This window comes from Odocoileus virginianus, unplaced genomic scaffold (assembly GCF_023699985.2).
Source record: "Odocoileus virginianus isolate 20LAN1187 ecotype Illinois unplaced genomic scaffold, Ovbor_1.2 Unplaced_Contig_2, whole genome shotgun sequence".
NCBI classification, from domain to species: Eukaryota; Metazoa; Chordata; class Mammalia; order Artiodactyla; family Cervidae; genus Odocoileus; species Odocoileus virginianus.
This window is the reverse complement of record NW_027224319.1, coordinates 4,158,255-4,295,583: the sequence shown is the minus strand read 5'-3', so window position 1 is coordinate 4,295,583 and position 137,329 is coordinate 4,158,255. Positions and strand designations below refer to the sequence as shown.

At 48.9% G+C, this 137,329-nt stretch overlaps 8 protein-coding genes, 1 long non-coding RNA gene and 1 pseudogene across 15 annotated transcripts; 8 read left to right on the top strand and 2 right to left on the bottom strand.

The window, feature by feature from the left end:
• Window positions 1-11,713: 11,713 nt before the first annotated feature.
• Window positions 11,714-16,073, top strand: LOC110152421 (serine protease 44-like). Its single transcript, XM_020916193.2, has 6 exons — window positions 11,714-12,314; window positions 12,630-12,786; window positions 13,457-13,722; window positions 14,484-14,647; window positions 15,219-15,332; window positions 15,480-16,073. Exons 1-6 carry the CDS (start codon window positions 11,714-11,716, stop codon window positions 15,576-15,578), a joined length of 1,401 nt encoding a protein of 466 aa, XP_020771852.2. The 3' UTR covers window positions 15,579-16,073.
• Window positions 16,074-20,792: 4,719 nt separating this feature from the next.
• Window positions 20,793-25,825, top strand: LOC139033766 (serine protease 44-like). The gene is made up of 6 exons (XM_070463316.1): window positions 20,793-21,596; window positions 21,803-21,973; window positions 22,215-22,374; window positions 22,743-23,005; window positions 23,436-23,593; window positions 24,945-25,825. Exons 1-6 carry the CDS (start codon window positions 21,434-21,436, stop codon window positions 25,179-25,181), a joined length of 1,152 nt encoding a protein of 383 aa, XP_070319417.1. The 5' UTR covers window positions 20,793-21,433; the 3' UTR covers window positions 25,182-25,825.
• A 6,768-nt stretch (window positions 25,826-32,593) lies between these two features.
• LOC110152346 (uncharacterized) lies at window positions 32,594-36,173 on the top strand. 3 transcript variants are annotated; one of them, XR_011486232.1, is made up of 4 exons: window positions 32,594-32,727; window positions 33,706-33,962; window positions 34,672-34,832; window positions 35,323-36,173. It is a non-coding gene; the product is annotated as an uncharacterized lncRNA (long non-coding RNA). The 3 variants fall into 3 exon arrangements; XR_011486233.1 differs by having other exon boundaries at window positions 32,594-32,916; XR_011486234.1 differs by lacking the exon at window positions 32,594-32,727 and adding an exon at window positions 33,040-33,338.
• Window positions 36,174-37,601: 1,428 nt separating this feature from the next.
• On the bottom strand, window positions 37,602-38,173 carry LOC110152347 (uncharacterized protein C14orf119 homolog; annotated as a pseudogene).
• A 577-nt stretch (window positions 38,174-38,750) lies between these two features.
• LOC110152345 (serine protease 44-like) lies at window positions 38,751-43,883 on the top strand. The gene is made up of 5 exons (XM_070463296.1): window positions 38,751-39,235; window positions 39,446-39,605; window positions 40,196-40,452; window positions 41,332-41,489; window positions 43,009-43,883. Exons 1-5 carry the CDS (start codon window positions 39,004-39,006, stop codon window positions 43,243-43,245), a joined length of 1,044 nt encoding a protein of 347 aa, XP_070319397.1. The 5' UTR covers window positions 38,751-39,003; the 3' UTR covers window positions 43,246-43,883.
• Window positions 43,884-49,897: 6,014 nt separating this feature from the next.
• Window positions 49,898-57,900, top strand: PRSS45 (Putative serine protease 45). Its single transcript, XM_020916084.2, has 6 exons — window positions 49,898-50,034; window positions 51,943-51,969; window positions 55,112-55,259; window positions 55,763-56,037; window positions 56,909-57,072; window positions 57,407-57,900. The coding sequence occupies exons 1-6, from the start codon at window positions 49,932-49,934 to the stop codon at window positions 57,638-57,640; spliced, it is 951 nt and encodes a 316-aa protein (XP_020771743.1). The 5' UTR covers window positions 49,898-49,931; the 3' UTR covers window positions 57,641-57,900.
• An 8,348-nt stretch (window positions 57,901-66,248) lies between these two features.
• On the top strand, window positions 66,249-87,578 carry LOC110152354 (putative serine protease 46). Its single transcript, XM_020916041.2, has 5 exons — window positions 66,249-66,425; window positions 69,295-69,472; window positions 69,653-69,909; window positions 70,671-70,834; window positions 87,161-87,578. Exons 1-5 carry the CDS (start codon window positions 66,344-66,346, stop codon window positions 87,413-87,415), a joined length of 936 nt encoding a protein of 311 aa, XP_020771700.2. The 5' UTR covers window positions 66,249-66,343; the 3' UTR covers window positions 87,416-87,578.
• Window positions 87,579-87,675: 97 nt separating this feature from the next.
• Window positions 87,676-94,700, top strand: PRSS50 (serine protease 50). 3 transcript variants are annotated; one of them, XM_070463425.1, is made up of 8 exons: window positions 87,676-88,588; window positions 88,705-88,858; window positions 89,150-89,286; window positions 89,363-89,557; window positions 90,879-91,041; window positions 92,196-92,479; window positions 93,684-93,850; window positions 94,330-94,700. In XM_070463425.1, exons 2-8 carry the CDS (start codon window positions 88,773-88,775, stop codon window positions 94,558-94,560), a joined length of 1,263 nt encoding a protein of 420 aa, XP_070319526.1. In that variant the 5' UTR covers window positions 87,676-88,588; window positions 88,705-88,772; the 3' UTR covers window positions 94,561-94,700. The 3 variants fall into 3 exon arrangements, with proteins under 3 accessions (XP_070319526.1, XP_070319528.1, XP_070319527.1); XM_070463427.1 differs by having other exon boundaries at window positions 93,684-93,906; window positions 94,330-94,417; XM_070463426.1 differs by lacking the exon at window positions 87,676-88,588 and having other exon boundaries at window positions 88,725-88,808.
• Window positions 94,701-95,794: 1,094 nt separating this feature from the next.
• Window positions 95,795-104,917, bottom strand: TMIE (transmembrane inner ear). Its single transcript, XM_020915962.2, has 4 exons — window positions 104,365-104,917; window positions 101,068-101,185; window positions 97,459-97,608; window positions 95,795-97,155 (listed from the first exon to the last, which is right to left on the bottom strand). The coding sequence occupies exons 1-4, from the start codon at window positions 104,458-104,460 to the stop codon at window positions 97,055-97,057; spliced, it is 465 nt and encodes a 154-aa protein (XP_020771621.1). The 5' UTR covers window positions 104,461-104,917; the 3' UTR covers window positions 95,795-97,054.
• Window positions 104,918-109,228: 4,311 nt separating this feature from the next.
• Window positions 109,229-131,512, top strand: ALS2CL (ALS2 C-terminal like). 3 transcript variants are annotated; one of them, XM_070463365.1, is made up of 27 exons: window positions 109,229-109,302; window positions 112,461-112,589; window positions 113,375-113,499; window positions 114,239-114,437; window positions 114,769-114,834; window positions 115,286-115,451; window positions 115,952-116,083; window positions 116,801-116,920; window positions 117,798-117,856; window positions 118,004-118,070; window positions 118,509-118,705; window positions 119,729-119,794; window positions 120,208-120,306; window positions 120,394-120,555; window positions 121,491-121,602; window positions 122,914-122,991; window positions 123,867-123,997; window positions 125,160-125,333; window positions 125,492-125,588; window positions 125,717-125,874; window positions 126,429-126,497; window positions 127,416-127,589; window positions 128,794-128,836; window positions 129,901-129,962; window positions 130,069-130,218; window positions 130,511-130,607; window positions 131,023-131,512. In XM_070463365.1, exons 3-27 carry the CDS (start codon window positions 113,397-113,399, stop codon window positions 131,101-131,103), a joined length of 2,862 nt encoding a protein of 953 aa, XP_070319466.1. In that variant the 5' UTR covers window positions 109,229-109,302; window positions 112,461-112,589; window positions 113,375-113,396; the 3' UTR covers window positions 131,104-131,512. The 3 variants fall into 3 exon arrangements, with proteins under 3 accessions (XP_070319466.1, XP_070319468.1, XP_070319467.1); XM_070463366.1 differs by having other exon boundaries at window positions 109,302-109,369; XM_070463367.1 differs by lacking the exon at window positions 120,394-120,555.
• Window positions 131,513-137,329: the final 5,817 nt, after the last annotated feature.

Below are 137,329 nucleotides of genomic sequence, written 5' to 3'. Positions count from 1 at the left end.
CCTTTGTTCTGTTTACTGTCACGTTAGATTTGTAGATTATTGTATCTCACATTAATGGAATCATACAGTCAGTGTTCTTTTGGGTCTGCCTTCCACGTACTGCTTTTGTCTTTTTTTCTTCCAGTTTTATTGAGATATAATTGACATATAGCACTGTATAAGTTTAAGGTGTATAGCATAATGATTTGACTTACATATATCATGAAATGATTACCATATTAAGTTTGGGGAGCAGCCATCATCTCATAAACACAAAATTAAAGAAATAGAAAGAGTTTTCCTTGTGAGAACTCTTATGATTTGTTCTCTTTGCATCTTTCATATGTAACATACAATATTGTTAATTATACTAATCATGTTGTACATTATATCCCTAGTACTTATTTATCTTATAACTGGAAGTTTGTGCCTTTTGACTGCCTTCATTGAATTCCACATACTGTTTTTGAGATTAATCCATGTTATCACGTGTATCATCAGTTGATTCCTTTTTATTGCTAAATAGTTATCCATTACATGAGTTTTCACAGTTCATTAATTCTCTTGTTGCTGGACATTTGGGATGTTTCTAGTTAGAGGCTATTATGAATAAAGGTGCTGATAAACACTCAGCTACAAGTGTTTTCGTGCCTGTAAGCTTTTGCTTCTTTTGGGAATAAACATAGAAGTGGAATTGCTCATTCATAGAATAGATGTATGGTTAACTTTATTAGAAAATTCCAGAATTTTGCAAATTATTTGTAAAGAGGCTGAAGTTAAATAGCTCTGTGAAGACCTACAAGACCTAGAAATAACACCAAAAAAAAAAGATGTCCTTTTCATCATAGGGGACTGGAATGCAAAAGTAGGAAGTTAAGAGATACCTGGAGTAACAGGCAAGTTTGGCTTTGGAGTACAAAATGAAGCAGGAAAAGGCTAACAGAGTTTTGCCAAGAGAACGCACTGGTCATAGCAAACACTCTCTTCCAACAACACAAGAGATGACTCTACACATGGACATCATCAGATGGTCAATACGAAATCAGATTGATTATATTCTTTGTAGCCAAAGATGGAGAAGCTCTCCACAGTCAGCAAAAACAAGACTGGAAGCTGACTGTGGCTCAGATCATGAACTCCTTATTGCCAAGTTCAGATTCAAATTGAAGAAAGTAGGGAAAGCCACTAAACCATTCAGGTATGGCCTAAATAAAATCCTTTATGATTGTACAGTGAAAGTGACAAATAGATTCACGAGATTAGATCTGATAGACAGAGTGCCTGAAGACCTATGGATAGAGGTTCATAACATTGTACAGGAGGCTGTGATCAAGACCATCAGCAAAAAAAAAGAAATGCAAAAAGGCAAAATGGTTGTCTGAGGCTTACATATAGCTGAGAAAAGAAGAGTAATGAAAGGTAAAGGAGAAAAGGAAAGATATACCCATTTAAAGGCAGAGTTCCAAAGAATAGCAAGGAGAGATAAGAAAGCCTTCCTCAGTGATCAGTGCAAAGAAACAGAGGAAAAAATAGAATGGGAAAGACTAGAGATCTCTTCAGGAAAATTAGAGATACCAAGGGAATATTTCATGCAAAGATGGGCACAATAAAGGACAAAAATGGTATGAACCTAACAGAGCAGAAGATATTAAGAAGAGGTGACAAGAATACACAGAAGAACTATACAAAAAAGGTCTTCATGACCCAGATCAACCATGATGGTGTGATCACTCACCTAGAGCCAGACATCCTGGAGTGTGACGTCAAGTGGGCCTTAGGAAGCATCACTACGAACAAAGCTAGTGGAGGTGATGGAATTCTGGTTGAGCTATTTCAAATACTAAAAGACAATGCTGTAAAAGTGCTGCACTCAATATGCCAGCAAATTTGGAAAACAGCAGTGGCCACAGGACTGGAAAAGGTCAGTTCATTCCAATCCCAAAGAAAGGAATTGCCAAAGAATGTTCAAAGTACCACACAACTGTACTCATTTCACACATTAGCAAAGTAATGCTGAAAATTCTCCAAGCTAGGCTTCAACAGTACGTGAACTGAGAACTTCCAGATGTTCAAGCTGGATTTAGAAAAGGCAGAGGAACCAGAGATCAAATTGCCAACATCCATTGGATCATAGAAAAAGCAAGAGAATTCCAGAAAAACATCTACTTCTGCTTCATTGACTACATTAAAGCCTTTGACTATGTGGATCACCAACAAACTGTGGAAAATTCTTAAAGAGATGGGAATACCAGACCACCTTACCTGTCTCCTGAGAAATCTATATGCAGGTCAAGAAGTAACAGAACTGAACATGGAACAATGGACTGGTTCCAAATTGGGAAAGGAGTATGTCAAGGCTATATACTATCACTCTGCTTATTTAACTTATGTGCAGAGTACATCATGCAAAATGCCAGGTTGGATGAAGCACAAGCTGGAATCAAGATTGCCAGGAGAAACATCAATAACCTCAGATATGCAGATGATACCACCCTTATGGCAGAAAGTGAAGAAGAACTAAAGAGCCTCTTGATGAAAGTGAAAGAGGAGAGTGAAAAAGCTGGCTTAAAACTCAGCATTCAAAAAACTAAGATCATGGCATCCAGTCCCATCACTTCATGGCAAATAGATGGGAAAACAGTGGAAACAGTGATAGACTTTATTTTCTTGGGCTCCAAAATCACTGCAGATGGTGACTGTAGCCATGAAATTTAAAGACGCTTGCTCCTTGGAAGAAAAGCTATGACCAGCCTAGACAGCATATTAAAAAGCAGAGACATTACTTTGCTGACAAAGATCTGTCTAGTCAAAGCTATGTTTTTTCCAGTAGTCATGTGTGGATGTGAGAGTTGGCTCATGAAGAAAGCTGAGCACCAAGAAATTGATGCTTTTGAACTATGGTGTTGGAGAAGACTCTTGAGGCAGGAGAAGAAAGGGACAACAGAGGATGAGATTGTTGGATGGCATTACCAACTCAATGGACATGAATTTGAGTAAACTCCGGAAGTTGGTGATGGACAGGGAGGCCTGGCGTGCTGCAGTCCGTGGGGTTGCAAAGACTTGGACATGACTGAGTGACTGAACTGAACTGATGCAAAGAACTAACTCATTGGAAAAGAGCCTGATGCTGGGCAAGATTGAAGGCAGGAGGAGAAGGGGACGACAGAGGATGAGATGGTTGGATGGCATCACCGACTCAATGGACATGAGTTTGAGCAAGCTCTGGGAGTTGGTGATGGACAGGGAAGCCTGGCGTGCTGCAGTCCATGGGGGTCACAAAGAGTCAGACATGACTGAGCGACTGAACTGAACTGATAACTCCTACTAGCAATAAATGGTGGTTCTGCTTGGTCCATATCCTCCCTCATCAGTACTTGGTGAAGATTGCCAGTTCTAACAGGTATGAAGTGGTCTCTCACTGAGGTTTTAATTTGCATTTCCCTGTAACTAATGATATTGAGTGCGTTTTCCTGTACTATTGCTTGTATGTATATCTTCTTTTGTGAATAATCTTTCTAATTCTTTTGCTCATTTTAAATCAAGATGCTTATCTTTTTATTGTTGGTTCCTAAGTCTGTGGCTTGCCTTTTTTCACTTTTTAACTAGAGGTTGTAAAGATTTTTCTTCTATTTTTTTCTCCCTAAGCTTTATAATTTTAGCTTTTACAGTTAAGTCTGAGGTTTATTAGATTTTGGGATACAGTGTGAGATAGGGAACAAGGTTTTATTTTCTCTAATGTTTATCCAATACCAGTACCATTTGTTGAAAATACATTTATTTTCACTTTGATTTGCATTGGTGCTTTATCAAAAATTAATTGACAGTATATATGTGCATCTATTTTTGGACTCTGTTCAATTCCTTATCTATTTGTATATTCTTATGCTAACTTCACAGTGTCCTAGTTACTATAGCTTTGTAGTTAGTCTTGAAATTTGGTAGTGTGATACTTCCAAATTTGAAAAAATTTCATGTTTTTCAAGCCTGAGCTTTTGTTGTAGCAATTGAAAAGTTGATTCTAAAATATATGTGGAAAAACAAAGGGCCTAGAGTAACCAAAATAAAGAACTACAGGATGTCAAGACTTAATATATAAGGATAGTAATCAAGACAATGTGGTATTGGCATAAGGGCAGACATATAGATCAAGGGAATATAATAGAGAGTTAAGAAATAGATCCACATTTATATGGCTAGTTGATTTTTAAAAAGGTGCGAAGATAACTCACCTGGAGGTAGGATAGTTTTATTTTTACAAATGGTGCTGGAACAATGGGACATTCCTATACAAAATAAATAAAAAATAAAGCACCTCAATCCTTACCTTGCATTATATAGAAAAATTAACTCAAAATGGATTATAGAACTAAATGTAAGAAACTTGGAAGAAGAATCTTTGTGACCCTTGGGTAGGCAAAGATTCTTTATATAGGACAGGAAAAGCATGAACCATTTAGAAAAAAAGAAATTGGATTTCATCAAAATGAAAATCTATTCTTTCAAAGACACTGTTAAGAAAATGAAAATAAAAGCCACAGACTAGAAGAAAGAAGCAACAATGTGTAGTCAAAGACTTGCGAATGTTCGTAGCATCTTTATTCATAATAGCTCAAATCCGGAAACAACTCAAATGTCTGTCAACAGATAAATGATAGTCACTGAAATATTACTTGGCAATAAAAGAGAATAAAGGACCACTATATACAGGAACATGAATGCAATTCAAAAACATTATGTTGAGTGGAAGAAGTCAGACCTGAAAGAGTGCAGTATTCTGATTCCACTTATGTGAAGACCAAACAAGCAGAACAGGTGACCAGCAGTTGCCTGTGATGGATTTAAAGAGGGCACAGAGACACTCTCTGGGGTTTTGACATGTTCTATATCTCTTTTTAAGATTATTTATTTACTTAATATTTTTTTTGGCTGCACTGGGTCTTCATTGCTGCAAGCAGGCTTTCTCTAGTTGTAGTGAGTGTGTGTGGGGGTACTCTCTAGCTGTGGTATACTACGGGCTTCTTATTTGTGGTGGCTTCTCTCGTTGCAGAGCTTGGGCCCTAGGCATGCTGGCTTCATTAGTTGCGGCTCGAGGGCTCTAGATCACAGGTTTAGTAGTTGTGGTGCATGGGCTTAGTTGCCCTGTGGCATGTGGAATCTTCCCAGACCAGGATCAAACCCGTGTCCCCTGCATTGGCAGGCAGATTCTTAACCACTGGACCATCAGGGAACTCCAGAATTTTCTATATCTTGATTGAGATGGTGGTTACAGGGTCCCATATATTCATTAAAACATTAAATCATGCATTTAAGATCTGTGTATTTCACTGTATGAAACTTTTGCCTCAGCTTTTAACAAAAATAGGCTAATGTGGCATTCTAATTAGCCCCAATGTCCATTCTCTTCCCCTTTCCTAACAGTAGATGTCTTATGCAATGACCTGATGCCTTAGGTAATTCTCATAAGATGCCTGAAAATTTTTAACAAGTTGCTCTGTAGGGAAAAAAAGTCCTGATCTGTAACATTTGCACATTTCTGTGATAGAAATACTTCCATCCAGGCTGATTTCAAGCTATTAACATGACATTATTGAGTCTGGAGTTGGGAAGAGATGTGCACCATTATACAGAATTTCTACCATACAGCTACAGTGGACATAACCTCAAGAGCACAGGTAAATACAGTAAAATAATGAAAAAGTGATGGATTTTGATTATTTATTACCTTTGTTTTTAATGTAATTTCTTTAACTTAGGTTTTATACTTTAATTTTTAATAATAATAGTAATTTTAAACAACTAGCTCACAAAATTATTGCAGATTAACAAGTGGCTCTCGTGAACTGGTACAAGCCAGCTCCAGCACCCACTGGGTCATTTCTCTAGAAGCAAATTCTGAGACAGGGATTCATGTTCAAACACTTAAGAGGGTTATTTTCAGGGGAAGCCTGTATGAGTGTGAAGGAAGCAGCATGGGAAAGGGGAAGAAGTTTAGTAAGAAAGTGATGATAGGTGAAGTCCATGCTCAGCATAATTCTGGGATCAGTGTAATACTAGAGAATTCTTCCAGTGTTAAGGCACAGGAGCTGGGCTTTTGTGCCCTAGTGCCACTAAATCATTGGGCACATTGGAAGCCAAGATGACCGGAAGGATCGGAAGTAGGAATGCAGCTCCTTGTCACCTCCTGCAATGAGACTCCATGTTCCCAAAGGTGAACCTCCTGAGAATGATGCAGGTGTGAGTTCTTGGTAGCTGTCACCAGAGCAGTTTGGGGATGGGTACATCAAACAGGTAAAATGGATCCTGAGTGATCTGGGTGGTCACCCACTTAAAAATTACCTTTGTCAGCTTCCCTTGAAGCTTAGGGGGACCAAGTATCTAATTTATGTTTCATTAGATATAAATAGAGGTGCTGTTGGGGGGGATGTGCCTTTCAAAGGGACATGGGCAGACTTTCTTGGCTCTTTCCCCTTCCCAAATTGGAAGGTGAGAAAGATGCAGGTGCTATCTTGGATGCAGAGGTGTATGCCCATTTTAAGGGTGGCAGAAACTGACCCGGGTTGCCTATAGTTGGACTGGTATGAGAGAAGTAAACTTTGTTTTTCAAGCCACTGTATCTTCAGATATCTCTGTTACCACATTTTAGCGTGTACCTTAACAAATAAAGTGAGCAAAGAAGAAATAACAGATATCTAAAATCATGACTGTGTAAACAATTTATAATTTTTTTTAAGCAAGACAGGACTAACCAAAACAGAATGAGAGAATGTTCCTGAAGAGCAAAGAGAACATGTTCATTACAGAAAAAATATAATTATTTGTACATGACCTGGTTGTCAATATAGAAACCCACCAAAATCTACAAACTTTCCAAACTGGTAAAGTAATTTGAGAGCATTATTAAATAAAAGAATAACATAAAATTGCATTTCTGAAAGATGTCCGTGACTTTATGGGAACATTTATGAAATTTTATTAAAAGATGTGAAGGAAGATCTAAATAGGAGAGCTACCCCAAGTTCATGAATAGGAAAGGGTAATACCATGAATATGGCAGTTCTCTCCAAAATGGTCTTTAGATTTAATGCAATTCAAATAGAATGTTCAACAGTTTAAATAACTGTCAAACTTATTTTAAAAACTTGTATGGAGTACCAAGAGTAGCCAAAACCCTAATGAAGAAGTTGAGGTAGGAGAATGCATTCTCTCTTATGTTGATGCGCAAAAGCTCTGGTGGTCAAGAAGCCATAGTACTGGCACAGAGACAGGTAAATTGAACGATGGAAAGACTAGAGAGGCCAGAAACAGACTCAGTATCTTTTGACATGTATATATATAAAAGAGGTGACATTGTTGATGGATGGGGGCATAGTAGGCCATTCAATACATAGTGTTAGGAGACATGGTTAAGTAGAAGAAAATGAAACTGAATACCTATCTCATACTACTCTTAATAACTACATGGATAAAAGACTAAACATGAGAAACAAAAGTTTAAAACTTTTAGAAGAAAATATAGGACAGTACCTTTAAAACCCCAGGGTGTGGAAGGCTTTTAAAAATAAGACCCCAAAAGCATTAATGATAAAGAAAAAGATGGTTACTTCTGACTGCATTACAGCTAAATAACTTTTGTTCATCAAAACATGTAATCAAGTGAAAAGACAAATCATGATTATGAATGATAGTTGAAATACACATTACTAACAAAGGATTCAGTTCAGTCGCTCAGTTGTGTCTGACTCTTTGAGACCCCATGGATTGCAGCACGCCAGGCTTCCCTGTCCATCACTGTCTCCTGGAGCTTGCTCAAACTCATGTCCATCGAGTTGGTGATGCCATCCAACCATCTCATCCTCTATTGTCCCTTCTCCTTCTGCCTTCAATCTTTCCCAGCATCAGGGTCTTTTCCAGTGAGTCAGTTCTTTGCATCAGGTGGCTGAAGTATTGGAGCTTCAGCTTCAGCATCAGTCCTTCCAATGAATATTCAGGACTGATTTCCTTTAGGATGGACTGGTTGGATCTCCTTGCAGTCCAAGGAACTCTCAAAAGTCTTCTTCAACACCAACACTCCAACAAAGGATTAGGACACATATAAAAAAACTAAAGAGAAAGTACTTTAATATCAGCTCAAATGTAAAACTGAGTAGATGTTATGAGCAAACATTTTATAGAAAGAAGACACAGATGATAAGTAAGGATATGAAGATATACTGAACTTCAGAAGTCTATCTTTCACTTCTAATGGATCTTTTGAAACTATGCATAATATTGTAAATCATTGAAAAATATTGGTTCACTTTGTTATGTAGAATTCCCAAGTGTAGACACATTTCATTACATAATATAAAAAAATCACACTAACTCATGTTACCACTACTGTTGTCAGAAAAGTATTTAATTATTGGAAAGTTGTTGAACTCATGACAGCAAATATAAATTTTCCAAAAATTTTCATCTCTAAGCTCAAATCTTATCATTGGCAACAAATACTGTCAGTTATTTTCTTAAAAGTTGCAGCGTCTTTAAAAAAACTTTATTCTTAAGCATATGTCTGTCAAATATGCAAGTCTAAATTACCACAATTTATTAGTTACTCTTTTAAGTAAAACTGATATTCCATGATAAAAGCTGACAATTCAGCTTAACAGATGTACAGTTTGCTTGAGTGAACATCCTACTTTTTTATACAGCAGAAGTGCTTTGTGCATAATTGTCACTTCATTACCCAAAATTTTAAATAAATGTGGAGTGAAAGGTCACTACTTAATAAAATTAATCATTTTTACTTCCGCATCAAGGACATTTGAAAAGTGAAACCTGGATTGATTGATTTCAGGAGTGGGCTGTCACCCTTAACATTATGTTGCAATATGTAAAACTCTTATCTTGCTGAGGACTCATTCTGTGTGTCTTTCTCTCCCTGGCTAGCTTTGAAAAAGCAAGCTGCCATGAGTCCCACAGCAACAGAAAACAAATTGAGGCAACAACTGATTGAACTTGGAAGGAAACTGTTCTCCAGTCGAGTCTCCTGGTGGATGAGAACATGGCCCTGGCTGACACCTTGATTGTAGCCTTACAGAAGACCCAGGTAAACTGTGCCTGGACTCCTGGGCCACAGGAACTGTAAGATAGTAAATGTGTAGTAAATGTGTTTTAAGCCATTGAATTTGTATTTGTTACAGAACAGAGAAAACTAATACAGAGGCCATTCCAATATTTGATCAATCCTCTAACTTCTATATAATGAAGTTTATGATTGTTCCAGTGATCCTTTAATCAATCATGTACCTACTTGGTACCTTCCTGATCAAAAAGCAGGCCCCAATATGTCAGGTGATGTTACTCAGGATTCCATGATGGTAAGTTACACATTTCATGAGTCCACTGATACTGATGTCAGCAAAGGCATTATCAGCAGGCAATGCTAGCTATATAAAGAATATACATGTGTATATGTAACTACTCAATGAGGTTTAGTGCCACAGCTGTCTCTTTTCAGCTGGCACCAAGATTTTGAGCTCATCTGTGAACCAGGCCCAGGTTTTTTCTTCTTTCATCAATTGGTCATAGGATACTGCCTATCAGGCTATGGGTGTGAACCCACAGAGCAGCTTCAGTTCAATACAGCTAAGTGCCATGATGGGGGATGGTGGTGTCTATGCCTTTTCTTTGCACCGCTTACTTGTGTCTTCAAGAGCTGCCATGATCTAATCCCAAATATATGGCTTCCAACGAGTGATGAATTGCTTTTTCCAACTGAGTTTATGACTTAGTTTGGCTAAATATTCACCTTATGGTAGGAGGCACTGGTCTCTTAGTCACATAACGTCCTGTGGTCTGGCATTTAGTTTCTTTTTAGGATTCAGTAGTGTGCCAGAAGTTGCTTTTCAAAGAATATAGTTTCTTTGCAGCAGAGAGTGTGGTCTTGCTTCAGAACTGTAGGGATCTATACTGTGACTCTCTAATTAGGACATAGCAAAGACTTCTTACAAGCATTTTAATTCACCACAGCAAACTCTAGCACCATAGGATTTGCCAGGTCATATAGACTAATACTTTGGCCACTTGATGTGAAGAACTGACTCACTGGAAAAGATCCTGATGCTGGGAAAGATTGAAGACAGGAGGAGAAGGGGACAACAGAGGATGAGATGGTTGGATGGCATCACCAACTCAATGGACATGAGTCTGAGCAAACTCCGGAGTTAGTGATGGACAGGGAAGCCTTGTGTCCATGGGGTTGCAAAGAGTCGGACATGACTGAGCGTCTGAACTGATAGACCAAGTGGGGCTTCCCAGGTGGTGCTGGTAGTAAAGAACCCTCTTGCCAATGCAGGAGACTTAAGAGACGTGGGTTTGATCCCTGGGTTGGGAAGATCCCCTGGAGGAGGAAATGGCAACCCACTCCAGTATTCTTGCCCGGAGAATCCCATGGACAGAGGAGCCTGGGAGGGTGCAGTCCGTCAGATAGCAAAGAATCGGACATGCCTGAAGCGACTGAGCACACCACAGCACACAGACCAAGTGACGTGGCTGCGTCTATCACAGTCTGACTTTGCCTCTCTCTTTTTAAAAAAAATGGTTGAGTTCTCTTCCTAGTCATTTAAAAAAATTATTTTATTTCTTTATTTCTGGCTGGCTGTGTTGAGTCTCCGTTGCTGTGTGGGCTCTTCTCTAGTTGTGGCAAGCAGGAGCTACTGTCTAGTCACAGCGCATGGGTTTTTCATTGCAGTGGCTTCTCTGGTCGCAGAGCATGGGCTCTAGGACTCGCAGACTTCAGTAGCTGCAGCATGTGAGCTCAGTAATTGCAGCTTCCAGGCTCCAGAGCACAGACTCAGTAGTTGAGACACACAGCTTGGCTGCTCACGTCATGCGAGATCTTCCCAGATCAGGGATCAAACCCATGTCTCCTGCATTGGCAGGCAGACTCTTTACCACTGAGTCACTAAGGAAGCCCCTGATTTTGTCTCCTGACAAGAGGAACCGCAAAGCATCGTGGCCACTTTCATGTATGCAGTCTAGGTTAATCTTCTTTTCTCAAGAGTTTTAAATTTCATCACATTCTTTTTACCATGTAAGGTAATATAGTCACAAGTTCCAGTGATTAGAATGGGAGTTTCTTTGGGAAGCCATTGTTCTATCTCCTACAAGTTTGTCTCCATATGTTGGCTACCATGAATTTAGCCACTATAAACATTTGTAAAAGTATTTGTGTGTTTGTGCCTGTATGAGTGTGTACATAAATCTTTACTTCACTGGGATAAATGCCCAGGAGTGCAATTACTGAGTCATATGGTACCGGTTCATTCTGTTTTATAAGAAACTGCCGATCTGTTTCCTAAAGTGGCTGGAATATTTTACATTCCTACCACGGTGTATGAGTGGTCCAGCATATCTGCATCCATGTCAGTATTTGGTGTTGTCACAATTTTCAAAGTTTAGCCAGTCTATTAGATGTGTAGGGATATCTCACTGTGATTTTAATTTGCATTTTAACAGTGGCTCTTTTCATGTGGATGTCGATTTTTAGAAAGAGATCAGTATCATGCCTAACTCAGTGTTGCTAACGTTCAGTGCAGCGTTTATATTGAGGAATTAAAATTTTTACTGCCAGCAAGAAGGGGTGGGAAATGCCAGGAAAGGCCTAATTCAGCCCTACAGGGAGTGATGGATGCATCTCTGTGCGGCAGTGGCATGGCTGCCACTCTCTGTGGCCAGGGACCTTGGCCAGGGGATGTCAGGCATCTGGGAGTCACTCATTAAAGAGTCCGCTCAGAGCCGGCGAAGAGAAAGAACTCGCCTGAGTCACAACTCCGTGGCCATGCTCGGCCCAGGCCCCGCCCCGCTGGTAACCCCACAGGTGGGGCGGGGCCGGATGGGTTTCTCCGCACGGAGCCCTGTTTCCCCGCCATCAGGAGGGCAGGCGTGCAGCCGCCGCGAGGGGGCGCCGCAGAGCCTGGAGGCGACTACCAGAGGTGCCATGGCGTCTCCGGGTGTCTTCCAGAGCGGCAGCGGCTCGCTGGGCCTCCTGGTCTGGCTCCTGGCCCTTCAACCTTGGCTCAGTGAGGCCCTGGTGGGCGGGGAGGGGGCGCTGGGCAGGTCAGCTCTGCCCTCACCCTCTCCACCTACCTCGGGAGGCAGCCGCAAGGACCCCGGAGCACACCGTTGGAAGCTGCCTCCTCCAGGAGCCCCGGGAACTTCCGGGGCCCCTGAGTCCCGTATGACTTCGGTAGCCCCCAATTTCGTGGCGTTTACCTTAAGTGACTCTGACTCATACAAGGATGTGACACCCCCACAGGCCCCAGGAGTGACCAAAAAACCCGCCTTTCCTTCAGGTGATGTTTCCTAGCCAAGCCCCGTGGCAGAGAACTAGCCCGTGTGAGGGGCAGGTGCCCCTGCCCTGGGGGAGGAGACTTTCAGGGGGCACAAATTTTCCCTGGGCTATTTGAGCGGACCCAACTCTGCTCCCGAGAGCTGAGAGGACATGGCGTTCTCAGAGGAGTCTTAGGGGAATACAGACCCGACCTGGGGCTCGGAGGGGACATGGCGTTGTTTGGAGGGTTCTGAGACTTAAGAGGCTCATCAGGCTCTAGTAGCGGGGGTATCAATGGCTTTACGTTCAGTCCTCTCCCTTCATTGACCTGCTCTAGCGTGTGGCCGTCGGACTTCGAGGGTGACTGGTGGAAGGCCAGCCGCAGAGAAGAAGTGGCCGTGGCAGGTCAGTCTGCAGATCCATCAAAAACACATATGCGGGGGCTCCCTCGTTGCCCGTCAGTGGGTGTTGACCGCGGCCCATTGCATATTTGGGTGAGTTTTGGGGGCTCTGGGCTTTTGGCTTCAGGTCAGGCTCTGTGGCCTGGAGCCTATCCTAACCCCTTCCTGAGCTTCCTCTTCCTCCTCTGAACAGGGGTTACAGTCCCTGACTATAGCTCTTCAGGCTATAGTCAAAAGTAGTAATGTTAGGGCCCTGGATAGGCTGGAAAGTCAAAACCCCAAATCAGGTTCAAAGCTACTTTTTTTTTTTAAAGCCTATGCTGATTAGCCTTCAAGTCAAGTGGCAAGAAGTGGGGAGAGATGCCAGTTGGGAAACAATATGTGTGCAAAGACTTGCAAGAGGAAATATTAAGGGGAGTGGACTGTAGCTGATCAATTTGGCTTTACTTTCAGTGGTTTCAAACTTTAATGAGCATGGGTACACCCACAGAACTTGTTAAAACAATAACTGTGTGTCTCCAACCCCAGAGTTTCTGATTCAGTAGGTCAGGAGTGGGACCTAAGAATTTGTGTTTCTACCAAGCCCCCATGTGATGTCAGTGCTGCTCATCTGGGGACCAAACTTTGAGAACCACTGGTTCAGGGGTCTGGGAAGGGATGTGGTCTGGAGGGAGGGAGGAGACTGATGAGCGGCTTTGGAGATAGGACCAGGCTGGGAGCCTAGAAGATGTGGGAGTGTAGAGCTTCCTGGATCTCTCTGCAGCCATGTGGAATACACCGTGAAGATGGGAGACATACATTTGCCGCACACCTCCCCAATGGCAGTCACGGTCCCAGTCCGAGACATCGTTATCCACAAATATTTTAATCCTGTCGGAGTGATCGAAAATGACATTGCCCTTGCTCTGCTTGCCTTCCCTGTGAATTTCTCCGCGAGTATCCAACCCGTGTGCCTCCCTGAAAAGGCTTTCATGGTCCAAGCTGGTACAGAGTGCTGGGTGACTGGATGGGGAAAACTAAGGGAAAAAGGTGAGACTGTGAAGCAAGATGGCAGCAAACTTGGGCTAGGGAAGGGGCTGCCTGGTGCCCAGGTGTGGGCCTCCAAGCTAAAGGGAGAGACAGGGAGGCAATTTTCTAGCAAGTAAGTAAGGGAGGAGGGTGGAGAAGATGCTGGTGGGAGTGATCTGATGGCATTACAAATTTTTGTTAGTATGTCAGGACCTGGGGGCTTGAGCGACAAGCAAAGTGGGTTCTCTACAGGGTGGATTTTTAAACTCAGGGGATGTTGATCTGTCTGCTAATCTGAACTGTCCCAACTGGAAGTACTTGTCATGGTGGACAGGGAGCTTCCTGTGACTGAGAAGAGGCCATTGAATGCCTCTGGAAGAAACTGTAGAGACTTCTATCCCTGGGGAGAGGGTGGATTTGGTACTCTCGGGACACTATGTATCTCGAGAGTCTGATCCTGCTCTAAACTAAAAATACTTTACTGATGGACAGGACACCTGTTGCTATTACTAACGATGCTCAGAGTGACAGATATTTAGTTTTGACTTCTCAGGTTGCCTCTATCAGTTCTTCTCTGCCTGTCTTGATTTTGATTCTTACCACCCCTCTCACCATGTCAGTTCTGGGTGTCACGTCCTGTAGTGTCAAACGGGAACAATATCCACTGCCCCTAAGAGGGTGTCTGTATGTGAACACACTGTATTGAGACCCAGAGTGGGTATTGGGGGCACCTGTCTTGTCACACTAGGCAGATATAAACTACTCCTAAATTCTCTCTACAGACACATCACCAGATTCTCCAGAACAACTTCAGGAGGCTGAGCTAAGCATTCTTCGCTATGAGGCTTGTAATGAGATGCTCAAAGAAAAGATGGAAAGTCACTTAAATATGGTCAAGGAGGGGACTGTCTGTGGCACCAGCACCAGTGGAAAGGATGCCTGCCAGGTGAGTTCGTGGGCTCTTTTCTGCTTTTGCGTTTTGGTTGTCCCCCTAGACGTTCCTGATCCACGGGCGGTAGGACGTACATGATCTGGCAGTGCCTCTCTCGCCTGTCTTCAAGTTGAGGGTTTAAGGGGACAAGCCACCAAGTCTCTGCTGGGCTGGTCTGACCTGATGCTTCAGTAGAGAGGACCTGATGCTGCCTAGAGGGAGACGGGGTGGGGGAGGGGAGATTCAGGCATGAAATACCGATAATACAAGTCACGTGTTATAACCTCTTCTAAATGACAGGCAATGTAAACAGGTAAGGATTTCATTCATTATTAATATCTCAGAGTACATACATTTTCTTTGAGACTATTCAGTTTTTGGTATAGACTTTATTGATGACATACACAACTTTGGTAAATGTTATCAATTCTCAGATCTCATACACATGGAAACCTGGGGCTGGGGGAGCCTTGTGGTGCCTGGGGAGCCCCATGCACGTCCATCCTCCCAGTGCCTTGCAGTGCGACTAGGCTGTTATGATGTTGTCCTCTTCCATCACTGTGTTTGTTTCTTTCTCTTTATCTAGGGAGATTCTGGGGGTCCCCTGGTCTGCGAATTTAATAATTCATGGGTCCAAGTGGGGATCGTGAGCTGGGGCATTGGCTGTGGTCGCAGCGGGTATCCAGGAGTTTATACAGAAGTGAGTTTCTACAAGGATTGGCTCATTGCTAGAGTGAGTCAGGCCTCTCATACATATTCAACGGGCTACCTCAGCCTGACTCTGTGTCTGGTGCTGCCTTGGAGCATCCTGCTGACCCCATGATCACCCTGGTCATGTTTCTTCCAGTTTCTGAGTCTTGGACTAGCACTGCCTCTGACCTCTGACTCCTCAATCCCTGTCCTCACTTTCATTTGGAATCCACTGGCCGTGTGGAGCTCCACATGACTGAGAAATGAAAGCAAGAAGCCTTGAAAGTTCCCCAGCCTGCTGCTCCAGGAAAATACCACTTCCAAATAAACCTGGGTTGTGCTAGCCTGCTGAGGAGTGGCTGAAACAATCCCAGCTGGATGGACAGTGACCTGCCAGGTGATGCTTCATGAATCTAGGACAACATCTTCACATCATCCCTAGCAGCAGCATTATCTGACATTTTATCACATCAGTAAACATGGTGATTGTTGGGATAGAGCGAGGCCTCACCACGTCCACATGTGACTCAGTAGTCTGGGTTGGTGAAAGGTCCCCTGCTTCCCGATGTGGATCCATCTGTGAGGGTCCAGCTTCTGCCACACAAGCCTTCCTGGGGCAACTCAGTCTTGGAACCCCCTTCCCAGAGCTCCAGTGGCCACATCCAGGCTCACCCCAAGTTGTGTTGAGACATCAAGGAGGGTGGAGATTTCTGATGTCAACTCAAACTCAATAAATGCTTAGAGTCTCTTATGTGTTGTGAAGCTCTGCTCTTCTGAAGGTTGTGGGGTTGCATATAACATGCTATAGAGAACTAGTTTCCCATTTAGCTGAGGGACCTTTCATGGTGTCCATTACTCTCTAGAAAATGGGAGATGAGGAGCCTGTCTACCTGGATGGAAGTCTGATGGTGTCTTAGGCAGTGGGTCCAGCGGCCTCTTTTAGGCATTAGTGCTCCTCTTGTAGGCGTCGGCATCGCTCCAAGTGGGGCTGTTGGAGCTGAGGTTGGATGGGAGCCTGGAGGCAGGAAGGCAGAGATGAGGGCCTGACCCACTCACACAGCCTTGTACCTCTCCTGCTGCCCCGTAAGGGACATGCCTGGAGGAGACCCTGTGGTCCTGGTGACAGGACACCTTGAACGCAGAGAGCTGAGTCCTCACAGGCTTAGGATGGAGGGTCTGGCTCTGTGTGCGTGTGTGCGGCGTCTCAATCAGCAGACCTAGGGGCCCGTAGTCACCTGGACTGGCTGCTGATCTTTCCCCAGGCTCTGCCTCCTGTCCACCCATCCTTCCTTGGTCTGTGTTCAAGCTTCCAGATATAAGTGGACCTCAGGGGAACCCTGGGCTTCCCAGGTGTCTCATTGCTAAAGAATCCGCCTGCCGGTGCAGGAGACGCAGGTCAGATCATGGGTTGGGAAGATTCCCCTGGAGTAGGAAATGGCAACCCACTCCAGTATTCTTGCCTGGGAAATCCCATGGACAGAGGAGCCTGGCAGTTACAGCCCATTGGGTTGCTGAGAGTCCGACGTGACCAGGTACACACAGTTATATTCTAGTACGGTTATTTACAGAAATGAACAATCGAGCAGACTCGGAGGCCTGAGTCTGGCTGTTCCATACCATTCTCACATGCAGCTTTCTTTCAGAACAAGCTCCCCTGTTCTTTCCAGTGATGTTCTGTTGCTGGGGATGTCAGTGTGGCTCCTCATTTCCTGTTCTCTGCCTCCACATTGGCTGAGACTCAGTATGAGCATAGATAGGGTCCTCCCCAGAGTGTCTCCTGTGGACGAGCCTGGGCTGTGAAATGTGGTTTCTCCTGGGCTCCCCTGACTCTGGTGGCCCTGGGCAGGTTCCCTCTGGTTTCCTCTGGGGGACATTTTGTGCCCAAGCTTAAGAGACTCTGTGTCTTCCTCGTCAGTCTTCCGCCTCCCAGCTCCAGGTTTCAGATGGAGCAATGTGAGTGAGTGAGTGAATGGAAAGTGAATACTGACGTCTCCTCTGTCACCTTACTCCTTTCTCTCAGGGCCTCTCAGCTCATTGCTCTGCCCCCTTTTCCTTCCCCGGTTGTCTTTTCAAAGAGGGAAGATCCCACATGGGAAGCAGCTGTTACAGCCCCTGCTGGAGGAGAAGTCCCGAGCCCTGGGAAGTCTACAGCCTCAGTGTGCGTGCACTTTGTTTGCTGATAGTAGAATGTTCTTCCTGTGGTGGGCACGGGATTTCATTTCAAGTAACTCCGATACTGAGCATCAGCCTCTAGGTCCTAGAAACGTCAGGCATGGCCTCTCAGAAATGAGAGCAGCAACTTCCAGTGTAATGGGAGTCATTTTTACCCTTTCTGGCAAATATACACGGACTTTCTGTTGTGAATCAGGGAGTAGGTTCTGACCAGAAATAAGATGTGGGGCTCAGGTGGGAGGGAAGAGGTGGTCATTAGGATGACCCTTGGGTCAGGGCTTGGTGGCTGGATAGAACCAGTCTCTGAAAGAGCTAGGTAACAGGGACACGAGGAGATTTGACAGGTAGGAAGTGAGTTCTAGTAAAAATATTGGACTTCAAAGGATAAGGACACAAAACCCAATACAAAATGCTGTAGGTTTCCAGTCATAAGGAGTAGTGAGGCGTACCGATGTTTGTTTCTAATGCCCAAATTGTGGTTCGAAATAATGATTTTCTACCCACAGAAACCAGGGCTTCTTGGAGAAATGGCTTGAGTAATGTTCAGGAGTGGGCCAGGAAGTGTGTGTATTCACCCTGAAATATCCTGTCACACCAGATGGTGAGCAAGGTCTCCAAATGACAAGGATCTTAGGATCATGTCCAAAGGACTCAGGAGCTCAGTGGTGAAGTGTGGCATTTCTGCTAAGTCACACCTGTTCTTCAGCATCTGTGAATACGGTTATAGCTCCCTCACTGGCAAGTGAGGGAGCTTCACTCAAGATGACACGCTTTCGCAGTAGGTAGCCCATGTTAAATGTGTGTCAAGCAGGAATGTGAAGGCCCCGCCTCCTTGCCTCCTTTTAGGACAACTTGGAAGGGTATCTTGAGGATCAGCTGAGACCTCAGTTGCAATGCCATTACTGCTAAGCTTCTCCTATTGCCCAGTTCTGCCTCACTTGCTCCCTTCCAGGTGTGAATCCTCCCCAGAGCACTCCTCAACAAACCCTGGCATACAGACTGTCTCAAAGTGTGTTTCCAGGGGACTGATCTAGGACCCTTGGCCAGGCCAGGGTAGGACAATCTGATTTTTGCTAAGTGTTTAGTTACACATTGCTGGGGGACAAACCACCCTAAGACCTCATGGCCAAAATCATCAGGTTTCTTGTGGTGATATGTTCTATGAAGCAGCTCTGAGCACTGAATTAGCCACCTCTGAAGAGTTGCTTCTCAGGCAAATGCAGGATTAGACTCCTGGGAACCACTGATCACAACATTTTCACTAAGTGATAAAAAGGCAATCTTATTTTATGTTTCTTTTTGCTTAAAAGCACTTTATTTAATACACTCTGTTGATTCAGTGCCTTTGAATTCGTGGCCAGCAGCGGTGTGGTTCATACCTGTGTGGAGGTGACCTGACCCATGTGTTTTCTCTGCAGGGCTCCCAGGCTGGAGCCCTCAGGGGCGCTGACAGCACTCCAGCGGTAGGGGTGGAGCCTTCTGAGACAGTGAAATCACCAACAATCGCACAGAAATGCAAAAATATGGCAGTGAGTAGACTAGGAGTAGGATATCTGTTTATAATATGAGAGCTGAAACAAGAACGCTCAGCAACATCTTTGGTGTCTTCAACTAAGAACATCACTTGCACTGTATCTACTACAAAATGTCCCGTCATTTTCATTTTTTTCCTCTTACTTTTTTGAGAAATTTTTTGATATTGTACTTTGATCTTCTTGTCTTCATGTTTCTTTGATGTTCATTGAGCTTTTTAGATCTCTGAAGTTACAGCTTTTATCACTTTTGGAGAGTATTTGCTATTTTTTCTTACAATATTTTTGTCTCTTCTGTCTTGAAACCCTTTGGAAGTTCGGTGACCCATATATTAGTCCCCAGCTCACAGTGCTCTGTTTCTTTATGCTTTCTTACTGGTGTTTCATTTGAGATTTGTTTTTTTAATTGTAATGCCCTTGATTTCATTAATGGCTTCTTCTAGATGTTTATTATGATGTTAATCCCATCATAGTGTATGTTTTTCACCTCACACATGCAGGCTTTTATATCTAGAGTTTGATTGGAGTCCCTTACATCTTTAGCATGTCTACCTAACGTTTGAGTATGTATGTAGGCCTCAGTCCTAGTGGCTGTTTTACTATTCTTGCCTGTGCATTTAATGTTTGTGTCAGTTGTGGGTTTGTTGTGATTGATTGACTATTGCCTTGATGGGTTGTATTTTCTTGCTCCTTGAGTGGTGAGTATTAGGTGATTAGATACCAGACATTGTGACCTTTTCCTGGTGTTTGATATTTTCCTAGAAATATTCTTGGGCTTTATTTTGGGATGCAGTTAAATTCCTTGGAAATTCTCCCCACTGTCTGTCTGCAGGGCATCCTTGAAACTGTCTCAGGCAGTCAGCAGAGGCAGTGTAGGGCTCACTCACTCAATCAGCAGTCTGTCTTTTGTGGCCTGGTGTCCAGTATCTTGAAAAGGGTTGTTTCATATTTTTGTCATATTTTGGCTTTTTGAGGCAGGAAGGGCCATGCCTATTGGTCTCTCTTGGCCATAGGAGAGTTCACAGAAGCATTTAGTAGTCTTTAAGGATTAAACATATGCTTAAGTTGCTTCCCTTTTTTCATTTTGTAATATGTTTTTTCTCTTATTTTCTAAAATGTTGTCTCTTATTAAGCTTTTCAAAGAACAGAGTTCAGATTGTGTCAGTCTTCTCTGTAATTTTTCTCTATTTTATTTTTTCCTGTTCCTGTTTTTCATTATTTCCTCTTCTCCCAAACTTTTTCATTGAGTTTACTCTATGGTTTTCCCCCCATTTTTAGTTGAGTTAGCTCATTTGTTATCAGTTGTCTTTGTTTTCTGATATAGTCATGACTATAAATTCCTTTCTTGGACTAGTATGGCTGTATCACATGCAATTTCATAGGTAATGCTTTCCTTGGTATTGATCCCCAAAATGTCAAATTTCCCTCATGATTTCCTAATTTTTATAGGAGGACCATTATCTAGAGTTTTGGCTTTGTTTCAGGAAGAGTTTTTTTTTTTTTTTAAGTTGATTTTCATGTTATTGATGTGTGGCTCATGAACAGAATCAACACATTGATTCCTTGAGATTACTGATTTTCTTGAGGGCCTTGATTCTGAAAGTTCTCTATGTGTTCAATAAGAATGAGAGTTCTCTGTTGGAAGTTGTAAAATTCATCATGGTGCAGTTAGGTCTAGGTGATGAGTTGGGAGAGTCAAATAGTCTATATATTTGCTTAATTTTGCCTATGTATGTTGTCAGCTTCCCAAGAGTAGTATATAAGAAGCCCCAGTTGCCATAAGTTAGTCTCATTTGCTTTACCTTTTAAAGGCTTGTCGTTGCATCCTCCTCTTCATGTCTTGTTCTTACTGTAATTCCCGTTGTCCCTTATACAACCTTTGCCTGAAATGCTTCATCTAATAACCAAATTGTTACTCCTAGCTTTTTTTTTTCTTGCACCAGTGTGACCTGGCATTTCCCTTTCTATTCCTTTATTTTCCATGTGTCTGTATCTCTTTGTATAAGTTTGTCTCTTCAGAGAGTCTATTTCTGGACCTTGCGTTTTCCTCCAATATGAAAGTCCTTTTGTTGTCTTTTATGTTTTACTCATTCACATGTATTGCAGATGCTACTATATGCAGACTCAAAACTGCTGTTTTCCCCTGTATTTTCTATTTACCATACTTTCTTCTTCTTTTTTTTAATCTTTAAATCATTCATTGGGCAGATTGCTTTTCTTTTCTTTTTTTAAAGGGTTCCTGTGGTTATATCACGCTGAGGGATAGAATCAAGAATATCTCTAAGGTGAAGGACTTAATTATATGTTCAGGAGTCTTAAGAACACGAGTTAGAATAGGTCTTTGTTGAATAAGCTGGAGGGGAAGATCTTGGAGGAGCCTCTCTGGGATTCGCACCCTGGTCTGGACATGCGATCCCGCCAACAGGAGGGCAGGCGCGGAGCCTCCGCGAGGGGGCGCTGCAGAGCACAGAGGCGAGCAGAAGTGCCCATGGCGGCCCCAGGTGGCCCCCGCTGTGGCGGCGGCTCCGTGGGCCTCCTGGTCTGGCTCCTTGTCTTTCAGCCTCTTCTCGGTGAGGCCCGTGTGGGCAGGAATGAAAGGAGGCTGGTCTTGGGCTCCTCGTCTGGGGGTGGGGGTGGGTAATGGGCTTCGGCGGGTGGGTCGTGGGGAATGGGAGGTGGGGTTTGAGGGTGAGCCGGCTGCTATGCCAAGAGCCCAGTGATGGGTGGGGTGCATTCTGGTCAGCTCCTCTTCGCATTGTTCTTTCATCTTCCCCAGGTGAGGGTGACGGACCCAAGCAGGCTTCTACAATGAGCCCCACGTTGCAGGGGGCCCCGTCAACTTCAGGACGCCCGAAACCCGTGAATGTTTCTGCACACGCTGTATATCCTGTGGGGGAGACTTGGAAACCTGCACAGACGCCCGCTTTTGAACCGCTGCCTCCTGAAGGTGCCGCTTCTGTGCAGGATGGCATAGGCCTGCCTGGAATCCCCTGAGGCATACTGCCTGGCTGGCAGGGTGCTGAAGGGTCAGGCTGTCCTGGCAGAATTGAGAGCAAGCCTGGCTCTGCCCTGAAGCGGGGTGGACGTGGCATCGGTGATATTAGAGGAGGTGGACGTGGCGGACAGGGTGGCGGTCTTAGAAGGGGGGCAGCAGCTTCACCTCCAGTCCTTCTTTTTACTGAGTCCAGGAACATGTGGCCATCGGGTTATGAGGATAGTTGGCGGAGTGCCAGCCCCAGAGAGAAAGTGGCCTTGGCAGGTGAGCCTGCAGATCAACAATGTCCACAAATGCGGAGGTTCCCTCATTGCGCCACGTTGGGTACTGACGGCAGCTCACTGTGTAAGTGGGTAAGTTTTGGGGTGGTGGGCTTAGGCTGCCTGACAAGGAGCCAGGCCTGCCCCCTACCTGAGCCCTTACCCAATCTCTCCGTTCTTTACCTTAAAATGAGGTCATGGCCTCGAGTTTGTATTCACTCTTGAGTGAAACATGAGTCTTGGATTTCTACCAAGATCCCGGGTGCTGTTCTGTGGTCCTGGGACCTCACTCGGAGAATCAGTGACTCCAGTGGTTAGGGATGAGGAGGGGATGTGGTTTAGAGGGAGGAAAAGGCTGATGGCTGGTAGGAGATGGGAACAGGCTGGGAAGAACCTGGAAGGGATGGAGGGGCGTGTGGCCCCTCCAGCATCGCTGTGAGGGGCTTGTTGTCTTCCCACAGCTATGAGGAATATACAGTGCGGCTAGGAGACACATTGTTACAGTCGAATTCCCCAAATGCAGTGGTCATTCCAGTTGAAGACGTCATTTGCTATAGCCACTATAATTCTCACACTATGAGGCATGACATCGCCCTTGCTCTGCTGGCCCTCTCTGTGAATTATTCTGCGTACATCCAGCCAGTGTGCCTCCCTGGAGAGGATCTTGAAGTGAAAGCTGGGACACTGTGCTGGGCGACTGGATGGGGCCGAACTTTACAATTTGGTGAGACTGGCTGGCAGGTCTGAGGGGGGATGTCTGATGCCCTGGGGTTGGCCTGCAGGCTGAAGGGAGCCCATGGGCACTGCCTGTCTCGGAGTCTGTGACCCTGCCCTGTACAGACACCTGTCCCTGCTATTGCTGATACTCAAGAGTGACGACACTCGCTTTGGTATCAGGCCTTGGAAGAAGCCTTGTCTCTTTGTGTCCTGAAACGTTCCTCCTTCTGACTTGGCTTTGCTTGTTACGTTGTCTGCCCCCCTTGTCAGCAGTTGGCCTCAGGTCCTTCTGTGTTAAATGGGACAAAAGTCACTGTCCTTCCTTTTCTAAGAGGAAAAGACTGTGAATGCCCTGATCAAGACCCACTGTGGGATCTGGGGGACCCTGCCCTGTCCTATTCATACAGATCCACTTATTACTGAATGTCTCTCTGTAGAGCCATCACAATCACCTACTCTTCAGGAGACTGAGCAACTCATTCTTCACTACATGAAATGTAGTAGGATGGTCAAGAAACAGACAAATCCATTTCCCAAGGTAGTTGGTAAAGGAATGATCTGTGGTTATCATGAAAAGAGTGGAGGTCCCTGCAAGGTGAGTTGATGGGTCCCTTGTCATCTCTGTATTGAGGCTGTGCAGTTTACTCATTCCTCAGTAGCAGGGCCTGGCTTATTTCCTACCTCCTCTTTCAGCCTTTACTTAAGGAGATTCAGGGGAGAACCCCTCAAGACACCTCTAGCAAGCCTGGCCTGTTCCTCCAATAGGGAGCAGCCCTCCCATCCTGGGGGCGCTGCCAGGGTGTGGTGAAGTTGGGGGTGATGATAATCATGTAGTTCCTGTAACTGAGTTCTTTCTATTTGCATTTCCTGTGCCAGTGTGAGCATTCACCCACGTTAGCTCAGTTTCCCAGCTCACAACCCTGCCACCTAGACTTCTACATCTTATTATACAGATGTGGGCCCTCCAGAGACATAAGTTCCAGGTCCCCCTGGGAGTGCCTGTAGGAGCCCTGGGCCGACAGTCTCCCCTCTGCCCTGAGCAGCCTTCCTGAGCAGGGAACAGGGGACAGGTCTCAGAGGATGAGGGTCTGGATTCTGGCAAGAGGAGAACATCACTGGTGGGAGAGGGAGCAGTGAGTCTGAGGCTCAAGGTCTGAAGCACTGGGCATGTTTAGGGAATGGGTTTCAGGTCTGGAGCAGTGAGGAGGCCAGTGTGGCCAGAGCAGGGGCTGGAGTCAGAATGTGTGGGCTGCGGTGCTGTGCTGTGTTTCTCGGTCCTGTCCAGGCAGGCCTGTGGGCCACCAGAACAGTGTTGGGGAACATCAAGCAGTGTACATCACTCCTTGATGTGCAGTGTGTGTGTGAGCTGGGGGTTTTGTAAGTCTGGATGTGTTTGGAGAGAGGGGCCACTGGTAGAGGATGTAGTTGAATGTGTCGAGTTGGGACTGGGAGAGATTTCAGGGTAGAGGACTCTGGAGGACTCTGGAGCCCCCTTGCTGGAATGATAGAGAATTTCACAGCTGGGAAGGTCCAGGACTGACCAGTGGAATAGACTCTGACCTTAGAGCCTGAGAAAGGCTCTAGAAGTTACTCACAGTACTAGGGGATGCCCATTTAGTTGCTGGGTGGTGGGAGGTTTGGAGAGGGGCAAGAGCAGAGGAGGGTTATGGGCACTGAAGAATTTGCACATATCCCGGCAGGACTGATGTTCAGGGCTTCCTGGCCTTATAGCTCCTGTAGGTTCCTGAGCACCTGGGAAGGAGTAGTGTTACTCAGATGATGGTGAAGTGTTCAGCTCTCAAATGTCATTCAAGGAATCCTGGGCCTGGTGGGTGCCTGAGGAAAGACCTTGGTGCCTGTCTCCCCAGGACCTTGCGAACTATCAGCCCATTCCGATGATGATCCCTCTTCATTCCTGTGTGTGTTTGTCTCTTTTTTTTCTCCAGGGAGATTCTGGGGGTCCCCTGGTCTGTCAGTTTAATGACAAATGGATCCAGATTGGGATTGTGAGCTGGGGTGTTCACTGTGCTTTGGAAGAAGTGCCTGTCATTTACACAGACGTTAGATTCTACAAGGATTGGGTTTATCGTACAATCAATCAGGCTTCTATTCTGGGTTCAGGAGGATTCTTTATCCCACTGGTGCGTCTGGTGTTGGCCCTGAGCACCGTGGTGACCCTGTGATCACCCTGGTCCACGCCCCCTCCTGTTTCTGAGTCTCACACTAGTACTGCCTCTTCCCTCCCACTCCTACTCACTGCTGTTTCCTCAAATCCATTTGGGATCCGCTGGACCTGTGGAGATCCACATGACAGAGAGTTGGCAGTGGTAATGAACTCTGGAAGTTTCCCAGCCCATAACTCCAGGAACCTTTCTCGTTCATGCTACACCATGGCCGCACTTTGTCTGCTGGGAAGGAGTGGGTAAAAACATCCCAACTGGATGGACAGTGACCTGCCAAGGTGATGCTTCAGGATGCTTCATCCACATCTTTGAGAACATCTTCACATCATCCCTAGCAGCAGCATTATCTGACATTTTATCACATCAGTAAACATGGTGATTGTTGGGATAGAGCGAGGCCTCACCACGTCTGCATGTGACTCAGTTGTCTGGGTTGGTGAAAGGTCCCCTGCTTCCCGATGTGGATCCATCTGTGAGGGTCCAGCTTCTGCCACACAAGCCTTCCTGGGGCAACTCAGTCTTGGAACCCCCTTCCCAGAGCTCCAGTGGCCACATCCAGGCTCACCCCAAGTTGTGTTGAGACATCAAGGAGGGTGGAGATTTCTGATGTCAACTCAAACTCAATAAATGCTTAGAGTCTCTTATGTGTTGTGGAGCTCTGCTCTTCTGAAGGTTGTGGGGTTGCATATAACATGCTATAGAGAACTAGTTTCCCATTTAGCTGAGGGACCTTTCATGGTGTCCATTACTCTCTAGAAAATGGGAGATGAGGAGCCCGTCTACCTGGATGGAAGTCTGATGGTGTCTTAGGCAGTGGGTCCAGCGGCCTCTTTTAGGCATTAGTGCTCCTCTTGTAGGCGTCGGCATCGCTCCAAGTGGGGCTGTTGGAGCTGAGGTTGGATGGGAGCCTGGAGGCAGGAAGGCAGAGATGAGGGCCTGACCCACTCACACAGCCTTGTACCTCTCCTGCTGCCCCGTAAGGGACATGCCTGGAGGAGACCCTGGGGTCCTGGTGACAGGACACCTTGAACGCAGAGAGCTGAGTCCTCACAGGCTTAGGATGGAGGGTCTGGCTCTGTGTGCGTGTGTGCGGCGTCTCAATCAGCAGACCTAGGGGCCCGTAGTCACCTGGACTGGCTGCTGATCTTTCCCCAGGCTCTGCATCCTGTCCACCCATCCTTCCTTGGTCTGCGTTCAAGCTTCCAGATATAAGTGGACCTCAGGGGAACCCTGGGCTTCCCAGGTGTCTCATTGCTAAAGAATCTGCCTGCCGGTGCAGGAGACGCAGGTCAGATCATGGGTTGGGAAGATTCCCCTGGAGTAGGAAATGGCAACCCACTCCAGTATTCTTGCCTGGGAAATCCCATGGACAGAGGAGCCTGGCAGCTACAGCCCATTGGGTTGCTGAGAGTCCGACGTGACCAGGTACACACAGTTATATTCTAGTATGGTTATTTGCAGAAATGAACAATCGAGCGGACTCGGAGGCCTGAGTCTGGCTGTTCCATACCATTCTCACATGCAGCTTTCTTTCAGAACAAGCTCCCCTGTTCTTTCCAGTGATGTTCTGTTGCTGGGGATGTCAGTGTGGCTCCTCATTTCCCGTTCTCTGCCTCCACATTGGCTGAGACTCAGTATGAGCACTGAGTCCTCCCCAGAGTGTCTCCTGTGGACGACCCTGGGCTGTGAAATGTGGTTTCTCCTGGGCTCCCCTGACTCTGGTGGCCCTGGGCAGGTTCCCTCTGGTTTCCTCTGGGGGACATTTTGTGCCCAAGCTTAAGAGACTCTGTGTCTTCCTCGTCAGTCTTCTGCCTTCCAGCTCCAGGTTTCAGATGGAGCAATGTGAGTGAGTGAGTGAATGGAAAGTGAATACTGACGTCTCCTCTGTCACCTTACTCCTTTCTCTCAGGGCCTCTCAGCTCATTGCTCTGCCCCCTTTTCCTTCCCCGGTTGTCTTTTCAAAGAGGGAAGATCCCACATGGGAAGCAGCTGTTACAGCCCCTGCTGGAGGAGAAGTCCCGAGCCCTGGGAAGTCTACAGCCTCAGTGTGCGTGCACTTTGTTTGCTGATAGTAGAATGTTCTTCCTGTGGTGGGCACGGGATTTCATTTCAAGTAACTCCGATACTGAGCATCAGCCTCTAGGTCCTAGAAACGTCAGGCATGGCCTCTCAGAAATGAGAGCAGCAACTTCCAGTGTAATGGGAGTCATTTTTACCCTTTCTGGCAAATATACACGGACTTTCTGTTGTGAATCAGGGAGTAGGCTCTGAGCAGAAATAAGATGTGGGGCTCAGGTGGGAGGGAAGAGGTGGTCATTAGGATGACCCTTAGGTCAGGGGTTGGGGACTGGATAGAACCACCTTCTGAAAGAGCTTGCTCCTTGGAAGAAAAGCTATGACCAACTTAGACAGCATATTAAAGAGCAGAGGCAGTAATTTGCCAACAGTGGTCTGTTGAGTCAGAGCTATGGTTTTTCCAGTAGTCATGTATGGATGTGAGAGTTGGACTATCAAAGAAAGCCGAGCACCAAAGAATTGATGCTTTTGAACTGTGGTGTTGGAGAAGACTCTTGAGAGTCCCTTGGACTGCAAGGAGATCCAACTAGTCCATCCTAAAGGAAATCAGTCCTGAATATTCATTGGAAGGACTGGTGCTGAACCTGAAACTCTAATACTTTGGCCCCCTGATGCAAAGAATTGACTCACTGGAAAAGACCTTGATACTGGGAAAGATTGAAGGCAGGAGGAGAAGGGGACGACAGAGGATGAGATGGTTGGATGGCATCACCAACTTGATGGACATGAGTTTGAGCAAGCTCCAGGAGTTGGTGAAGGACAGGAAAGCCTGGCGTGCTGCAGTCCATGGGGTTGCAAAGAGTTGGGCACGACCGAGCAACTATACTGAACTGAACTGAAAGAGCTAGATAGCACAGGAAGAGGAGGAATTGACAGGTAGGAAATGAGTTCTAGTAAAAATATTGGATTTCAAAGGATAAGGACACAATACCCAATACAAAATGCTGCAGGTTTCCAGTCATAAGGAGTAGTGAGGCATACCGATATTTGTTTCTAATGCCCAAATTGTGGTTTGAAATAATGATTTTCTACCCACAGAAACCAGGGCTTCTAGGAGAAATGGCTTGAGTAATGTTCAGGAGTGGGCCAGGAAGTGTGTATTCACCCTGAAATATCCTGTCACACCAGATGGTGAGCAAGGTCTCCAAATGACAAGGATCTTAGGATCATGTCCAAAGGACTCAGGAGCTCAGTGGTGAAGTGTGGCATTTCTGCTAAGTCACACCTGTTCTTCAGCATCTGTGAATACGGTTATAGCTCCCTCACTGGCAAGTGAGGGAGCTTCACTCAAGATGACACGCTTTCGCAGCAGGTAGCCCATGTGAAATGTGTGTCAAGCAGGAATGTGAAGGCCCAGCCTCCTTGCCTCCTTTTAGGACAACTTGGAAGGGTATCTTGAGGATCAGCTGAGACCTCAGTTGCAATGCCATTACTGCTAAGCTTCTCCTATTGCCCAGTTCTGCCTCACTTGCTCCCTTCCAGGTGTGAATCCTCCCCAGAGCACTCCTCAACAAACCCTGGCATACAGATCTGTCTCAAAGTGTGTTTCCAGGGGACTGATCTAGGACTCTTGGCCAGGCCAGGGTAGGACAATCTGATTTTTGCTAAGTGTTTAGTTACATATTGCTGGGGGACAAACCACCCTAAGACCTCATGGCCAAAATCGTCAGGTTTCTTGTGGTGATATGTTCTATGAAGCAGCTCTGAGCACTGAATTAGCCACCTCTGAAGAGTTGCTTCTCAGGCAAATGCAGGATTAGACTTCTGGGAACCTCTGATCATAGCATTTTTACTGAGTGATAAGTATGTGACCTTATTTTATGTTTCTTTTTGCTTAAAAGCACTTTATTTAATACACTCTGTTGATTCAGTGTCATTGAACTCGTGGCCAGCAGCAGTGTGGTTCATACCTGTGTGGAGGTGACCTGATCCATGTGTTTTCTCTGCAGGGCTCCCAGGCTGGAGCCCTCAGGGGCGCTGACAGCACTCCAGCCGTAAGGGCAGGGCCTTTTCAAACAGTGACATCACCAGCCAATAGCACAGAAATGCAAAAATATGGCACTGAGTAATCCAGGATTCGGACATCTCTTTACCATATAAGAGCTGAAACAAGAATGCCCAGCAACATCTTCAGTGACTTCAACTGAAGGACATTGCTTCCACTGTTTTTATGTTTTTTTCGTGTTCAGGGAGCATGTTGTAAGCTCTCTGGAGTTATGGTTCTTACCAGATTGGAAAATATGTAGCATTATTTCTTTGACTACTTTTGATCCTTCTGCCCTGCTATACTTTGGAAGTTCAGTCACACATGTATTTGTCCCCAGCTTACAATGCATTTTATGCTCTCATATCAGTGTTTCATTATTAAATTGTTTTTAATAAAATTGTCCATCTTTGAGTTGCCCAATCAGTTCTTCTAACCGTTTATTATAGTGTTAAACCCATCATCAGTGTACATTTTTCATCTTATACCTGCAAATTTTCATATCTAGAGTCTAATTGGAGTCCTTTTACATCTTCAGCATGTCTACCTAAAGTTTAATTGTATATGTAGGACTCAGTTCTAGTGGTTGTGCTACTGTTTTTGCCTGTGCATTTAACATTTGTGTCAGTTCTGGGTTAATTATGATTGTTTGATTAATCCCATGATAGGTGGCTTCTTGAATGTGGGTTTTAGGTGATCAGATACCAGACACTGTGACCTTTACAATGGTGTTTGATATTTTCTTAGAAATATTCTTGGACTTTATTTTGGGATGCAGTCAAATTTCTTGGAAACTGATGTTCTCAGGTCTTGTTTTTACCTTTTTTAGCAGGCCTGGAGCGATTCTCAGTGTAGAGACTATTCCCTGTTGCTGAGGCAAGACCTTCCTAAATACCCTAGGGAATGTTCTGTGACTCTTGAGTATTTGCAGTCTGGCAGATGGACCAGGCACTATTCTTGGTCCCCTGTGGCCTGCAGGCATTCTGATTTGAATTTTCTCAAGAGGTTGTTTGTCTGGCTTCAGGTAGCTTCCCAGCCCAGCATTCAAGGGGATGCCTTCACTGATCTCGGGAGTTTCAGCTTCAGCATCAGTTCCTGCAATGAATATTCAGGACTGATCTCCTTTAGGATGGACTGGTTGGATCTCCTTGCAGTCCAAGGGACTCTCAAGAGCCTTCTCCAGCACCATGGTTCAAAAGCATCAATTCTTCAGCTTTCTTTATAGTCCAACTCTCAAATCCATACACAACTACTGGAAAAACCATAGCTTTGACTAGATGAATCTTTGTTGGCAAAGTAATGTCTCTGCTTTTTAATATGCTGTCTAGGTTGGTCATAGCTTTTCTTCCAAGGAGCAAGCATCTTTTAATTTCATGGCCACAGTCACCATCTGCAGTGATTTTGGAGCCCAAGAAAATAAAGTCTATCACTGTTTCCATTGTTTCTCTGTTTACCATGAAGTAATGGGACCAGATGCCATGATATTCATTTTTTGAATGTTGAGTTTTAAGCCAGTTTTTTCACTCTCCTCTTTCACTTTCATCAAGAGACTCTAGTTTCTCTTCACTTTCTGCCATAAGGGTGGTATCATCTGCATATCTGAGGTTATTGATATTTCTCCCGGCAGTCTTGATTCCAGCTTGTGCTTCATCCAGTCTGGCATTTTGCATGATGTACTCTGCATATAAGTTAAGTAAGCAGGGTGACAATATACAGCCTTGACATACTCCTTTCCCAATTTGGAACCAGTCTGTTGTTCCATGTCCGGTTCTAACTGTTGCTTCTTGACCTGCATACAAATTTCTCAAGAAGTAAGAAATAAGTAGGGTAAGGTGGTAAGGTGGTCTGGTTTTCCCATCTCTTTAAGAATGTTCCACAGTTTGTTGTGACTTTAGTGTAGTCAATGAAGCAGAAGTAGATGTTTTTCTGGAATTCTCTTGCTTTTTCTATGATCATCAACAGATGTTGGCAATTTGATCTCTGGTTCCTCTGCCTTTTCTAAATCCAGCTTGAACATCTGGAAGTTCACTGTGGCTGTATCATATACAATTTCATAGGTAATGCTTTCATTGGCATTGATCTCTAAAATGTCAAATTTCCTTCATGATTTCCTAATTTTTAAAGCTGTACCTTTATCTAGAGTTTTTGCTTTTTTTTTTTCAGGAATAGAGTATTTTTTAAAGTTGTTTTAATGTTATTGATGTGTGGCTCATGAAGAGAATGTGTATCACATTGGTTCCTTGAGATTATTGATTCTCCTTAGGGCCTTGATTCTGAAAGTTCCCTATGTGTTAAGTAAGAGCGTTCTCTCTCAGTAGTTGTAAAATTCATCATAGGGTTAGGTCTAGATGATGATTTATGAGAGTCAAGTAGTCTATATTTTTGCTAATTTTGCCTATGCAAATTGTCAGCTTCCTAAGAGGAGTGTATAAGAAGTCCCTGTTTCCCGTAAATTGGTCCCATTTGCTTTCCGTTTTAAAGGCTGTCATTGTATCCTATCCTTTATGTCTTGGTCTTACTGTACATAACGCCCTGTGTCCCTTGTATCATTTTTGCTTTAAATGCTATGATCTAATGACCATATTGCTATATCAGCTTTTGTTTGTTTTGCACCAGTGTGACCTGGCATTTCCCTTTCTATTCCTTTATTTCCCACGTGTGTGTATCTCTTTGTGTAAGTTTGTCTCTTCTGAGAGTCTATTTCTGGACCTTGGCTTTTCCTTCCATTTGAAAGTTATATTGTCTGGTATGTTCAACCCATTCACCCTTATTGCAGATGCTACTATATTCAGGCTCAAAACTGCCATCTGTTCCGCACTTTCTATTTACCTTGTTTCTTTTTATTTTCTTCTACGTTTCATTGGACAGATTGCATTTGTGTGTTTGTTTTTCTTTTCTTTTTTTTTTTTTAAAGGGCTCTTTTGTTTAGATCACGCTAAGGTATCTAACCCAGAATATCTCTCCTTTAAGATGGAAAATTAATCATAAGTCAAGGGCCTTAAGAACACAACCAGAATAGATTAATGCGCATCGCTGAGGAAGAAGGAAGTGAAGATATTGGAGGAGCAGCCTTGGGGTTTGGCCCTAGCTCTGTGCTCCTGGCAACCGGAGGCCAGGTGCGGAGATGCCGCGAGGGGGCGCCGCAGAGCGCGGAGGCGGTTAGAGGTGCCCATGGCTTCGCTGAGCGACGCCCGCAGGGGCGGAGGCTCCCTGGGCTTCCTGGTCCGGCTCCTGGTTCTTTGGCCCCACCTCAGGGAGACCATGGCAGGCAGGGATTGGACGGGATGGGCTAGTCGGCTTGCGCGGTGCTGAGGGTGGGGGTTGCTCACAGGGGGCGTGGGTAGGTACTGGGGACTGGGAGGTGGGATTCCCGGGTGGGGGTTAGGAATTTGGGTTTGGAGATGAGACGGTTTCCTGGGAAGAAGCCGGTGATGAGGGTCCTTGCCGCGGCCAGCTGCTTTTCTAACTGGACTCTCATGTTCCCAGGTGAGGGTGCCAGACCCAAGGAGAATTGTGCAATGAGCCAGGGCAACCCCAGAGGCATCATCAGCTTCAGGGCACCTGAAATCCCTGCAGGTTCCAGTACCCACCGTTGCTCCTGTGCCACCCACACCCGCAGGGAAGGAGACGTGGGGTCCAGCCAGACCCCCGTATTGGAAGGGCTGCCCCCTCTAGGTACTGCCCCTGTATAGGGCTGTACTTGCGCTTGGAGGCCAACCGGGATCATGTCCTGGCCAAGGGTGGGGGAGTAGGGGTGGGGTGGTTGCAGGGTTATACCACTCTGGATAATTGGAGAGGAAGCCTGGCTCTGCTTTGGGAGGCACGGGTGGTGGAGGTGGACTTGGAAGTGGTGTTGGAGGTGGTGGAGGAAGTGGAGGTGATGGACAAGGTGGAATGGAGACAGCAGCTTCACTCTAGTCCCCTTTACTGAGCCAAGGAGCCTGTGGCCATCGGATTTTGGGGATAATTGCTGGAAAGCCTGCCCCAGAAAGAAAGTGGCCCTGGCAGGTCAGCCTGCAGTTCAACGATCGCCACAGATGCCGAGGTTCCCTTATTGCCCCACAGTGGGTGCTGACGGCAGCTCACTGTGTAGAACAGTATCTGGTGCGGTGGGCTTGACCTGTGGCTTGGGTTACAGGAGACCGAGCCGTTCACATCCCACTGCCTGAGCTTTCCTTTCTTTACCTGATAATGAAGCCATAGCTCCTAATGTGTGTTCACTGTGAGTGAAACATGAGTCTTGCATTTGTGACAAGATTCCGGGTGCTACTCTGTGGTCCTGGGACCTCACTGGGAGAATCACTGACTCCAGTGGTTAGGGGTGAGAAGGGGATGTGGTTTACAGGGAGAAAAAGGCTGATGGCTGGTATAGGAGATGGGAACAGTCTGGGAAGAACCTGGAAGGGGTGGAGGGGCGTGTAGACCCTTCAACATCTCTGTGAGGGCATATTGTCTTCCCACCAGCTATCGAAACCTTACGGTGAAGATGGGAGCCACATATTCACGCTGCAAAACTACAGTGGATGTTCCAGTTAAACACATCAGTTCACATAAGGATTTTGATTGGAACCTTACCCCTAATGACATTGCCCTTCTTCAGCTGGCCCACTCTGTGAATTATTCTGCATGTATCCAGCCAGTGTCTCTCCCTGAGAAGAATTTTGAAGTGAGACCTGGGACACAGTGCTGGATAACTGGATGGGGCCGAACTTTAGAATTTGGTGAGACTGGCTGGCAGGATCTGAGGGGGGACGTCAGGTGCCCTGGGGTTGGCCTGCAGGGGAGGGACAGGGAGGCTGGTTATCTACAGGTGGGCAAGGGAGGAGGTGGAGAGGAGGCTGCCTGGGAGTGACTGAAGTGTACAGGAGGGATTCCTCCTGTTACGTTAGACCTGGGGGCGTGGGTCCCGGTATGGTGGGTCCTCTCCAGGGCGGACTTCAGCTCCAGGATGATGAGCTGTCTGCCAGTCAGAGCTATCCTGCTCTGGAATTACCTGCCAGGTGGGGAGGGAGCTTCTTGTGCCTGGGATGCAGGTCTAGCCAGAGCAGTCCTGGCAGGAGGCTGGGTTGGTACCTGTGGGCACTGCCTGTCCCAGAGTCTGTGACCCTGCCCTGTACAGACACCTGTCCCTGCTATTGCTGATACTCAGAGTGACGACACCTGCTTTTGTATCAGGCCTTGGAAGAAGCCTTGTCTCTTTGTGTCCTGATACGTTCCTCCTCCTGACTTGGCTTTGCTTCTTTCCTCGTCTGCTCCCCATGTCAGCAGTTGGCCTCAGGTCCTTCTGTGTCAAATGGAACAGAACCCACTGTCCTTCCTTCTCTAAGAGGGAAGGAGTGTGAATGTCCTGATCAAGACCCACTATGGGATCTGAATGACCCTGCCCTGTTCCACTCATGCAGATTCTCTTACTCCTGAATTGTCTCTTAGACCCAACTTCAATGTCACCTAAACTTCAGGAAGCTGAGCAACTCATTATTTCCCTAAAGCAGTATGCTGAGATGGTCGAGAAAACATCAAATAAATCAGACGATCAGGTTCAAAAAGGGATGGTCTGTGCCCAGAACATAAAGAGCGAAGGTCCCTGTAAGGTGAGTTGATGGGTCCCTTGCCACCTCTGTATTGAGATTGTCCCTTGAAAGTTTCCTCATTCCCTAGTAGCAGGGCCTGGGTTACCTCCCACCTTGTTTTTCAGCCTTTGCTTTAGGAGATTCAGTAGAGAATCCCTCAAGACATCTGCGAGCTGGCCTGGCCTGTTCCTCCAATAGGGAGCAGCCCTCCCATCCTGGGGGTGCTGCCAGGGTGCAGCAAAGTGGGGGTGATGATGATAACTTGAGTATATCCCTGCAGGACCAATTTCCAGGGCTTACTGGCCTTATAGCTCCTGTGGGTTCCTGAGCACCTGGGATGGAGCAGTATTTCTCAGATGATGGTAAAGTGTTCAGCTCTCAAATCTCATTCCCAGAAACCTGGGCCTGGGCAAGGACCTTGGTGCCTGTCTCCCCAGTACTTTCCTAGTTGCCAACCTGGTATGATGATTGTCCCCTCCATTCTTTTCTTTGTTTCTTTTTTTTCCTCCAGGGAGATTCTGGGGTCCCCTGGTCTGTCAGTTTCATAGATCATGGGTCCAGGTGGGGATTGTGAGCTGGGGTGATCGCTGTGGTTTGAAAGAAGTGCCTGCAGTGTACACAGATATTGGATCATTTTAAGAATGAGTCGAGCATCGGGTCTGGACTCTGGATTTCTTATTCTACTACTGTGTCTGTTGCTGCCTCTGGGCATCCTGGCAACCCTGTGATCACCCTGGCCCCTGCCATTCCTGTTTCTGAGTCTCACATTAGCCCTGCCTCTGAGATCCCACTCCTACTCAATACCCTGTCCTCAAATCCATTTGGGATCCACTGATCCTGTGGAGATCCACAAGACAGAGTGGCAGCAAGTGGAGACTGAAACTGTACCTGCCTGGTGCTCCAGGAACCTGCCTCATCCAGGCCTATCTGTAGGCCATGGTCTGCTTGCCAGGAAGGACTGGGTGAAACCATCCCAGCTGGATGGACAGTGACGTGCCCAGTGATGCGTCAGGATGCTGCACGAGTCTTGGAGAACATTTTTCCATTGTCGCCGGTGAAGCAGTGTCAGACCTGACACTTTATCAAACCAGTCCACCTGATGACTGTTGGGAGGGAGGAGGCCTCGTCATTTCCATCTCTGACTCAGTTGGGTTGGGAGAAGGTCCCCCACTTCCCAGTGCAGATCACTCTGTGAGTGTGCAGGCTCTGAGCCACACAAACCCTCGTGGGTCAGCTCAGTCTTGGAACCACCTTCCCAGTGCTGCAGTGGCGACATCTGCACTCACCACTCAGCATTTAGGAGAGTGGAAATTTCAGGTATGAAACTAATAAATGTTTGGAGAGTCTCTTGTATGTTCTAAAGCTGTGCTCTCCTGAAGTTTGTGGTGTTACATATAGCATATTAGGAAACTAGTTTCCCATTTAACTGGGGGAGTTTTCATGGCATCCATTACTCTCTAAAAAGTGGGAGGTGAGGAGCCTGTGTACTTGGTTACAAGTATGATGTGTTAGGCAGTGCAAACGAGCTTCTTATATGCTCCTCTTGGGAAGGTGACAAGTTATGTAGGCAAAATTAAGCAAAAACACAGAGGAGTTGCCTCTCACAATTTGTCATCTAGAGCTAACAGTGCTATGAAGAATTTTACAACTACCGACAGAGAACACTTATTCTTATTGAATGCTCAGGGAACTTGCAGAATAAAAACCTAAGGAGGGACTTCCCTGGTGGTCCAATGTTAAGATTCTGCATTCCCAATGTGGGGGGGAGTGGGGCGGGAGGGGAGCCTGTGTTTGTTCCCTGGTCAGGAACTAGATCCTACCTTTTGCAGCTAAAAAGATCATGTGTGCCACAACTAAACACAGCACAGTTAAATAAATTTTTAAGAGAGCTTATGGAAAATCAGTAATCTCAGAGAATCTGTGTGATACACATTCTGTTCATGAGCCACAGATCAATAATATTAAAATCAATTTTAAAAAATCCCATATTTCTGAAACAAAGTCAAAACCTTAGTGAATGGCCATCCTTTAAAAGGGAAATCACAAGGGAATTATAACGTTCCAGTTTCCCATAATTGGTCCCCTGTGCTTCACCTTTTAAAGGCTTTTTCTTATGTATCTTCTTTTTTTTTTTTTCTGAAAATTCATTCTTTATTTTGATATAAAAAAATAAACCCTTCAGCATATAAAGAATGTTACTTGTTTTCATATTGTTGTAAAGCAAACTTACAAGATAGGAACATCTGCTATCAGTTCAAAAGATGCCACACTTTAGAAAAAAAGTCACTGCTACTTGGATTCAACAAACATCAGGGTAGAGGAACAATTATCTCTGTCTCCTGATTTTTCCATAATTTTACTAAATCATCACTAGGAAAGCTAGTAGTGGGGATGTTACAAAATTATGCCAGAATTTGGTAATGACGGTGAAACCGGCCATTCAAGTCCAGCTAGGTCATGACCTTGTACAAATGCTCTACTTGATACACTACAGGCCGGGCTGGTGATAGATTTGAGTTATAACGTATAGATTCCTTTCAGTTACAGTTGCAAAGGAAGTCTTTAAATTCTTGAAGTAAGCTAGGAAGCAGGCTGCTGATCTGGATTTGCTCAGATGGAAGACACTTAACAGCAGGAGTCCAGTTGACAGGCTGTTGAAATCACCAGGCCTGTGCTTGTCAGGTAGTTTCAGGCAGCTGATCGGGACACCATCTCCAGATCTTTGAGTGATACATTTGAAGTCCTCATGGTAAAGCTGTGGCCATGGCTGCATTAGCTCTGGCTATTATCTTTTTTTTTTCTTTGATTTTTAATATCATTCTTTACCAGCTGTAGCAGCCACTGCTTGGTAAAACTTTGCCACAAAGTCTGGCTCACTGACCTCCAGCTGCCTGACAAATTCATTGCGTTCCTGCTCAGCCCAACCTCGAAACCACTGATCCCAAAGATGTAGCTGGCACTCAAAGATACAAGGTGGTCGGTTTGCCCCGACACACCAAGTTGCTCCAGACTTTCCAGCAGTGGCTGCAATTTTCCCGGTACTGCCTTAGCTACCAGGTCCCGAAAGAAACGTCACGCTGAGGACCTGACCAGCTGGCAAACCAGTGAAGAATACACTTCATCTCCTGGGAAGTGATGTAAGACATTGGGGGAGGAGAAGAGTTAGAAATATTGTCTGGTACTGGGGTAAGGGAGAAGGGAAGGATAGCGGCATTGAAATGGAAGATGATTCCAGTGGCATCCTCCCCTTTTCTCTCACAGGGCGCTCGGAGACCGTCACAACAGGGTTTAGACTCCAACTATCGCCGCCGCTTCCATGTTTCCTGAAAACCCTAAGTTGGGTCAACCCAGGCAGCCCACCTCTTATGTATCTTCATATGTATCTAACTCCCTCTGTCCCTTACACAGTCTTCTCTTTATGCTCTCATTTAATAATCAAATGTTAAAATGTTACCCCAGCTTTTTTTGTTTCTTTTGCACCACTGTGTCCTGGCATTCCACTTTCTCTCTATTTTCCAGGTTATCGGTATCTCTTTGTGTAAATTTCTATCTTCAGTGATCTACTTCTGGATCTTGCCTTTTCCTCCAGTTTGAAAGTTGTTATGTTGTTTGGTATGTTCAACTCATTCACGCTTATTGCAGATGCTATTATATTCGGGCTGGAAACTGCCATTTTGTCCTGTGTTTTTCTATTTATCATACTTTTTGTTTTTCTTTTGTTTCATTGGGCAGATCGCATTTTTTTCTTTTTCTTTTTTTTTAAGTCTCCAGTGTTTAGATCACGCTGAGGCATCTAATTACTGATATCTCTATTTTAACGTGGAGAACTTAATTACGAGTTCAAGGGCCTTAAAACCACAACCAGTCTGGACTGAAGAAGCACGGCTGAAGCAGCAGAAAGTGAAGATGTTGAAGCCGCCGGTCCTGGCTCTGTGCTCCCTCCAACAGGAGGGCAGGCGCGTAGCCCCCACAAGGGGGCGCCGCAGAGCCCGGAGGCGGTGGAGGCGGCCATGGCGTCTCCAGGAGTCCCCCGCGGCGGCCCCCTAGGCCTTCTGGTCTGGCTCTTGTTCCTTCGGCCACAGCTCTGTGAGACAGGGCCGGCAAGGACTGGAGGTGGCTAGGCTGCACTGCATGCGTGGCAGCTGCGGCTGACTGCTGGACTAGGGCTGGGGGGCGGAAGCGGGAGCTGGGGATGGTGCCCTGGGCAGAGGCCGGTGCTGACGGGCCGCACTCCAGGCCGCTCCTTTTTTCAGGTGAGGGTGCCAGGCCCAGAGAGGATTCTGCCGTGAGCCGCGCAGTCGCAGAGGCCCCCTCGGCTCCGGAACACCTGAAACCTGAGGAGGTTCCAACAGCTCCAGGGCTGCCTACACCCCCAGCGGCCGTTCTGCGGACCCCTCCTCGCTTTGGAGAGCGGTTTCTACGAGGTACTGCTGCTTTCTGCACCGGTCTCCACAGGCCCGCCTGGGAACTAGAGGCAGCACATTCCTGGCTGCGTGACTATCCTGCTGGGTTTGAGGGGAGACCTGTCTCCACCTAAGCGTTGAGGGGTGGGGCGCAGATGCAGATAGTGGAGGTGGAGGTATTAGAAGGGAGGCAGCAGCTTCACCTCCAGCCCCTCTTTTTACTGAGCCAAGGAGCATGTGGCCATCGGAAAATGAGGATAATTGGTGGGATGCCAGCCCCAGAGAGAAAGTGGCCCTGGCAAGTGAGCCTGCGGATCAACAATGAACATATGTGTGGAGGCTCCCTCATTGCCCCACAGTGGATCCTGACTGCAGCGCACTGCATATTTGGGTGAGTGTTTTAGGTCCTGGGCTTGGCCTGCTGCTCAGGCTGTGTGAAGTGGAGCCATTCCTGCCCCTTTCCTCCTCTTCATCTGAAAAAGGGGCCACAGCCCCTAGTTTGTGTTCACTGTGAGTGCTGCATGAGTTTTGCATCTCTACCAAGATCCCAGGTTCTGCTCCAGTGGCTGTGGGACCTCAGTTGGAGACCACTGACTCCAGTGGTTAGGGGTCTGCAAGGGGATGTGGTTTAGAGGGAGAAAAAGGCTGTCATGTGTGCTAAGTCACTTCAGTCGTATCCGACTCTGTGTAACCCTATGGACTGTAGCCTAACAGACTCATCTGTCCGTAGATTCCCCAGGCCAGCATACCGGAGTGGGTATCCACGCTGTCCTCCAGGGAATCTTCCAGACCTGGGGATCAAATCCGAGTCTCTTATGTCTCTTGCATTGGCAGGCAGATTCTTTACCGCTGAGCAACCTGGAAAGCCCTGATGGCTGTTGTAGGAGATAGGATCAGGATGAGAAGAACCTGGAAGGCGTGGGGGGGGGAGGAGTGTAGCCCCTCCAACATCTCTGTCAGGGGCATGTTCTCTTTCCACAGCTTTGAGGAATACACAGTGCGGATGGGAAGCGTGTTGTTACATCCCCAATCGGGAATGGCCATTCCAGTTCAAGACATCGTTTGCCATAGCTTTTATGATGTTAGAACTTTGAGTAATGACATTGCCCTTGTTCTGCTGGCCCACTCTGTGAATTATTCTGCATTCATCCAGCCAGTGTGTCTCCCTGAAAAGAATTTTGAAGCGGAAGCTGGGACACGGTGCTGGGTAACTGGATGGGGCCGACAGATGGCAGACGGTGAGACTGGCAGGGCAGGATCTGAGGGGGAAGTCTGGTGCCCTGGGGTTGGCCTGCAGGCTGAGGGGAAGGACAGGGAGGCTGGTTCTCTACAGGTGGGCAAGGGAGGAGGTGGAGCGGAGGCTGCCTGGGAGTGACTGAAGTGTACAGGAGGGATTCCTGTTATGTTAGACCTGGGGGTGTGGGTCCCGGTATGGTGGGTTCTCTCCAGGGCAGACTTCAGCTCCAGTATGATGAGGTACCTGTCAGTCAGAGCTGTCCTGCCCTGGAATTACCTGCCAGGTGGGGAGGGAGCTTCTTGTGCCTGGGATGCAGGTCTAGCCAGAGCAGCCCTGTTGGTGAGTCTGTAAGGCCTCCTATGTGGGAGGAGGCTGGGTTGGTACCCGTGGGCACTGCCTGTCCTGGAGTCTGTGACCCTGCCCTGTACAGACACCTGTCACTGCTCCTGCTGATGCTCAGAGTGACACTGGCTTTTGTATCAGGCCTTGGAAGAAGCCTTGTCTCTGTGTCCTGATATGTTCCTCCTTCTGACTTGGCTTTGCTTGTTACCTTGTCTGCTCCCCATGTCAGCAGTTGGCCTCAGGTCCTTTTGTATCAAATGGGACAAAACCCACTGTCCTTCCTTCTGTTAGAAGAAAGGAGTGTGAATGTATTGATTAAGACCCAGAATGTGGGACTTCCTTGCAGTCCAGTGGTTAAGACCCCATGCTTCCACTCCAGGGGGTACAGGTTTGATCCATGGTTAGGGAGTTAAGATCCTGCATGTTGCACAGTGCAGCCAAAAAACTCAAACAAACAAAAAAGACCCAGAATGGGACCTGGGGGTCCTGTTCTATTCTACTCAAGCAAACGTTTTATTTCTGAGTTGTCTTTCTGTAGCCATAGTGCTGCCAGAAAATCTTCAGGAGACTGACCAAATCCTTCTTCGCCACACGTTATGTAATGCGAAATTGCAGACAGAGTTAGGATATCGTCGCATGTTAGTTCGAAAAGGGATGATCTGTGGCTATCACGAAGATCTTAAAAGCCCCTGCAAGGTGAGTTGATGGGTCCCTTGTCATCTCTGTATTGAGGCTGTGCAGTTTACTCATTCCTCAGTAGCAGGGCCTGGCTTATTTCCTACCTCCTCTTTCAGCCTTTACTTAAGGAGATTCAGGGGAGAAACCCTCAAGACACCTCTAGCAAGCCTGGCCTGTTCCTCCAATAGGGAGCAGCCCTCCCATCCTGGGGGTGCTGCCAGGGTGTGGTGAAGTTGGGGGTGATGATAATCATGTAGTTCCTGTAACAGTTCTTTCTATTTGCATTTCCTGTGCCAGTGTGAGCATTTACCCACGTTAGCTCAGTTTCCCAGCTCACAACCCTGCCACCTAGACTTCTACATCTTACTATACAGATGTGGGCCCTCCAGAGACATAAATTCCAGGTCCCCCTGGGAGTGCCTGTAGGAACCCTGGACCCACAGTCTCCCCTCTGCCCTGAGCAGCCTTCCTGAGCAGGGGACAGGGGACAGGTCTCAGAGGATGAGGGTCTGGATTCTGGCAAGAGGAGAACATCACTGGTGGGAGAGGGAGCAGTGAGTCTGAGGCTCAAGGTCTGAAGCACTGGGCATGTTTAGGGAATGGGTTTCAGGTCTGGAGCAATGAGGTGGCCAGTGTGGCCAGAGTAGGGGCTGGAGTCAGAATGTGTGGGCTGCGGTGCTGTGCTGTTTCTTGGTCCTGTCCAGGCAGGCCTGTGGGCCAGGAGTTTGTTTTTCATCGTGTGGGCAATGGTGCTGAGCCCCAGGCGGACCTGGGCTGGTGGGGGTGGGTAAAGGGGTTGCATTTGAGATTGTGTCACCACTTTGTGGTGACCGACTACATGTGAGGATGGGGGTGAGGGAGCGCTTGAGGAGGACTCTGGGTTTATGATGAGCTGGTTGGTGAGGGGTCTACCAGAACAGAGTGGAGGAAGGGTGTGCAGTGTGTGTGTCAGCTGGGGGTTTAGCAAGCCTGGATGTGTTTGGAGAGAGGGGCCGCTGGTAGAGGATGTAGTTGGATGTGTGGGTTTAGGGCGGGGAGAAAGTTTGGGTGACTCCAGAGGTGAGGACTCTGGAGCCCCCTTGCTGGAATGATAGTGAGAGAATTTCACAGCTGGGAAGGCCCAGGATTGACCAGTGGAATAGATTCTGGCCTTAGAGCCCGAGAAGGGCTCTGGAAGCTACTCACAGTGCTAGGGGATGCCCCTTTAGTTGCTGGGTAATGGGAGGTTTGGAGAGGGGCAGGGGCAGGGGAGGGTTACAGGCACTGAAGGAGAATTTGAGTATATTTCGGCAGGACTGATGTCCAGGGCTTACTGGCCTTATAGCACCTGTGGGTTTCTGAGCACCTGAGAAGCAGTAGTATTTCTCAGATGATGTTAAAGTATTCAGCTCTCAAATGTCATTCAAGGAAACCTGGGCCTGCTAGGTACCTGGGGAAGGACCTTGGTGACACTAGCAAGGTCTAGTGCCTTGCTAGAAATCAGCCTTTTTTGATGATGATCCCCTTCCATTCTTGTTTTTTTTTTTTTTCCCTCCAGGGAGATTCTGGGGGTCCCCTGGTCTGTGAGTTTAATGACACCTGGGTCCAGGTGGGGATTGTGAGTTGGGGCGTTGCCTGTGGTCGCAGTGAATTGCCTATAGTTTATACCGAAGTTAGCTCGTACAAGGACTGGATCATGGATCACATCATTAAGGTGTCCTCTTGTGCCTCAGCTGGGTTCTTTATCCTGTCGCTGTCTCTGGTGTTGCCCCTGGGCATCCTAGTGACCCTGTGACCACCCTGGTCCACATTCCCCCCGTTTCTGAGTCTCTGACCTCGCACTCCTACTCAGTGCCATTTCCTCAATTCCATTTGGGACCCACTGACCCTGGGGAGCTCCACATGACAGACAGTGGCAGCAAGGAAGGAGCCCTGGAAGTTTCCTAGCCTGCTGTTCCAGGCACCAGCATTACCCACGCCTACCCCTTAGCTGTGCTCTGCCTCCCGGGAAGGAGTGGGTGAAACCATTCCAGCTGGATGGACAGCAACTTGCCAGGTGATGCTTCATGATTCTTTATCTACATCTGGGCATCCTCTAACAAAGAAGAGACATCATCAACGGTGCGACAGCATTAGACCTGACACTTTATCAAACCAGTCCACGTGGTGATTGTTAGGAGAGACTGAGGAGGCCTCATCGTGTCCACTTCTAACTCAGTTGTCTGGGTTGGCAGAAGGTCCCCTGCTGCCCACTGTGGATCCCAGTCCCCGTCCTCTGCCACACAAATCCTCCTGGGGCAACTCAGTCTTGGAACCCCCTTCTCAATGCTCCAGCGGCCACATCCAGGCTCATCCCAAGTTGTGTTGAGGCAGTTATGGAGTATGGAGATTTCTGATGTCAGCTGAATAAATGTTTGTTCTTTTGTGTTCTGATGCTCTTCTCTCCTTGCAGTTGTGGGGTTGCATATGCCATACTCTGTAGAAAACTAGCTTCTCATTTGGCTAATAGACTATTCATGGTTCTCATTAAGCCCTTGAGGGGGAGGTGAGTCCACACCTACTCATTGATGAGTCTAGGAATGGTTTTAGCCAGCAGGTTCCTGCTCCCTGTACTCCTGTTATACTTACCAGCATGTCTGTGGGGAGCTTTGTACCCTAACTTCACAGCCTTTAGAGCTTAGACTAGAGAATCAAGAGAGACCGGAACTGGGAGTAAAACGCTCGGCAGGGGCTCCTCCCCTGCTTCCACCGAAGGTCCGCATTCCCATCAGTTCAGTGCGCTTCAGTTGCTCATTGTGTCCGACTCTTTGAGACCCCATGAACCACAGCACGCCAGGCCTCCCTGTCCCTCACCAACTCCCGGAGTTTACTCAAACTCGTGTCCTTTGAGTCGGTGATGCCATCCAACCATCTCATCCTCTGTCATCCCCTTCTCTCACCTTCAATCTTTCCCAGCATCAGGGTCTTTTTAAACGAGTCAGCTCTTTGCACCAGGTGGCTAAAGTATTGGAGTTTCAGCTTCAACATCAGTTCTTCCAATGAACATTCAGGACTGATTTTCTTTAGGATGGACTGGTTGGATCTCCTTGCAGTCCAAGGGACTCTCAAGAGTCTTCTCCAACACCACAGTTCAAAAGCATCAATTCTTTGGTGCTCAGCTTTCTTTATAGTTTAACTCTCACATCCATATATGACTACTGGAAAAACCATAGCCTTGACTAGACAGAACTTTGTTGGCAAAGTAATGTCTCTGCTTTTTAATATGCTGTCTAGGTTGGTCATAACTTTTCTTCCAAGGAGTAAGCGTCTTTTTATTTCATGGCTGCAGTCACCATCTGCAGTGATTTTGGAGCCCCAAAAATAAAGTCTGCCACTGTTTCCACTGTTTCTCCATCTATTTGCCATGAAGTGATGGACTGGATGCCATGATCTTTGTTTTCTGAATGTTGAGCTTTAAGCCAACCTTTTCACTCTCCTTTTTCACTTTCATCAAGAGGCTCTTTAGTTCTTCACTTTCTGCCATAAGGGTGGTGTCATCTGCATATCTGAGGTTATTGATATTTCTCCCAGCAATCTTGATTCCAGCTTGTGCTTCATCCAGCCCAGTGTTTCTCATGATGTACTCTGCATATAAGTTAAATAAGCAGGGTGACAATATATAGCCTTGACATACTCCTTTTCCTATCTGGAACCAGTCTGTTGTTCCATGTCCAATTCTAACTGTTGCTTCCTGACCTGAATACAGATTTCTCAAGAGGAAGGTCAGGTGGTCTGCTATTCTCATCTCTTTCAGAATTTTCCACAGTTTATTGTGATCCACACAGTCAAGGGCTTTGGCATAGTCAATAAAGCAGAAATTAAAGCAGAAATAGATACTTTTCTGGAACTCTCTTGCTTTTTCAATGATCCAGTGGATGTTGGCAATTTAATCTTTGGTTCCTCTGCCTTTTCTTTTCTTTTTTCCTCCACCTTTTCTAAAACCAGCTTGAACATCTGGAAGTTCACAGTTCACATGTTGTTGAAGCCTGGCTTGGAGAATTTTGAGCATTACTTTGCTAGCATGTGAGATGAGTGCAATTGTGCAGTAGTTTGAGCATTCTTTGGCATTGCCTTTCTTTGGGACTGGAATGAAAACTGACCTTTTCCAGTCCTGTGGCCACTGCTGAGTTTTCCAAATTTGCTGGCATATTGAGTGCAGCACTTTCACAGCATCACTTCATGGCAAATAGATGGAGAAACAGTAGGAAACAGTGACAGACTTTATTTTTTGGGGCTCCAAAATCACTGCAGATGGTGACTGCAGCCATGAAATTAAAAGACGCTTGCTCCTTGGAAGAAAAGTTATGACCAACCTAGACAGCATATTAAAAAGCAGAGACATTACTTTGCCAACAAAGGTCCGTCTAGTCAAAGCTATGGTTTTTCCAGTAGTCATGTATGGATGTGAGAGTTGGACTATAAAGAAAGCTGAGTGCTGAAGAATTGATGCTTTTGAACTGTGGTGTTGGAGAAGACTCTTGAGAGTCCCTTGGACAGCAAGGAGATCCAACCAGTCCATCCTAAAGGAAATCAGTCTGAATATTCATTGGAAGGACTGATGCTGAAGCTGAAACTCCAATACTTTGGCCACCTGATTCGAAGAACTGACTTATTTGAAAAGACCCTGATGCTGGGAAAGATTGAAGGTGGGAGGAGAAGGGGATGACAGAGGATGAGATGGTTGGATGGCATCACCAACTCAATGGACATGAGTTTGAGTAAACTCCGGAGTTGGTGATGGACAGGGAGGCCTGGCGTGCTGCAGTCCATGGGGTCGCAAAGAGTCAGACACGACTGAGCAACTGAACTGATATAAATCAGTGAAGTTAAAACACAGCCTCACACTGTACACAAAAGTAAAATGACTTAAAGACCTAATTATAAGACATAACACCATAAAACTCCTACAAGAGAACACAGGCAGAACTCACTCACAGGAAGCTGTGGTACATATACACCATGGACTATTACTCAGCCATTAAAAAGAATTCATTTGAATCAGTTCTAATGAGATGGATGAAACTGGAGCCCATTACACAGAGTGAAGTAAGCCAGAAAGATAAAGACCAATACAGTATACTAACGCATATATATGGAATTTAGAAAGATGGTAATGATAACCCTATATGCAAAACAGAAAAAGAGACACAGATGTACAGAACAGACTTTTGGACTCTGTGGGAGAAGGCGAGGGTGGGATGTTTTGCAAGAGAACAGCATCGAAACATGTATATTATCTAGGGTGAAACAGATCACCAGCCCAGGCTGGATGCATGAGACAAGTGCTCCAGCCTGGTGTGCTGGGAAGACCCAGAGGAATCGGGTGGAGAGGGAGATGGGAGGGGGGATCGGGATGGGGAATACATGTAAATCCATGGCTGATTCATGTCAATGTATGACAAAAACTACTGTAATGATGTAAAGTAATTATCCTCCAACTAATAAAAATAAATAGAAAAAAAAATGGGAACAATAAAAAAAATAGATGAACAGTAAGGTCCTACTTTATAACACAGGGAACTATATTCAATATCCTTTAATAAACCATGATGGAAAAGACCGTGTATACCTGCATAACTGAATCACTGTTCAGTGTACCAAACGCTAACACAACATTGTAAATCAGCTATACTTCAGCTAAAAGAAAACCTGCTCTAAAATACCTCCTAAATAAAGAATGAACCACCCCATAAATCTAGAGTTCTTATATCCTTCACACAAAAAAATTATACCAATATTTTCTTTGGTCAGTCTCCCAAGGCAATAAAAATAAAAGCAAAAATAAGCAAATGGGACCTAAGGAAACTTACAAGTTTTTGCACAGCAAAGGAAACCATAAACAAAATGAAAGACAACCTACTGACTGGGAGAAAATATTTGCAAATGATATGACTGACAAGGGATTAATTTCCAAAATATACAAACAGCTCATATAACTCAACAAAAGAAAACAACCCAATCAAAAAATGGGCAGAAGACCTAAATAGACATTTCTCCAAAGAAGACATACTGATGGCCAACAGGCACAAGAAAAGATGCTGAATGTCAGCATCTTGAATTAGTAGAAAAACACAAATCAAAACTACAGTGAGGTATCACCTCACACCAGTGAGAATGACCATTATAAAAAAAAAATAAATAAATGCTGGAGAGGATGTGGAGAAAAGGGAACCCTCCTACACTGTTGGTGGGAATATAAATGGTAGCAGCCACTATGGAAAACAATATGGAGATTCCTTAAAAAGCTAAAAATAGAGTTGCCATAATGATTCAGTAGTCCCACTTCTGGTCATATACATGGATGAAACTGTAATTTAAAAAGATAATGCACACCCCTATGTTCATAGCAGCACTATTCACAATAGCCAAGACATGGAAACAATGTAAATGTCCATCAACAGATGAATGGATAAGAAGACATGGTACATACATACGATGGATTACTACTCAGCCACGAAAAAAAAACAAAATAATGCCATTTGCAGCATGATAGATGGACCTCAAGATGATTATATTAAGTGAAGTTAAGTCAGAAGAAGACGAATACCAAATGATACCACTTATATGTGGAATCTAAAATATGACACAAATGAACATATCTATGAAACAGAAACAGACTCACAGACACAGAGAACAGACTTGTGGTTGCCAAGGACGGGGTGAGGAAGGGATAGATCTGGAGTTTGGGATTAGCAGATGCAAACACGTTATATATAGAATGGATAAACACTTAGATTTTCTACCAGCTGAGCCACCAGGTAGGCCCAAGAATACTGGAGTGGGTAGCCTATTCCTTCTCCAGCAGTCTTCCCAATGAGGAATCAAAGCAGGATCTCCTGCATTGCAGCCGGATTCTTTAAACTGAGCTATCAGGGAATCCACTATATAGCACAGGAAATATATTTAATGTCCTGTGATAAGCCATATAGTCAAAAATAAAGAAAAAGAATGCATCTATATAATCTCTGTACTCAGTCACTTGAGTCATGACTGACTCTGCAACCCACGGACTGTAGCTCGCCAGGCTCCTCTGTTCATGGGATTCTCCAGGCAAGAATATTGGAGTGGGTTGCCATGTCCTCCAGGGGATCTTCCTGACCCAGGGATTGAACCCGTGTTTCTGTGTCTCCTGCATTACCGGTGGATTCTTAACCCACTGAGCCACCTGGGACACCCCATATAATCTACGTATATAAATAAATAATTTTGCTGTACAGCAGAAAATCATTGTAAATCAACTATACCTCAATAAAATAAAAAGAAGTCACTGAATATTCACGGGTTAACAAAATAAATTTAACTTCTTGTTCCTATATCATCCCAATCAGGTGTTCTTGGTTAGCAGGTGGCTTTTCTCTATGACTCCTCTCAGCCCTGTGGTTCATGCTTACCTACCTCAAAATTCCCTGGAGGGCTTGTTAAACTACAGATAGCTGATTCCACTCCCAGAGTTTTACGTCCTGTAGGTTTGGGCAGGTCTTAAGAATGTACATCTCTTAACAAGTTCCCAGGTGCTGCTCCTGCTGCTTTGTGGACCGCACTTTGAGAGCCACTGCTCTGCATCAGCACAGTAGAGAAGTCAATCTTCTCTTTACTGCCTTTGCATAGAAGTAGCACATGTCACTTCTCCTCACCTCCTATTAGTGCAACTCATATTCTGGACCACTGCAGATGCTAGGGTGCAGAATGTGGTTCCCAGAGTTGGGTCCCGCACACTTGACAGAAGCAGCAGGAATCTTGATTGTCATTTCCCAATCCTGGATACACCAAGCAGATCCAAAAACAGCATTCTTCTACAAATCATCCTGTGAAAGCCCAAGGTTTCATATCCGCCACCATTTCTTTCAGTTTCTAGCATCCCACCGGTGGTTTGTGAAAGTCTATGAACGCCTGTCTGAGGTCTCCCCCAAGATCGCTTGTTCAAGTCTTAGGTCCAGCTTAAATGTTATAAGGACATCTTCCCTGATTCCCTAGCCTTAGTGTTCTTTTCTGGTGCTTTCTACCTCTTTCCAGAGTCTCAAAACAACATAAACTGAGAAAATCTTCAATGCAAGGGAAACAAGGTTGTGATCAGAGGCTGGACGACATGTCGCCAACACCAGTCTAGGGAATTGGATGTGCCTTCACTGGTCAGGTTTGGAGGTACAGTCACCAACTTAAGGCACTTGAGGGTACTTCCACGGTACCGGCCACCGCGGAGGCAACGAGAGGCCGAAGGCTCCGCAGCCATCTTCACGGAGCCCGCAGGAGGCGGGCATACGTGTTGCTGAGTGTTCATGATGCCAGGGGCACCATCGCGCGTTATCGACGTCATCACGTGCTGGACGGGCCGTCACGTGTCTGAAGCTCCGTCATGTGCGTCAAGTGCGGGTGACGTCGTCGCGGCGTCTGCGGTTCACGCGCGCCGCCGCCGCCGCCGCTAGAGGCCGCCTCAGGGGCCTTATGGCCGTGTCGTTGTCCTGCCTTAGCGCAGGCCTTGCAGCCTCGAGGCCGTTAGGCCTGAGCCGCAGCTTCCTGCTGCTGCTACTGCTGCTGCTGAACTCGGGTGAGGGCGGCGTCTGTTCCGCGCCGCTCCCGCTCCCGGTCTTCCCCGACGCTGCCCTTCTCCAACCCGCAGTAGAGGCCGGGATGGGCCCTGCGCCGCCCGCCAGCCTGGAGTCCCTTCTCCTCTACTGAGCCTTCGGGCCTCTCTCAGGGCGGTTCCTGTGTTCCAGGGCTCGCAAACTCCCGCCCTCTCTGCGTCTACCCTTAGGCCCGCCAGCCCTGCAGCCTCCTGAGGCCTTGAAGTGCCAGGGGAGTCACCCCTGCGTTGAGGGCTAAGCTCATGGCCTCCACACTTAAACCAGTGTTGCCTACTTCACTTTCTTCTCAGACCCTCTGTTCTTCAGAGGGTGCCTCACTAGCAGTGGCTTCCTTCCCTCAGGAAACGCAGGCCCACAGGTGCTGTCTCCCTTGACTCCCTCAGCCCCGGGGGCCCCTGCAAACCTGACTGTTACCCTTTCTTTAGAAATCGGAGACAGGCCTCCTGTTCAAGGTCAACCTGCTCACCCCTGCTCTGGACTCTGGGCCCTCCATCTGCTCTCATTGATCTGTATCCTCTCCCTTTCTATTTACTGTGTTTCTCCACCCTGTCTCATCCCCTCACTGCTAGATTTCTCGAAGTAAGTTTTCACTTCATCTTTCCTTCGGTGCTTCCTCACTTCTCACTTAATCTTTAGCCCGTTCCTGGCATGTCTTTGCCCTGTCATCCCTGACCTTTCCACTCCTCCCTCTTTGATTTTCTCTAATCCTTCCGCTTCTCTCAGGCCGTGCCTCCTGATTCTCCTCTACATCAGAGTGACTCCCGTGCCCTTCTGTGTTCCTCCCAGGCCCCCCATGTTCTGTTCATCCCTGACTTATTGGTGTTCCCAGAAGTCTTGTCTGGGTTCCCTCTTCACTGCTCTCTGAGTGAACTCACTTTCCCTGGGTATTGAGCTGCAGCTGCCATTTATGTGATGCTCCTTCAGGAAACAATGTGCCTGGATGCACAGCAACATACTGGGCATCTGTTCTTGAAGGACCTAGAGCCATCACAGCTCCTTGGGTTCCAAAGTTGAGATTCTCTTCCTCCGATAAACTAGGTTCTCTTATTCTGTCCTCTTACTCAGTAGATAGCAGTCATTCTTCTCTAAAATCAGAAACTGGGGAGTTATCCCTAGACCCAGCTATCTTCCTTAGTCCCACATCCAGCTCATCACGTCTTTTGCCACTGCCATTCAGCCCTACTCATTTATAGCCTGGCTTCTGCCGAGTCTTTGATGGAATCTTACTGCGTTCAATCTTTTCACCTTCCTATCTAATCTGCATGCTGCCTTCACAATACAAGCCCGACCAGGTCACACCTCCATTGGTCTCCCTCCTCCTGGAGTCTCACCCAGGCTTCTTGGCCTGACTTATGAAGGCACTTCTGATTGACCCCTGACTTTCTTCCCTGGCGTCGTTTCTTGCCATCACAGGCTTTGTCCTTTATCCTCTAGAGTCTCCAGCTTGCACCATGATGTTTCTTTCATAAAAAATGTCATTGTCACTTTTCATTTCTGTTTTACTCTCTCATCTTTAAGATCTGGCACAATAACCTCTCTTTCCAGAATCCTCTCTAACTCTCTGTCTTCTGGGCTTACCTGACACATGGGGCCTTGTCCCCACATTGATCTCACATGAGTGACTGTGTGTTTACTTGTGACTTCTCTGCTGGACGATCTGCTCCTCAAAAGCAAATACAGGATGTGTCTGTCTGATACACCTCTGTCCCCAACCCCCAGCCCCTTGGCCTTGGACTCCAGGGCTGGAAACAGAGTGGGAGATTAGGAAATAATTTTGGTGAAGGATTGAATGAACTAATGAAAAATGTACTTCTTCATTGTCATCCTGTTAAAACGTCTTATTTCATCTCTGTTCCCCATTTCTCCTCCAGGTTACAAAGGAGACAGCACCAAACCAGGTGGGTAGGGTAAGACCCTGCCTCAAGAAAACCTTGGGTCCTGGGAGGGTATATTCTGAAGAGGGTCACAGATATAGTGTTTCTGGGTCTATAGGAAGCAGAAATTCACTGTAAATGGCCTGCTTTCTAAAGAACAGCCTGTGCCTGCCAGGAAGTACAGACTCAACAGTGCACAATGAAAGGGTATCTGGGCCTCCTATGGGAATACAGAGCCTCTTTAAGTTCAAATCAGGCTGTATCCCATCAGGGAACATGCCCAGGAAGAAACCTTTTGAGCTCTGAACTGTTCATTTGCAGATGGAGCCTCTTGGGCCTTATGGAAGTGTCTGCAGAGCCTGGCTTTTCTGGGATCTTCCTGTCTTTTTCCTTAGACTTTTCCTTAGACTTTAAGGGTGGAGGGTTGTGTTGTTCATAGGTTTCCATTGTCACAGGTGCACCCCAATTTATTGTGAACTGTTATTTCTTCTTATATCTTTGCCCCACCCCTATTCCTTCTCTTCACTCTCCTCCCAACCTTTCTTGTATGTTCAATGCATATCTTTGTATTTTGGTATAAATACATATTGTGGTTTTGTGTGCATGTATTTTTAACTTACATAGACAGTATGTGCTCTAGATCTCTTTCTGTTTCCTCCTCTTTTCATTTAGCTGCATTTAAAAAATATTTTCCTTGGAAATAATTTTAAACGTACAAAAAACTTGTTCCTTGTACAAAATAGTACAAGGAACACACACATATACATAATTTTTTTAGAATCAGTTGAGAGTAGCATACAACTCTTTATCTATGAATACTCTGATGTGTATTTTTTAAGGATATTCTCTTAGGTAATCACAGTACAACCTATGAATTTCAAAAATTTACATTGATACCATGTTTTTAATCTACTGTCTATAGTCTAATTGAGTCAGCCCTCTGCATTCCTACCAGCAGTTTGTGAAGGTGTATTATTGTTACAGACCTCCCACCCCTTGGCTTCATCCAGCTTTTGCTTTCCTATCTAATAGATTAAAAAACTGACTCTTTAATTGATATTTTTCTCATTACTAATGAGCATGTCTCACTGTGCTTTTGGCCTCTTGAATTTCCTTTTCTGATAAATTGATTGTCCTTATTCCTTTGTACATAGTCTATTGTTCTTTTTTCTTGATGATTTCCTAGAGTTCCTTGTATATTCCTAACAATAGCATCAATTTTAGACATTGCAGATATTACCTACTAATCTGTCGTCTGTCTGTTAACCTTGTTCCTGGGGTCAAAAATCCTTGATTTTTATGTAATCATGTTAGTCAGTTTAATGCTTTTATGGGTTGTGGTTTGAGGTTTGTTTAAAGAGTCCTTTTCCATCCCAATGTCACATGTTTGGCTGTTAACTTTACAGTTTTACCTTCAAGGTCTTCAAGTACTACCAGAGAAGAATTGAGTTTTGTTTTTATTTATTTTATAGTGAGCCAGTTTTCCCAGCACCATCTGCTCAGCAACCCATCATTTACTCAGATTGTGGTAGCTCCTTTATTTGCATTAAGTTCCTGTATTCTGAAGAACAATTTCAAGTTCTCTGTTCTTTTTTTGGGGTCCACTTGTCTGTCCTTGTCAGTACCACAGTTTTTGTTAATATGGTTTTGATGTGTGCCTTAGTATCTGTTGGGACAAGTATCCCTTCTTTGCTCTACTTTATGGACCTTTCTTTTTCTATTTCAATTTTCAAGTAAGTTTATAAAATTTCTTAAAAATTCAAACTGGGAAAGTAACTTTACAGATTAATTTTGGGAAGAATTGCATCTGAAATATTTAGTTATTCTATTTAAAAACAATGGGTCCTCCATTTATGCCAGTCATCTTCAGTGTCCTTTATTAGAGTTTAAAATGTATTACCACAGACATCTTCCTTAGTGTTGAATACTTGAATTCCAGGGTATTTTATACTTTTTAGCTAGAAAATTATTCAATTATTTTGAATATAGTTGTGCTATATTCAGGTTGGTTGGGGTAGAGAAATATTACTGATTTTACAAACCAGCTATTGAAGTATTATATACATGCACACAAAAAGTGCACGTATCGTGTGCCCAGCTCATGAAAGGATCACACGGTGAATGCGTCTGTGCAGTCTCCACCCAGTCAGAAAGTGGAGTGGTACCTTCTCTCCTCCCAGTCACTTCCTTTGCCCTCCTCCCACAAAGGATCATTACTCCTGGCTTCTGAGAGTATAATTTTTTTTGGTTTGTTCTTTAATGTTGTATGATGTTTCCTGTAGGTTTGTTGCATGTTACTTTTATAAATAAGGATTTTCTTTCTGTTGCTCATTTGCTAAAGTAAGAGTTTGTTTTGTTTTTTAGTCATAAAGCTGTATTGAATTTTTGAAATGCCTTTTTCTATATCTGTTGAGAAAAGCACATGATTTTTCCTTAGAGAAAAGAACTGTTTATGTGGAGAGTACACCAAGAGTGCTTCCACTGTGGACTGCCCTTGTGCCCTGGGACAATCTCTACACGATCATGGTTCATTATTTTAAAAAATATAATATCAGCTAGTATTTTATTTACAATTTTGCATGTCTGTTCACATTCATACAGTCTTACAACTTGATTGTTGAAACTACTTGCAAACTAACAGTGTGTAAGCTGTGAGTGGGAGACCTCTGTTGGCTCCATGCTGGGGCTTTTTCTTGAATCGTCTATGTAAAGATTTCTGACATAGAAGTCTGGAAATTTTCTTGACTCTGAGTAGTATGGGGACAGAGGCCTTTTGCATTTAAGAGATGCAGAAAACCTTTTAGGAACATGGCCTGAGGAGGCCTGAGACATAAGAAAATACATTTACTATCTTGGGACTCCTCTGCTTCTCCCTTGTTTTGAAGTTCTGTGCTCTCTGCTCCCTGTGTGTCTCAGTGTCTCTCTCCTCCTCCTGTCGTGTCTCTGTTTTGATGCTTTTTATCTGTTATTGTCATTTTCTGCCCAGCTCAGTGCCTTTGGGTAGGCCGCTGCTCTTCTCTCACCTTTACTTTCCCCTTCTTTGAAATGGAAGCAAGTCCCTGAGTTTACAGCCTTGTGCAAATTCCCCTGGGGGCATCTTGGTCTTAGTCATCCTTAGCCTCCTCTTTGTGGCCACTGTATCTCCCTGGCACACTTGTTCCTGAAGCTTGTGGCCAACCTTGGTGGCCGAAGAATTGGGACATGTCCCGCCATTGGCCCTGGGAAGTGAGCCTCCGAGTGGAAAATGAGCACGTGTGTGGAGGGGCCCTCATTGACCTCAGCTGGGTGGTGACTGCTGCCCACTGCATCCAAGGGTGAGTATCACTTCTGGAGACCCGAGACTTTAAAGAACCCAGCCTAGACTCCTTGTTTCCTCTGTGAAATAGTGTGGGAGTATAGGAGGTTGGAGGAGTGGGAAGGGATGTCCAGAATAGGAGAGAGTCACTCTCATGATCTTACAGAGGCCAGGGAACTGAGCCAGGGCAGGAACCCGAGCTACAGAGACTATCCTAGCCAGGGCAACAGGCAAACCCAGCATACACCCCACCCCTCACACACATGAGAACCTGCATGCATGCTAATAACTGCACGCTTAAACACACAACACATAGACCAGGCCACTTGATCAGCTCGACTGATGAATGAGGAGGTGGTCATATCTCTGACCCTGAGGACCCCCAGGCTGGATGGGCAGGATGGAGTGAGCAGGGCAAATCAGGCAGGACTTCTGCTAACGGGAGCATCCTTGGTGAAGGTAGGAGCATAGTGTTGCTTGAGAACCTGACATCCACCAGATGGGGCTCTGTGTCTCCTGTAGCACAAAAGAGTATTCAGTGCTTCTTGGCACCTCCAAGCTGATGCCCCCGAATGCCACGAGAACCATCTTGATCCCTGTGAGGGACATCATTATGCACCCCAAGTACTGGGGCCGGACCTTCATCATGGGCGATGTGGCCCTTCTCCAACTTCATAGTCCTGTCATCATCAGCAAGTATGTGCAGCCCATCTGCCTTCCGGAGCCCAACTATAGCCTGAAGGTTGGGACACAGTGCTGGGTAACTGGCTGGGGCCAGGTTAAACAGCGCTTCTCAGGTAAGGAGGAAGGGGTTGGGGGTGAGGTATGGCACCCCAGAGGGTACACTCCATTCTGTTGGGGTCTTGCCTGCTGAGCCCCTTCATGGTGCCTCTCACGGAGCTGTTACCTCTGACCCCTGGTTCTTTGGATGTGTTAGGATTGCTCCTCACATGAGAAGTGTTGCCATGGTTTACACCATTGCACTTGCTGTGGGCCCTTCATTTAGACCTAGGAAAGCCAGATCATTTGCTTCTTTCAGAAGCTTAGAGTTAGGGATTCATAAATTCATTCACTTATTCATTCACCTGGCAAATGTCAACGTTCAGGCATCTGCCATGTGCCAGACCCTTGGCACTGAGGATGTATGTCCTGCCTCTTGGGAACTCATGACTGAGTGTGGGCAGGGGCAGACTCACAGGGAAAGAGGCAGAGACTTTGTCAGGTGATCATGAGAGTAAGTCAGGAGGAGTGTGGGATGAGCTCTGGGCAGAAGGTCTGGCCAGAGGTGCAGAGGTGTGCCTGAGGTGCCAGAAGGAGGAGTGTCAATCAGGTGGCAGAGGGCACAGCCAGTACAAAGCTCAGAGGCTGGAGAGAAGCAGTGTGGTGTTGGGGTCTCAATTTCGGAGTAGTTGCACTGAAACTTGTATTATATCCTACTTGGCTCAAAAGCAAAAGATTCCCAGAGAAGAGGATTTTGGAGTAGAGCTTTAGAGAGTTAGGTGCTTGTCAGACATGGTCCACACCACGGGGGAAGGGCCAAATGAAGGAGGGCCTGGAGACATGGAGGGCTGTGGTCAAGTCTTGATGCTGGAGGTGACAAGACCCTGGGAAGAGGCAGGGTTGAGTGGAATGAGGAGTCAGTTCTCACCCCACTGGACTCCTCCACAGCCAACTCCACGCTGGCCCCAGAGCTGCAGGAGGCCGAGGTGTTTATCATGGACAACAAGAAGTGTGACCAGATTTACCGCAAGAAGTCCCGCATCCCCCGCATTGTCCCCCTTGTTCTGGGAGACATGATTTGTGCCACCAATTACAGAGAAGACTTGTGCTCTGTGAGTTTCTGGGAGGTTCTGGTGGCTGTCCTTTGGTTGGGATGACTCCAGATGGGGGGCAGTTCCCCACGGAAGGGTTTGCTTGGCCTCCCTCTTTGTCATCATCATCAGGCAGAGCCCTTCTCCCATCTTCCTTCTCTGTGACTTTGATTTTTGCCTGATATTCTGGGATGGGGTCCTCAACTGAGGAGTGAAGGAAGATTCCAGGTGGTGAGATCCTCAAGGATTGAAACAAGCTTCCAAGCAGAACTCAGAGGGTGGGCATTCTGGGTCCCCTAGTCCCTTGGGCCCCAGCTGGGCTGGGAGCCTCCATCACTCCTTTCTCTTTGCCTAGGGGGATTCTGGGGGCCCATTGGCTTGTGAAGTCGAGGGCAGATGGATTCTTGCTGGGGTGTTGTCCTGGGAAAAGGCCTGCGCCAAAGTACGTAATCCGGGTGTGTATACGCGTATCACCAAATACAGCAGATGGATCAAGAAGCAAATAAGCAATGGGATTCTCTCAGTTCCCTGCACCTCTGCCTGGCTGCTACTCCTGTTCTGGCTGCTGCAGCCCCAGATGGGCCCCTGAGCTTCGCTCTCCCTTCTCCGCGCTTTGCCTTTGCTGAATGAGGCCAGACCAAGGTTAGGTCAAGGTCATGGATCTGTGTTCAACGAGAGTCAAGATGGGGGAAAAGTGGCCCCTGGAACTGAGTCTAGCTTTGGCCTCCTAGTGGGGAGGGAAGTGGTGGATGACTAAGCCTTGAGTGACCAGGAGAAAGGAAGTGTGGCCTAGAAGCTCTCTGGAATTGGGGACCAGGGTAGCAGGGATTAAATTTGTGAAAACATAAACTGACTCTCTTCTCTTTTCTGGGTGGCCCTGGGGATTGGGGATTGGTGGGTGGGCAGGACCTCCTGGAATTAATTCTCAGGAGGCTTCCCAGAGTGGAGACTGTTGGTTTTTGCTAAGCCACTTGTGCTGGGGCTTTGGGAAAAGGCTTGGGCCTGAGGCATCAGTTTTCTCAACTGTAAAGTGGGCGTGACGGGAGCAACTGAGACATGCACTGTAGGTGACAGTAGGAAGGATCTGTCGTGCTCCAAAATCAGCTTGCTTTTTTTTTATAACTGGCATATAAAAAATTGATTACAAAAGTCCTGTTCCTATATTTTTTTTAAATTAAAAATAATTAAAAGCAATAACTGATTTTTGGTTGTGATTTACCAAAAAAAATTCAGAATTACACATAAAGATTCCCCCTTGCTCATTGACCCCCCACCAGTAATGCTGCTCCCCTCCTCCAAAGTAATCATTGTTAGCATCCTTAAATATATCAATGATTTTTTAAGCAATTAGACACATATATACTATTAATAACCTACATTAAAAAAAACTATATGCCTTGAAAACCTTTCTATGTCAATACCCAGAGCTATTCATAATTTTACATTATTTCATGTGTACCATGTGAATGTGTGTATGTCATTTAACCAGCACCAGGTTTTAGGCAGTTTCTGAACTTGTCTGCTTGCAGAACTGTTGCCATGGATGTATTCCTGCACACTTGGGGATGGAGTGGGGGAGGACACACGCTGCAGGATGTCTGCAACTGTCTTCCTGGGAGTGTACTCAGGGGAGGACCATCAAAGGAGACACAAATGTAATTTTGGAAGAATACTATTTGTATAATTTACTCCTCCCAAAAGCTGAACAAGTGTTCATTTATACCTATAGTATACAAGAATGAATGTTTCTTCTTTTTTACTAAAAATGGATATTATTAATCTTAAAAAATTTTGCCTATCCAGTGGTAGAAAGTTATATCATTGCTGTTTTAATTTGTATTTCCTTGATTGGAAGAATACCTTTTCATGTGTTTATTGAAAAAAAGGCACATCTTTCCCTTAATAAAACCTTTGCTCATATGCCTATTTTAGTAATTAAGTTGTTTATCTTTTTCTCGTGGAAGGTCTTTTCTCTTTTGTGAATGTTTTTTGTTGTTGTTGTTGTTCAGTTGCTAAGTCATATCTGACTCTTTGCCACCTCATGGACTGCAGTCTGCCAGGCTTCCCTGTCCTTCACTATCTCCCGGAGCTTGCTCCAACTCATGTCCATTGAGTTGGTGATACGGCCCAGCCATCTCATCCTCTGTCACCCCCTTCTCCTCTTGCCCTCAATCTTTCCCAGCATCAGGGTATTTTCCAGTGAGTCAACTCTGAATCTTTAGCTTTCTAAAGAATTATTCATTTATTTGTGATTGCGCTGGGCCTTCATTGCTGTGCATAGGCTTTCTCTAGTTTATGTGAGCAGGGGCTACTCTTTGTTCTGGTGCACGGCCTTCTCTTGCAGTGGTGTCCCTTGGTGAAGGGCATAGGCTCTAGGTGCACGGGCTTCAGTAGTTGTGGTGCTCAGGCAAACTTGCTCCGTGGCATATGGAATCTTCCCAAACCAGGGATTGAACCTGTGTCTCCTGCTTTGGCAGGTGGATTCTTATCCATTGTACCACCAGGAGAGTCCTGAATATTAAGTTTTTGTCAATTACTTTACAAATATTTTCCCCAGTTGTTGCCTCTTATCTTTTAGAACTATGTAGAATAGAAGGGTAATTCTTCTGTAAAGGCTTCAAAAATTATTATTGAATGAAGTCAGTCAGTCTTTATTTTCTTTAAGAATTTTGGGGCTTGCTTAACTTGGCCTATTCCACCTCCAGATTATAAAGCTGTATTCACATATTTAATATTTTAATAAATTTGCTTTTTATGTGTAACTAATCCATTTGAAATTTGTTTATGTATAGTGTAAGGTCAACCTCTAACACTATTTACTGTAGAGTCCATCCTTTTCCTGCTGATTTGAATGTCCACATTTATAATAACAAAATTCCAATATATTTGTGGGTAGATTTTTTTGAAATCTCTGTTATTTCCCACTAATCTGTCTGTTCCTGGGCTAATGCTGTACTGTTTCAACCAGCTTCATGTTATGTTTTGTTAAATGGTAGCAAAAGCTATCTTCTTAAAAAAAAACACAGCTTAATCTACAAAGTTTGCCTTTCTTATAAACTTTATAATCTGTCAGTTTTCATTAAAATTTTTTCTTTAATATTTTTCATTAAGAATATTATTGATATTTGAATTAAAATTAAATGCACAGAATAATTTTAGGAAGATTGTCATTTTTACAATATTAAGTTCCTAACCAGGAATGTAGTATATGCCTCCATTTATTCAGCTCTTCTATTCATGGATGTCTGGGAAAATACTTAGTTTATTTCTGAGTAGTTTACAAGTTTTGATTATGTTTTTTAGGAGTGGTATCTTTTCCATCACATTTATAAAACTCCATGTATTAGGTATTTTAAAGCTGTCGATGGATTAAAAGCATAATGATCTTGATTCCAGGTCATCTTGCAAAACTGTGTATTTAATTCAGTAGTTTTTCAGTGATTCTCTGGGCTTATTTTGGGGTAATCAAATTACCTAAAATGGTCACAGCTACCTCTTGTCCTTTTTGAAATTCACACCATTTACTTCTTTTGCTATCTCCTTGCTGGAGACTCTAGCACAATATGAATTAGTAGCAATAATGGTGGGAATATATGTGCTGAATTCTTCTTTTATTCATTTCATAGATACCTATTGGGACTTCCCTCTGTGTGAGGCACTGTTTTGGGCCCTGGTGACACAGTTGTGAGCTATTAAGATACTATTTTTATTAAATCTATTTACATAATGAAATATGTTACTAGATTTCCATTAGATTGCTTAGGTAAATTTATAATATTCTCTGGATTCATTTTTCTACCATTTTGTTTAGAATTTTTGTTCCAGTGTTGGACTGGCCTACAGTTTTCTTTTTTGTTCCACTCTTGGTACCGTTACTATCAGTTCAGTTCAGTTCAGTCACTCAGTCGTGTCCGACTCTTTGTGACCCCATGAATCACAGCATGCCAGGCCTCCCTGTCCATCACCAGCTCCCGGAGTTTACTCAAACTCATGCCCATCGAGTCAGTGATGCCATCCAACCATCTCATCCTCTGTCATCCCCTTCTCCTCCTGCCCCCAATCCCTCCCAGCATCTGGGTCTTTTCCTGTGAGTCAACTCTTCGCATGAGGTGACCAAAGTATTGGAGTTTCAGCTTCAGCATGAGTCCTTCCAATGAGCACCCAGGACTGATCTCCTTTAGGATGGACTGATTGGATCTCCTTGCAGTCCAAGGGACTCTCAAGAGTCTTCTCCAACACCACAGTTCAAAAGCATCAATTCTTTGGCGCTCAGCTTTCTTTATAGTCCAACTCTCACATCCATACATGACCACTGGAAAAACCATAGCCTTGACTAGATGGACTTTTGTTGGCAAAGTAATGTCTCTGCTTTTTAATATGCTGTCTAGGTTGGTCATAACTTTCCTTCCAAGGAGTAAGCGTCTTTTAATTTCATGGCTGCAGTCATCATCTGCAGTGATTTTGGAGCCCAGAAAAATAAAGTCAGCCACTGTTTCCACTGTTCCCCATCTATTTGCCATGAAGTGATGGGACCAGATGTCATGATCTTAGTTTTCTGAATGTTGAGCTTTAAGCCACTTTTTCACTCTCCTCTGTCACTTTGATCAAGAGGCTCTTTAGTTCTTCTTCACTTTTTGTCACAAGGGTGATGTCATCTGCATATCTGAGGTTATTGATATTTCTCCCAGCAATCTTGATTCCAGCTTGTGCTTCCTCCAGCCCAGCATTTCTCATGATGTACTCTGCATATAAGTTAAATAAGCAGGGTGACAATATACAGCCTTGACGTACTCCTTTTCCTATTTGGAACCAGTCTGTTGTTCCATGTCCAGTTCTAACTATTGCCTCCTGGCCTGCATACAGGTTTCTCAAGAGGCAGGTCAGGTGGCCTTGTATGTCCATCTCTTTCAGAATTACTTCATGGCAAATAGATGCGGAAACAGTGGAATCAGTAACAGGCTTTATTTTTTTGGACTCCAAAATCACTGCAGATGGTGACTGCAGCCATGAAATTAAAAGATGCTTGCTCCTTGGAAGAAAAGTTATGACCAACCTAGACAGCATATTAAAAAGCAGAGACATTACTTTGCCAACAAAGGTCCATCTAGTCAAGGCTATGGTTTTTCCAGTGGTCATGTATGGATGTGAGAGTTGGACTATAAAGAAAGCTGAGTGCAGAAGAATTGATGCTTTTGAACTGTGGTGTTGGAGAAGACTCTTGAGAGTCCCTTGGACTGCAAGGAGATCCAACCAGTCCATCCTAAAGGAAATCAGTCCTGAATATTCATTGAAAGGACAGATGCTGAAGCTGAAACTCCAATACTTTGGCCACCTCATGTGAAGGACTAACTTACTTGAAAAGACCCTGATGCTGGGAAAGATTGAAAGCCAGAGGAGAAGGGCATGACGGAAGATGAGATGGTTGGATGGCATCACCGACTCGATGGGCATGAGTTTGAGTAAACTCCGGGAGTTGGTGATGGACAGGGAGGCCTGGCGCCCTGCAGTCCATGGGGTCACAAAGAGACATGACTGAGTGACTGAACTGAGACCTGAGAGGAGAGAAATACATCCTCTCTCTCTTAATGTGGATGATGAAGCAGAAGGATGCTGGCCACCATTTTTCAACAAGGGGACTGACTCACAATGAAGTTGGCATCACTGAATCGAGGAGACAGAAATTTTAAGCCTAAGTGAACGTTTTACTTGGGAGCTCCTAAATGGTACAAACTGCCTTTTGATTTTAGTGATCAAATGGGCTTCTTTTTGTTTATTTCATGAAAATTCTTTTACCTTTAGTAGTCCAGTGTTCCCCTTTGGGGGGCTTTATTTTATTGTTCTTTTTCTGACTTCTTGAGTAGTATGCTTAATTCATTCATTATTTTTGGTTTCTGATCTTTTCGGTTAATTCCGTAAAATTTCCTGTGAGTCTCACTTTGGCCTCATTTGATATTTGACCGCATTGTCATTCGTTTCTATATTACTTTCTAATTTCACACTGTATTTCTTACTTAACCCAAGAGTTCTATCTGTTTGTTGTTTAATCTCCTGACAGTTGTTTGGGAGAGGGATAGGAGAATTTATGGAAGTTTTCTTTGTGCCTAGTATTTGGTAATTTTTATCGAATATTTCGTGTGTGTGTGAAATAAAAGTGTGTGTTTTGAAACAGAGTTCTAGCTATAACTGATTGCATGAGGTGTGTTGATTGTGTCATTCAAATCCTCTCAACGCTTCAGATAGTTTATGTCTGTAAATCTGTTGATTTCTGAGAAGTTTATCATGAGAATTAAGACTGTTTCTTTTTTGGAAGGTAAAGAACGTTTATTATTTTAAAGAATCAATGGGAGTATTGATAGATAATGATACTATAAAATTCTACAACTTAGGGGAAATTTAGAGATTGTTTTATTATTCTTTCATATTATGCATTTAAAAAGTTTTACCTGATAAAGAATTTATATGTGAAAAAGATGACATCTGTAAAAACATATGTACAGACAGGTACACTCACATTAGGGAACAAAGACTATTTCCTTCTGCAATTCTACCTTTATTTTTAAAAGCTGTATTGTTAGGAGTACAAGATTCATGCCTACTATACCATCTTGGTGAAATATATCCTGTTACTGCATTTAATATTTTTTACAGAGATTCAGATCATAGAGTTCAGTCCTAACTGTGCTGTAGTAATTGATTAGAATATAATTTTATATTTTGTATGTGTTTCTTATAAATTTTCCTGGGGGTTATTTTGTACGTTCTACAATTTCTTGCTTCAAACATTTGATTCATTTATTTTCATTCTTTGTTACTCAGTAGTAAATACATTTAAAGTTATGAATTTGCCTTGAACATACCCAGTAAGTTTTTTCAATGCATTGCTCTATGACTAGTATTTTCTAAATAGTTTATAGAATGTTTTTATTTCCTTGAAATAAGTTAACCAAATTTATTTTTAAGATTTTTAAATCATTTGTTTAATCTCACTTAATTGTTAATAAATCCTTGTTCATTGCATCATGTTTAAAGATGTGGCCCAGAATAGTTCTGCTTTTAGGGAAGTTAACTGTGGTTTTCTTAGTAGTCTAGTGTGTGGTTGACTTTTAAAGATGTTCCATCCCTCAAAGATAGGCAGAGTTGGAGAAGACTCTCCCACTGCAAGTGAGGTTTTTCCATTTCTCATGTATCACTCACTATGTTTGATGTCATGATAGTACATGGTGATGGTGCTAAGTCATGTCTGACTCTTGCAGCCCCATGGACTGTAGCCTGCCAGGCTCCTCTGTCTGTGAAATTATTTTAGCAGGAATACTGGAATGGGTTGCCATTTCCTTCTCCAGGGGATCTTCCTGACCCAAGGACCAAACTCGCGTCTCCTGCATTGCAGGTGAATTCTTTACTACTGAGCCACTAGGGAATCCCTTGATGTTACATAGACATTATAACTTTTATCTTTTTTCACCATAAAATAACTTTATTTTTTCTGTTTAAAGCTTTTATCCTGGATTTCATCTTTAGAAATTAATCTTGTCATTTCTATTTTTGCTTGCATATGTTTAATGTATTTCGACCCATCTTTTACCTTCAACTGCTTTATATTACTTTGTTTTAGGTGAGTCTCAAGTAGCACATGAGTGGCTTTTTTTTTCTACCCATTATAAGAATCTTTGACTTGTTGTATAAGTAGAGGTTTTTGTTTGTTTTGTTTTGTTTTTTGTTTGTTTCATGACCATGTTGGTGGTCATGAATATGCTTGGTCTTTATTCAGTTATCTTTTATTATTGGTTGATCATTCCGCACAGAGCATTACTTTCCACAGAGCCAGAAGAGTAGAGATGGCTTTGCTTCTCTGGGTTTTTTTTCTTTTCTCTTTTCCTTACTCTTTTCCTCAGAGGCAATCTAATTATAGGACTAATCATTCTCTTGATTTTTGTACCATGTATTCCCTGATGGCTCAGTGGTAAAGAACCTGCCTGCCAATACAGGAGACATAAGAGATGTGGGTTCAATCCCTGGGTTGGGAAGATCCCCTGGAGGAGGGCATGGCAACCCACTCCAGTATTTTGCCCAGAGAATCCCATGGACAGAGGAGCCTGATGGGTCCCAAAGAGTCGGACACGACTGAAGTGACTCAGCAATCCCTAAAAATGGTCTGTACTGCCTATTTTTGAACTTCATGCAATATGTACCTTTTGGTGTTTGACTTCTTTCAACAATATGTTTTATGAGATTTACCATGTTGCTTATGTTCTCATTGCTCTTGAGTATTCTGTGCATTTATCCTGCCTTTGACGACAGCTAGTGGGTTTCTAGTTGAGGCTATACTCAACAGTGCCACCGTCAACAGTCTCATGTGTCTTTCCTGCTGCTTACATGCATGATATTTCCAGGGCACACTACAAGAAATGGACCTGCAGGTTGTGAGTTAGGCACATTTTCTACTTCGCTAAATGATCCCAAAGTTTTTCACAGTGCTGGTCCCAGTCCATCTCCTGTAGCAGTGTAATGATGGCAATCTCATTACTCCATGGTCTTGACCACACTAACAACAGGGGGAGTAGGAGTGAGTCATCCTCCTGTGTAGTATGAGGAGCATGGGATTCTTGGGGTGGGACTTCAATGGAGTGATGAGGAGGGGTCCCAAGATGTCACTTACTCTGCTGATTCATGAAGACCCAGGCTTGCAAACTGCCTCCTCTCAGGAATTTACCTTCTAGGCCCCAGACAGCTCACCTCCCTCCACCCATGAGCTGTTCTCTTAAAAGTGCAGAGAAAAAGTGTGGGAAAAAGGAAAACTCAAGTTCCAGCTCAGTCAGTCTCAGCAGGAACTAGCCATCCCCCGTTAGAGCCTCAGTTCCCATACCTCCAGGAAAGCCATGAGAAGGGCTTTGAGGATCTTGAACTGGGTACTGGGGATGCCTCACAGGCCAGGGAGCAGGCACTGTCACAATCCAGATACCTTACACTACCACAGACCCAGTGTCAGGCATACAGGGGCATGGTCAAGGCCAAGGCTGAGCCCAGCAGGTACTGTCATGGGCCAGACACCAGGTGCTGTCACAGGCCTTGGGTTTGGCAACAGGTGCACCATACCAGAGGGGTATCTGGCAACAGCATCACATCACAACCCTGGCAGGTCACGACCCAGACCACACTGTCTCCTTGGCTTCCTGATTCTGCCCCACTTCCTTCTATATAAACAAACCATGAGTTCTAGAATTCTCATGCAGTGGAGATGCCCTGCCCACAAGTCCCACTATGAGAACCCGTGAGAGCTGTTTCCTTGCTTGCTATGGCCTGTGGGCAGGGAGTTCTTCAGGGCCTCGCATCTCCATTTCCTTCTGCCAGGGCTGACAGTAACCTCTATGTTGAAGGTAGGGCTTTGGGAACATGAGAGAGAGGCAGGAGGACTCTGCCTGGGTGCCCATGTCAGCCGTCCTCATGCCTGAAGGGCCTCCATTTGTTCTTGATGGGCACCTCTTCACCAGTCTGCATGGTGTGCCAAGCTTGGGGACCCAGACAGTGTCAAGGCAGTCCCTGTTTGCAGGTGACCATGAACATGAGGAAAAAGCCTTGTTAAAAGTAGAATAAAACTAATAATCTGTGTAATGGATGAGCTTGTTAGGGAGGCACAGTCTCAGAGAATCAGGACTTGTGCTGAGGACAGTGTGATATGTAGGTGACTGCTCACCCCATGGAAGGCATCATTCACACGGCTTATGTCACAACACCCCATGAGGTGGACCATTTCACAGTGGGAACCAGCGGCCTAGAGAACTAAATGCTTATGGGGCCAGGGTTCAATACCAATTTTCAATAGACTCTTTGGGGGTAAAAAGTTTGGGACCCCTTGTGACAAAGTCTGGGATCCCACCCTAGCTGACCACATGTAATATTGTGGTGGCAGCCCTGGTTCAGATTACCTGCCAGCTGCCCATTCTGCCCCTTGGCAGAAAATATGCTGGCATGACATCTGTTGGTAGGGATGTGTCCCCTAACTTAGGGACTTTGTCCTTTTCCCTTACTGTGTGACTTGCCTTCCCAGACCAGTCCCTTCCTTAAGTGAGGGGCTGAATGAATGAGTGCCGTTCTGCTCTCTGCTGTCCTCAGGCATCTGTGACGCTTGGGGCTGCTGAGGATGTGCACTGCTCCTCGTTGCTGATGGCTGTGCCTGTGATGATGTGGGGGTGAGGAGCTGTGACCTTGTAGGGATGGAGGTCATTAGCCAAGACAGGTGTCTCCATCACCATGTGTGAGTGCAGGTGGTGACATCAGAATACAGCTTCTGAGTGGGAGTGCTTCGACTCTGGAACTCCAAGAAGGGGTGGAGGTGATCTGCAGTGGTCTCTTGGAGCCACTGAGTGTCCCCTGTGTGTGGAATAGTATCACTGTGCCTATGAGAAGATTGATCTGCAACATCTCATGCCCTCAAATTAATCCATCCTGGTTCCCTAAAGATTCAGCTGCTGTACTTGGTGCTGGCATCTGGTGCTGGCATCTCCAAGCTGAATCCTGAAAATCTTGCATAAGCTTTTGGGGAAAGAGATCAGAGTCAGTGTTGTCCTGGACATGAGTTCTGAGGAGTGCTATTCTCTGAAACTGAAGAACCCACTACAGTTGTGGATCACAGAAGCAAAGCCCAACCCTTTCTCCTAGAGCTGTCAGTTCCTTCCTTGCCACTCACTGGCCCCAACAGCGGGAGTGGGAGGAGAAGGGGCTGCATTGAACTAGATATGAGATTTAGATTTTCAAGTGGTGAAGTTCATTCTGTGGGACCCTGGCTCTCCAGGGCCTTAGCCTTGTGGGAAAGGAAAGGACAAGACTTTGGAAGCCTTCTCTTTCCTCCCAAAGTCTCCATTGGGGTAGGCTGTAATCTGAAACAAGGTAGCCATAAACCCACCACAGTATATGAGAAAGGCTGGAAAATATAGCCACCCCACCTTGGGGCAGACAGAAAATAGGACAGCAAGCCATTGGCCAGAGACACGGGCAAGAATGGAGCAATGAGAGGGCAAGGTAGACCAAACTCCATGGAAATGTGGCCTGTGTGGGTGCCTGTGGATCCCTGGAGGGAGCCACTGGTTGAGGGGAAAGGTGACCAGCCTCAGGTGTGGCAAGGAAACCTACCACGCACGTCTGATAGCAGTACCAAGAGCCCTTGGACATGGTGGAACAAGACCAAACATCAGTGGTTTGGGACTGACTGAGGGATTGCTATGAGGCATGGCCCAGTAGATGTTTCTGCTAGTGTATGGGTCGCAATAGATGGTTAGCCTGGTCTGTTCATTGTTGTATCCTCTCCACCACCACCATAATTCCCCTCCTGCCCCTTTCCCCCATTCCCAGGCAAGGATAAGCTTTGCTTTCTGCTGCTGAGCCCCTGAAGCTAAACTGCTTAGGGAAACACTTGCTGGAACCACGTCTGCTTGAGACAGTGTGAACACATGTCCCAGTTTGCATGTAATGAGGAGGTCTCTGACCGCCTTATGATGGCTTGTAGACCCTAGTCCAAACTTGACAGCAGGTTATACATTGATAAAAAAAAAAACCTTTTTGTCTTTAATCTCAGTCTCCAACCTTTGCTGTAGAATTTCTCCTTTTCCTGTCTTCAGTGATGTTGAGTTATTAAATACTAGTCCAGGAAGGTCCAGTTCAAAATCTCAGTCTCATAGCCAGTTCAATGCCGCCCTGTCTCCTCCCACTCATGCTGTTGGGGCCAGTGAGGGGCAAGGAGGGAACTGACAAGCATCTTTACTCATTGCCTGGAATAGTCACAGAGAGCACACCTCCAGGGCTGGTGGGCCATGGAGGCAGGCCCTGGACTTGTACAATGTGACGTCACTGTCCGTTGCTTCCTGGCCGCAACTGACCAGCAGCCCTGCTCATTGTGCCCCATCACTTAGTGCTTGACTGACTCTCACCGCTCTGATGATTCTTTCCCCTTCACTCCCCTAACCTTTTGCTTGTGTTAACAAGGGAGAAAGGATGACCCCTGGGCTGTTGGATCCGAACAAGCCCTGGAGAGGCTGTCTGGTCCCCATTGTTTGGAGGCTCTGTTTTTAGCATGGGGCTCCTGCTGCCTCTGGGCCTTTGGTTGCCACTTTGGGGGTGGTGAGAAAAGTCCCTCTCCACATGTGCATGTGGCTGTGGCTGCTTGTGACGGCTGGAAGTCTGAGGGCTGCCTCTTGCTGCCTGAGAGTCTGCATGAGGCTGGCACGGCCCCCTCTCTACCTTTTTCCTAAGGGTCCTGGTTCCGGGGTTGTGGTCGGACTAACATCTCCTGCAAGAATGTAAATGGAAAGTTAGTGGAGGTAGGCAAGTGGCCATGGCAGGTGAGCATCCTATTCCTGGGCATGAACATCTGCAGCGGCTCCCTCATCCACCGCCAGTGGGTCCTTACAGCTGCACACTGCTTACAGAGGTCAGTCAGGGTGGCCAGTGGTCTCAGGGGCTCTGCATTTTGGCCTGGGAGGCCCTGCTGAAGCTGGTGATCTGGCAGTAGGGGCCTGTCTGGGTAGCCCTGTGCCCAGCTTGTGTCTCTCTACCCGTTCCGTGTTTGACCTCACTGCTGGTGATCTGCCTCCTACCTATGATCCTGCAGATCCAAGGACCCCTTGTCATACTCCGTGAAGATGGGAGTTCAGAGCCTCTCAGAAAATGGTACCGAGCTTCCAGTCATTCACGTCGTGATTCATGAGGATTTCACTAACCTGTCCCAGGATCTTGCCCTCCTGAAGCTCAGGGAATCTGTCTCCTGGTCCCCACTCATCCAGCCCGTCTGTCTACCTAACCCCAAATTCAAGCCATCTTTTGGATCCCTGTGCTGGATGATCGGGTGGGGAAAAATGGATATTCACGGTAAGTGAAAGCAGGCTGAGGTCCCAAGATACCTGCCTCTTCAGAACATAGCCCCACTAGGGGCTCCTCTATCCCATTCCTTTATTCACTCCATCAGCAAACATTTCCTGAGCACCTAAATGTGCTGCACATTGTCCTGAACTCTGTTGATGGGAGAATATATACAGTACCCTGGTGTAAAAGACACCCATTATGTCCATGGACCTCAGTTCTCAAAGTTAAGTTAAATCCAATGTCAAACTCTCACCTTGCAGCCTGGAAGGAAATTACCTTTGTTACTGGGATTCCCTGTCTGCAGGTGGCACAGGGGCCATGGTCTCAGGCGCTAACTAGACACCGGGTAGCCACTTACACACTTGTTACCTTGAGCACCAAGACTTCCTGTCCCCTGTGTTGGTGTCACTGTGAGGTCCTAGAATTGAGGAGCCTTTGTGGGTCCTGCCTTCCAGGGGGTGGCTCCGTCTAGGCTTCAGGATCTTGCCACCTTGGCAGGTAGCAATGGAACAGTGCTCAGCCACTCATGCTCATGAAACCTGAATCCTTGGCTTCCTTCAGTGCCTGGATGTTGTTCTGAGCCCCTCAGGAGACTTTTGCTTAGACTTTTTAATGCGCTTGGGCATTTTCAAAAGTCAGGCTGTGGAGTGGGGCCTTTGTGAATCACTATCCTAGGAAATAGCCCTGCCCCCCACATTATGAATCTGGATAACTCCAAGATGGAGGTGAGCTGAAGAGATAGTGAAGCAGGATCTCTCTCTCTCCAGTGAACCCACAGTCCCCCTACAGCCTTCAGGAGGTGGCTGTCAAGATCATAAATAATGATATCTGCAATCAACAGTACAAGTTCCTCTTCTTGACAGACCAGAAGAAGTTACTTGGGAGTGACATGATCTGTGCCACCTCATACCTGGGCATGGACACCTGTCAGGTGCGTAGCGTCTAGACCTGGGCAAGAAGGTGACTTTTAGGGGTCATGCATTCTTTCCCACGTGGCCCTGGGAGATTAGAAATTGCCTTTCCTTGGGCTCCAGCTTTCCCACTCTGTAAAATAGGGATGAAACCACTCCTCTCCCCAATTATAGTTAATAATGGCAGTACTTACAGGGAACTGCTGGGTGATAGGCTGTGCCTACTTTCATCTGTAATAGTCATTGCCAAATCGTTTTCCAAAGCGATTGTAGTAATCTATATTCTTGCAGCAGTGTTTGAGAATTTCATTGCTCTATATCCTTGCCAACTTTTGGTATTGGCCAGACTAAAATGTTTTCCGTTCTGAGGAGAAATAGTGTCCTATGGTGGTCGCACGTGCAGGTCTAGTTACTAGCATACTTGTGCATCCTTTCACATGTTTATTCACCGTTCATGATTCTTTTCTGTGAGTCGCTTGTTCTATTGTTTGCTATTTTCTTTTTATTATATCTTTATATTTTGGATACTGATTTTATGCTCATTGTATGTATTGCAAATATTTTCTTTTTGAAATCATTTTATATATACTGTCTTTGCTGAACAGCAATTTGGATTTTTTAAAACATTTTTTTGAAGTATAGTGGATTTACAGTGTTGTGTTAGCAATTTAGTTTTTATTTCAGTCAAACATGTATCCATTTTTTTTCCCTTTCGGCTTGTGCTTATTTAAGAAATCCTTCATTTTTCCTGAGGTTATAAAGACATTATGTTTTCTTTTTCCTAAAAGTTTGGAAATTTTGGTTTCTACATTTAGGTCTTGAATCATGTGCATTCATTTCGTAAATAGTGAAAGTTAGAGGTCTATTTTTATTTATTTCTGTGTATGGACTACCAGTTTTCCCAGTGTCATTCAGTGAAAATACCATTTCCTCTACTGGCTGTCATCACTAATCTCATAAATCAAATTTCTGTATACATAGAGGATAATTTCTTGAGTTTGACATCTTAACTTTTTTTCATCTTTAATACAAGTGTTTCTTTTGGTTTTTTAAAATTGAAGTATAGTTGATTTATTGTGTTAGTTTTAGGTTTATAGCATAGCGATTCAGTGGTTTTGCAGATTATATTCTGTTATAGGTTATTACATGATAATGAGTATAATCTCTGCCCTGTACAGTATATGCTTATTGCTTATCTATTTTATATATACTGAATAGTAGTTTGTATCTGTTAACCCCATACCCCTAATTTTTTCCTCCCTGTATCCCTTCTCCCTTTGGTAACCACAAGATTGTTTTCTGTATCAGTGACTGTGTTTATGTTTTATGTATACATTCATTTGTATTCTTTTTTAGATTCCACATATAAGTGATACCATATGGTATTTGTCTTTATCTGACTTATTTCACTAAGTGTAATATTCTCTAGGTTCATCCACATTGCAAGTGGCATTATTTCATTCTTATTTTATAGACTGAATTATATTCCATTGTGTGTGTGTGGGTATCATACCTCCTTAAGCCAATTGTCTGTTGATTGGCACTTGGGTTGCTTCCATGCTGTTAAAGTGCTGCACTCAATATGCCAGCAAATTTGGAAAACTCAGCAGTGGCCACAGGACTGGAAAAGGTCAGTTTTCATTTCAATCCCAAAGAAAGGCAATGCCAAAGAATGTTCAAACTACCACACAATTGCACTCATTTCACATGCTAGCAAGGTCATGCTCAAAATCCTCCAAGCTAGGCTTCAACAGTATGTGAACTGAGAACTTCCAGATGTACAAGCTGGATTTAGAAAAGGCAGAGGAACCAGAGATCAAATTGTCAACATCTGTTGGATCATAGAAAAAGCAAGAGAATTCCAGAAAAACATCTATCTTCTGCTTCATTGACTACACTAAAGCCTTTGTGTGGATCACAACAAACTGTGGAAATTCTTAAAGAGATAGGAATACCAGACCACCTTACCTGCCTCCTGAGAAACCTGTATGCAGGTCAAGAAGCAATAGTTAGAACTGAACATGGAACAATAGACTGGTTCAAAATTGGGAAAGGAGTATGTCAAGCTGTATATTGTCACCCTGTTTATTTAACTTATATGCAGAATACGAAATGCCAGGCTGGATGAAGCATAAGCTGGAATCAACATTGCCAGGAGAAATATCAATAGCCTCAGATATGCAGATGACACCACCCTTATGGCAGAAAGTGAAGAGGAACTAAAGAGCCTCTTGAAGGTGAAAGAGGAGAGTGAAAGTGAAAGTTGTTTAGTTATGTCTGACTGTGACCCTGTGAACTATACAGTCCATGGAATTTTCTAGGCCAGAATACTGGAGTGGGTAGCCTTTCCCTTCTCCAGGGGATCTTCCCAACCCAGGGACTGAACCCAGGTCTCCTGCATTGCAGTCAGATTCTTTACCAGCTGAGCCACAAGGGACGTCTAAGAATACTGGAGTGGGTGGCCTATCCCTTCTCTAGCGGATCTTCCTGACTAAGGAATCCAACCAGGGTCTCCTGCATTGAAGTCAGATTCTTTACAAACTGAGCTATCAGGGAAGCCTGGAGAGTGAAAAAGCTGGCTTAAAACTCAACATTCAAAAAGCTAAGATCATGGCATCCGGTCACATCACTTCATGGCTAATAGATGGGGAAACAGTGGAAACAGTGGCAGTCTATTTTCTTGGGCTCCAAAATCAGTGCAGATGGTGATTTCAGCCATGAAATTAAAAGATGCTTACTCCTTGGAAGGAAAGTTATGACCAACCTAGACAGCATGTTAAAAAGCAGAGACATTACTTTGCTGACAAAGGTCCATCTAGTCAAAGCTGTGGTTTTTCCAGTAGTCATGTACAATGTGAGAGTTGGATCATAAAAGAAGGCTGAGCACCAAAGAATTGATGCTTTTGAACTGTGGTGTTGGAGAAGACTCTTGAGAGTCCCATGGACTGCAAGGAGATCAAACCAGTCAGTCCTAAAAAAATCAACCCTGAATATTCATTGGAAGGACTGATGCTGAAACTGAAGTTCCAGTACTTTGGCTACCTGATGTGAAGAGTCAATTCATTGGAAAAGACCCTGATGCTAGGAAAGATACAAGGCAGAAAAAGGGGATGACAGAGGATGAGATGGTTGGATGGCATCACCAACCCAGTGGACGTGAGTTTGAGTAAATTCTAGGAGATAGTGAAGGACAGGCAAGCCTGGTATGCTGCAGTCCATGGGGTCTCAAAGAATCAGATACAATTGAGCAGCTGAACAACAACAAATTTAATCTGTAGATTGCTTTGAGTAGTATGGCCATTTTAACAATATTAATTTTGAAATCCAAGAGCACAGATTATCTTTGTATTTCTTTCAGTCATCTTCAGTTTACTTCATCAGTGTTTTATAGTTCTCAGTGTATAGGTCTTTCACCTCCTTCGTTAAGATTTTTCCTAGGGTTTTTTTACATGATTTTGAACAGGATGGTTTTTTTACTTTCTCTTTCAGATGTTTCACTAGGGTACAAAAATGCAACAAATTTCTGTATATTAATCTTGTATCCTGAAAACTTACTGAATTCATTTATTCTAATAGTTTTGGATGGAAACTAGGGTTCCAGATATAGAGTATCATGTCATCTGCAAATGTGACAGTTTAATCTCTCCCCTTTCAATTTGCATATATTTTATTTCTTTTTCTTGTCTGATTGCTGTGGATAGGGCTTCCAGTACTATATTAAATAACAGAGACCAAAAAAAACAGTGACAAGAATGGACATCCTGTCTTCTTCCTGAATTCAGGAGGAAGGCTTTCAGCTTTTCACCACTGAATATTATGTTGGCCCTGATTTTGTCATTAATGACCTTTATCATGTTGAGATATGTTTCCTCTATACCCACTTTGATGAGGATTTTTTTTATGAATGGATATTGAATTTTATTGATGTATTTCTCGGCATCTACTGAGATGATCATGTGGGTTTTCTTTCATTTTGTTAGTGTGTTATATCACATTGATTGATTTGTGTATGTTAAACCATCCTTGTGACCCTGGAGTAAATCCAGTTTGATCATGGTGTATGATCTTTTTAATGTATTGTTGGATTCAGTTTGCTAATATTTTGTTGAGGATTTGTGCATCTATATTCATAAAAGGTGTTGGCCTGTAATTTTCTTTTCTGATCTTTGTCTAGTTTTATTAGGGTAATGGTGGCCTCATAGAATGAATTTGGGGGTATCTCCTCCTCTATAGTTTTTTGGAATAGTTGGAGAAGGATAGGTATAACTTTTTTTTCTGTGTTTGATAGAATTTCTCAGTGGAGCTGTTCAGACCTGAACCTCCAGGGAAGTCCCTAAAAATAAACCGATTCTTTTTTTTTTTGGCCTCATGTGGGATCTTAGTTCCAGGACCAGGGATCGAACCCATGCCCCCTCAGTGGAAGCACAGAGTCTTAACCACTGGACAGATCTGAACTTTTGTTTGCAGGCCATGTTTTTGTTTGTTTTACAGAATCTATTTCACTTGTAATGATTATGATTAGTCTATTCAAATTGTCTGTTTCTTTTTGACTCAGTCTCAGCAAGCTATATGTTTCTAGAAATTTGTCCAGTTTTCCCCGTTTCTTCTATATTGTCCAATTTGTTGACATTTTAGTGTTTGTAGTATTTTCTTATGATTTTTGTACATCTATGATATTGATTGTTATTTCTTTTCTTTCTTTCTTATTTTGTTTATTTGGGTCCTCTTTTCTTTTTGGTGAGCCTGGCTAAATGTTTATCAATTTTGTTAATCTTTTAAAAAATAAAGCCCTTGGTTTCATCCTTCTTTTCTATTTTTTAAAATCTCTGTTTTACTTATATCATCTCTGGTCTTTATGATTTCCTTCCTTCTGCCAACTTTGGACTTTCTTGTGTTCTTCTTTTTCTAATTCTTTTAGGTGGTAGGTTAGGTTGTTTATTTGAGATTTTTCTTTTTTTTTGAGGAAGGCCTGTATCACTATAAACTTCTCAGAATGGTTTTGTCTTTGATATCATCATTGACTCATTGACTTTTAGTAGCATGTTGTTTAGTCTCCATATATTTGTTTTCCTTTTTTTTCTGTAGTTGATTTCTAGTTTTATATTGTTGTGGTCAGAAAGATGCTTGATATAATTTCTATCCTATTAAATTTGTTGAGGCTGGTTTTGTGACCTAGTGTGTGAGATAACCTGGAGAACATTCCATGCTCACTTGAAAAGAGTGTGTATTCTATTTTTTTTTTTAAATGTGGTGTCCTGTAGATATCAAGTACAATTGATCTTTGGTGTCACTTAGGAACTCTGTTGCCTTATTGATTTTCTTTCTGAATGATTTGTCTATTGAGATCAGTAGGGTACTAAAGTCTCCTACTGTTACTGCATTATTGTCAGTTTCTCCCTTTATGTCTGTTAGTATTTGCTTTGTATTTAATTGCTTCTGTATTAAGTGTGTGTGTTGACAAGTGTAATATCCTCTTCTTGTATTGATCCCTTTATCATTATATAATGTGCTTCTTTGTCTTTTATTATGGCCTTTGTTTTAGAGTCTGTTTTGTCTCATATGAATATTGCTACCCCCACCTTCTTGTCATTTCCATTTGCATGAAATATCTTTTTCTGTCCCCTCACTTTCAGTCTGCATATGTCTTTTGCCTTGAAGTGAGTCTCTTGTAAGCAGAGTAATGAAGGGTCTCATTTTATTTTTTGGTATCCAGTAACTCACTCTTTGTCTTTTGATCAGAGGATTTAGTCCACTGACATTTAAAGTTTTTATTGGCAGGCAAGTACTTATTGCTATTTTATTCCTTGTTTTCCAGTGTGTTTGTAGTTCTTACTTGTTCCTTTCTTCTTCCTTTTTCTTTTCCAATGTGGCTTGATAATTTTCTTTAATAGTATGCTTGAGGTCTTTTCTATTTGGTTTTTGTGTACACACAACCTATAATAAGTATGTTTTTGATTTGTGGTTACCATGGAATTTATATATGTTGATCCATAATTATATCTAGTTGCTTTAAAAAGAAGTCATTCAAGTTCAAATACATTCTAAAAGATCTACTTATTTACTCCCCTCCTCCAGATTTTGTGTTTTTGATGTCATATTTTACATCTTTATGCTCACCCCTTTACTGTTTATTGTAGTGAATGGTGTCAGATTCATGATCTCCAAAGAAGATTTAGCTTCAGGACCAGGGACCAGGCTTGATCACTCAAGAGCTTTTGTGTAGCAGAGTTTTATTAAAGTGAAAAAGGGACAGAGAAAGCTTCTGACATAGACATCAGAAGGGGAATGGAGAGTGCCCCCCATCCCTAGTCTTAGCAAGGGAATTATATACTTTTTAATTGGTTATTACAATAAATCAAAAGAATGTCTCAAGGTTGTAAAGATCTTACTAGACCCACTCCCATAATATACATTTTAAGATAACAGGATTAGTCAGAAGGTTTTCAGGAAGGAGAAACATGTCCTCAAGCAGGATACATTATTGTTATATAATCCTTACTAAGGAATGTAGAAAAAAAAGTTTGTCCTTTCCTCCTCCTTGAGAGGCCCAGACCCCTTTCTCTTCCTTGGGGACCCCGGACTTTTTAAAAACCTGCCTAGGAATTGACTGTCTCAGTAGTTATAATTGCTTTTGTAGTTTTTTGTTTGTTTTTTAGTCTATGTTTTGAATTATTTAAGTGATTGTCAATGGCTTACTAGTTTGCCTTTCCTATTGGGATTTTCCTTTCCCTATAGATTGTTTCTTTTCCATTTAGAGAAGATGCTCAACATTTCTTTCAGAATGGTTTAGTGTAACTGAATTCTTTTAGTGTTGCTTGTCTGGGAAATTTTTTCTCTCTACTTCTGTTCTAAATTATAATCTTGTTGGGTAGAGTATCCTAGGTTTCAGGGCTTTCCCTTTTCATGAATTTGAGTATATTATGCCACTTCCTTCTGGTCTGCAAAGCTTTTGCAGTGAAATCAGCTGATAGCTTTAAGGGGGTTCCCTTGTACATGAGTCTGTTTTTCTCTTGCTGCCTTTAGGATTCTCTCTTTAACTTTTGCCATTAAAAATATTTATTTATTTAAGGCTGTGTTGGTTATTTGTTGCTGTGAGGACTTTCTCTAGTTGCAGCAAGTGGCGGCTAGTAGTTGTGATGCAAAGTCTTCTCATTGTGATGGCTCCTCTTGTTGCAGAGCGTGGGCTCTAGGGTGGGTAGGCTTCAGTGGTTGTGATGCACAGGCTTAGTTGCCCCACTACATGTGGAACCTTCCCAGACTAGGGATCCAACCCATGTCCCCTGTGTTGGAAGGTGGATTTTTAACCACTGGGCCACCAGGGAAGCCCTGATTTTTGCCATTTTAGCTATAATATGTATTGGTATGGGAATGTTTTGATTCATTTTGTTTAGGACCCTCTGTGCTTTCTGTACCTGGATATGTTTCCTCCTTTAGGCTTAGCAAGCTTTTAGCCATAATTTCTTCAAATACATTTTCTTTTTGTAAAAATTATTTATTTATTTGACTGTGCTGGATCTTTGTAACGCATAGGCTTTCACTGGTTGCAGCGAGTGGGGGCTATTCTTCTTTGTGGTGTTTGGGCTTCTTATTGTGGTGGCTTCTGTTTTTGTGGAGCATGGGCTCTAGGCACACAGGCTTTAGTAGCTGTGGGGCATGGGTTCAGTAGTTGTGGCTCACGGGCTCAGTTGCTCCACGGCATGTGGAATCTTCCTGGACCAGGGATTGAACTCATGTCCCCTGCATTGGCAGGTGGAATCCCAATCACTGGACCACCAGGGAAGTTCCTTCAAATACATTTTCAATCCCCTTCTCTCTCTTCTCCTTCTGGAATCCCTATTATGCATACATTGGCACTTTTTATGTTATACCCGTAGATCTCATATTTTGCTTTATTTATTTATTTATTTTTGGTTTTTCATTTGTCTCTCTGCTGTTCAAATTCAGTGATTTCCATTATTCTATCTTCCAAATCTCTTATGTATTCTTCTTTGTTATTTTGTTGGCTATTCATTGCCTCTAGAGTGCCTTTTATCTCAGAAATTGATTTATCTATTTTTGATTGGGCCTTCTTTGTAGTTCTACTTTCTTGTTAAAATCATCCATGTTTATACTGATGTTCTTTCTTAATTCACTTAGCATGTTTATTACCAACTTACAAAACATTTATTTACTTGGCTGCACCATGTCTTAGTTGTAGCACAGGGAATTGTCAATCTTCATTTCAGCATGCGGTATCTTTAGTTGGGGCATGAGAACTCTTAGTTGCAGCACATGGGGTCTAGTTCCTTGATCAGGAATTGAACCCAGGCCCCCTGCATTGGGAGCAGAGTCTTAGCCACTGGACCACCAAGAAAGTCCCTATTACCAACTTTTTGAACTCAGTGTCTGGTAGACTGATTATCTCTGTTTCATTACTTGTTCAGGGGTTTTCTTTTGTTCTTTCGGCTGGGAGTAAGTTTCTTTGTTTTAATTTTACTTAACTTTCTCTGTCTCTGTGAATTTAGGTGGAACACAGTTGTGTGATGTGGTCTCGAAGGGGTGGTGTTTTTGTGTGGAAGCGCCCCTTTGTAGACTGTGTGTGCCCAGTATCTCTGGTGTGAGGGCTGGATTTGATGTAGACGCCAGCTGAGTCTTTCCGCATGGTGTGCTGGCCACTGTCACCTTGATGGAAGGTGTGGCTGCTGCTAGAGGAGCTGGGGACTGTGCAGGGTGTGAGCCGGGACTTCCTCTCTGCTCCCTCTCTGTGGCCGCCCGTCAGGGGTGGAGTTTGCTCCCACGTTGCTAGGAAACCCTGAGGTCGAGTTCAAGCTAATTCTGTTCCCTTTAAATCTGTGTTTTTCTTCCCCCTACACTGGGGCTTTTGCCCCAGAGGAGGGGCGTGCTGAAGTAAATGGGGCTTGTGTGCTTACACTGGTCTGTTACCTGCCGGAGTAGGCTTCTGGGGCTCTGCTCACACACAGCCCGAGGTTGAGTCTTTTCCCCTGCTTGGTTGTCCCGCATCTGGTGCTGTGTCGGTGTGGGATGGGAGTGGGATGGTGGTGTTGGCTGCAAGGGTTCAAGTAGCTGTGCTGCCACCAGAGGTCCAGGCTGTCACTGCGGTGCTGTTTGAGTAAGTGCCAACCATGCCGCTGTCCCCACATTTGGACCCCACCCCAGAACCCTGCGCCGCCTCTGCCTTGCTACACTGACTCTTTTCCCAGGACCCAGCTGCCTTCCATTCTGTGCCAAGCTGTGGCATCACTTGAGTGGGGTTTAAGTTTAAGGCAGTAAGGCAGCAGTCATTAGGCAGGCGTCTCTCTAACCTGTCATTAAGCTAGCACTGGCACACTCCTCGTGCGTGGCATCTAGGTTTCTCCTGCCTGTCTGTCCCAGTGCTTCTCCCAGCAGCCATGCGGGACTCCAGGACTGGGATGGCCAGTCTGCGGCTTGGCTTGCTCACCGCTCAAGGTGAGATTTTCCCGTACAGTCTTTCTTCTCCTCTTAGACCCCTTCCAGGGGCACAGGTCCTGACCCGATGCTTTTTTTCCTGTCACACTTTGTTCCATGGGGATCCTTCTTGCAGCCTTGGTTGTCTAGGAGTTCTGCCACTTCCAGATTTATCTTTTTTAGATTCTTTTCCCATACGGACCATTGCGGAGTATTGAGTAGAGTTCCCTGTGCTGTACAATAGGTCCTCATTAGTTATCTGCTGAGAAGTTTGACTTTAAATCAACTTGAGCTTTGTGCTTATTGTGTGGATATATATATTCTGATTTCTAAACTGAGACATTTATATGACAGTGTAATCACAGTGATTATGATTACAATAATCACAGGGAGCAAAACATTCTGATTCTGCCCAGTTTTTACCCAGGATCAAGGAAATACATTTTAAAGGGGCAAAAGGGGTTCAAATGAAGATGCTTATTGTGTTCAGTGTACCATTTACACTTTTCCCTGTCCTTTGCCCATGTTTTTCTATTAAACTACTTTTCTTTTTATTGATTTGTAAAAACTGTAGCTATTATATGCTGTGGTAATTACTGGTAAGGAACATCATGTCTTTTTCAACTTAATTTTAGTGGCTTATAAAATATGTGTATATACACGCACGTACTTATGGATAGAGAAGATAAAACAAATATGGTTAAACATTAAATCAGTGGCTCTGAGTAAAAATACTATACGCATAACTTTTTTGTAAGTCTTTTTTTATTAATTAACTAATTTAATTTTGGTTCCCCTGGGTCTTAGTTGCTGTGCTTGGGCTTCCTCCCGTTGTGGCGAGTAGGAGCTGCTCCTTGTTGCAGTGGCTTCTCTTGTGGATCACAGGCTCTAGGCTCGGGCTTCAATAGTTGTGGTGCACAGGCTTAGTTGCTCCGGACATGTGGAATCTTCCTAGACCAGGGATCAAACTCATGTCCCTGGCATTGGCAGGCGGATTCCTATCTACTGCCCCACCAGGGAAGTCCTGTAAGTCTTAAATTACTTCAAAATCAAAAGTTGTTTTTTTTTAAATTTTGGAAACAGGAAGTTTTAACCCTTTGTGAAATGCTTTACAATTTTCCCCTACTTGTTCATGATTTACCTTCTTTGGGTGTGGATTTGTTCTCATAGAGTTAAGTAAAATCTCCATATGTTCACATTTATCATTATTTCCCTTAGCGATTGTAGTTTTTGTGCTGTGCTTAGAAATCTTTCCCACCCTAAGATTTTAAAAATTCTTTACTCATATATGTTCTTAATTATTTTCTTTAAATATTTTAATTTTGATTCATCTGGAAGGGTGAGAGAAGAAACCAGTTATGTCAACAATTTTTATTGAATACTTTTTTTGGGCAATGAATTAGAAATGCCCTCTTTATTATATTATACATTTCCATCTTATTTTGTGTATTTCTGCCCTTTGAAGTCTCATTCCTATGCCACCACCACTGTTTTAAAATTATTATAGTTCTACAATTCCTTTTTGTGTGTGGTAAGGCAAGTCCTCCTTTATTATTTTTATTTTAAAGAATTTACCTGGCTGTTCTCCCGTGTTCATTCTGATTGAACAATCTTTGTCTCAAGGTGTTTTCTAATTTCTTCTTTGATTTCATTATTGACTCATTGGTGTTTTAGTAGCATGTTGTATAGTCTCCATATGTTCTCGCCCCCCCCCCCCCATTTTCTCTTGAACAATCTTAGTATAATATAAAAGGAAAATCATGTGGTGATTTTGGTGGAAATTAATAGATTGATTTAGGGAAAATAGACCCTATTTTGCTTTATTTCTTTGTGTCCCTAGAGCAAGAGTTTATATAGCTTTCTCCATATAGTTTTTGCATGCCCACTTCTTAAGTTTATTCCTAGGTGTTTTATGTCACATCTCTATTGTTGAGATTTGAGCAGTATTTTTTTTTCAGTGTATTTTCTGTTTGTATTATATCAATATATTGATTTTTGTGTGTATTTACTTTGTAATAAGCAAACTTCCTAGGTATAGTGGATTCTCTTTAATTTTGTAGGCCCAGAGACATACCATCTGCAAACAGTGATAAAGTTGTCTCCTACTTTTCAATATTATGCCTCTTATTTCTTTTTCTATTTCTATTTTTTTGCAATGTCAAAAATCATATTCCAGAACAATTCCTCTGTCTTCCATGAGACACTGTGCTATCTTGTTTTAGTTATATACCTTATAAACAATATAAGGCTCAGTGCCTTATACTTTCTAACACATTTGGGCGGCTTTCCTTTAATCTGTTTACCAAGAAGAATGTTTCTTTTTATACCCCTCACTTTATGTATTGGTTTGATTTTTTTCCACTCTACTTTTTCCCTGTAGTGATTTAAAAGTTGTTGTATCTCAGTGTCATTCTCCTGTTGGTCACCTAATAGTTTCCACACATGTATTTAAATTTAACACCCAGGGTTAATCAATGTCTGCAGCTTCCTCAGCAGAACAAGAACCTTCGTTCCTTTTGACTTACACTACTTCCATCCACCAGACTCATTTTGTTGAAAACATCTAGGAGTTCAGCTCACTGAACCCTTTTATTATACCCCAAGAGTTTTTGTTGACTCTCTTGGGCTTTCCAGGTCTATCCGCATATGAGCTATGATTAGTGATGATTTTGCTTCTTTCATTTTCATGATTTTTACTTTTTCCATGATTCTGGGTACTGTCCCTGAAAGCAGCCTGGAATTGTGGCTCTGCTTTTTCTTGTTGCTGACCTTCTTGGACGTGCTTTCCACACTTCATTATGAAGCATCTTGCTAACATGGCATATCATCTGTGGAGGACAGCGCGATTGCTTTCTGTTTCACTGTGGCATTTTATTTCAGGAGTGAACGCTAAACTTCATAAAACATGTTTTCTGCAACTATCAAGATGATAACTCTTCTGCATGCTAAGTTGGTTCTGTGAACAGACTCCTCATGTCCGTTTGCCCTGTCTGCTAGGACCCGCCCTCCCTGGCCATAGTGCGCTTTGGTTTCATTCATCTGTTGCATTCAGATTTATAATATCCTTTTTTAGGATATGTTTACTTTATTTCTTCATCCAACAGACCACCCTCTACTGGGCCCTGGACCAGACACAGGATAGTGGTGGTGCACAGCCCAGGAAAGGTACTGGCCCGGGAACAGCCGTCCTGTGAGACATCATACACGCAGTCTTTGCATTGTGTTTTGTTTTCCTCCAGTGACACTGGGCTGCATTTAAGGTGTGTTGAGAAAGGCACTCCCCTTGTCAAATTATAGAGTCACAACTGTGCTTCACTTGAAAGTACAATCTATGTTCTAGAACATTTGAAATAACATAAATTATCTGCTCCTTGAACGCTAGAAAGAAGTTGCCTGTAAAACCACATAGATCTGTTCTCATTTGAAGGGGTAGTTCTTGAGCAGTATTTTGTTATTTTGTCCATGGTTATTGGCTTATGATTTGTATTTTCTTAGAAATTATTCATTTCATCCAGAATTTAAATCCATAAAGAGGAAGTTATAAACAGTCTTCAGATCCTAGAAAGTGTATTTTCCCTGGATCTGATTTTAATCTCTTCTACTTACACCATAAAATATTTGCATTTTCCTCCTCTTTCAGTTTTCCTTGGTAGGACTTAAAAGGTGTTTATCTATTTTGTTGTTTTTTAAGAAAAAGTGATTGATTTTATTTCTCAAGTCTATGATTTTTTTGCTTTCTAATGCATGACATCTCTTTTTTGCCTTTATTAATTCCATTTTAAGTGTCTTCAGCTGAATGTGCAGTGATAAATAATTGATAATAATTTATTTTCATTCCCTCTTGTTTGATGTTAAAAGTATTTAGACTAAGACTATTCTGTGCGCAATTTTGGCCCACATCCCATGGGCTTTGCAATATATGGTATTCTTCTCTTCCTGCATTCCAATTATAGATTTTAATTCTGTTTTTACTTTAGCATTTTTGAAAGTTAGTTTTTTTCTGTCTGATGGGGGTGTTTCACATTTTGTTATTGGGTTCTGGCTTTATTTCACTGTGGTAAGAGAATGTCCACATAGGATCTTTCTTTTGCCCTCCAATTTTCTCTCTCTTTTTCTCTGAGTTTTCTTTAACTCTGGATTCCCAGAGTCCAGTCAATTATATCTCTCAGGTAAGGGTCCTCACACTATCATTACTAGCTTAATTATCACTGGCTTGATTTTCCCCTTCATCTTCCATTTTCTCTCCCCATATAAGGCCCCTACTGAAATGTGCTTAGTAATGTCTTTAAATTTGTTTGTATCTTTGAAAAATGTGTAGCGTGATATATGGGTATTTTAATTTACATAACTGATGTTGTTCTACATACCCCTCCTGTATTTGTTTGTTGAGGAATCTCAATTTGTTAGAGAATCCACATTAGTTTTGTTCTTTCAAGTCATTTCCCCCATGAGCCCTATGTCAAATTTTTCTTTCTTCTCTATTTTGGGAGGAGCCCATAATTTTCAGTTACTTTCAGTTAGTGAATGCCTTGTCCTATTATAAGCCTCAATTTAAAAATCAGTTTGATTTAAACTTCACCAAGTCCACTCCTCCTCCCTGGAATTTTGTTATGGTGGAGTCCAAATTAATTTTTCTCTGTCAGTTTCCCTACCACCTACAACAGAGACCGCCTTTTCCACAGTCATGACACTTTCTGGAGCATGTGCCAAGTTTCTTCACTTGCAGGCATCTGGCTGGCTCTCCATTACCCCAGTGGTCTATTTTTCTGTTTCTATGCTAGTGCCATAGTTTGTACAATTATAGCTTTGAAATATATCTAACTCTGCTTAGATATATCTCCAGTCCCCAGCCTCTCCAGTTTGCTCTTTTTTTTTCTCAAACTTGTCATAGAATTCATGGCCTTTATCCTTTAATATTAGTTCTAGAATCAGAGTGTCAAGGTCCTGAAAAAATCCTGGTAGCATTGTATTTGGAATTGTTTGAATGTTAGAGGTCGACGCAAGAACTGACATTGTCACAATATTTTGACTGTTTTACTCTCTAATGAATAGAGATAAAAGATGTTTATAAAATGTGTTTGGAGAACAAAGAATAACATAGTCAATACCCATACCTTCACCACCAAGCCTACAAAATAGTGCATCACTAGAAACTTTGAGGTTCTCATGTGATGATTTCTGAATATCAGACTGTGAAGGCTCTGATGCTGCTTTTGGTTTTTTCTGCTAGCTGGCATTTGTTCTTGGTACCTCAACTTCCCTGTGTGCGGGGTGATGTTTTAAGAGTGATGACATGCTTTTTAGAGTGTTCTTCATGGGAGTTTGCTGAAGCATGGCTTGAAAAGTGAGGTCCTTCAGGCAGAATCTATATTTGCTTCTGCCAGGTACCAGGGCATAAAGAAGGTACCAGGACAAAACCAAGAACTGCTTTGAATGATGTTCTTGGCTCAATTTTTTAAAATCACCCAGACAGTGTGAATTTGAATTACAAGTTCACATGAGGGCAGGTGTTTCCAGTTTATCCTCACGCAGAAGGTGTGGTCCTTTTTGGCAGGAATAACTTTTTGCAGGAGGTTTCCTCTTGGGCTCCCTGTCTTGAGCAGGCCCTGGGTTTTGCATTTTGTCTTTTGCCCCCGTGAATGAGGCTGTGAAAACCAAAGCTCAGTTTCACTGGGTTTGGCCCATGGCCTTGGGGCAAAAAGTCATCTTCTGGGCTTTGCTGTCAGCTCTCTGGGTTTCAGCCCTCCCTTGTGTTTTGCAATCTGAGGAGTCTATTTTCTTGCCAGCTCAGCCATGCATTTAAAATGATAATTAAAAAAAACTCAAATGTTATCTTCAGCAAGGTGGGATAGGGGTTCTAGCCTTCCATGCTGCAGGAAGCCAGATGCTCAGAATTGACAGTTTTACATTGTTTTAAATTGCCTCACGTAAGAACAACAGCATATCTATACATTAATGTAGGTCTTCCTTTATATTATTAAGTATGATTTTGTTATTTTTCCTTACATATCTTATACACTCTTCATTAGATTATATCTTATAAATCTTGGTTTGCTGCTGCTGCTGCTGCTAAGTTGCTTCAGTAGTGTCCGACTCTGTGCAACCCCATAGACGGCAGCCCACCAGGCTCCTCTGTGCCTGGGATTCTCCAGGCAAGAATATTGGAGTGGGTTGCCATTTCCTTCTCCAATGCATGAAAGTGAAAAGTGAAAGCGAGGTCGCTCAGTCGTGTCCGACTCTTAGTGACCCCATGGACTGTAGCCTACCAGACTCCTCCGTCCATGGGATTCTCCAGGCAAGAGTACTGGAGTGGGTTGCCATTTCTTTCTCCAAATCTTGGTTTACATTACATTAAAATATATATGTATACATATAGGGAGGGAGGGAGAGCATGGGCTATTTTTCTGATTTATAAAACTTTTCAACAACACTGAAGAGTGTAAGATAGTTTAAAAAAATCATAAACCCATCATCAGAAATAAAAGCTGTTACCTTTTGATGTTTGCTGTTGTAAACATTATTCTTACATTTGCCTCTGCTTTGGATGAAAAGAGAGGGGGCAGACTTGCATTTCAAGTAGTTGATTATGCCAGCAGGATGGTAGGAAAGAGAAAGTCAAGGGTAACACCTTGGAGGCCCACCACAATTTAGAGAGTGGGCAGAGGAGGGGACCGGGGAGTTGTGGTCGGAGGGTTAGCAGGGGAGTGAAGAGAGGCCAGTGTGATCCTGAGCGCAGGCCCCAGAGCAGGGCTCCCGTGTCACAGTCAGGCTCCGAGCTATGCCTCAGTATCAGGGACAGCACGGGCCTGATGCAGCTCGTGTTCGGGACATGGCCTGGGAAGGCGCAAGTTTATCTGTTCAGGACCCGCAAGGAGGCCCTCCTGCTGCCTCTCTTATGCTGCCCTTGCTCCCCTCCACAGAGTAACTCTGGCAATTCTCTGGTCTGCCAAATGAACAACACCTGGATTCAGATGGGGGTGGTGAGCTGGAGCTTTAGCTGCAACCAGCGCCACTTCCCGGGTGTCTACACCAGCACCTCCTACTTCACTGACTGGATGAAGAAGCAGATCGGTGATGTGAGGTTCGTCAGCAGGGCCGGGCCTGCCTGCCTCAGCCCAGTCTTCCTCACTAGCTCCATCCTGCTGATCTCCTTGGGCTGCCTGTGGCTCCTGTGAGTGATGTGTCCTGGGCCGTCCCTCCCAGAAGCAGCTGCTTCCTCCCCTCTGTCTGTCCTGAGGAGAAGTGGAGACTGGAGGAGCACACAGCATCAGGGCAAGTCCATGGCGGAGGGTTCCAGAGCCACTGTTTTTTCAATTGTTCAATGAAGATGTTCTTGAACTTTGTGTCACTGAAGTCATCATCTTTTTTCTTGACTTTGGCCAGAGCCTCCGCACCCCCAAGAGGCCTGGCTGTCTTCTCAAAGGGAGCCTCCCTGATAGCCTTCCTTGTACTTGTACTCATCCTGTTCCCCTCTCTGGGCTACAGCGTCCTCTTCTACCAATATGAAGCTGGACTCTGAGATTCCCCACTCCCTGCTTAGTAATCCCAGCACTCCAGCAATCCCCAGGTGCCCAGGCTGTCCCCTGGGTCTCTCACCAACAGTTTCCCGTCAGTTCCTTACCATGAGGGTTGTCTTCTTCCCGGGAAACTCAAAATGACCAGACCTGCACTCATGGACTCAGTTCCAGAAGCTGTGGGCCTCTCCCAAGCCCTCATATCACCCTAAGAGTCTACAGAGCTTGACCAGTTTCTCCTCCCTCCCGGGCAGAAATGAGTGATGATGGGGGGCAGGGAGGGGCAAGGCAGAGCGCCTGCTTAGGTGACTGTGGGGGGTGACTGCACCCTAAGCTCCTGAGCTGCCTTAGTGACATCTGTTTTACTCTGAAGAGGAAGAACAGGCCCAAGCTAGCCAGACTGAGAGTGCGGAGCCCTACCACCTCTGTGGGAGGTAGCATGGGAGCCCATCAGGCCTGGTGGGCCTCAGGTTCACAGTGGCCAGCTATCCTTGCCCTCGGGCTCCGGGGCATAGTAGGTGTGGTTTGCTGGAGACTGGAGTACTGAATGGCCAGCCCTATTGTCTGTCCCAAGAGAGCAGGCCCTGGCAAAAGTTAAATTGTTCTAAGCTGATTTAACTTTCACCTTTTATTGGGCTAGAATTTCCCAACAGCTTTGAACCAGAACTTCTCATAGGATTTCCCCAGACTACCTTTAACTGTATTATCCATCTGTCCCTGAGTCATCAGAATGTTCCGCGACTTCCAGCGCACCAAGAAGAGCCCCTGGTTACCATCACTCTTTCACTGTCGGTGGAAACCTCACCTGTGCCATCTTTCTAAGCGGATGGATCTGTAAGGGAAGGGCATTTGCTGAATGGAGGTCGAGGGTGGGGGCTGGGGAACAATGCTTAAAACTATGCACTCTTGAAAAATCGTTATTGAAAACATTTCAATCTGCTTAATTTCAGTACCCTGGGGCAAGGCCCCATTGTAGTTACCAGACTGGAGGGCAGATGCGACTGCTTGGAAATCCCGGATGCCAGCCCCAGGGGTGGGGCCTTCATCTCACCGGGTAGGGATAGAAGTGGGCTGCCAGAGAAGGAGGTGCAGAAACCGGCCGAGGTGAGGTTAAGGGACTCTAGGAAACTGCTTGGCCAGACCGCCTGGGAGCGACGTGCTCCCAGGAGGGCAGAGGCGTGGCCAGAAGCCAGGCAGTCCTGAGCCACCTGCCGCAAGCCAGAGGGCGACAGGGACACCAGAAGCACCATGGCAGGGGGCCACTGGGGGGCGCCCGCGACACCGCGGATGCCGGCGCCCACCACACCACAGAAAGCCGTCACCGGCCGCCAATTGGGGGCGCCTTCGTGGGGCGGGTCCCGGGAGCGCTGTAGCGAGAAGAGCGCCGCGGCGCAGTCGCTGTTCCCCGCAGATGCAGATGGAGCTTCGGTGTGAGCCGCCGGCCGGCAGGCGCGGCCCCTCACTCCCTGGGACGTCTACCCTGGCCCTGGCCCTTGCCTCCGCCGGCCTCCTGCTGCTGCTGCTGCCCCTGGGTGAGGCCCGCCCCCACCCCTCCCCCCACCCCCTCAGATCTGGCCGCCACTTCTGATTCTGTGTCTCCTTCCACAGGTTGCTTGGGCGCTGGCGACGCGCTGGGGGCACTGTCCACAGATGTCCCCGACGGCCTGGATGCCCTATGTGCCCCCAGCGCCACCTGTCCCTCGGGCAGACGTCGCTTACCCCGGCAGGTCACTGGCGGTAGCCAGCCGCTCAGTACTGCGCAGTACGCTCCTTCTAAAACCCCCGACAGCGAGTTCGTTCCCCGTGAGTACTGTGGCCTCCGTGTGGGAGGAGGTGCCCAAGCAGCCTTGAGGACCTTAAGGGACAGAGAAGAAGGGGCAGGGAGAGTGAGAGGAGCCCTTCCTTTCACTAGTGCTTACTGAGCACCGATCAGTGGGACCTCCCGTGCTGTTGAGGTAGGAGGCAAGGAAGGTCGGGGGACCCTAGGGTGTGCTCTACATCCTGCCTTCCTGAATGGCCAGTGGGGACGGCGTCTCTCCTTCGGGCCCAGGCCCTGATCCAAGATCCCAGCCAAGGCCTCTGGGGGTCTCCAGCACAACTTTCAGGGAGCCTTCCCTTGTGTGTTTGGGGGCACACCCGTAAGTGTTCTCTAGCAGTGCCTTCCAAGCCGGTTGACGGAAGACCCACATAAGGAATACTCCTCATCCTGGAACTCATTGCTCAGAATTTCACTGTCGCAGGCAGTCTCACGCCGAGGACCCCGCAGCACTCTGCGATGCCTGCTGCCGTCCTTCTCTTGTGTTAGCCTTTACAGCTGCTGGTGATGGCCTACTCACATTGATCTCACAATCTACTAGTCCATTTGGAACACCTAGGAGTGGGTCTGCTGTGGTGTTAGATACGTGCCTCTTCAGTTGAAATAATTTTTCCGTAAAATCTTTTCCAAAGTGGCTGCACCCGTTGACCTTCCCTTGAGCAGTGAGTGAGCAGTCTGGGGCTGTGATCTTCACCAACTCCTAGCATCAGGGACGTCTAGTTTTGCCTGGCAGGTGGTGGTGAGCAGAACTTCACTGTGATTTAAATCCACGCTCCCCTGAGGACTAATGGGGCTGAAGAGCTGTGTTCATTTGCTGTTGGGATTTCATCCTCAGATGTGTGTGCATTCATGCACAGTGCTCATTTTTCTCTTAGGTCATCTGCCTTTCTCTCACTGAATCATAGGAGTAGGGTCCTAGAGAAGGAAGGAAGGGTTTTCTTGGCTGGAGTAGGGGAATCAGATGGAAACACAGATGAATTTGTGAAGGGCCTAGCCTAGCCAGAGCAGAGGCCTGCTTGACCAGGACAAAGGAGCCAGTGATGTCCAGACTGGTCAGCCCTGGGGCCTGACCTGTGGGACCAGAGAGGGATGCCTTGGGGGTGCTGAGGCTCTTCTAAGGCTGGAGGTCCCAATCCTCAAGTGAACAACACCATTATTTGATGACTGATGAAGAAGGAGAATCATTGGATAGGTGCAGGCCAGCTGGAGTGGTGGGAGATCAGGCTGAGGAGAGGGAAAAGGGAGAGGTGCTGTGAGATGTAGCGGGAAGGATCCACTCTTATCAACTCCTTTCGCTTTCCTCCTCAGCCTGTGGATTCTCCTATGAGCGTGACCCCACCCTCAGGGATCCGGAGTCCATGGCTCGGCGGTGGCCATGGATGGTCAGTGTGCGGGCCAATGGCACACACATTTGTGCAGGAACCCTCATTGCCTCCGAGTGGGTGCTGACTGCGGCCCACTGCTTGACCCAGTGAGTCGGGGCCTAGACAGACGGGTGGAAAGTCATGTGGAGCCACCGGGGCCTCAGTCATTCTGCCAGCTGGCCCATCAGTGGCAGAATCCCATAATCCCAGCCTCACTCCAGCTCCTAGCAGGGTAGAGCTGAGTCTTGTAGATTCCTTCCTAGGAACTGGAGGCTTGCTCCCCTTATCTGATCCCCTAGTCCTGTGCAGTCATTCCATAGATAGGAAATGAAGACTTGCAAACCACTGTCTACGCCTCCTTCCTCCTGTGCACAGAAAGAAGATTCTAATTCTTCTGTTCCATACTCTTTGTTTCACTTATTCCTTCCTTCATTTAACCAGTAGCCTTGACAGTCTTTGAAGCCAGGCCCTCTGGTAGCTCAGACGGTAAAGCGTCTGCCTACAATGCGGGAGACCCAGGTTCTATCCCTGGGTTGGGAAGATCCCCTGGAGAAGGAAATGACAACCCACTCCAGTATTCTTACCTGGAAAATCCCATGGACAGAGGAGCCTGGTAGGCTACAGTCCATGGGGTTGCAAAGAGTCGGACACGACTGAGCAGCTTCACTTTCACTTTCCTGGCCTGGGCACTGGTAGCAGAAGAGGGCTGCAGCACTACTCTCAGGTTGCTGGGGAAGACAGACAAGAGCATAGCTGCTCACAGTCTGGTCAGTGTGGAGACAAGAGAGCAGGCGTGCCTGTGTTCTGGAGCCAGGGGGCGACCCGAGGGTCCCATCTGGCCGTGAGGGCTGGCCAGAGGAGAAGTGATTTCCACGCCTAAGGGACACACTGAGGAAGAAAGCTAGACGGAGGGTTGGATGATTGCACAAGATCTCTGTCACTTCTGGGATCCAGCATGGGTCACTGGACAGAGTCTAGAGTTGAGCTCTACCACTTGCTAGCTGTGTAGCCTTGAGTCGGTTGCTTGAGTCTCAGTTTCCCTCTGCATAAACTGAAGGTTGTTGTCAGGACTGACCCCACAGTGTGTGTGTGCTCAGGGCCCCATTCACATCTGCCCTGAGCAGTGGGCTTGGGGACTCGAAGCAGGTGGGTGGCTTGCCTGGATTTGCTCAGAGTATAACAGTGCGGCGGAGTTTCGGGGGGTGCAGGCTGGTGTGGGGCTCCTGGGACTAATGGAGGACTCCCCCTGTCCTTCCTCTAGGAGCGACGTTACCTTTTCAGTGCGGGTGGGGAGTCCATGGATTGACCGGGTAACGAAGACCACCGTCGACACGCTGGCGGAAGAGGTCGTCGTGCACAGCCGTTACCGAGCCCGTCGGTACTGGTCCTGGGTTGGCCGGGCCAACGACATCGCGCTCCTCAACCTTGAGCGGCCCCTGCAGTACAACAAGTACGTCTGGCCCATCTGCCTGCCTGGCCTGGACTACTCACTGAAGGACTACTCCCTCTGCACCGTGGCGGGCTGGGGAGCACCCAGGGCTGATGGTGAGTCGGCGCCTGCCCACTCTCAGCAGGGCGGAATGTGTGGGAGAGAACCTGGGTGCAGGCCAGGGTCTGCCATGGACAGGAATTTCTGAGACACCTTCCCAGGGAGCCCACCGCCCCACTCCTGTCAGGCTCGTATCTCTTTTCCCCTTTGAGGCTTTCAGCAGTGAATGTATCTAGGGGACCCAGATTGCCCTTGAAACCCTCAGGCCCAGGTCAGGGTATGTAAACTGGCCTTCCTTGAAGGCATAGTGGGCACAGAGTAATATCTTGCTGTCTGCACACAATCCAGGGTATCCATGTTTTGAAGCAGAACAGGCAAGGTGAGAGGAGAAGGGGTCTATGTCTGTAACAGGCTCCCCAGAAGATCCATGTGTCTGGCTAAGGGCAGTCTGCACCCGGAAGCTGGGAGTCACCGAGGGTTCCCTCCTGTCTCCCCCGCTACCCCAGCACTGGCCCTCAATCCCTTATCATCCCAGTTTAGGAGCCCAGCGAGCAGGAGTGCTGTCCCAGGGCCATCCAAGGGCCCAGGAATGTCCGTCCTCTTCATGGATCCCCTGTCCCTTTCCCACAAGAGAAGTGTTCTTCCCTGTGGTCTCACGGAGTCAGCATGCCTGAAAGCGCCCAGGAGCTCCAGCCCGGGTAGGGTGGCTTTGTGTCATCCCTGCCGTGGTCTGTCTGGTGAATAGTTGGGAATGGTTGGAAGCCACCTGTCCCCTGGAAGCTCAGACTTATGGACAGACACACACTTATGAGAGTGGGGAGGGGAGTGAGGAGTGCCTGGGACCACAGAGGCGAGTCTGGGGAAGCTCAGAGGAGGAAGAGGCCTTTGGGGAAAGCTTGAATAAAAGGCAGGATTCGGACCTCAGATAGACTTGGTAGGCTTTGGGGATAGACAGAATGCAAAAGCCAAGATGCTGAGATCAGAATGGACTTTATGGATTGGACTCTGCCAGACGTGAGATCAGGTCCACCAAGGCCAAATCCTGGGTAAACTGCTCCAGGATCTCTGTATCAAGTAGCCTTTGGGAAGCGTCAGCTGGAGTGGTAGGTGGGCTAACCCTGGAGAGATCCCCAGGGCTGCTGTGTGGCAAGGAGCCAAGGCTAGAGGAGTGGCAAGGAACAAAGGGAGGATGGACATGAGGCCAGTGGCTGCGGGCGGGAGCTAAGCAGCCAAGCCTAAATGGGGGCCCCTGTCCCACAGGTGAATGGCCCCAATTTCGAACCATCCAGGAGAAGGAAGTCACCATCCTGAACAGCACAGAGTGTGACAGCCTCTACCACAGCTTCTTCAAAATCCCCTCTCTGATTCAGATCATCAACTCCCAGATGATTTGTGCAAAGGACGTCGACAGGCAAAAATTCTGCTACGTGAGCATCTCTCGCCCTTTCTCATTCGCCTCCAAGGGCACCTGGCCAGAACTGGGGTGAGGGGCACAGCAGAGGCAGGACATGTGGGGAGGAGAGAGGGGCCAGGGACGAGCATGGGTGCGTGAGAAGGAAGAGGAAGGAGGGGAGATTTGAAAGGGAATAGAGATTGCGGGGAATGAGGTGAGAGCTGGGGAGGGAGAGATGGGGAGTGGGGATGGAGGCTGGAGATGAGGGAGGAGGATGGGAAGGGTGGGAAGATGGAAGGTGGATATTCAAGAGATGGAGGATGGAGAGAGAGGAAAGGTGGAGTCTTTTAAGGAAGGTCTCCTGGGTCAGGACTTTGAAGTTACCTCTCAGCTATGAGACACTTGGAGACTGTGCAGAAGGTTTGGTGAGGGCACCCTGCTTGTTCCTGAGCTGGATCAAGTCTCCTTTGGACCACATGTGGCCTCCCTTTTGTTCCCCACCCCTCCCCACAGGAGATAAGTGCTGAGCCCTTGGCCTGTCCTGTGCAGAATATATGGCACCTGGTGGGAGTGGTGAGCTGGGGCCCAGGCTGCAAGAAGAACGAGGCTCCACCTATCTACGTCCACATCTCCTCCTACCAACAGTGGATCTGGGACCGCATTAACAGGCAGACTCTGCCAGCCCCATCCCAGGCCCTGCTCCTGGCACTCCTAGTGCTCCTCAGCTTCCTTGCTGCCCTCTGACACTCGTGCTGTCCTTGGGTGTGCCCTCCCTTGCCCGGGCCCCTCCTCACCCTCTTGTCTAGAATGCTGCAGGTGCAGTTCTCAGCCCTCACAGGCAGGGCAGAGACTGGATGTTCAATTAAATGGTTCTCTTCCCCGTGTCTCCTCCTTCCTGGGCCTGCTGCAGTGGGAGATGAGAGAACAGGGGTGGATAGGTAGCTCCAGGCAGTTGATATTGCCAAGGGCAGAGCCTCAGCTCATCCAAAGGCTCAGGGTGGCTCCTGCAGAAGGTGGAGGGAATGTGTGGGGATGATACTGGGGTCAGATGATTTAGGGCTTAGAATGTACTGCCCAGGCTGATGCTGGGGCTGCCAGGACCCAATTTGAGGCTGGGCCTAAGGGTGCAGCTCTGGACCGCGGAGGTGAGTGTGTTCTCCTTGACTTTGGCCCATCTTCTGGCCTGTGGCTGGAACATACTCTGTCATCGCCCTGAAGAACTGTAGTAAACTTTGACCTTCCAACCCTGTCCACTGCCTGGACTTGGGGCAGATGCCCACTGGGATCAGACATTATCCCCACGATCAGCAGATATGCCTGTCCTTAAATGGCTAGTGGAGACCCAGGTCAGAGGTCAAGGGAGGCAGCTGGTGGGGGAGATATGGCCCGGGCCTGGACGTACCCCAGGCCTTACCAGCTGCTTCTCTGACTCATAGTGGCCCCTGCTCCCCTGGGCCACTGCTGCCCAGCCAACAGAGGGCTCTGGCTTGTATTGGTAGAACGGCCTTTGCCAAAACCGTATGTATGAGAGGCCCACAGGCTGGACCCCAGGGCAGAGCCAGGGTTCCCACTTGGTGGTGCAGTGAGTACTCAGCTTCCAGAGCAGGGCCTTCTGTAATCTCTGCCCCGCCCCCGCCGTGGCCCTAAGAGCTGGTGCTCCTTCCCCCATGTCAGCCTGGTTCCCTCCCCTCGTGTAATAATGATTTAGATCCAGGCTTGACTCCTCTGTGTCTCAGGCACCCATCTATTGACACCAGGAAGTGGAGCAGAGGCAAGCACAGAGCAGGCAGCTTCCTTCTTGGTCCTGGTGCCATGCCTCAGGGCTGAGCCCCACTGGCCACCGCTGACCCTCTGCCTCTCAGCCCACCACCTCTTCCTTCAGCTCATCAGAATTCAGAACGGGAGAAAAGTCAGGAAAGGGAATGACAGCCTGGCCTTCACCGCCTATCACTGATCACTGCATCGCCCTCTACCTAAATGCTCCAGGGATGGGGTACCTGAGCGGTCATCTCAGGTTGCTCGGGTATGAGAAGGCACTCAGCTTTATTTATAAATCTCTGCAGGCTGCAGAGGCAGTGTGAGCTTTGCCAGCCAGCTCCCCACCTCCCGGCTCGGAAACCTCCAGTATCTCCTAAGTCTCCAGGTCCAGGTCTGAGTTCCTCAGGTGATGTTTGCTGCATCTAGATACCCGACTCTGCATGTCCCCTCCCCAGGGGCCCAGTCTGCAGGTCAGGTTTGAGCCTTCACCGTCTGGTCAGTAGTCCTGTTTCAGGCATCGTGGTTGACAGCAGAAGAGGAAGCTGTGCTGTTATATTCAGGAAGTGCAAGGCGGGCTGCTGCCTCCATCCCTAACTGCCCCTGTGGTGGTCTCCTGAGGCCCTGCCACCACAGCTAAGCCTAGAAAGGGCCCCAGGACAGCCTCAAGTCCCCACTGGCTTCTCAAATATTCCCTGGATTCCCAAGTCGGGTCCCAGGTGCCAGCTGTCTTCTCTTCTCTCTCTGGTCCACTGGCCTCAGCCTTTTGCACTCCTGGAGCCCCAAGTCCTGAGCCCTTGGGCCTCATGCTAGGCCCTCCAGCAGCCTCAGCTACATCACAGTAGGTAAGACAAGTGCATCCACTGCCTGGAGCTTGGTATCTGCTGGGCTGGGGATTCTGCCTCTGGTCCTTCTCTGATCACTGCTCTGGGCCAGAACCCATGCCAGGCTTGGGGCAGCCCCTCACCAGCAGGGCTGCTATCCAGTCAAGTCCGAGAGCCTCCTGCTGCCCCTGCTTCCTCCAGTGACCCTCTCCCTCCTTGTGGGTGGGAGAGTGTGGCCTCACATTGTCCCATCCAGGCCGGCCATCCCCTACCAGAAGAAAACCCACATCCCATCACCCCTTAGCCACAGCTGTTCCTGGCAGAAGAGGAGACAGAGGCATGTCTGGGTGGGTAGAGGCCACTTTGGATCTACAGAGGGACAAGGGTCTACAGACCACCTCTGCTGAGCGGCCACGTGGACGGGGTGAAAGGAGTTGGCGTCCAGGCCAGGAGGTGGCACATCTGGTACAGTTTTGTCCCTGCTCCTACAGGCTCTAGGACAGGGTCCTGGGCCCCTGCAACTCCCTCTCTGCAGGGAGAGGGTTCTCTGCAACCTCTGGGGTCCATGTGTGAGCTTGGAGTTGAAGATGTCTGGACTCTGGCAGGACCATGAGCCCTAGGGCTGGCCAGCCCCAGCCGCCACCTCCAGAAAGCTCTCCTCATTTCTCTCCTTTCTTCTTCTTGGCCTCATTCTTCTCATCCTCCTCTACCTTGATGGCCACTGTATCCACACTGTCCTTCTTCTTCTTCTTCTTATCCTCTGTGGAATAGAAGGAAAAGGGTTCAACAGGAGTGAAACAGTGTCCCAAAACCCACACCAGAGCCTCCCAGTCCAACCCTTCATTCCTTTTTCCTTCCAAACCACTCCTACCTGCAAAACAGCTTCTTGTTTTTCCTGCCTCACCCTGACCCATTTCTTTGCTCTGGTCTCCAGAAACAGGGATGAGTGCCCTCCCTGAACCAGGTGGAGGGGAGGAACAGGGCACTCTGAGTGGAAGGATCAAGGAAATGGCCAGCTTGGCAGGCTTGGGGGTTGGCGGGACTGGGGGCCAGGCCTGCTCACCTCCAGGGATTTCTGTGAGCTCGTTGAGGGGTGGCACAGTCTCCAGTTTGTCTGTGTACATCTTGGCTGCCTTTCGCTGCAGATACCGGGCTTCAATCTCCTTCCGGGTCCGTGGCACGCGACAGTTGAAGACACAGCAAAGAGTGATAACTACAGGGAGGACAGAGCAGGCTTGGCAAGGGCCAGAGCTCAGACACCCCAGGAATGGCACCCAAATTCCAGGCCTGTCTCCATCTATCTATGTGGGTCTCAGCCAAGAGTCTCTCTTCAGGGGGTTCCACATTTTGACAAAACCCCTGTGGGCTCTGAGATTTCCCAAATATCTTCTAGCCGGGCTGGCTTTAGGTGGTAGGCCTGCCCTCAGAAAGGCCTTGTACTTGGTCTGATATTCTGCTGTCACTTTCTTGAAATTCTTAATAATCTTTGGACAGGGATCTCATGTTTTCAGTTTTCACTGGTCTGGTATATTATGTCGGTGGTCCTGGCTCAGGGTGGGGGCGGGTCTTTCTGGCCAGGCTGAGAGGTCCTGGAGGGTGTCCTGTACTTGAAACCCAGGCCTCTGGGCTCCTGGTTCATCCTCGGTTTCCCTCCCCAGGCTCTTGAGAGCACTTCACACCCCAGAGGACAGGCTGCATCTTCCTCAGCCTCCCTGAGGACAAGCCGGGGCTCCTCCTTGCTGTGAGAGCCTGCAGGAGGGCACAGACCTTGTCCTGGGGCGTTCACCTCAGACAGAGTTATTCCAGGAGTGGCTTTCTGGCTCAGGGCACAAGCTGGGCCCACGCAAGCTGGGCCAAGGCATGGAGCTGGCCTGTCGGGGCCGGGCAGGGCTGCCAGGACTCGGCTGGACAGAGTTTATTTTTTTAAGGCCCCCACAGTCTGACCACCTTGGCCCCAGCCTCAGGGGGAGGGGACAGAGCTGCTTCCTATTATAAATCAGATGACCAGACATAACTTCCTGGCAGACTCCTAGAGGCAGGAGGGCCAGGCAGGACAAGCCAGGCCTCTTTTTGGGGAAGATAGATCAGACCTATGTGGTCTGGGAAGGAGCACCCTTTGGGGTCATCTTGTGCAACCTCATCAGCCAGTATTATGGCCTCATTGAGTCTTCCCCAGACTCACAGAATGAAAGAAAAAGTGAATGAGATGGTTTCAAAGCTTTTGGGACTCAGGACAGGACTCCTGAATGAATGGACAGGGTGTCAATAGCGTCCAGGAACACATGGTGGGGGACAGGCGTGTGAGGGCCCTAATAGTAGACCTGACTGTGCACTGCTGCCCAGGGTGGACCTGGGAAGACAGTAGGCTTTTCTTACCCAAAGAGCTGGGCTCTGGTCGCCTCCAGGCCCCTGAATGCCAGAGGTCCAGGGTTGGTCCCCCACCCGCACCCTGTTGGCTTGAACCACCTCTTCCAGTTACCCCATCAGGTACCTTCTCAGGACCATGCCCGGGCTCTCAGCAAAGGCTGGTCCCAGTCCCTGGGAGGCCTGGACCTTAAAGGCAGCACAGCCACAGCTATTGGCAGTCAGAGCAGGATGGAGGTGCCGCCCTCACTCCGGACCTGTCCCACCCAGCCTGGCCTGCTTGCTTCTCTTCAAAGGAGAAAAACAGTTTCTTGGACAGAGTTCCAAGCCCAGGAAGAGGCTGGGGATAGGAGTCCCCAGGCTGGCGGGGAACCAAAGAGGCAGCCCCATCCAACTCCATCCTCTCCACAAGGTTCTGGGGGTGATGCTCCACTAACAGCTGTACCACCGAGGCCCAAGCAGACAGGGAAGTGGGAAAAATGTTTCCTCCTCAGGAGACTGGATCCCCAACTCCTAGAGTCCTGCATAGAAGGTAACAAGTGCTGACCTATTGCTCAGAGGTCTTTGGGACTATCCCTTACCTTTTTCCAGGAAATAGGGTTAGGAATAGAAGTCAGCTTGTGGAGTTGAGGTCCAAGGGCCTCTTTGGGACTGACACTGCAGCTTTCCTATGTGCCTCTAGGCACTTCCACCGTCTTGGGCCAAACAGAGCCTGGGAGAAACCACTGTGTGTCTTGAGGCCCCATGGTGCCCTCGACCCGGCTCCTCGGGATGCCCCAGAGCTGCTCTTTGGACCTGCACCCTGGACTGCTCCTGTGGCCCCTGCAGGCAGAAACCTGTTTCTTGGTACTGGGGGGTTGTTCCCCTCTCTGAACACCTGGCTGGGGCTGCGGCCACACCTGTCTGTCTGTGGGGCCTCCACTCAGAAGCCTGACTGCTCACCAGCCTTGGTTAGGAACAGAAGGCAGCCTTTTGCTCACCTCCTCCTCCCACTCTGTGAAAGTCGCTCAGTCATGTCCGACTCTTTGCGACCCCATGGACTGTAGCCTGCCAGGCTCCTCTGTCCATGGAATTCTCCAGGCCAGAATACTGGAGTGGGTAGCTGTTCCCTTCTCCAGGGATCTTCCCAACCCAGGAATCGAACCCGGGTCTCCCACACTGCAGGCAGATTCTTTACCATCTGAACCACCAGGGAAGCTCTCCCACCCTAGCTGTGCAGAGAGTGGGGTGGGGGGTGGGGTGGAAGGGCACTTCTGGTGCCAGGAGAAGCACATGCAAATCGATGTCCTTGTCTCCCCTGGAGCCCCTACGTCTGGATGGGCCCCTGTGGTCAGCCCTGCCCCCAGGGACCTCATCCCAGGATAGCTCCTCCTAGAACTTAAATGCCCCTGTCGCCGGGTGCACTCAGTAAACGTCTTAGAGGGGTTATCTGAGACCTGTGTGGAGGCCGTTTCTCCCACGTCTGCCCCCGCTGTACCTCTCTCCGGAATGCCTTGCTAGCTGCCTGACACAAACCTCCATCCATCCTACCCATCTACAGCTTAGAAGACCCCTCCTCCATGAAGCCTTTACTGGGGGAGTATGTTCTTTCCCTTTATTGCCTGCGCCCCCCGCCCCCCGCCTTTGGCCCATGGGAATCTGTGCCCTGGTGGCCTCTCCCATCCAAGTTGGCATTTCTCAGCCCCCCTTTCTCAACTCCAGACCCCAACTCTGGAAGGACAACTGAAAGGAGCATCCCAAACTGGCTTCTGTTGCAACTTCGCATCAAGCAACTCCCAGATCCAAGAGAGGAAGGGAGGGGTCTCCTGTTTTTCACTGAGGTGGGTGTGAGCCATTCCAAGGAAATGGTATTTGACAATGCTAGGTTTGCATCTGCTGGGCGTCTGGGGAGCCCCGGTGCTGAGCTGCAGCCAAGGGTGGCCTTGTTGGGGCCCCTGGGTGTGGGTGTTTTAAGCTGGCCAAGCTGCAGGAAAAGCATGAGGAGGCCAGCGATAGGGAAAAATGACACGTCTTCGTCCTGGTTCAGTGGAGTCCCCTGTAATTACCATAATTGCCATGTGGCTGCATCCCCCATCGGGCAGAATACTTCAGGTCACCACCAGCCTGTCAGCCCTCCACAGGGACTTTGTGTGGATCAGGAGGTGCCAGAAACCACAGAGGGCCTCCTGTGGGCGCCAGGCCTGCTTGCACTGCCCGGAATTGCTGCTCTGAGCCCCTGGGGGGTGGTGCTGGGGGGTAACGGGGTGCTATGCTCCCACTGTGGTATGGCAGCAGCAGGGGGTAGTCAAGGGGGGCAGCCGCTACTTACTGATGGACAACACGAAAAGCGAGAAGATGCCCACCACGTGCCACAGACGCATGTCCCAGAACACCACCGTCTCCTTGGTCAGCGGGGGCGGCTTGGGCTTGGGTGGGGCTGTGCTGGGCTGTGGGTCGGGAGAGAGCAGAGTGAGCCAGGCAGAAGCCAGGGGCTGGGACTGGGCTGAGAGAAGCCCAGGTCTCAGCGAGGACTCACGAAGTCCGAGCATTTCAGAATCTCCCAGGATCAAGGGTCTTAGACATTCATAACCAATGCCTTAGACCGTGGGAAGTTCTGGCCTTAGAGTCAGAGAAGAGGGCAGAGAACCTAGAACCATGGAGCTGGGAACTGGGGAGTGTGAGGGTGGTTAATGCTTGGGGAAACCGAACCCAAGGGGCAAATGTGGATGGTTTGTTTCAGTGAGCTTCAAGGCCCTTTCTCTCCTCCTGCTCCAGGCCTGGGCCCCACACAGGCAGATGGGGTCTCAGGACCAAGGCCAGAGACAAGGCCTGTACTGCCCCATGGTATTTTTTTCTCATGTCCCCCCAGTGTGGGACAGGGTGTAGAACTGCAGTCAGGGCTTCATGACCCTCTTACTTGACCAGGATCCCCACCAGGTGGCCTCAGCAGTTGCCTGTCCTACCTGAGTCACCTTCTCTGACCAGAAAGCTAGGCCAGAATCCTCACCAGAAAGAGGGACTAGGTAATTTGTCTGAAATGCAGTAGCGACACCTGGAGGCCAAAATCTGTAAGCACCGCCGGAGCGATCATGAGCACTGGGCGCCTCTTCCCACCTTCCCAGTGCCACACTTCCCTGTCCTGGGGTTCTGAGGAAGGAGACAGGGTCATATCCCTCTCAGCGCCCCCAGGTCAGGGACACGGCCCTTCTCAGGAGGGTAGCAGTGAGACCTGTTCCTGACCTGTGGGGCTGAAAGGGATATGACCCTATCTCTGTCACCGAGCTTGGCTGAGGGGTATGGAGGGGTACTTGGAGGGAGAGGGGACCCCCCTGGGGCATCAGTGCAATGCCTTGCCCCTCGATTAGCCCCAAATAAGGACAGACAAGAGGAGTCTCTTCCAGCTCTCTGGAAAGGAAAGGCAACCCATAGCTCAACCGTCTGTCCGGCCTTTCCCCTGGTCCGTAAGCCTGGATGGAGCACCTACCAAAAGCCAGGTACCTCTGCACCTTATGGACGCCACCCTTCAGCCTGTACTGGGGACACTTGGAGAGGACCAACAGCCTGTCCCAGGTAACCAAGAAGGTCTACGTGCCCAGGACTGGTGCATGATTCCCGGCTTTCTTCTCTTAACCAAGGTGAACTGGGGTAGGAGCCTTATTTTCTTTAGTCCTCAGTTTCTCCATCTGTAACTTGAGTGGAATGGTCCCAGGGGTCTCTGAAAGGCTTCCTACACAACCTGAGTGGTAATATGGACAAGTAGACACCTTTCCTCAGCATCATCCCAGGGCCTGGACCCATCTGCGGGGTCAGACACGTGTGTGTGGGCTTGGGGCGGGGCGCTGTGAGTGCAGGGCACATGCGACCAGAGTACACATGCATGTGGTCAGGCACACATCTGTAGTCAGGGCCCAGGTCTGGGCAGTGGCAGGGTCACATGGTTCTGTCACTCAGTGTGTTGGCCCAGCTGGTTGTAAGACTGGGAGATTCTGGCGGCCATGGTAAAGATCTCAGACTCAGAGCCTGGGCAGCCAGGAGCTCACTTCTGACACTTTCTTATTCCAGCTTTGTTCAAGACACCCTGATAGGGTCTTGGGTAGGGGGAAACAGGTAATAGTGGGGCATCTGTTTTTGGTGGGCACTACTGGGAGTCTGAACTCTGAAGCTTGGGGGCCTGGCCTCCATCAGAATTTCACAGGCTGATTGAAGGGTGATGCCTGTGGGTAGGGTGAATAGTACCATGGACCCCAGCCCCTCTCATCTTTCTGGTACTTCTTGGATCGCCTGGGCTCAGCCAGGCCCTTGTTCAGGCTGTAGGCAGATGGTAGGCAGAGGGACTCAAAATGCAATTTCCCTTGATGAACTGGGAGAAGACGTTTTCCTGGGGACTGAGGGAATAGTCCTTGACTCAGACCTGAGTCAACCCCCTCTGTCGGGCTTCTCCTACACCCAGACCAGGTCAGTTTCTCCACCTGAGGCCTCAGGACAGCTGGTGGGGGCCTAAGTGCACTCTATGGGGCTCAAGCCAGCGCGACTCCCCTTACAGAGACACCAGAGCTGACATCTGACTCCAGCCCAGCCTTCTGATCACACCCCCTGGTCAGCAGCAGGCACAGACCAGCATGGGGGCGCAGGGCTCTGTCCCCACGTGCCTCAGACCCACCAGTTCAGGGGTGTCCCCTCAGACCCCAGAGATAAGGCCCTGTCCCCCCTCTCCCATCCTGTTGCCCAGCACCTGCCTCTTGAGGGGTCTCCGGGGTGCTTGACTGTCTCGTGCACTTCTGCTGTCTCCACTCTGCCCCTGTCTACACAGGCTCCTACCCCACTCTTCCCTGGCCCTACCTCTGGCCTTCTCCCTCCGGCTTGCTGCTCTCGAATCCTGGGTCTGGTCAGCCTCAGCAGCTCCCCTTCCCGGCTCAGCAGGAATGGGGTACAGAGAGGCCAGCCAAGGGGGCTGCAGATGGCTCCCACCCTTCCCTTTCCGGCCAGCCCCTCAGCCATCCTTTTCACTTCGTCCTGGACTATCTCAGCAGCTCCTTCCAGTTCTCCCGAGTATGGGCCCTCTTCTAATTTATTCTCCTTCCAGTCCAGGACTCATCCTGATTCTCTGCTCAGACACCTTTGCTAGCTCCCAGTTATCACCGGGACCAAGTAAGACCCCGAGTCCCTGGGCCCTGCCCTGCCTGCCCCTCCCTTTGGTGTGGAGTCAAACTCAGCACATGGCTGCTCTGCGAAGGCTGTCCTCGTCCTCCTGCCTCCGTCCCCCACCTGCCCACCTCTGGACACCAAAGTGGAGTGCAGGGACTGAGTGTCCCCCATCAGACACTCGCTGATGCCAGGCTGTATCTCCAATCAGATTGGGGAGCCCTAAGTTCAGGGTGAGTCTCCCCCATCAGAATAATGTTCCTGAGATCGGGGGCTGTGCCCGCCCATCAGAGCAAGAACCCTAAGACTGGGGCTGAGTCTCCCTGCATCCTGGAAGCGCTTGGGATGGACTGTGTCTCCCCATTAAGTCAGGTCTCCTAGGGCCAAAGAAAGGGAAAAAGCTGCTTCCAGTCAGAAAGGCACCGCCTGGCTCTGCCTGGACGGTGACAGCCACCCCGAACCCCTCCGCGCCGGCCCACCTCACCTCCACCAGCTGCCCGGCGACCCCTGCGAGGCAAACCCCCAGGGCGGCGCCGCTCAGCGCCCAGAGGAGCCTCGCGCCTCCCCGCGGCCCCGCCATCTTCGCGCGCGCCGCGCTGCTCCGCCGCAGGTCGCAGGTCGGGGGAGCCGAGGGACGCCAGCCAGGCTGCCTTGGCCGGGTGACTGCCCCTTGGGCAGCCGGCGCTCGGCGCTGGCGATCTGGTCGCAGGCAGGCTGTGAGTGAGCATCATTTATTCATCGTCGGTGTCCGGTTCCTGGGCTGCCCGCCCCTGCATCACTCCGAGTGGAGGGCCCGCCCCCCTCCGGAGATCACACTCTAGACTCCCCATTCCCCTAATCCGACCAAGACCGACATGGGGCGGGAGTGGGTGGGAGGGGGGACAGTTTGGGGTCAGGTCCTTGGACAACAGGTTCCCCCCTTCCCTTACGCACTCAGGCCTCAGTTTATTCATTTGGGACAAAGGGAGGGGCTGGAATCTGCCGATCTAGGAAGCCCTTCCCATTCTGACGTTCTGAATTTGAAAAACCGTACTGGACCCAGGTGGGGTGGGGGGTGGATGGCTTGGCAGGAAGGTTGCTATGGCGACAGGCGCTCAGGGATGTCCTGGGCTTTCTGGGCTGGCTTCCTGCCCAGAGGCAGCTCTGGTCACCCTGGACACCAGAGCAAGGGGGAGGGGGAGGAGGAACAGGGGATTATATGGTTAGAGCAGCCAGCTGCGGGTGTGATAGAAGGTTCCTGAAGGAGCCAGCATCTGTGCCCTCACAGGACAGGGTGGGCTCCCCCTGAAAGGGCTGGAAGACCATGTTCTGTTTCTGACTGATCCCCAGCATCTGCCCCAGCCTGAGCTCTGACTCCCACTCCAGTCTGAGCCATGACCCTGACCTCACACTGAACCTGGCCCACACTGCACTCTGCTCCTGACCTCAGAGTGAGCCTTGACAGCCCAGGGATTTAAGGAGGATTGGAGGAGCTGTGGAGACCTGGGGAGGACTTTGGAAGAGAAGTGGGGAGGCCTGTGACAGGGAGATTCCTCTGGTCCATCCCCCTTCTCTCTTTCCTTCTTTTGTGGTGTTATTAATCTCCCTGCTGAGCGCTAGAGAAGCAGCCGGGTGTTAGACCCCTGCATTCCTCATCCCCAAGGACACCAGTGGAGACCTGTGCAGGTTGTGGTGCTTTGGGCCTCGGGCCTGCTGTTAGAACGGGGAACCCTGTAGATCCAGAGCCTTTTATGGCTCCTGCCTGGTGGTGCCATGTAGATGGGCAAGGACCAAGGCAGGCTGCAGCAGAGAGGGGAGGGCCAGCTGCAGATACCTACGGCACCAGGGCTGGGACATGCAGGGCAGGCAGGAAATTGGGAAAGCCAGCAGTGAACCATGATGGCTGTCCCAAGGGGTCCGTCGAGAAGACCCTTGACAGTGGCTGGCAAAGCCTGGGGACTGAGTAGGCTGGGTCACCTCATCCGCCCCAGGTTTTGCCCTGATCAAGCAAACAGGAACTTCACCGAAGCCCAAACCCCTTGCTGTAGCTCTCTGCCCATCATTTTGACCAGCTAGGGAGGTTCCCCTTGGGACATGAGGTCAGAGAGGCCTTGATTGGATTGGGCTGAGGTTAGTGAGCCTAACAGTGGCCTTGGGTAAACTATTACTCCTCTCTGCTTCGATGTCCTCATCTAAGGACTGGAGAGGGCAAAGCTCTCATCATAGGGCTGATGGGAGGATCATATGATCTAACAATTGTGGGAGTAATGAGTACAATCTGGCTTGCCTTGATGGGATGGCTCAGCCCAGGAGGGAAGGGTGTCATTGCTTCTTTCCATCCAGAAAGTAGGAAAAGCCCAATGAAGAAATCTGAAAGGGAATACAATCATGTGTGTCCCTGAGATGGCCACTGGTCCAAGTGGGCTCTACCTCTCCTCAGGCTGTTGAACACAGCTGAAATCTCACTGTATGCCATTTATCAATATACCTTTTCCCCAGAGGTTGTTCCCAGTACAACATCCTAGATCTCCACCTTCCCTAAACACAGTGTCAGTACTGCCATGCAGGCTTTGGAGTCAAACGGACTTAAAATAACAACGTGGACCCAAAGGTTCAGTGTAGTTTTAAGCTTTAATAACCTCAGAAGTATAAAGTATAAACTTACAAGAGACCCCATTTGAAAGTTTATTTGAAGTTCCTTTTTTGCCTCTGAAGATGACAAAACTTGACCAAAAATTAGTTATCCAAAGTTCATGATAAAATCAGCTTAAAGAAGATTTAAGTGATGAAACTTTCAAATTGGTTTTTATAAGTTTGAGCTTTATATTTTATAACTTCTGAAGTTATTAAAGCTTAAAATGAAGACTTCTGGGTCATAGTCCTATTGACAGCTGTGAGCCCTCGATGGGTTAGTGAATCTCTCTAAGCGTCAATCGTTCATCTGTTAAATGGGTATAACTACAGTATTGTGGCACCCGCACATTACAAACCTTCAGTAAATGCAAGTCATGATCATTATTGCTATCGTTGTTAAAGGCAGTCTGAAATTACACTGTATAAAACCTGTCTAGAGGGAATTCCCTCTAGTGGTGTGCTTCCACTGCAGGGTGCACAGGTTCAATCTCTAGTCAAGGAACTTAGATCCCACATGCCATGTGGTGCAGGCAAAAAAGTAAAACCCCAAACCAAACAAAAATCCTCGGCTATACTTTATTCAATCAATTCCCTATTCTCGAATACTTGTGTGTTTCCAAGTCTCCAAGGTTAAACACCATGGTGAGAGGAACATCCTGAAAGTTAAAGCCTTTTCCACCTTTTTACACCTCTCCTCTCTTTCTTGTGAGTTTTTACAAGCCCAGGGAAGAAGTTGTGTCCCACCTAAGGCCACTCAGGAACTGGGGCCTCAAACTCAGTTTTCAGCCTGTAATCCAGTGGGCTCTGCTCACTGTTCAGTACTGTTTCTACTTCTTCTGAGGGGCCACACATACTCCTGCGCTCCACTCTCAGCTGGGCCCATCAGGTCTGGGGAAACAGAGCTCTGGAGCCCTAAGCTCTCCAGCCTGGCTTCCCTGAAAGATGGTGTCCCCCATACATGGTGGCATGAATGCTGGCCTGCAGAGCCTGTTTGTCCCTTGTGTATTATTTATAGCTCCTGTGGGTTTCCTGTAGGGATCCAGTCCAGACTCTAGGGCCTCTGGGTTGGAAGCTGTGGGCAGAGTCATTTGGCAGTGGCCAGGGGACCCTGTGGACATTCTCTTCTGGAGTCTGAAACCCCAGATTTCAAAGTTCAGCTCTAGGGAAGCAGCGGGTAGGAAGGGAGGATCCCCCTTGTCACAGAGCCAGGCTGAGATCCAGTGCATCTTGGACTCAGCCTAGGCTGGGGTGGGGGCTGGGTAGCTGAGGCCTGTGACACAGTGCTGGGGCCTGTTGGGAGCTGGCAGCCTCTGACCCTGTTGGCCTTGGGCCTGGCCCAAAATAGCTCTGGGGCTGAGCCGGGCCTGGGTGAGATCTGTGTGTTCATCAGCATGTACTTGTGTCCAGGGGCACTCGAGTACATGGGCGTACACAAGGATTCTTCTCTGACCTCTCTGCGTGCATGGGTCTGAGTCTCAGTGTATGTTCTGTGGAGCAGGGTGTGATTCTGCACACATGTGCCCATGGACCCAAGTTGTGCAACACAGAAGCCCTGCCAGTGGATTCAATAGCAGATGGGTCCATGTGACACAGGTGAATGTACTGTGGAATCATGTGTGTGTAGTGGGGGGAGAAGTTCAGGTGGGTATGTGTACATCTGTGATGGGATTGGGTAAGGGCCTTGGGCTGCACTGCAGGGGGCCAAGAGCAGGTGGGCCCAGTGGAAGCTGTCTTTGGGGGCACTACCAGGGCACTTCAAATTGTGGGCACTACCAACAACCCTGGAAGGAAGGCTGGGCAGGTCTTGCCCCGTTTATGAGACAGTAAAACTGGGCTTGGGGATGCTTGTGATGTTATCCAGTGAGTGGGAAGTGAGTGAGGGAAGACCAGCCCGCATCCTTTCTTCATTTCCACTGCCTGTCTCTGGAGGGTGCTTCTTGATCTCAGACTTGTCAGTGACAGGGTTATCCCCTAGAATCCTCATGCCATGGGAAGTGTTTGGAGGACCCAGAGGAAGACAGTGGGCTACTTTGTTACAGGCTTGAACCATGAGTCCTCCCCCTCCCAGGAGGTTCTCTGGGACAAGGCTTCCTGCCACCTTTTCCAAGGTCGCAGGCCCTGGCGCGGAGACAACTGCTGGCTGACTTCACGGTCTACTGGGCCATGTTGAGAGTCGGGAGTGGGGGCAGGAGACTTCCCCAAGGTCATTCAGAAAAGAGTGTCGGCTGGCCAAGGACATCCTGCCCACCAGGAGCAGCCTCAGTTTACCCTCCTGTCGGCCACAGGTTTCAGGAACCTATCCGGTGCACCTAGGCCCGAAGGGCGTCAGAATGGCGGGGCAGGGGGGCGGTACGCAGATGAGTGGAACAGGGAAAGTCCCCTCCAGGATGCTTCCTAAGGTGTAGCTGGGTTCTCCTTAGCGTGAGCGTGTGTGTGTGCGTGTGTGTTGGCTGGGGTGGGCAATCAAGTTCCTACCTCCTGTCCTCCTTCTCCCACCCCAACTGCGTCCCAGACCCTAGAGGACGCCAAACTGAGACCTCAGGAGAGGCCTCGTGCGCGGGGCAGACTGACGCCTCCCAGCATGTCCCGGTCTTGGACCGCGAGCAACATCCCGAGGCGGGGCGGAGGCAGGGGAGGCGGAGTTGCCTTAGGGGGCGGGGCCAGGAGGGAGTGGGGGCGGGTCCTGGAAGGAGTGGGGCGGGGCCAGCGAGGGGCGGGGCCAGCGAGGGGCGGGGGGCCAGCGATGGGAGGGCGTCCGCGAGCAAGCAACCGCCTCGCACTCCCCCGCGTGGGTCCCTGCGCCTCACAGGTAAGGGCGGGGTGGAGGTCGCGCGTCTGGGGCAGAGCCCTTCTGCTGTCCTCTCTCCTCGCTCCAGGTGAGACTTTAGTCTCCGCGCCCTCTTGGGCCGCTGCGCGCCGCCCCTCCACGACTGCTCAGTCCTCGGCAGCACTCAAGCTCGCTCGGGCCCGTCAGAGTTTGTCCGAAGGCCCCTCCCTCCCAGCGGGGTTCAGCTTCGTCCTCCCTGCCCCTTGGTCACCCTGTCACCATGGGACAGCCTCCCTGGTCCCGTGCCTGACAGGATGGCAGTGCCCAGGGACTTGGCCTGGGCTGTGGGGCGACCTCGTGGACAGTACCCAGCTTGAGGGACTTGGCGCCAGGAGGTGACGCAGTCTAGTGTTGCCACGGGGAGAATGGCATGGGCAAACGCCTGGTGACTGGAACAAGATCCCATGTTTGGGAAATTCCAGTGACTGTGTGTGCCTGGCCAGGGAGAGGAAGGAAAGCTGTGAAAAAATGCCACCAGGAAGATCGGAAGGGTGAGAGGTGGGGTCTAGGACAAGGTACCTGGAGCCACTGAGGCCCAGAGGGAGGGTGTAGGAGAGAGGCCCAGGTGGAGACTGGGACCTGTCAGCTGTGACAGCTCAGCGCCCCCTCCCTCGGGCAGCTCCTCCCTCCTCTCTCTGTCTACCGCCAGGAGCTTGCTGGATAATCAAGGGGGTTCCAAGGCAGCCCAGGAAAAAACCTCCACAGCACGCAGCACTTCCTTGGCTGGCCAGACCAGGAAATCATAGAGTACCGTGACAGGGTGTGGCCAAGGGGCCTGAGGGGCCAGGCCTTGGAGAAGGCAGGGGAGAAAGGGACCCAGCGTGGACAGAGGCCAAGAATGCGAGAGAGAGAGAGAGAGAGAGAGAGAGCAAGCGAGCCAGAGAATGAGCTAGCAGGTCTGGCTGCTGGTTAGATAGCTGCAGGGACCGGCAGCTGACTCACCTGGGCATGCCAAGACTAGCCAGTCTTTCCTCACCCTGCCCCATGGTGAACGTGAAAGCTGTCTGGGGAGCCTAGGTATTTGCTGTGCGCCCTGAGGTGAGCCGTCTTTCTGAACTGCTAGCTCAAGTGAGCTTCATGGGACTGGGAGCTGGAGGCCTGGGTCTGAGCCATGTATGTGCTCTATAGTTAGTGTCTTTGGGCCCTCCCATTCCTTCCTGGGCCTCAGTTTCCCCATATGTACCTCCTGTGCAGACTCCTAAGGAACCTTAGAACTGGATGCAGTGAGAGGGTAAGAAGGCCATGACCTTCACCAGCGAGCCGTGACTTGGTGATGGGACTAGTGTTTGAGGGAGGAGACTCCTGTGGGTCCCTGTGGTGTTAGGTTCAGCACCTCTTTCTCCTTACTTGTACACACTCCAGCACACTCATGTCTAGCCTGGCTCCTGCCCTCATATTTCATTGCCTCTAGGGTGAAGCCTGGGAGCTTCTTATCCTGGGAGCAGAGGCTCTTGGGACTACCAGACCAGATGTTTAACCTCAGATGCAGTTTTCTCCCCACCCACTGCCTCACCAGCAGTGCTTAACCTCTGGCCTTTCCTTTGGGCAATGTGACTCAAAGGTAGAGATCCTTCTGGGGCCACGGACCTGGAAGGGTCCCGGAATAGTGTTGCCAGTCTAGGTCTGTAAGACTCAGCTCCAGGGGCCCCAGGATGCACTGAGACGTAAGGGAGGCTGAGAAACAGGTCCCCATACCCAGAGGAGCTCCCCTCCATCAGTGTATCCTTTCTGAAAGTGTTGGTCACTCAGTCATGCCTGACTCTTTGCAACTCCATGAACTGTAGGCTGCCAGGCTCCTCTGTCCATGGAATTCTCCAGGCAAAATACTGGAGTGGGTTTCCATTCCCTTCTCCAGAGGATCTTCCCAACCAAGGGACTGAACCTGGGTCTCCTGTATTGCAGGCGGATTCTTTACTGTCTGAGCCACCGGGGAAGATCCTTTATCCTTTCTAGGGAAGGGAAAAAAAGCTGTGATTTAGTCAGAGTAAAAAACTGTAATTTAGTCTTCTCCATTTCATAGAGAAGGTGATTGGGACTCAGAGATGAGCAAGGCCCTGGATAAGCTGGGAAATGGCCAGGACTGGGCAGAGGTCAGAAGGGGGCCTGTGGGAGCTGCTGAGGTGTGAGCCACGCGTCCAGGGTGAGGGAACAACTGGCAGCCCCATGCGGCAAGGGGAGGAAACCTGAGGGGGAGAGGAGCACCTCAAATGTGGCATTGGCTGGGGTGGGCCCCGCATAGTATCAGGGATCTGATGTTCAAGGCCTCCCACCAGTGAGTTATTTGCTGCAGGTCCCCAGCTCACCCTAATCTGGTCTCTAGTCTGTACCTCCTATCTTAAGCACACCTTCCCCCCTTCACTTTTAACCAGGGTCCTCACCTGTCAGCTCTGACCCTGATAGACTGCCAGCCAAGGTTGGAAGATCACCTTCCAAAGGGTCTTTCCATTCCACCAGTTTCTGGAGACGGGGGTGAGAGTCAGATGGGCCCAGGCCACACTTGCTGCACCTCTGACTCCTAGGCTGGGCTCGCTTGGTCTGTCTGAGTTGACTTAGAGCAACCTTCCCCTAGTCCTCCAAAGCAGGCTGGGCTGCTGCAGGCCCAGCAGAAAGAGAAGAAGGCTGCAGCTGGGTGTCTAGTCATTTCTCCTTCCTGCCTCTCCCTCCCAAGGCCTCACCCTCCTGAAACAACAACAGCAGGAAAGGTGGGGCAGGAATGCCTGGGCCCATGGCCAGAGTTCTGAGACACTTGCCTCACTTTGTTGCCCCAGAGACAATTCCCTGGGAATCATAGGCTCTGCCAGGGTCCTGGAATACCCTTCAGTGTCTTTGGGACTGTGTGGGGGGAGGTGATGAGACCCCTTCCCATTTGGTCTTTTGGGTCTACCTGCATTGCCTCAAATTATGTCTCTACTTCCACCCCTGTCAACCAACTCAGAGTGTCAGAGTTGGAGAGAGGCTGAGTCTGAGGGTCTGGGGTTAAAAGAGAATTTAATTTTCAATCCTAAGATGTATAGTCATGAAATCTGGGCAGATGACCTCGTTTGCCAGGTCTGGTAGGAGAGGGCTGTGTCTGATTGGAGGCTGCAGCCTGGCTATGGTGGTGGGTTTGAACCTAGGCCCTTTGCTTCCTCTCTCTCCAGTCAGGAGGCTCCTCTCTCAGGTGATCCTGCCTTCTTGGTGGGTCCCTCTCCAGAGCAGGAGGTACAAAGAACTGCTCAGCTCCAGAGCCCCCACGTGTGGAGGAGGACCCGTCCTGCAGGATTGGCCAGGTAGGGAGAGTGGCAGGGCTGGCTCCTGCCCACGCTGACCTCACCCTCTCACTGCTTGGTATCGTCTCATCTGCAGCTGTCACCAAGTCCGCGTCCCCAAGTCTGACTTTGAATATCACCACTCCGCCACTCTGAGCCCCTCCACGGCTCCTCTGCCAGCCTCTTAGGCAGCTCTCGGTGGGCCCCCTGCCGAGCCTGGGTCTTCATGCTAGTGAGCCTTTGCTCATTCCCTCACCTGCATGCCTTGTCCTCTCTGCCTCTTATTTCTCGTTCATCCTTCATGCCCCAGCAGGGAGTCCCCTACCTCCCCAAGACCTCTTCTTGCTTACAAGGCCCTGTTGTTTGACAGGGGGTCCTGAGTCATGACCTGGAGAAAAAGGCTGTGTCCTTCTAACAGTATCCTTGTTTCCAGAGACTCTGTGGAGAGGGGGCTAGGTCAGAGCGCTACTAGATGTTACTCTGAGCCCTTGGGAGCCATGGTGGGTGTTTGAGCAGGGGAATGAACAAGCCAGAGGGCTTAAGGAGCATCTGCCTTTTGGGTAAAAATAGATGCTTCCTTTGGCAATTCTGAGCCCTCTCTACGAGTCCTTCAGGCTCCCCTCAACTGGGTCCAAGTGGAGCATAAACAGGAGTCACTGGTCTGTTTAGAACTCCCCTTTGGGGTGACCTGGGCTCCCTGCTCAGTTCTGAGGCGGGGTAGTCATGAGCCTTGCTTTTGGGCCTATGGCCTGAGAGGAGCACTAACCATACTCCCACAGCTGCTCTAATCTGTGCTCTGTCCACAGGCCTGAGTCCGGCACCCTGGCTATGTGCAGCCCAGAGGAGGCGGCCCTGCTGCGGCTGGAGGGGTTTTTCTCAGACACTCTCACCCGCATCAACAGCCTTGTCCTCCAGCCCCTTCTTGAGGCCGGTGAGTTGAGGCTCTCCAGTGAAAAAGGTGGGGGCCACAGGAACCGTCCTGCTAGGGATAGGAGTCCTCCCTGGTTGGATCTTCTGAGCTACGGCTTTCTCAGCCGCAGATGGGAGCGGTGGCATTTGAAGTGGGTGGCTTTCGATGGGTCCAGGGTTCTCATGCCCAATTGTTGGCTGCTTCCTCTCAAAGGGACCCCGGGGAGTTAGGCTCTGAACCCCATTCTAACCTAGGTCTGCTGTGCATGGAGATGATAGTCCATCTCTCCCAGGGCACAGGTCTGGATTCTCTGCCCAAATTCTCATCTTGCTCTCACCCAGGGCGTGACTGGAAGGCAGGATGCCTGGTCTGTGAAGTGACCTTGGCAGGTGCCTTCATCTCAGGAGCTCTATTGGCATGTCTGTAAATGGCAGGGGACCACTGCACATTCTGGACCTGAGGAAGTTCTGAAACTCAGGGACTGCGTGTACTTGGTGGCCACGGGTCATCAGTGCTGCCCCTACGTAGCGAGGAGGTGGACATGTGCCCCTGTTTAACCCACAAGGGTGCCGCCCACTGCTACAGCCTGCCTGTCCCTTGCTGAGCTCCAGGGGGCATGTGGGCTTCCAGTCCTGTCCCAGGGACCTCCAGGTCTCGCGGGGCTGCTGCCCCCCGGGTGCCCAGCCAGGGCGTGTGCGTGCTCCCCGGAAGGTGGAGCGGCCCTGTTCCCGCTCACGGGGTGCTTGCACTCCTGCCCCAGCTCCAGAGGCCTCAGACCCCTGGGGCCGGGAGTGCCTGCATCTCCTGCAGCGGCTGCACAGGAGCTCCCGACAGCTGTGGGACGTGACGGAGGAGAGCCTGCGCTCGCTGCGGGAGAGGCTGCGCCGCCCCGAAGCCGTCGGCCTGGAGTCCCTGCTGCTGCTGCATAGCGCGGACCGTGTCCTGCAGGTCCACCTGGAGTAAGACAGTCCCAGCGGGCTGGGGGCTGGTGCTGGGACTCAACCTGGCTCAGGGCTTCAGCAAAGGTTTGCGCTCAGCCCTGGGGTTGGCTGTTAGCCTGGTGGCGGCTCAGACACCCCAGATCTGAGCCTGGTGACTTCCCAGGGAAGAAAGACTCTGAATTAGAATTGTTCAGTTGGGTCAGTGAGGACTCAAGATCAGCAGTGCCCAGAGCCAGGCCCTCAGGGTTGTAGCCACTCAGTGGGTAGGATCTAGGAACCCCAGAAGGGCAGGCCCTTGGGTCTGGAGCTGAGGGTGGGGCCTGCAGGGTGTCCCCGGTGCTACTTACAGGTACCTTGAGTCCTACGCATGCTGCGTGGCAGTGCAAGCCTTTCAGAAGGCAGCAAAGAGGAGGAGGTGAGCACAGGGTCCTTCGGTGGGCCTCTGAGTGGGGTGTGTCTGGGAGGGAGGGCTTGGGGAAGCTACGCCCCAGAGCAGTGAGCAACATGCCCGGGACTCATCCTGAGCACTCCTGGCTCTGGCAACCCCACGCTGATCCGCACCCCTGAAGAGGGGCAGGGAAGCCTCTGGAGGCTGTGAGCAGAAGCCAGACACAATTAGCGGGAGTGACCCTGGGGCAGGGGAGCATTCCTAATTCCTACTCAGGGAGGGCTGTTGTTATCAGTGATCCCTTCAGTCTCTGAGATGCTGCTCCCAAATCTCAGCCGCTGTTCTCATGGGAGAGAACTTTGGGGTCTGGGATTGGTCCTGGGATCTGAGCGATTAGCCAGGGCAAGGAGGCAATGGTGGTGGGTGCAGGAACAGAGGAGGGGAGAGTGACAGGGTGCTTGGCCCTCTCTCCACCCAGTGAGTACTGGCGGGGCCAGCGGAAGGCACTGCGGCAAGTCCTGTCAGGTGTGAGCTCCGAGGGCTCGGTGGGCACGGCCCTGCTCCAGGCCCTCCGCCAGCCACTCACCCATCACGTGCAGCAGTACGTGCTCCTCCTGCTGAGCCTCGGGGACACCATCGGGGAGGTAGGTAGCAGGGTTGCAGGGGGCAGGAGGCCAGGGCGGTATCAATACTTACCAGACCTGCCTCTGCGAGGAAGCTGACAGATGGGAGAAATGGGCCTCTGGCTCAGGGAACCTGCCTTACTCAGAAACTCCTTGTTTGAAAAGGACCTGGCCTGCCTTGGGGACATCATCTTGTTCTCGGGGTTTGAAGGGCCATGTCCTTGCCCTGGGGTATCTGAGTTACATGGACCTGCCCTGGCGGAGCCAGCAGAGACCCAGGGAGCAAATGTAGACTCATGTGCTGGGTGTGAAGACATGTGGCCCAGGCCTAGGTGGGGCATCATTGGATGGTCCTGACTCCCTGGAGGCATCTTCCTGCTGACCTCTCCTTGGAAGGAGAGCCAACAGGGTGAAAAGAACAAACCCCTGACCAGCTGGGCCAGGGCAGGGCTGGGGCAGTCGTCCCAGAGTGGGGGACGGTTCTGATGAGCTCCCGCCCTGGTGGCTCTGTCCCCCCACAGCGTCACCCCACCCGGGAGCTGGTGATACACGCCGCCGGCCTCTTTGGGGACTTGCAGTCCTTCATGAGGCAGGAGCTGGACCAGGCCACAGCCACGCAGGCCCTCTGGTCCACCCTGAGTAGCCGGCTGAGGGTGAGTTCCACGCCTCAAGGGCGCTCTGAGAAGCCCTTCCCATCCAGCAGGGGCCCTCTGGGTGGCTCAAGCTGCCTGCTGCATTCTCCATGCTTCAGTTTTCCCACCTGAACAGGGCAGTGGCTAAAGCAAGTGTCTGTGACATTTCTCTGTCCAGCCATCCTCACGCATTTGTTGAGCCACTCCTGGGCTGGGATGTGAGCTGCTATCTCTGGAAGAGCGGTTACAGAACCAACGCCCTCTGCCTTGGGGACATCATCTTGTTCTGGGATGTCACTGAATGATTGCACCCTCCAGCCATTGCCTATAGTGCCCCTACCTGGGGGAAAATCCCGTGTGCTCTGACAAGGCATGACAGGCTGGGGCCTAGAGCAGAGAATTAGGAGGAGAAATGAAGGGGATAAGAACTGCCCGAGAGAGGTGGGGGTCGTAGAACCCTGGGTGAGAGTTGATGGGGGCTTGGCTGTGGCCATGGCCTGAGATGGGGCGGAGGAGGACAAAGCAGGGCTTCAAGAGATGTTGTGACGTCTTGCTGGGAGTAGCCAGGGATGAAGCCCCACCAGCTCAGAGCCCCAGTGCCCATCACTGACCTGGGGGCCTCCAGGTGATGCTGAGTGTGGGCAGAGGTGCCTGGGGCAGAGGCGGGCAGTGGAGTGGCTGGTGCAGTGTCGAGGACGGGGGTCCCTGAGCTTTGCAGTTCCCTCCTTGCCTCACCAGGATGTGCTCTGCACCCCCGCTCGCCGACTCTTGCAAGACAGCCAGGACATCCCCGTGACAGTCACCCCACTGCGGGCAGAGCGCGTGCTGCTTTTTGATGATGCCCTCGTCCTGCTGCAGGTGGGCTGGGGCAGGCCAGAGGTCTTGGGAGTGGTTGAAAAAAGGAGGAAAGAGACAAGTGGCTGGGGGAGATGAGGGGGCTGAGGTGTGGAAGGGGTGCTCCTTGCCCATCCAAACCTATGTCTCCTGAGGCCTGGTTTGGGGGTTTGGATGCAGTTTGAGTTTCCCTCCACCCCTGACTTTCCCTCTGTGCTCCGGGTACACTGACAGGACACTCACTAAAAGTCGCCGAGCCCTTTCTCACCTCTGGCCCTGGGCATGCCCTGTTGTCTGTGTGGGACCCTCTCTTGTCCTTGCCCATGTCTGGCACACTCCTCCTCCCCTTGAGGCCTGGGCCTGGAGCCACTTCCTCCTGTGGCTATTGCCAGGTGGGAGAGGTCACTACACAAGATCTTCCAGAGGAAGGCGAGGCTTGGTCTGACTCTCAGAGCTGGGATGACATTCCAGGTAGAAGGAGCAGCACAAGCGAAGGTTCAGGCTGAGGAGAGTTTGTGGCAAGTGCAGAAAGGAGGGGGCACGTGACCTGGGGCTGTTCTGTGTGGTCTCAGGTGTCAGGCTCAGCAGTAGGGACTTTAGGGAGGTTTCCAGCAGGGGCTCACAAGGTCCATGCTGTACTTCCGGAAGACCACTCTGGTGGCCCTGATGGAGCAGGACATGGGGGGTTGTGGGAGACTGATCCTGGGTCTTGGGTGGGAAGGGGGGTGGAGGGGCTGCCCTGGAGATGGGAACAGGCAGAGGTGGTGGGGGACTCAGCGCTGGGCATGCTGAACTGAGCAACCTGGGGACACCCAGGGGCATGCTGAGCTGGTGCTTGGGAGCAAGGCCAGACCAGAGAATAGGTGAGCATCTTGCCCACCTATGCCCCATCTTCTTTCAGGGTCACAACATCCACACCTTTGATTTGAAGCTGGTGTGGGTAGATCCTGGGCAGGACAGGTGAGCACCCCTCTCCAGTGACACCTCAGGCCTTCCCTCCCTCTACTCCGTGGAACCTGCCCACCCCAGGGCTCTGACTTGGACCTTCCCCCAGCTCCCTTCTGAATAGAACTGAATAGAACCTACTTATCACCTCCATCTGTCTAGGTGCACGTTTTACCTCCTCACACCTGAGGAAGAGTTCTCCTTTTGTTCCAAGGACCTGCAGGGCCTGGTGAGTGTGGGTGGACTGTGAATTCGGGGACTAGGATTGGGGGAGTAAGGGAAGGCGACAGGAGGGTTGCAGCACAAGTATACTGCCCTGGAGGCTCCTTGGGAATGTCAAGCCTCTGGAGTCATGGTCAGAGTGAGTCAGGTGTCTGCCTGGGCTCAGGCGTCAGACTGCCATAGAGAGCAGGTATTTTTCTCTGTGAAGCCAGGGTTGGGGCCTGCTTGATGGTTTTGTTTGGCCTCTCTGGGCAGGCCCAAAACTGCAAGTAAGTATCTCAGATCTGGATGAGGCTCTAGGGAGCAGTGTGGAACTGTTAGAGGTTTCCCCAGGTGATAGAGTGAGGTGTGGGGGGTTGGTACCTGGAGCCACCCCAGGAGACTTCCTAGAGGGGCTGCCTCCAGCAGCAGTGACCTGTCCTGTGTTTCCCCTGTCCTCCCCCAGGTGGTCTGGCAATGGAAGGTTACCCAGGCTGTGTGCCAGGCCTTGCGTGGGAAGAAGGACTTCCCGGTGCTGGGAGCAGGCCTGGAGCCTTCTGAACCTCCCACCTGCCGCTGTGGAGCATACACCTTCCGTGCAGAGGGCCGCTTCTGCCAGGCCACTTATGAGGGCGAGTGGTACTGGGGCAGGCCCCATGGCAAGTGAGTGACTGAGGCTCTGGGCCAGGCAAGGCAGGGGTCCTCCTGGGAGTCTGGGGGGCACATAGGACCCAGATGGACCTTATTGCCTCAGGGCATGAACCAGAGGCTGTTACCCTCTCTGGTCAATTCTGTTTCCCCCACAAAGTCTCTCAAGTCCTCCTGGACAGCACTGGCCCATAGTAGGTTTGTGCCAGATAGTCTTGATGTCGGTGAGGCTGGTGAGCTAGGGACAGGTATCAGGAGACTAGACTTCAGGGCCCGCAGTTACTGTTCTGTTCTCAAGGCAGGTGAAAGAATAACTGGTGTCTGTGTAGCATTTTCTGGCGGCCCTTACAAGAATGGCCTGAGGGAGTGTTAGCATGCCCTTTGTAGATCCAGAAACCATGACTTTCTCCAGGCCTCAGGGTAGGGTCTAGGGGAAGCCTGGCCTCAACTGCAGATCTATATGACCCCACAGGCAGATAGGCTTTTGAAGAATGTGGCCCTAATTTGTGCCACAGCTGGCAAAACCAAGGCCCTGAAAGCAGAAGGGACTCGCCAAGGTTACACTGGCAAGCATTCCACTCATTTCTGGTACCCTGCCTACTTCCAGAAAGGGCTTCAGGAAGCCTTTGAACAAAAACAGAAAAAGCAGTGCCGTGTCAGAAGAGGAGATGAGGATGGTAGAAACCCCACTGACTCCTAGTGCTTGGCTTGAACTTGAAGGTTAGCTCTGAGCTTGCTGTTGGTCAAGGGAACAAGGCAACCTGGATGCTTCCGGAACTTCCCCTGCTGGGTATAGAGTGCCCTCCGTGAGGCTGCGGGGGCAGCTGTGCCAGGAGTAGGAAAGGGCCGAAAGCCCATTCAGGGTCATGGAGCTCAGGGAAGAGGCCCTGTGGGAGCAGAGAGTCCAGCCCAAGGGCGATCGAGGCCTCTGAGAGAGTGTATGGCAGAGGCCAGCTGGGGGACTTGTGTATGCTGAAGGATGTCTGGTGGACCTGACGCCCATGGGCCTGATGACTGTGGACCTTGACTGTGTTCCAGGGGAACCCTGAAGTGGCCAGATGGGCGGAATCACGTGGGAGATTTCTGCCAGGGCCTGGAGCATGGGTAAGGCTGGGGCTGACACGGGGCTACGTGGTGGGGGTTCCCACCCCATCACTGTCACCAGCCTGGCCCCACCCTAAATTCCCAAACCTCCAGCAGAAACTTGGAGGCTGTCTGGTCCAGCCCCGCTCATTGTTGTAAGGGGAAACTTGGCCCTGAGAAGAGGGCAGGTCATGGAGCGAGTGGTCTAGGGCCAAAAGGCCCTCTCAGGGTGCATGGGGATGGGGTGGAGGTGGGTGGGGTGTCCTGAGGGGCCCTTAGGAAGAAGAGGGACCTGATCACCTGTAAGATTCTCCTCATTGTCTGCGAAGGCCCCTCAGAAGCAGGGACACTCCTGGGCATGGAGAGGCTGTGACAGGTGTCTCAGGCCGTTGGCCCCAGTGCTGACCTCCCTCCCTGCCCACCCACACTGGCAGCTTTGGCATCCGCCTGGTGCCCCAGGCCTCCGAGGATAAGTTTGACTGTTACAAGTGCCACTGGCGGGAAGGCAGCATGTGCGGCTATGGCATCTGTGAGTAAGTGACCCTCATCTGATGGGGGGCAGCCTTGTGGGCTGGGCACATCCTCTGGGAGGCAGGGCCAGCCATTGGTGACCTCCTCAGGTACAGCAGCAGTGAGGTGTACAAGGGCTACTTCCAGGAGGGCCTGCGCCATGGATTCGGGGTCCTTGAGAGCGCCCCACAGGCCCCTCGGCCCCTCCGGTACACAGGCCACTGGGAGAGGGGCCAGCGGAGTGGCTACGGTGTTGAGGAGGACAGTGACAGGTGAGCACCCTGCAGGCCCCCAGCAGGATTGAGGGGAAGAGAGGACCCTCACAGACCAAGTGCCTCCAGGCATGGGTTCCCTGTCATCAGTGGGTCTGTTCTGTCTGTCCCCCAGAGTCCTTCTGAAGCCCCTCACTTTCGCTCCATGCCCTCAGTTGCTGCTGGGGCTCAGGTTGAGGGACCCTGACCTTGACTGCAGGTGCACCCCCCACCTCCAACTCCAGCCCCTCCCTGCTCTGTCAGAGAGGAGTTTGTGACCCCATGATCTGGTCCCATCAAAGGGTCACAGCCCTTCCGGGTTCTCTGGGCTGAGACAAAGCCCAGTGTCCTTAGCCTGGCATCTGAGGCCTTGCCTGCTCTTCTGAACTCATCCGTGCCTTGACACCTGTGTACTCCCCAGCCTTCTAGACCACTGAAGTGAAGTGAAAGCCGCTCAGTCGTGTCCGACTCTTTGCGACCCCATGAACTGTACAGTCCATAGAATTCTCCAGGCCAGAATACTGGAGTGGGTAGCCGTTCTCTTCTCCAGGGGATCTTCCCAACCCCGGGACCGAGCATTAGCAGGTGGATTCTTTACCAGCTGAGCTGCCAGGGAAACCCTCTAGTCTACTGAACGCCCCCACATATCTGACGTATACTGATACCTCCATGACTTTGCATGTGTTACAGTGGCACTCACTCCATCTGTCCTTCCTGCCACCTCTCCCAAGAAGCCTGCCACGATGCCCTCCCCCAGGCAGGCTTCCTTTCTCCTCTACCCTCTGTTCCTCTTGTGGGTCCTGATCTCACCTCCCCATGTCTGACTTGAGTGAATTCATGCCCTGGCTCCTTACCTGCCCCTTGCCCCCCGCCCTGGGTCCCATATCAGCAGAGCACACAGAAGGTGCATGGGAACAATTCTCATCCAACTCCGGCCATCCTGTCTCCTCCCCCAGGGGCGAGCGCTATATTGGCATGTGGCAGGCTGACCAGCGCCATGGCCCAGGGGTCATGGTCACCCAGGCGGGTGTCTGCTACCAGGGCACCTTCCAGGCAGACAAGATGGTGGTGAGTACAGAGACCCACATGTGTCCTGAGCCACCTCTCCCTGCTCTGGGGCCCCAGAGCCAAACTGAAGCTGGTCAGGGGTGGATGGGGCAGGAATCAGGGTTCTGATGTGCTAGAGCGAGCCCAAACCTGGGCCAGAATCCAGTTCTGCCGCCTGCCTACCCTGGCCTTGGCCGAGTCCCTGGCCCTCCCAGCCTCACTTTTCCCTTCAGCAGCTCAGGTTACCTACTTATTGTAATGACTCACTGGAATAGCAATTATGAAGTGAATGGTAATGAGGATGCCAGCAGCCTCCACTGCCCACATTTATAGACCATTAACTGGGTGCCTGAAAAAAAAGAAAGTGGAAGTGTTAGTCAGTCATGTCTGACTCTTTTGTGACCCTATGGACTGTAGCCCGCCAGGCTCCTCTGTCCATGGGAATTCTCCAGGCAAGAATACTGGAGTGGGTTGCCATTCCCTTCTCCAGGGGATCTTCCTGACCCAGGGATTGAACCCAGGTCTCCTGCATTACAGGCAGATTCTTTACTGTCTGAGCTACCAGGGAAACCCTGGTGCCTAGCTCTGGGCTAGGCCTCCCAGCATGGTCCCATGGGATCCTTCCAGTATCCCTGGGGTTCATGTTGTCATCCCTAGTGTACAAGTGACAAATGTGGGGCTCAGAGAGGTCAGAGAACCTGCCTAGTGTCACATTCTGTTGAATGACAGAAATGAGTCTCAAGCCCAGGCATCCTGAGCACGGGCATATCAACCCCCACCTTCTGTCTAACTCACACCCTGCCAGGTGGTTGGCACATAGTATGGCTCAGCCTGATGGCGGTTATTGGTACTGTGGCTTGTTTGTTTAGTTACACTTTGTTCTGGAAAGAATTGAAGGAGGAAGAAAAGATAAGAATAGGCACATAAAATAGATTTAAAAATAAGAACACAAATTGTATCCCATTTGGCTCTGAAGCTTCCTGGCAGCCAGAGCCGCAAGGGAACCTGATGAACTCCACTGCCCCTGGCATCAGTGACAGGAAAGTGGAGATGGTTCAGGAAAAGCCCAGCACTTCCTGAGCTGTAGGTGGGAAGGGTCCCCCAGAAAACCTCCTGAGAGAGGCCGCTGGAGGGGAGAAGCCAGGTCTGAGGGTGTCAGTCAGAGCAACCCAGGATCGAGGTGCATGGGGTTTGTGCAGTCCAAGGACTGGCATCCCACTTGGCCACAGTCCTAGGAGGTGTGCCAGGGCTCAGGACCCTTCTCCTCTCCCTACCCCTAGCCTTCCGGCCCTTCCTAACCCACTGCTCCTACCCTCCCCACTCCTTCTCTAGGGCCCAGGGATCCTTCTCTCTGATGATGACTCCTTATACGAGGGCACTTTTACCAGGGACCTGACCCTCTTGGGGAAGGTGAGAGCCACTGAGACCCTACTCCGCTCTGCACTTGTGACCTTGGCCGGAGTCTATAATCTCCCTGCTTAGACCCAGGACTGAGGGTGGGTGGAAAAGGTAGGGGGCCCTCTCCCATCTCCACTATGTCTAGGGGGCATGTGCAGTGACCTTTCTCTGCCACAAAGGTGCAGTTTGATTGGGTGTGAGTCAAGAGGGCATAGGCAGGCTTGCCTTGGGTGCAGAGGGTCTGGTGGTCTCTTGTGTCCCCCACTGGCCCCAGAGTTAGGGATCCACCCCCTCTACCACCACCATCAGTGCCTTGAGTGGGGTCCCCTGAAGGCATTGACCTTCAGGAAGTTTCTGCCCGAGCTGACCCAGCAGAAGGCAGTTGTATCCCTGCTGGGGCCTTTGGACATGTGGGGGCTGTTTTCTCTTTATAAATGGAGGGTACTGTGGCATCTAATGGATAGAGACCAAGAATGCTGTGAATGGGACAGTCCTGTGCAGCAAGGAATTGCCTCTCCTTGGGGCCAATAATACCTCACGCCCTCCCTAAGGCCACTGCCTACTTCTGGACTTATTCCCCGCTCCCAGCCTCAGTGGTGGTCCCCCTGCTCTGACCTCTGAGTCCCTTCTCTGACTCCCTTGCCATCTTCTACCTCAGAGACAAGCCCCTTGGTGGTGGGTACAGCTCTTGGTCAGGGCTCCTGCAGGGGTGAAGGATCATGAGCCCCTTGGGGTGGGGCAGATGGAATGGATGGTGGGAAGGCCACCCATCAGTTTCTAGCCTCTGTGACCCAGGATGATGGGCATGAGGCCTGTCATGATTGGGTGGAAGGGCAGCTGGACAGACAGATGGACAGACATCCCTGCATTCCTCTCCCGGCTTCCAGGGCAAGGTCACCTTCCCCAATGGCTTCACCCTGGAGGGCACTTTTGGCAGCATGTCAGGGAGGGGACTGCATACCCAGGGTGTGCTGGACACAGCTGCCCTCCCTCCAGATCCAAGCAGTACCTGCAAGAGGTGAGAGCCTGACCGGCTGGCCGGTGCATTCTGGAGCCTTTCTGGGGGGTGTGCTTGTGGGTGCCTGTGTCTCTACCCCCAAAGACTCAGATCTTGTTAGAAGGGCTTTTCTGTACCTCCTCTTAGCTCTTTGGAGAGTTCAGAAAGCTCAGGTCACACAACCCTTATTAGAGACTCTGGGAATCAAGGGCTATGTGGTGATAACTCCATATGCCACAGAACTGAAGAAAAATGCTATGTATAGACTCTATACATAGAGTCTTTTTCTAGGAAGGTACAAGATAGTTTCCAAACCAAACAAATGACAATAAAATAGACAATTCAAGTGTGAGTTGAGCTTAAAAGAAAGGGAGGTGCAGATGGGCACTATAATTGAACATTAGCTTGACTCTGAGTTCCCTGGCAGCCAGGGTGAAAAAGGAAACTTGGAAGTGGATTCACTCTCCTTATCATGGGGTATTTGAAAAGCAGATATACTTCCTCCTTATGGGGACAGAGTTCTTCTTTGGAAAACAGATGTTCAAGTGGTGACTCTTGCTATGTCTGTTGAGATGTGGTTGGTGGTTCTAATGGTGCCAGCCAGCATTTTAGAAGTTGATTTACCTGACACATCATCCCAGCATGTTTCTTTTTCTCTGATAGCAGGAGCTAGAAGTGGATGGCAAGCCCTAGGGGCATGAACCCGGGTCAGGTGCAGGTGTAGGGATATCTGTAAGTGTGACGGGAGGGCAGTGCTCACCAGACGTGCACACAGCCAGACTGCTGGGCCTAGCGACCGAGACAGGATTAAGCTCAGGAAGGAACCAGGTGTGGGAGGAGGGAGAGTCGGGGAACCCTGGGCTTTGGCCCCTCGCCTCTCTTAGGCCAAGACCGCACTCTCTGGACTTGGCCTCCAGCTCTCCAGATCTTCCTGTTTCCTTTCCAGGGCTCTGTGTGCCCCTGACTCTTTTCTCTACCGTGGAGTAGATTCTCTCTGACCCTTCTCTGCCTCCCGTTTCTCCTCCTGGAGTCTTGGAGGTCAGATCCCTCTGCCTACCCCAGTCTATCCACCCCACTGGGGCCCTTAACTCTGGCCAGGCTGGATATCCCCGCCTCTCCAAGGGCTGGACAGGGTCCTACATGGCTCCCTCCCTGTCCACGTCTCCCACCACCTCCATCGCAGGCAGCTGGGTCAGGGCGTCTTCCCCGTGGAGAGCCGCTGGCAGGGTGTCTATGGCCCCTTCCGGGACTTTGTTCGTGCCGGCTGCCCCGGGGACCTGCGGGAGGCCCTGCTGGGCTTCCACGTGCAGAGCTCAAGGGAGCTGCGCAGGTCGCAGGAGTACCTGTGCTGTGAGAGGTGAGGCCCAGGCGTGGGGGGGTGTGTACCCACGGGCTGTCCAGACCCAGGGCTGGGGGCAGTGGGCTCTGAGTGGGCGGGGGTGGGGGGAGGGTGGAGAAGGCTTTCTGGAGGCGGTGGGCCCGGGCATGGGTGAGACGTTGTGTGTGGTGCCCCAGGACTCACCCCGAGGACCAGGCGGGCAGGATGGAGGACCTCCTGGAGGAGCTGCTGCAGCACCGGGAGCCCGAGGCCCTGCAGCAGTGCCTCAGGAAGGTGAGACCACGGGGGAGGGTGCTGACCACAGGGGACAGGCCTTGCTGAGAGGCTGCGGTGCCCCTGTCTGAGAAGCGGGCTCTTGCCCTGGGGCTGAGCATCTCTTTGTGGCTGTCACACCTGCCCAGGCTCTGAGCAACTCTCTGCATCCCCTGGGGAAGCTGCTCCAGACGCTGATGCTGACCTTCCAGGCCACATACGCAGGTATGGGGGCCAACAAGCACCTTCAGGGGCTGGCACAGGAGGAGGTGAAGCAGCACGCCCAGGAGCTCTGGGCCGCCTACAGGTGAGCTCGGTGGCACTCGGGGACAACCACTGCCCTGTCCCCAGGGCGGGGGGCTCTGCCCTTTCTAGGCCTCAGCTCTGTCTGCTGCCCTGGGTAGGAATGGTGCCTCTGCCTTGGGTCTGGATTGAGAGAGCAGCAGAGGATGGGTTGGTTAGTGTGCAGCTGGTGAGCATGTGGGTTAGACGGTGGGGAGGTGGTAACAAGGCCTGACTGCAGCCAGAGTCCAAGCCCCAGCCAGGCTCTGGGCTGGCTCTAACCCCACTGTAGGCTGATCCTGACCTGGGCTCACAGCCCATCTTCTGTCCTGGCTGAGCTGTGACCCCATCAAACATTATAAACCGAAACCTTAAATGCTGTAGTTCGTTCTGTTCTGGGGTTCTGGGACACTCAGGTGGACATCCTGTACTCCCATCCCCCTCACTGCTGAGGTTTGGGCAGCTGGGCTCTGCAAGCCTCATGCTTCATGGTTCTGGGAGCAGAACCCACCTGCCTGGCCTTGGGTGACTCATTCTGTGGGAGATGGCAGCCACACCGCCCCTCTCTTTGGTTCACAGGGGCCTGCTGCAGGTTGCCTTACAGCACAAGGGCGAGGCCCCAGAGGAAGATGAAGATGCAGAGACAAGGTGACTGCCCCCAGGAAGTCTGTGGGGTCTTCTCCCCTGGTGGAGCCAGGCTCAGCTCCAGGGGATCCTTATACCTTGCTCCTGGGACTTCCCTCAGGGAAAAGAGGTGTTTCTGAGGAAATGTTTGGGGTTCATGCTATCGACCACACGCTGTTTGTTGACCATTCAGGAATCATAAAGACCTGTGACCTCTGTTCCTTGAGCAGCCTGGGAAGGGGCACTGCCACCATGCATCAAATGCACCTTTTTTCTGAACACGTTATCCCAACCCCTCATCTCTTAGGTGCCTGGAGGGTGAGCAGCTTCCTCAGGCACGTCCTTCTTCCTGTGCACAGATGGGGAAACTGAGGCCTGGCAGAAGCTGAGCCTGAGGTCACACAGAGCAGGAATTAAGTCGGTCATTAAATCTCTCGGCCCAGTCCCCCCAAGACCAAACCTCACAACTTGCCTTCAGATTCCAGGCCCAGGGATCCTGATCAGAGGGGGCTTTCTGTTACTGCATTGCAGGAGGCATGGAAAACGGGGTTAGACCTTAGGGAGAACTTCCCCCTGAATCCCAGCAAGCACAGAAAGCTAGGAGGCCCAACTGGACTAGCCTGGAGTGACTGCTGACAGCTTTGCTGCAGGTCACTCATCCATCAGGGCCTGGTTTTGCTTTCAGTCAAGTGTGGATCAAAACCCAACCTCGCCTGCCACGTTGGTTCTCAAAGCTGAATGAGAGCATAAGGTGGTCACAGATGTCAGTTGATTGTGAAACGACTGAGAACGGGGCTGGGAAGGGTTTTCTCGGGGATGGGGGAGGCTGGAGGCAGGAACACTGAGGTGGACTGAGGATTTCTAAGGGCTCTTGGGGGCACCCCGAGTAGATCCCCACCCCCGCCCTGCTGGCCCTGAGCCGTCCTGGTGGCTCCCACTCAGGGACCTGCGGGTGCACAGCTTGGTGCTCCCCCTCGTGCTGCCCAGCTTCTACTCGGAGCTCTTCACTCTCTACCTGCTTCTTCACGAGAGGGAGGACAGTCTCTACAGCCAGGGCATCACCAACCTGAGCCTCTTCCCCGACACCAAGCTGCTTGAGTTCCTGGACGTGCAGAAGTAAGCCTCCACCCCCCCCCCCCCCAAACCATGCCATGTTGGCCAGAGTTCTTGTGTAGCAGGGGATGCAAGCTCAACTCCAGTTGTCTTCAGAGAAAAAGGGAAGAGGTTAATTGGCTTTTGTACCATGAAGTTCTAGGATGTGGCTACTATGGCTTAGATTCAGGTATGGCTGGATCTAGGTGTTCAGCTGCATGAAAAAGGAAGCAACCTCTCTCTCTCTCTGTTGGTGTGTCTCTGGTTTCCCCGTGTGGTGACAAACAGCACCAGTCACTCGAGGTTTATTCTCTCCCCACAAGGAGTTGGTGTCTCCTTCCCAACAGCTCTAGTGGAGACTCTAAAGTTCCTCCCTGGCATGGCTAGGTTCTTGAATGTGTCCCTGAATGCCGGCTGTGGCCCAGATTGGCCAGGCTGACCTCAGTATCTACCGCTGGGGCTGGGGTAATATCACCTGCTCCCAGCTCTTGGACTGAGAGTGGGAGAGGGATGATCCTCAAGGGGGAAACCCAGGACTATTCTGGAAGCAGGTCAGAGCCTCCCTTCTACCCTCAGTAATCAGAACATCCTGTATCCTCCATGCCCCTTCGATCTGAGTGTTGAGGGTATGAATGCACTCCTGCCTCCCACACCTGGTCCCCCTTTTCTCAAGGTAATGGTGCTTCCTATCCCCCTTTCCCCAAAAACTGTTGTTTCCCTTTCTGTTGTGGTGAATGTTTCCTGCATCTGACCAGTCACCAGCCCAGAGACCTGGTTGTCAACAGCTTCCTAAGGGTTTTTCCCTCTGCGCCCCTCCTGCCGCCTCAGTGCCACCTCCTCCATGCTGGCCTCCCTGCTTCATTGGCTGTACTTCCATTGTATGGCATCCCTACTTCTCACCAGCCTGTGCCAGCTCACTGAGCCCCTGGAGCAGTCTCCACAACTGAGCTCTCTGGATGGACACCCCCAGGACCTTGTGCAGGAGGGTCCCCTGGCCTGTACACCATCCCTCTCTCTGCTCACTGTGTTTTGGGGCTGAATGGAGGGCTGCCCTCTCAAGGAATCCCCCCTGGTCTCCTATAGCCTGCGCTCCACACAATTGCTCCCAGATGCCATTGTGCATCCCTAGCCCCTTTCCCATGCTCAGCCCTCCTGGGGGACATGGGGGTGCAGGGAATTTGCCCTCTGACTCAGAGGGCAAAGCCTCCCATCTCCCGTCTTATTTCAGGCACCTGTGGCCCCTCAAGGACCTCACACTGACGACCAATCAGGTGAGAGGGTGGGCCGGTTACCTGCCTAGGAGAGGGGGGCCTGAACCTCAGCTGGGCCCTGGGTTTGCTCAGGCTTCCGAGCAGCTTTGTACCCTCATAGTCACAGTCTCAGGCCGCAGAGGCGGGTGAGGGAGAAGGGGGCAGGCTTTCTGCACTGCTCTGGTTCTCCATGCGGGTGAGTGTGCAGCCACAGTGGCCAGGCTCAAGCGCAGGCCCCACCGCTTTTACTGGCTGTCTGGCCGTGGGCGAAGTCCTTGATCTGTGTCCCGCAGTTGTGGGACATGTGTGAAAGCACCTGTGGAAGCTTCTGTGGAGGCATCTGTGGGAGCACCCACTGCCGCAGCACCAGGACTCCCGCATGCGATGGTTGTGGGAGGGGGAGCAGGCTGGGACAGAGGAGGCGCTGGATTTCAGTGTGCTTGCTGCATCGGCAACATTAGCGTTGCTGGGAACTAGTTAGAAAGGCCAGTTGGACCCACCCAAGCCTACTGAGTCAGAAACCCAGGGAGGGAACTTGGAATTTGTGTTTCAACAAGCCCTGGGATTCAACAGCTGTTGACATCGGCACTTAGAACTGGGCAGCACCCAGTGACCATTGGCTGCTACAATTCTTCTGTATCCACCTTGATCCTCCCACCTCCTGGAGACCGTTTACCCCACTTTACAGTCAAGTAAACTGAGGTTCATTAGGACTTCCCTGGTGGCTCAGATGGTAAAGCGTCTGCCTACAATGTGGGAGACCTGGGTTCGATCCCTGGGTTAGGAAGATCCCCTGGAGAAGGAAATGGCAACCCACTCCAGTACTCTTGCTTGGGAAATCCCATGGACGGAGGAGCCTGGTAGGCTACAGTCCATGGGTTCTCAAAGAGTCGGACACGACTGAGTGACTTCACTTTAAACTGAGGCTTACAGTGGAGCTATGACTTGCCCTGGGTTGCTCAGCCCTCTGGGCAGAGCTGTGCTGAAGCCAGTGATGAGGAAGGGGCGGGTGGAGAGGGGCTTGGGGACCAGCCCTGACCCTGGAAAGGGGAGGCCTCATCTAACCCCCTCTCCCGACCACACAGAGACACTCCCTGGTCAGAGACAAGTGCTTCCTGTCGGCCACAGAGTGTCTGCAGAAGATGATGTAAGTCCACAGCCTGGGGAGGGGGACGTGGGAGGCAGGAATGTGGGGACTCCTGGTTGGGACTGAACCTGAGGGCCTTGATCTGGAGTCAGTTACCCTGCTGCAGCACCACGGTGGACCCCCGGGAGAAGCTGGAGGTGCTGGAGAGGACATATGGGGAAATCGAGGCCACCGTGTCGCGGGTGCTGGGCCGGGAGCACAAGCTGCCCATGGACGACCTGCTGCCGCTGCTCATCTACGTGGTGTCTCGTGCCCAGTGAGCCCCAGCTGGGGGTGGGCCCAGGAGCTTCCCTTCCCACCCTGCCCGCCCCCAACCAAGACATACTGCAAAGCCTTTGAACACTGCGATCTATGGGCACAGCCTTTCTTGGGACAGATGGGGAAGCTGAAACCGAGAAAGGCCCACCCAGGGTCCCATGGGTGCCACTCACAGCGGGGACCACAGCCCAGGTGTCTAGCCACCCAGACCAGGGCTCCTTCCCAGCTGCTGGGCACCTGTCCTGAATGGTCCCCTTCTCCCTCTCGTGGTGGTGGCGGTGGTGCTCCAGAATCCAGCACCTGGGAGCCGAGATCCACCTGATCCGTGACATGATGGACCCTCTCCACACAGGAGGCCTGTATGACTTCCTGCTCACGGCCCTGGAGGTGAGGGATGGAAGCGGTTGGCCCAGACAGGAATGCCCTGGCTTCTGGGACAGACCCCTTTTGCCCCAGACACCATCACGGGGATGCGCTCACATTTACAGCTAGTGTGTGTCTCCATGGGAGGGGTCCTCACAGAGCCCCTGCTCCAGCCCTTGTTAAAAGCGGCTGGGTGGGGGAAAGTAGGCATAGCACATCCCAGCCCTCGGCTCCCCAGGGCTGAGTGTGTTCCATGCTGCGTTCCTGAGCACAGAAGGAGAGGGAAGGCCCCCTTTCCTCAGACTGTGGCTGAGGGCTGAGTTGGAGACACAGTGGTCCAGACCTGGGAGTGGGTGCACCCGAGTCAGACCCTAAAGCCTCTGCGTGCTGCTGGGGGCGGGCAGGCCAGCTGGCTTCAGCCTCGCCTCTCTCCTGCCAGTCTTGCTACGAGCACATCCAGAAGGAGGACATGAGGCTGCATCGCCTGCCCAGCCGCTGGAGTTCCAGGGAGCCATGGTAGCTTGGCTTCTCCTGGACACACCTCAGAGCTGAGAGGGCCACTGCGGAATGCCTGTGGCCTGGGCCTGGCTGAGCCTGGCCCCGGGGGCAGAAGGCAGATGGGCCCTGGAGGTGACTCTGACTCTTTGAGGAGATGAGGTCCAGTTTCTCCAGGGAGATGCTGCTGGAGTCCTGACTGGGGTGAAGGTGACAGGTGTGGCCCCGGAGCTGGTGGTCTGCCCCCCACCACTCTCCAGGCCAGCCTTGGATGACCTCCTTGATGCTGAGGGCAAAGAGATCCTGACTTCTCCTTGCCTGAGACCTGCCTTCACGTGACTGAGCCGCTCTGGGCCTCAGTGTTGCCATCTGTAAAATGGTGGACTAGGGGATCTGTAAAGAGCCTCTTGCTGACTTCTGGCACCCTTCCGTAAGTCTGACTTTGGTTTGTTGCGCTGTAAGTGAAGTTCCTGCGTCATGGGGGGTGTCATTCCATTTCTCCTGTCCTGGTCAGAGGCTCCAAACTGCTAGTGACCGCTTCCTTTATTGGGGTTTTTTTCCCCATGAGTCATCTTCTGTACCTGTTTCCTCTCAGGGCCTCAGGGTAGGAACTGTTCCAGCTCCACCCTGCTGGGTGGCCTCTGGCAAGGCCCTCCCCTCATTGGGTATGCAATTGAAGGAGTAGGCTTGGGTGGTCTCTGAATTGCAGTCCACATATAATGGCCATGCCAGAGTAGGCCAGAGGGAGAGGGGAAAGAAACTTACCTTGCTTGCCTCACTGTCAGCAGGTGCCAAGGGAATTGGCCTCTGTGGACCTGCATGCCGGAAGGACAGCAGGGGTGCAAGGGTTCCGGGGGGGGACTGTGCCCAAGGATTCAGGGGGCTAATCCAAGGACCCCCAGAGACATAGGGAGCATTGAGCAGAGAGCTGCGCTGCCCCCAGAAGAAGGGGCAAGGGTGAGCTTCCCTGGCTGGTTCCGCCAAGTGAGCAGCCAGAATGGAGAAAGGTTTTGGGTTCTGGTTTTGCCAGACAGGCCTGTGGTGTCCTCAGGACACCTGGGGAAGCTGAGGTCCTGGAGGAGGATTGAACTGGTGAAGAACAGGGATCCCCAGGATGCCGTGGGCATGCCCCTCACCCAGGACTGTGGTAGCTCTCCAGCAGTTGTCAGTTGGTTCTTGTCCTTTAACGAGTGACCGCAACCTTGCCTGAGGGCAGCGCTGGGCTGGTGTGATGCTGCAGCCTCACTTCCCACACACTCCCCGGCTTTGCCGGCACCGGTGCCCGCTCACCACAGTTCAGACTCGCCAGGGCCCTTTCACCCATCCTCTGGCTGGGCCTCGCCCACACCTACTGAACTGGGGCCTCCCGACAGGGCTTCGGGAGTTTCCCAGGGCAGACCCTTTCAGCTGTCAGACCCTTTCAGCACAACTGCAGAGCCAGCAGGGGCCTTCAGATTAGACAGCACATTGACAGCTGAGGTCAGCGCTTCATTTACAGATGCCTGAGCCAGGCGGCCACCTGTTGCGTAAGTCTCTTGGGGAGGCTGGTGGCGACAGCTGCCTGTGGGCAGGCGTGCCCACCCTCAGTGGCGGTGTCTCCAGCTGCTGCAGGAGCCCCTTGGTTGAGGTAAGAGCCCTGGTGTCCACTCTGCGAGTCTGGTTGGAGACCAGGGACTCTAGCACCTCGAGTGATCCGGTTGATGTGAAAAGCAGCCTCTGCCCCCCGTCTTTCTGGACCCCATCTCCCCTCCAGAGTGAGGATTCTGCTTTCAGCAACAATCGCGAGAAAGTGGTAGAATTCTTCACAGTCTGTCTCAATCAAGACTTGTGTTCACCAGGGCCAGAGAAGAGAGAAGCCAGGGGAGATGCTTCCCACTGATGGAGTTCTGACAGGCTCTGAAGGGCCACACTGGCCTTCAAGGGCCTAGACTTCGGGCTGAGAAAGACAGAGACACCTGAGAGTTAGCAAATGGCCTCTCAGTGAGGAGATGTGTCTAAGTCACACAACCCAAACCCCACTTTTCTCCCACTGCGGCCCTGACTCTGGAGACCCACCTTTGCCCTGGCCCTGCAGGCAGTCTCTCAGGCAAGCTCTCAGCTCCTGCTTTCCCCTGCCCCTGGCCCCACCCCGACTACTTCCCTTCGACAGTCAAACCTGTCTGCTGCCCTCCCTTCTCTCCAGCTCCTGCCTCTTGCTCTCTCCCCTAGAAATGTCCTCCTCTGTTCCTACTGGGTCCCAGTCTGCGCCATCCTCACAGGCCACGCTCCTATGAAGCCCCGTGTCCCAAAGCAGAAGTCTCCCTGCTCCCCAGCCCTCTCTAGGGCCCCTTCCCCTGCTCCATCATGTTACTGGTGTGTGACAGGTGGGTGCCTGCTTCCCTGCAGTTCACCAGGGACCTCTGCTTGTCCCAGTTCACCAGGGAGCAGTTCACCTGCTCCCTCTGCTTGCTACATAGAGAGAAGGGGGAGCTGGACCCGAGTTCTGACCAAGTGCCCCTGGCGGAGGCCTCCCTGGCTCAGGTCCAAGGGGAGCTGGCAAGAAACCAGGAGAGGGGGGTGGTCCCACCAGCAGGACCAGGTGGGGGCTGGCAGTGACAGAGCCAGCAACCAGTTCAGTTCTGCAGGAAGCACACAAGAGGAATCTGTTTTTGTTTTGACAGTAGAGAGTAACCACAGGGCCCCAGCCGTAATAAGGTGAAGCCAAGGGAGTTCATATCCGCATCTATAAAGTATTGTTTTATCATTTGGTGGAAGCCATCCTGCCTCCCCAGTCAGTCCTCCGTTCAGAGTGTCTCAAGAGCGGGTGTCCAGGACTCAGATCGGAAGGCATGGTGATGGTCTGGGATGAGGTTGTCAAAGCATTCTCAGAAGACAGGTTGGGCCAGGGATCCTGCAGGTGACAGCCAAGTCACTAATGCCGCCCACCCCACCCCACAACATCTTTGACCTCCAGAGGGTCTGAGGTCTCCTCCCACCAGCAGAACAGCTGTCCTTTCATGGCCCCATGGTCAGTATCTGTATGACCTGTCCCTGCAGCATGGGAGTTTTAACCCTTTAAAAAATCCTCGCCGTTTCTTACTCTGGATGGGTCCATCCCTAGGAGATTATTACATGGCACCTGAGATCATGCTGGCCATGCCGGCAGGACCACCCTAGGAGCTGTCACCTGGTGCTCATGCTCATTATGTCCCCAAGCTGCCTGGTCCCCAGCTCGGCTCGGCCTCCCACAGACCCTGTGGCCCGGGTTCCTGCAGGTGGGCACAGGAGGGGAAAATGGAGGTGGGAGAAGTCTCATTGTGTGGCTGGGGTCTCTTGCAGGCAGAGTGGGCCTTTTCTCATCCTCCGTCCTAATTAAATAGTGTACTTAAACGGTGGTACATTTCTGGAAAATTGTCACGATTAGGGTCCACTTATTATTTTCCCAGTTTTTCAAAAAGAGTCCACTTTATCTTTTCATGGCTTCTATTGTCTGTGGGTGATACTGGGCATGAAATGCCACATGAATGCCAGATGTTGGCACTCGTGACCACGAGGGAGGCATCGCTATCTGACTGGTTGTGTTCAGGGAGTTCAGATATGTAGCAGCACGTTCAGGAGTTCTCAAATGGCATGTCCTACATCTGTTCTGCAAGTGGGAATTATTGTGTGGTACCCAGAAAGGGGATCACTGTAGTTGACACCCAGTGGTACCCTGGGCCAGGGTAAGCGGTCTCCAGAGGTTGGGTGATGGTGTATGCAGGCGGCTGCGGTCTTCACCTGTGTGATGCAGAGCTGGTCATTGGTCCCACTGGTGTTCATCGCCAAAGGGCCCTTTTCCGCGGGTCGTGAGCAGAGCGTGTGGCTCCTGAGCAGTCTGCCGCCACAGCAACTGTCAGGCAACTGCCAATCAAAATACCAGGCATCCTACTGCCGCAGGCTCCAGGCTGCGTCATTCTCAGTCCCCGACACTTGTCATCAGAAAGTCTCTTCGGACAAACTGGCCTGAGTGGGAGGCAGCGTGTACAGCCTGCGGGCTGCTTTCTCTAGGCACTTCTGCGTCCGCAGCTCTTTCATTGATGTGCAGCGAGCTCCTTCCTCGTCCACTGTTGTCTTCTAAACTTCTTTACCGCCACCACGTGACTGGGTCGGGGAGCCTGGAGGGCTCCTATTGGGCTCTTGCCCCCATGTCACTGTGATAACCGTGGCATTTCCCCTGCAGCATCGCCCCTCACAGTAAGAAGAAGTGGTTCTCATCCTAAAACCTCTATTTCCTGGCTCTGTGAACTGTCCTTCACAGGAAACAACACAGATTAGTTTCAAGGGTATGGTAGGGTCAGCATTGGTGGAAGCCACATCTTTGTACCCTAAAAAGGACAGGCTGGAGCCCCAGCCTTGCCTGGAGAGGAGCCGCCAGGGATCTTATCAGGAGGAGGCAGGGCCGTGGCCACGTGCAGTGTGGCTTCTTTCCCTGTTAAGACAGCCTTCTGATTGGAGTTACAAATCCCACATACACTGACGGTTTCGCCTCAGAAACACAGTTTCTCCACTGTATGGTGGATAGCAGTTTGAGGATTCTTTTCTTCTTTTTTTTTCCTTTTCAGTTCTTTAGTTACTGAGTATGGCAGACAGAGAAATTGTCTTTGGAAGATGTCTATTACCTAATCCCTGAAGCTGTGAATCTGTCACGTCACTTTTGTCGATGTGATTAAATTGAGGACCTTGTGAAGGAGAGCTGATCCTGGATTTTCTGGGTGGGTCCAATCTAATCACAAGGGTCCTTAAAAGTTGAAGAGGGAGATGGGAGAGTATCAGGAGATAACGACCATGGAGGAATGGCCCGGGAGATGCAGGGTTGGAGCACGAGAGTGTAAGAGCCTCTAGAAGCTGGAAAAGGCAAAGAAATGGATTCTGTCCTGGAGCTTCCAGGAAGGAACACAGCCCAGGGAGAGCCGTGTCAGACTTCTAACCTACAGAAATGAAAGAGAGCGCATTTGTGTTGTTTTAAAGCCACTAAATTTATAATCATTTGCTCTCATGGCAATAGAAAACACATACACTGCTTCTATAATTTTCTTTGTTACTGTAACTGTTGAGGTTTCATCCTCCCGCTCCCTGCCCCCCAGGCTAATGCAGAGACTCCCTCCAACTCCCTCACATCCTGAATGTTCCTGTCCCTTCAGATGGTGGGCAGTGTGAGCTCAGCGCAGATTCCACCTCTCCCATCTCTATCTCTTATGCTGACTGGCTCTGAATTGCAGGAATTTCTTCTGTCTGATGTGCTTCTGTGTCTCTCTAATCTTGTCTGACCTATAACTAACCCCTGGGTGGCCCAGATCCCACAGGATTCCCAGGCTCCCAGGAAACTAAGATTCTGTTCCCTCCTTGCTTATGACATCTTCAGCTTATAAATTGCCCTGTCATCATATCAGGCCTCCCCAAAGTTGGGGCTTTGGGCCCCCAAATCTCTTCAGTCTTTCACTTTAGGCACTTCTGTTCAATAGACCTGACTCACTCAGGACAGATAGCAAACCACACACCCTTCAGTTCTCTCTCTTAAAAAAAAGGAATGGTGTAGCTTCCTTCACAAACCACAAAAACAAACACCAGATAAACTGAATAGTTAAAAGGTAAAAATAAAACTCTAAATACATTAGAAGAAGAAATAGGGGAATAAGTCCCCGTATTAGTATGTGAAAAGCCATTTTATTTAGGGATGAGCATTAACTTCTATTGATGCTGCCTAAAGGTTTTTGGGACCAAATTAAAATATTAATAGTAGACCACCTGGTAGATTGTACCAACTATCAGTGTCTTGGCTAGAAAATTCATTCAAGAACTGAAGGGTAAAATGAAGTTTTTGTACATGTAAGTAGATAATAGGAATAATAGATTTAATTTCGAAGAATGCAATATCCAAGATAACTTTCAAGAAGTTTCAAGAACTGTTGACTGAACATAGCTGTGCCCCTGGTATACTAGAGAACAGAAGAGAAAAACCTCTGCTAACTGAGAAAGAGGTGAAATTATAAATTTGATTTGGAATCACTATCTCTATAAAAATGGTGATTTTTTTCATGTGTCTGTTACCTATCTATTTGAGAACCATAAGATGAATCTTTGAAATGTTTATGTACTCCAGGGCCTATTTTGCTCCTTAAATAGACCCTAAAATAAACCCTGCAAGGTTTTCTTATCAGTACTCGGCTGAATACTGATGTAGCACTCGGGTGGCAAAGATGCAGCCTAGCCTGGTGGCCAATTAGAAAAAGGTC

Coding starts and splice junctions, on each gene's coding strand:
- ALS2CL (XM_070463365.1), top strand. CDS start 113,397: ATGTGCAGCCCAGAGGAGGCGGCCCTGCTGCGGCTGGAGGGGTTTTTC. Junction 114,438..114,768: donor GTCCTGCAGGTCCACCTGGA/GTAAGACAGTCC, acceptor TGCTACTTACAG/GTACCTTGAGTCCTACGCAT. Junction 118,706..119,728: donor TGGGGCAGGCCCCATGGCAA/GTGAGTGACTGA, acceptor ACTGTGTTCCAG/GGGAACCCTGAAGTGGCCAG.
- LOC139033766 (XM_070463316.1), top strand. CDS start 21,434: ATGCGATCCCGCCAACAGGAGGGCAGGCGCGGAGCCTCCGCGAGGGGG. Junction 21,974..22,214: donor TGAACCGCTGCCTCCTGAAG/GTGCCGCTTCTG, acceptor TACTGAGTCCAG/GAACATGTGGCCATCGGGTT. Junction 23,006..23,435: donor GGGCCGAACTTTACAATTTG/GTGAGACTGGCT, acceptor GTCTCTCTGTAG/AGCCATCACAATCACCTACT.
- PRSS50 (XM_070463425.1), top strand. CDS start 88,773: ATGCCAGCCCCAGGGGTGGGGCCTTCATCTCACCGGGTAGGGATAGAA. Junction 88,859..89,149: donor AGGTGCAGAAACCGGCCGAG/GTGAGGTTAAGG, acceptor GCCGCGGCGCAG/TCGCTGTTCCCCGCAGATGC. Junction 89,558..90,878: donor CGACAGCGAGTTCGTTCCCC/GTGAGTACTGTG, acceptor TTTCCTCCTCAG/CCTGTGGATTCTCCTATGAG.
- LOC110152345 (XM_070463296.1), top strand. CDS start 39,004: ATGGTGCCCTGGGCAGAGGCCGGTGCTGACGGGCCGCACTCCAGGCCG. Junction 40,453..41,331: donor GGGCCGACAGATGGCAGACG/GTGAGACTGGCA, acceptor GTCTTTCTGTAG/CCATAGTGCTGCCAGAAAAT. Junction 41,490..43,008: donor ATCTTAAAAGCCCCTGCAAG/GTGAGTTGATGG, acceptor TTTTCCCTCCAG/GGAGATTCTGGGGGTCCCCT.
- LOC110152354 (XM_020916041.2), top strand. CDS start 66,344: ATGGCCTGTGGGCAGGGAGTTCTTCAGGGCCTCGCATCTCCATTTCCT. Junction 66,426..69,294: donor CAGTAACCTCTATGTTGAAG/GTAGGGCTTTGG, acceptor CTTTTTCCTAAG/GGTCCTGGTTCCGGGGTTGT. Junction 69,910..70,670: donor GGGAAAAATGGATATTCACG/GTAAGTGAAAGC, acceptor CTCTCTCTCCAG/TGAACCCACAGTCCCCCTAC.
- TMIE (XM_020915962.2), bottom strand. CDS start 104,460: ATGGCGGGGCCGCGGGGAGGCGCGAGGCTCCTCTGGGCGCTGAGCGGC. Junction 101,186..104,364: donor TCGCCGGGCAGCTGGTGGAG/GTGAGGTGGGCC, acceptor CCCGACCCACAG/CCCAGCACAGCCCCACCCAA. Junction 97,156..97,458: donor GCTCACAGAAATCCCTGGAG/GTGAGCAGGCCT, acceptor TCTATTCCACAG/AGGATAAGAAGAAGAAGAAG.
- LOC110152421 (XM_020916193.2), top strand. CDS start 11,714: ATGTCAGGCATCTGGGAGTCACTCATTAAAGAGTCCGCTCAGAGCCGG. Junction 12,315..12,629: donor AAAACCCGCCTTTCCTTCAG/GTGATGTTTCCT, acceptor GACCTGCTCTAG/CGTGTGGCCGTCGGACTTCG. Junction 15,333..15,479: donor ATCCAGGAGTTTATACAGAA/GTGAGTTTCTAC, acceptor TGTTTCTTCCAG/TTTCTGAGTCTTGGACTAGC.
- PRSS45 (XM_020916084.2), top strand. CDS start 49,932: ATGGCCGTGTCGTTGTCCTGCCTTAGCGCAGGCCTTGCAGCCTCGAGG. Junction 50,035..51,942: donor ACTGCTGCTGCTGAACTCGG/GTGAGGGCGGCG, acceptor TTTCTCCTCCAG/GTTACAAAGGAGACAGCACC. Junction 51,970..55,111: donor AGGAGACAGCACCAAACCAG/GTGGGTAGGGTA, acceptor TTGTTCCTGAAG/CTTGTGGCCAACCTTGGTGG.